Raw genomic sequence first — 134,844 nt, 5'->3', positions numbered from 1 at the left:
TAGAATACCTAATTGTTGGTACTACCATTCTAGTCCTATAATCCCAAGCACAAGGCAGTGACCCTGGATTTGCCTCTAGCTAAAACACCAGACACATCTTCCCTAAAGAAATCAAACTGGAACAAGCAAGGGCTTCTAGAGCGACTAGATCTCTTTCTGGCATCTGAACGGCCTTCAGCCTGCCAACCAGATCCCTATCTGCTCAACCCAAGGCAAACCCTGTCAGTCACAGATTCCCCTCCCCAAGCCCTACCCACAAGAAAAAAGATCTCCCAGTCTGAATTCTCACTTGAGAAAGCCATCTAACAGGAAAACAGTCCATCTTACATTTAAAAAAATATGAGCCAGTACTAGTTAACTAGTTTGTCTTTTGAAACATGGATAACTTCAGGCTTAGCAAGCATGGTGAGGACAGAAGACCCAAGAGAAGCAAATGGAATTTAATTATTAACTCCAGAGGAAACAGATAATTTAGAAGACAACTTTTAGAAAGCTCTAATATAGAGAGACTGAAGAAGATAATAAATCTTTACAAAAAGGACAACATCTGTGAAACAACGTATGAACTAAAGAAACAAGTATAAAAATGTTCTTGAAGATTAAACATATGTTTACTGAAAAAAATTTCAAGAGAATGACTGGAATATATAATTGAAAAAAAAATTCACAACAAAAGTTGAAAGATTAAATTACCTATAGGTCAAAAATCACCAAAAAAAAAGAAAAGAAAAAGAAAAAAAGGAGAGATTAAAAATGTAAGAAAAGTAGAAAAGGAATTTTCCAAAGATTTAAAAAAAAAAAAATTCACAGAATTTCAGAACATGAGTCTTCAGAGTAAGTGCCTTAACACAAGGTGGCAGCCACGGTACACCAAATCATGTTTCTCCTCTGCAAAAAGCCTGCTATGACGAGCACAGTTCTTTGGCCTTCAGCACTCACACAAAAACCAGGTTCCTCCTGGGAGATTCTCCAAGCCAAGGACAGAACACAGCAGGGGAACCAGAAGAGAGCCATTCCTACCTAATGAGGGACTATTCTAATTTTTACCCTGGGAATTGCCACTGCCCTGCCTGAGACTTTCTCAGAGATGCACTAAGACTGTTTACACCCAATCTTTCTTCCTTCTCTCTCTCCATTCACTGATGACAGACCTGAATCACTGTCCAAAGGTCCTGTCCAATCTAATTCTGCACTCTCGCCCCTTAATCCTTCACAGGTGTTCTTCCTCAATAAGTCTCTTCATTGTCTAATTCCATCTTGGAATCTGTTTCTCAGAGAACCTTAACAAAACAATAATTGAAAAGAGTCTTACATGTAAATGCATTATATTGTGATTGTCAGAACACCAAAGATAAAGGGGGAAAAAAAAGCAAGTTTCCATAGGAAAAAAATCAGATTACCAACAAAGGGAACAAAATGAAATTTCCTTCAGACTTCTCACCAACAACATTAAAAGATAATACACTGATATTAATTGATACTTAGAAAGCAATATGTGGTAGTTCCTCATTCTGTGAGTTCTGAATCCACAGAATCAATCAACCACAGATCACAATATTTGGAAAAAAAAAACAGACAACAATAAAAACTAATACAAATAGAGAAGAGAAGGGGCTTCAAGACAGCAGACTAGAGGCATCTGACATTTGCCTCCTCCACAAAGAACCAAAATAGCACGTAGATAATCACACTTTGAATAGACCACCTAAGAGAAAACACTGGAATTGAATAGAGAAGTGACAGGAAATACCTGAGGCATGGAAGGAGAAGGAAGTCCGGCAGCCAGCTCAGCTGGGTGCCCAAAGAGGCTCTCCAGTGTAGGAAAAGGGTGAGGGATCCCCAGGCATCCACATTCCCACTGCAAACTCCTGCAACATTAGCCACAGGACAGAACCCTCAGACTAGCTAGCATAAAGAGCTGCCTAGACATAGCACGTTAGCATTGCTCTAGAGAGGGAGCTCATGCGGAGTACCACACAGCCTCTGAAATCCAAGCTGTGCAGCACAGCACCATTTCAAAATCCAGCCCCACCAGACTAGGCCTTCTGCTCTAGGGCTCAACAGCCCCTGCATCTCCACACCCCTGAAGCTGCACTGATATTCCCCTGCATTCACCAGGATGACTGCAGTGGCACAGCATCAACTGGACTCAGTGGAATGACAGGGTCGCCAGCACTCTAGCACATATAGTATCCTGCACCCCAAGGATAGGGCACTGTAGCACACAAGGGAGGCTGCCCCCAGGACAAATGGAGCCAAAGTGCTGCAAGTTCCCCAGAGCCCGAAAGCTGCCTGCCTAAAGCTACTGCCATTGATAAAAACCCTGCCTCCATCAGCAGCAGGGCCACAGCACAACTGCGTGGCTTTCCAGTGTGCCACACTGCTGCTGCCACCAGGGACCCAAGCGTGAGCCACTGGCAGCAACTCTCTGCCCCTCAGCAGCACAGCTGCCATGCACTTGCACACACTCTGAGAACTATTTCTGCTGTTGCCACCAATGCCAGAGGTTGAAGTTTGTCCTCCCTAGAGCCTAAGAGTTGCCTACCTGCAAGTGTGGGTACTGACAGCAACCCCATCCCTACCAGCAAAAGGACAATAGTGCACTAGTGTGTGCCCTGAGGATGGGCTCTCTCCGCTCACCACAATGCAGCTGCCACCATCCAAGTGCTCTGCCAGGAAACCTAAGGGTCACCCCGATCTGTCCACCACAAACTGCACCCATGCATACCACAGGACAGACTGAGGACAGGCTATTTCCAAACACACCATCCAAGGGCGTGGGGATCAGCCCATCCCATCCACCACTGCTGGCATCTGTGCACTCCTCCTAGGGGCCTGAAGATGGGCTCACTTAGCCTGCCACTAACATCACAGCTGGTACCCACTGGCACATGCCCTGAGGGCCTGGGAAATGGCCCACCCAGCCCAACACAGCCATTTCCAAAACAAGTATGTGCCACCTGGAAACTCAAAAGTTGTCTTACCACCACTACAGACATTGCTCATGATACACACACTGCCCAGGGGCACAACGACCCACCTGCCTGGCCCACCAATGCAACTACCAGCACTCAAGAAAGTTACCCAGAAGCCCAAGAATAGGCTACTTGGACCTGTTAATACCTGTACCCGTGTACGGACACCCAGAGGCCCAAAGACAGGCACACTCAGCTCACTGTTCCCACTAATGGGCCCTGAGGACGGCCTGGCCCACCTGGCATCCCTATATGCAGCAAAACCTCACCACAGTCTCCACTAACAACTACAGCCTAAGCGACTGATGAAATCACAAACACCACTGAAGCTGCTTAAAGTCTAAGAAACTGCATAGAGACTACACTACTGCATGCACCCAGAATCAAAGCCAAAGCGCCCTACCCAACTAACAACACAGGCACACTTTTAGGAAAAAGTCTGGCCCTACAAAAGCCAATACAAAAAATCAGAAGAAGTGATTGTTACACCAGACATACAAATATCAATGTAAAGGAGACAAAAAACATAAAAAAGAAAGAAAATGTGACACAGCCAGAGAAACAAAATAATTCTCCAGCATTATATTCCAATAAAAATGAAATTTATTAAGATGCTGGAGAAATAATTCAAAATAATGTTATTAAAGCTCAGTGAGATGCAAGAGAACACAGATGAACAATACAAAGAAATCAGAAAAGCAATTCAGGATATAAATGAGAAATTACCAGATAGATAGGTATGTTTAAAAACCCAGATATCCTAGAATAAAAGAATTCAATATATGAAATTACAAATACATTTGAAAGCTTCAACAATAGACTAGATCAACCAGAGGAAAGAATTTCAGAACCTAAACACAGGCATTTTGAAATAACTCAGTAACACACACATGCAAAAAAAAGAAAAAATAAGAAGAATGAACAAAGCCTATGTGACGTACACAGCACCATAGTGTAACCAAATATTTGAATTCTGGGTATTCCAGAAAAAAGAAGAGAAGGCTAAAGGCACCGAAAACCTATTTAATGGCCAGGTGCAGTGGCTCACGCCTGTACCACTTTGAGAGGCTGAGGCAGGCAGATCACTTGAGGTCAGAAGTTCGAGACCAGCCTGGACAACATGGTGAAACCCCGTCTCTACTAAAGATACAAAAATTAGCCAGGCTTGGTGGCGCATGCCTGTAATCCCAGCTACTTGGGGGGCTGAGGTAGGAGGATTGCTTGAACTTGGGAGATGGAAGTTGCAGTGAACTAAGATCATGCCACTGCACTCCAGCCTGTGCAACACAGTGAGATTCCATCACAAAAAACAAACGAACAAAAATCCCAATTATTTTAAAAAAAGAAAAAGAAAACCTATTTAATAAAATAATGGCTGAAAAGTTCTCAGATATAACAAGAGACTTAAACATCCAGATACAGGAAATTCAGAGTTCTCAAATGCATAAAACCCAAAAAGGTATTCTCCACAGCGCATTATAGTCAAGCTGTTTAAAGTCAAAAACAAAGAGAGGATTCCAAGAACAACAAGAAAAAAAAAAATCTAGTTATATAAAAGGGAATCCCCATCAAAATAACCACAGATTTCTCAGCAGAAACTTTATAGCCCAGGAGACAATGAGATAGTATATTGCAGTGCAAAAACAAAACAAAAAAACCAAACTATCAGCCAAGAATACTATATCCAGCAAAGTATTCCTTTGTAACTAAAGGGAAAATAAAGTCTTTTCTAGATAAGCAAAAACTGAGAAAATTCATCACCACTAGAAGAGACCTACAAGAAATGCTTAAGGGAGTCCTATACATGGAAGGGAAAGGACAATATCTATCACCATGAAAATACAAAAGTATAAAACTGACTGGTAAAGCAAATACAAATAAGGAACAAAAAGGATTCAAATATTACCACTACAAAAAAAAAAAAAAAAAACCAACAAACCACAATAAACTAGAAAGAAACATGAGATACACAAAATAACCAGAAAACAATTTTTTTTTGAGAGAGTCTTGCTCTGTCGCTAGGCTGGAGTGCAGTCGCACGATGATGTTGATGATGTCGGCTCACTGCAACTTCTGCCTCTTGGGTTCAAGCAATTCTCCTGCCTCAGCCTCCTGAGTAGCTGGGACTACAGGCACGCGCCACCACACCCAGCTAATTTTTGTATTTTTAGTAGAGACGGGGTTTCACCATGTTGGCCAGGATGGTATCGATCTCTTGACCTCATGATCCACCCCCCTCAGACTCCCAAAATGCTGGGATGACAGGCATGAGCCACCGCACCCGGCCCCAGAAAACAATTTTTTAAATGCCAAAAATAAGTTCACCACATATGAACAATGACCTAGAACACAGAGATTAAACTTTCCACTTAAAAGGTGTAGACTGGCTGAATGAATTAGAAACCAGAACCCAACTATATACTGCCTACAAGAAAATCACATCACCTGTAAAGACACATAGACTGAAAGCTTTACTCTTCAGCTTTTTAAGCTGGAAAAAGATACTCCATTTGAAGAGAAACCAAAAGCGAGCAAGAGTACTTACATGAGATAAAACACACTTTAAGTCAAACACAGTATACAGAGGCAAAGAAGAACATTACAAAACAAAGGAATCAATTCAGCAAGAGATTATAACAATTCTAAATACATATGTACCCAACAATGAAGCACCTAGAAGAAATATCTGAAGCAAATATTATTAGATCCAAAGGGAGAGACAGACTCCAATGCAGTAATAGTTACGGACTTAAACAAAACATTGCTCTCCCAGCATCAGACAGATCATCCAGACAGAAAATTAACAAAGAAACATCAGATTTTTTTTTTTTTATTTGAGACAGGGTCTCGCTGTGTCACCTAGGCTGGAGAACAAAGGCACAATCTCAGCTCACCGCAACCTCCACATCCCAGACTCAAGCGATTCTCATGCCTCAGCCTCCGAGTAGCTGGGACTACAGGCACATTCCACCACACCCAGCTAATTTTTGTATTTTTTCTGGAGACAGGATTTTGCCATGTTGGCCAGGCTGGTCTCGAACTCCTGGTCTCAAGAAAACCTCCCACCTTGGCCTCCCGAAGTGCTGGGATTACAGGTTTGAGCCGCAGCACCTGGCCAGAAACATTAGACTTAAACTGTACTTTAGACCAAATAGACCTAACAGATATTTACAGAAAATCTTATCCAACAGCTGTAGAATATACATTCTTCTCACTGGCATAGAATATTCTCCAGGTTACACCATATATTAGGCCACAAATTTAAAATACTTGAAACTATACCAAATATCTTATCAGAACACAATGGAATAAAACTAGAAATCAATAATACTTTGGAAACTATACAAATACATGGAAACTTTAAAAAGGAACTCTGAAAACTATACAAATACATGGAAATTAAATGACATGTTCCTAAATGACAGACCACTGGGTCAGCATAGAAATTAAGAAGGAAATAAAGAAGTTTCTTGAAACAAGTGAAAACACAAACACAACACAACAAACCCCATGTAATACAACAAAAGCAGTGCTGAGAGGGAATTTTATAGCAACAGACATCTATATAAAAGTAGTAGAAAAATTTCAAATAATCTAACAATGAACCTCAAGAAAATAGAAAAGGAAGAACAAACCAAACCCAAAATTAGAAGGAAATAAATAACAAAGATCAGAGCAGAACTAAACAAAATAGAGACTGGAAAAACAATACAAAGATTAGTGAAACAAAAAGTTGGGTATTTGAAAAGATAAACAAAACTGATAAACTACTAGCTAGACTAACCGAGAAAAAAAAGACCCAAATAAAGAAAATCAGGAATGAAAAAGGAGAAATTACAACCGATAGCACAGAAATATAAAAGATCGTCAGAGGCTATTATGAACAATATGCTAACAAACTGAAAAAACCTAGAGGAAATGGATAAATTCCTAGGCAAATACAATCTACCAAGGTTGAATGAGAAAGCAAAAATCTGAACGGACCAATAACAAGTACCAAAATTAAATCAGTAATAAAAAGTCTCCAAACAGAGAAAAGCCCAGAATGAGACAGCTTTACTGCCAAATTCTAGCAAACTTATAAAGAATTAACACCAATTCTCCTTAAACTATTCCCAAAAAAATGAAGAAGAGGAAATTCTCCCTAACTCATTCTATTAGGTCAGCATTATTCTGATACCAAAACCAGACAAAAACACAACAAAAAAAGAAAACTATAGGCCAATATCTCTGATAAACACGGACGTAAAACTCAACAAATATTAATACTAGGAAACTGAATCAAAAAGCACATCAAAAAGTAATAAACTATATTCAAGTGGGTTTTATCCCACAGGTAAAAGGATGGTTCAACATATGCAAATCAATAAATGTGATACATCATATGAACAGAATGAAGGACAAAAAACAGATCATCTCAATAGATGAAGATAAAATTAAACATCCCTTCACAATAAAAACACTCAAAACACTAAATATAGAAGGAACATTCTTCAACATCATAAAGGCTATTTCTGACAGACCCACAGCTAACATCATACCAAAATGAAATTGTAAACCTTTTCTCTAAGAACTGTAACAAGACAATTTTATGACTCCTATCAAATAGAGTACTAAAAGGCCAGATGTGGTGGCTCAAGCCTGTTATCCCAGCAGTTTAGGAGGCCAAGGCGGGTGGATCACCAGAGGTCAGGAGCTCGAGATCAGCCTGACTAACATGGTGAAACCCCATTTCTACTAAAAATACACAAAATTAGCCGGGCGTGGTGGTGCACATCTGTAATCCCAGATACTCGCATGGCTGAGGCAGGAGAATCGCTTGAATCCGGGAGGCAGAGGTTGCAGTGAGCCGAGATGGTGTTATTGCACTCCAGCTTGGGCAACAAGAGTGAAACTCTGCCTCAGAAAAAAAAAAAAAAAAAACACACATAGTCCTAAAAGTCCTAGTCAGAGCAACAGCCACGAAGAAAAAAGTAAAACACCAAAGAATAAATTTAAACAAGGAGGTGAAAGGCCTTCCCAGGGAAAACTACAAAACACCAATAAAAGAAGTTAAAGAGGCTATAAACAGAAAGATCCCATACCACCATCACGGGATTGGAATAATATTGTTAAAATGTCCATATTACCTAAAGCAATCTATAAATTCAAAGAAATTGCTATAAAATACCAACATAATTTTTCACAGAAATAGAAAAGCAATCCTAAAATTCATACGAAACCAAAGAAGAGCCAGAACTAGCCAAAGCAATCCTGAGCAAGAAGAATCAAGGTGGGGGCATCCCATTATCTGACTTCAAAATATATTACAAGGCTACAGTAACCAAAACAGCATAGTATTGGTATAAAAATAGACACACAGACCAATAAAACAGAGTGGAGAACCCAGAAATAAATCCATGTATTTACAGCCAACTGATTTTCAAGGTTTCCAAGAACATACATTGGAAGAAAGAACACTCTCAATAAATTGAGTTGGGAAAACTGGATATCCATATGCAGAAGAATGAAACCAGACCCTTATCTCTCACCATATGGATTAAACTCAAGATGGATTAAATACCTAAACATAAGGCCCAAAACTATAAAACTACTAGAAGAAAATATAAGGGGAACACTATAGGGCATTGATCTAGGCAAAGATTTTCTGGTTAAGACTTCAAAAGCACAGGTAACAAAAACAAAAATGGACAGATGGGACTATATTAAACTAACAGGCTTCTGCACAGCAGAAGGGCAGAAGGAAACAATCAACAATTAAGAGACAACTGGTTGAATGGGAGAAAATACATGCAAACTATTCATTCAACAAAGGGCTTATATAAAGAATACACAAGAATACACATGGCACTCAATGGATAAAAAAAAAAAAAAAAGACAACAACAAAAACAAAAACAAACCACAAAAGAAAAAACATTAAAACATGGGCAAAGGACATGAATTCATATTCTCAAAGACATACAAATGGCCAACAGGTATATGAAACAATGTCCAACCTCACTAATCATCAAAGAAATGGAAATCAAAGCCACAGTGAGATATCATCTTACCACAGTTAGAATGGCTTTCTTTTGGAGAAGGCTCTATTGCCCAGGCTGGAGTTCAGCGGCACAATCTTGGCTCATGGCAACCTCTGCCTCCCAGGTTCAAGTGATTCTCATCCCTCAGTCTCCCGAGTAGCTAGGACTACAGGCAGGCGCCACCATGCCCAGATAATTTTTGTATTTTTAGTAGAGACAGGGTTTCATCATGTTGGCCATGCGGTCTCCAACTCCTGAGCTCATCCTCAGTCTCCCAAAGTGCTGGGATTACAGGCATGAGCCACTGTGCCTGGCCAGAATGGCTATTAATAAGACAAAAAAAAAAAAAAAACAAAACCATGCTGCAGAGGATCCAGAGAAAAAGGAACTTTTATACACTGTTGGTAGGAATGTAAATTAGTATAACCACTATGGCAAAGAGTATGGAGATTTCCCAGAAAACTAAAAATGGAACTACTGTATGATCCAGCAATGCCACCAACTGGGTCTTTATAAAAAGGAAAAGAAATAAGCATATCAAAAGAAGGCCTGCATTTGTGTGTTTATCACAGCACTATTGACAATAGCAAAGATACGTCATCAACCTAAGCGTCTATCAGTGGACATAAGAATTAAGAAAATGTGGTATAGGGGGCTGGGGCAAGATAGCCGAATAGAAACGGCTCCAGTCTAGAGCTCCCAGTGTGAGCAACGCAGAACAAGGGTGATTTCTGCATTTCCAAATGAGGTACCAGGTTCATCTCACTGGGGATTGTCAGACAGTGGGTGCAGGACAGTGGGTGCAGCACACTGATTGTGAGCCAAAGAAGGGCGAGGCATCGCCTCACCTGGGAAGCGCAAAGGGGTCAGGGAATTCCCTTTCCTAGCCAAGGAAAGGGGTGACAGATGGCACCCGGAAAATCGGGTCACTCCCATGCTAATACCGCACTTTTCCAACGGTCTTAGCAAACGGCACACCAGAAGATTATATCCCACATCTGGCTCCGAGGGTCCTACGCCCACGGAGCCTCGCTCATTGCTAGCACAGGAGTCTAAGATCAAACTGCAAGGTGGCAGTGAGGCTGGGGGAGGGGCGCCAGCCATTGCTGAGGATTGAGCAGGTAAACAAACCTGCCTGGAAGCTCGAACTGGGTGGAGCCCACCACAGCTCAAGGAGGCCTGCCTGCCAGCCTCTGTAGACTCCACCTCTGCGGGCAGGGCACAGCCAAACAAAAGGCAACAGAAACCTCTACAGACTTAAACGTCCCTGTCTGACAGCTTTGCAGAGAGTAGTGGCTCTCCCAGCATGCAGCTGGAGATCTGAGAATGGACAGACTGCCTCCTCAAGTGGGTTCCTGACCCCCAAGTAGCCTAACTGGGAGGCATCCCCCAGTAGGGGCAGACTGACACCTCACACGGCCAGGTACTCCTCTGAGACAAAAATTCCACAGGAACAATCAGGCAGCAACATTTGCTGTTCACCAATATCTGCTGTTCTGCAGCCTCTGCTGCTGATACCCAGGCAAACAGGGTCCGGGGTGGACCTCCAGCAAATTCCAGCAGACCTGCAGCTGAGGGTCCTGACTGTTAGAAGGAAAACTAACAAACAGAAAGGACATACACAACAAAACCCCATCTGTGCGTCACCATCATCAAAGACCAAAGGTAGATAAAACCACAAAGATGGGGAAAAAACAGACCAGAAAAACTGAAAATTCTAAAAATCAGAGAGGCTCTACTCATCCAAAGGAACACAGCTCCTCAACAGCAACAGAACAAAGCTGGACGGAGAATGACTTTAACAAGTTGAGAGACGGCTTCAGACGATCAAACTTCTCCGAGCTAAAAGAGGAAGTTCGAACCCATGGCAAAGAAGTTAAAAACCTTGAAAAAAAGATTAGACGAATGGCGAACTAGAATAACCAATGCAGAGAAGTCCTTAAAAAACCTGACGGAGCTGAAAACCATGGCACAAGAACTACGTGACGAATGCACAAGCTTCAGTAGCCGATTCAATCAATGGGAAGAAAGGGTTTCAGTGATGGAAGATCAAATGAATGAAATGAAGCGAGAAAAGAAGCTTAGGGAAAAAAGAATAAAAAGAAATGAACAAAGCCTCCAAGAAATATGGTACTATGTGAAATGACCAAATCTACGTCTGATTGGTGTACCTGAAAGTGACGGGGAGAATGGAACCAAGTTGGAAAACACTCTGCAGGATATTATACAGGAGAACTTCCCCAATCTCGCAAGGCAAGCCAACATTCAAATTCAGGAAATACAGAGACCACAAAGATACTCCTCGAGAAGAGCAACTCCAAGACACATAATCATCAGATTCACCAAAGTTGAAATGAGGGAAAAATGTTAAGGGCAGCCAGAGAGAAAGGTCGGTTACCCACAAAGGGAAGCCCATCAGACTAACAGCTGATCTCTCTGCAGAAACTCTACAAGCCAGAAGAGTGGAGGCCAACGTTCAACATTCTTAAAGAAAAGAATTTTCAACCCAGAATTTCATATCCAGCCAAACTAAGCTTCATAAATGAAGGAGAAATAAAATACTTTACAGAGAAGCAAATGCTGAGTGATTCCGTCACCACCAGGCCTGCCCTACAGGAGCTCCTGAAGGAAGCACTAAACATGGAAAGGAACAACTGGTACCAGCCCCTGCAAAAACATGCCAACTTGTAAAGATCATCAAGGCTAGGAAGAAACTGCATCAACTAACGAGCAAAATAACCAGCTAACATAATAATGACAGGATCAAATTCAAACATAACAATATTAACCTTAAAAGTAAATGGGCTAAATGCTCCAGTTAAAAGACACAGACCAGCAAACTGAATGAAGAGTCAAGATCCGTCAGTGTGCTGTATTCAGGAAACCCATCTCATGTGCAGAGACATATATAGGCTCAAAATAAAGGGATGGAGGAAGATCTACCAAGCAAATGGAAAACAAAAAAACGCAGGGGTTGCAATCCTAGTCTCTGATAAAAGAGACTTTAAACCAACAAAGATCAAAAGAGACAAAGAAGGCCATTACATAATGGTAAAGGGATCAATTCAACAAGAAGAGCTAACTATCCTAAATAAATATGTACCCAATACAGGAGCACCCAGATTGATAAAGCAAGTCCTTAGAGACCTACAAAGGGACTTAGACTCCCACACAATAATAATGGGAGACTTTAACACCCCACTGTCAACATTCGACAGATCAATGAGACAGAGAGTTAACAAGGATATCCAGGAACTGAACTCAGCTCTGCACCAAGTGGACCTAATAGACATCTACAGAACTCTCCACCCCAAATCAACAGCATATATATTGTTCTCAGCACCATACCACACCTATTCCAAAATTGACCACATAGTTGGAAGTAAAGCACTCCTCAGCAAATGTAAAAGAACAGAAATTATAACAATCTGTCTCTCAGACCACAGTGCAATCAAACTAGAACTCAGGATTAAGAAACTCACTCAAAACCACTCAACTACATGGAAACTGAACAACCTGCTCCTGAATGACTACTGGGTACATAACGAAGTAAAGGCAGAAATAAAGATGTTCTTAGAAAGCAATGAGAACAAAGACACAATACACCAGAATCTCTGGGACACATTCAAAGCAGTGTGTAGAGGGAAATTTATAGCACTAAATGCCCACAAGAGAAAGCAGTAAAACATCTAAAATTGACACCCTAACATCACAATTAAAAGAACTAGGGAAGCAAGAGCAAACACATTCAAAAGCTAGCAGAAGGCAAGAAATAACTAAGATCAGAGCAGAACTCAAGGAGATAGAGACACAAAAAACCCTATAAAAAATCAATGAATCCAGGAGCTCGTTTTTTTACAAGATCAACAAAATTGATAGACCGCTAGCAAGACTAATAAAGAAGAAAAGAGAGAAGAATGAAACAGACACAATAAAAATATGACAAAGGGGAGATCACCACTGATCCCACAGAAATACAAACTACCATCAGAGAATACTATAAACACCTCTATGCAAATAAACTAGAAAATCTAGAAGAAATGGATAAATTCCTGGACACATACACCCTCCCAAGACTAAACCAGGAAGAATTTGAATCTCTGAATAGACCAATAACAGGCTCTGAAATTAAGGCAATAATTAATAGCTTACCAACCAAAAAAAGTCCAGGACCAGATGGATTCACAGCTGAACTCTACCAGAGGTACAAGGAGGAGCTGGTACCATTCCTTCTGAAACTATTCCAATCAACAGAAAAAGAAGGAATCCTCCCTAACTCATCTTATGAGGCCAGCATCATCCTGATACCAAAGCCTGGCAGAGATACAACCAAAAAAGAGAATTTTAGACCAATATCCCTGATGAACATCGATGCAAAAATCCTCAATAAAAAATACTGGCAAACCGAATCCAGCAACACATCAAAAAGCTTATCCACCACGATCAAGTGGGCTTCATCCCTGGGATGCAAGGCTGGTTCAACACACGCAGATCAATAAACGTAATCCAGCATATAAACAGAACCAAAGACAAAAACCACATGATTATCTCAATAGATGCAGAAAAGGCCTTTGAAAAAATTCAACAGCCCTTCATGCTAAAAACTCTCAATAAATTAGGTATTGATGGGACATATCTCAAAATAATAAGAGCTATTTATGACAAACCCACAGCCAATATCATACTGAATGGGCAAAAACTGAAAGCATTCCCTTTGAAAACTGGCACAAAACAGAGATGCCCTCTCTCACCACTCCGATTCAACACAGTGTTCGAAGTTCCGGCCAGGCAATCAGGCAGGAGAAAGAAATAAGGGATATTCAATTAGGAAAAGAGGAAGTCAAATTGTCCCAGTTTGCAGATGACATGATTGCATATCTAGAAAACCCCATCGTCTCAGCCCCAAATCTCCTTAAGCTGATAAGCAACTTCAGCAAAGTCTCAGGATACAAAATCAATGTGCAAAAATCACAAGCATTCTTATACACCAATAATAGGAAAACAGAGAGCCAAATCACGAGTGAACTCCATTCACAATTGCTTCAAAGAGAATAAAATACCTAGGAATCCAACTTACAAGGGATGTGAAGGACCTCTTCAAGGAGAACTACAACCACTACTAAACGAAATAAAAGAGGATACAAACAAATGGAAGAAAATTCCATGCTCACGGGTAGGAAGAATCACTATCGTTAAAATGGTCATACTGCCCAAGGTAATTTATAGATTCAATGCCATCCCCATCAAGCTACCAATGATTTTCTTCATAGAATTGCAAAAAACTACTTTAAAGTTCATATGGAACCAAAAAAGAGCCCACATTGCCAAGTCAATCCTAAGCCAAAAGAACAAAGCTGGAGGCATCATGCTACCTGACTTCAAACTATACTACAAGGCTACGGTAAACAAAACAGCATTGTACTGCTACCAAAACAGAGATATAGATCAATGGAACAGAACAGAGCCCTCAGAAATAATGCCACACATCTACAACTATCTGATCTTTGACAAACCTGATAAAAACAAGAAATGGGGAAACGATTTCCTATTTAATAAACGGTGCTGGGAAAACTGGCTAGCCATATGTACAAAGCTGAAACTGGACCCCTTCCTTACACCTTATACAAAAATTAATTCAAGATAGATTAAAGACTTACATGTTAGACCTAAAACCATAAAAACCCTAGAAGAAAACCTAGGCAATACCATTCAGGACATAGGCATGGGCTAGGACTTCATGTCTAAAACACCAAAAGCAACGGCAATAAAAGCCAAAATTGACAAATGGGATCTAATTAAACTAAAGAGCTTCTGCACAGCAAAAGAAACTACCATCAGAGTGAACAGGCAACCTACAGAATGGGAGAAAATTTTTGCAATCTACTCATCTGACAAGGGCTAATATCCAGAGTCTACAATGAACTCAAACAAATATACAAGAAAAAAACAACCCCATCACCAAGTGGGCGAAGGATATGAACAGACACTTCTCAAAAGAAGACATTTATGCAGCCAACAGACACATGAAAAAATGCTCATCATCACTGGCCATCAGAGAAAAGCAAATCCAAACCATAATGAGATACCATCTCACACCAGTTAGAACAGCAACCATTAAAAAGTCAGGAAACAACAGGTGCTGGAGAGGTTGTGGAGAAACAGGAACACTTTTACACTGTTGGTCGGACTGTAAACTAGTTCAACCATTGTGGAAGTCAGTGTGGCGATTCCTCAGGGATCTAGAACTAGAAATACCATTTGATCCAGCCATCCCATTACTGGGTTACTGGGTATATACCCAAAGGATTATAAATCATGCTGCTGTAAAGGCACATGCACATGTATGTTTACTGCGGCACTATTCACAACAGCAAAGACTTGGAACAAAGCCAGCTGTCCAACAATGATCGACTGGATTAAGAAAATGTGGCACATATACACCATGGAATACTATGCAGCCATAAAAAATGATGAGTTCATGTCCTTTGTAGGGACATGGATGAAGTTGGAAACCAACATTCTCAGCAAACTATCGCAAGGACAGAAAACCAGACACCGCATGTTCTGACTCATAGGTGGGAACTGAACAATGAGAACACTTGGACACAAGAAGGGGAACATCACAAACCAGGGCCCACTGTAGGGTGAAGCGGGGAGGGTATAGGAGATATATCTAATGTAAATGACAAGTTAATGGGTGCAGCACACCAACATGGCACATGTATACATATGTAACAAACCTGCACATTGTGCACATGTACCCTAAAACTTGAAGTATAATTTTAAAAAAAGAAAATGTGGTATATATACACAAAGGAATACTATTCAGTCATAAAAAATGAAATCACATCATTTGCAGCAACATGGATGGAAATGTTCATTAAGTGAAATAAGGCAGGCACAGAATGATAAATACCACATGTTCTCACTCATATGGGGGAGTTAAAAAACTTAACCTCATGTACACAGAGAATACAATGATAGATATCAGAGATTGGAAAGGTTTGTTGGGTGTGAGGGGAACATGAAGAGAGGTTGGTTATGGGTACAAACACACAGTTAGATGAAATAAATTCTAATCTTTGATAATTTTGATAGTGATGTCAGTTAGTAACAATATTTTATATATTTCAAAGTAATCACAAAAGAGGACTTGAAATGATACCATATGTACAGAAATGACAAATACTCAAGATGGTGGATACCCCCAAATACCCTGACTTGATCATTACACAGTCTATGCAAGTAACACTCACATGTACCTCACTAATACGTAAAATATTATGTGTCGATAAAAGAAAAAGAATCAGTGGAAGAGGATGGGGTGGGGTGAAGGGGGACTGGGGAGATATTGGTCAAAGGATACAAAATTTCAGTCATGCAGGAGGAATAAGTTCAAGAGATCTACTGTACAACTTGAAGACCCTAATAGCAATATCTTAATACTTGAAAAATCACTAAAAAGATTAAATTTGAAATATTCTCAATATAAAAAATGAGTATCCAAGGTAAAATATATGTTAACTAGCTCAACTTAGCCATTCTACAAGCATACATACTTCAAAATATCTTTCTGTGTACAACATATACACTTCTATTCAATTTAAATAACCTTAAAAATGTAATTTAAAAACACAGTATAACAACTATTTATATAGCATTAATAAGTAAAATAGACGTGATTTAAAATATATGGGAAGAAGTACAGTTATAGGCAAATACTAAGCCATTTTACATAAGAGACTTGAGCATCCATGGATTTTGGTATCTGTGGAGGTCCTGGAACCAATCCCCCACAGATACCAAAGAGATGACTATACTCCAAATTCTGACCTACAATTTCATACCCTGATAAACTAACACCAATAAAAGGAAGAAGGGGTATTGAGATTTTCAGACATCAAAGGATTCACATTTTATATTCCATATACCCTTTTTTAGGATTTTACTTGAGAGTGAACTCCAACAAAACCAAAGACAAAATAAATAAAATAGAATAAAGAAATAAAAACACCAAGATAGATGATTCACATGGAACAGAGAAGCAATCCCAAGAAATTAGTAAAAAGGCAGGCTCTGTTCACAGGTCAAGAGAGCAACCAGTATGGTTTGCAGCAGGCCTCCATGATGAAAGTATTCAACCAAAAAAAAAAAAAAAGCCAAAAACAATATTGAAGAGAACTTTTTTTAAATCAGGATATAATAAAGGTTAATTTGAGGAGACAAAAAAGAAGAAGAAAATTCATCAGAACAGTAAGAAGGGGAAATTGTACACCTGGCCTAAGTATAAAGCAAACTAAATGTATCATTAGCCTATTACTGCCAAATGAGGGAAAAATAAAATAAAAGGTAAGAAAAAATCGGTCATTTGACTTTGATGTTTAAGAACATTCCCCTCTGAGTGACTCAGGAATTACGACACTGGATTTACTGAGAAAGAAATATAAACTGGCCGGGCGCGATGGCTCACGCCTGTAATCCCAGCACTTTGGGAGAACGAGGCAGGCAGATCCTGAGGTCAGGAGATTGAGACCATCCTGGCTAACATGGTGAAACCCTGTCTCTACTAAAAATACAAAAAAAATTCACCAGATGTGGTGGCGGGCGCCTGTAGTCCCAGCTACTTGGGAGGCTGCGGTGAGGTTTCTAGCTCCCTGCCTCAGAGATGGAACCTTCTTGCTGCATACTCCTGCCAGGTGGAAGGGGTGAACAAGCTCCCTTGAGCCTCTTTTATAAGGGCACAAATCCCATTCATGAAGTTTCCACCCCCATAACTTAACCACCTCCCAAAAGGCTACTTCCTAATACATCACCTTGGGGGTTAGTATTTCAACATAAGAACTTTGGGGAACACATTCAGACCACGGCAAGCACTAAATGTAATTACATTTTCACAGTCTTCATTTTACTTAATATTTTAACCAAGCATTCATTTCATTTCAAGTATTTCTTTTTAGCCTTTTTTTTTTTTTTTGAGGTGAGGGTTAGAATACAAAGGGAGCAAAAATACTTCACAAGATCAGTGTTCCAAACAACACCTGGGGAAATGCTGGCGTGAAGTGTTCCAGTCACAAATGTATCACTGCTTTATTCAAGAATATTTAATCTTCTATCTTTTGGCATTGAAAAAAAAGTCTAATACTAAAACAACCAACTGGGCAACATAAGTATTGTGATGTTTATTAGTTATGCTTCACTGCCTTTCCTTCCATAATCATATTAATGTGCAAGAAGCTTAACATGACCTACAAATCTGATTTAGGGAAACACTAAAGATATTGAGTCCAAAGCTCAAAATGATGACACATCATTCACTACAGTTATCCTGTAGTAAATCTCAATATTCTCCACAGAAGATAGTAAACACCTTACAAAAGAAGAGGCGGGAAAAAAAAGCAATAAGGAAACCATGCAAGAAACTCAGTGAATAAGAAGATCAAAATTCTACAATTCACCATTAGATAATATCCTGGTGTTCTTCAAAATATAATCAATTTTGACTTTTAAAAGTGTATTAATTTGTTGCTTTGGGCCACTCATGTCCATTTACAAGAAAGAAAACCCATTTGTCATAACATGATTGAACACAAAAGACCCACATAAGTTTGAGTCTTGCACCTCAAAGTTATTGGTAAAAGGAAAAAAGTTAATTAATTGAGCCATAGTTATAGAAAAACTAGCTTGTTTTATTATTATCAATGCCAAACAAATCTTTAAATCAACTGAAATTTATTTAAGCATAAAGTTACTTTCACATTTGTCTACAACCACAGTAAATACAGTTCTTGGCATAAAGACACAGATTTCAGAATTTAAAGCCTCCCCATCTGCAAGATTACATATATAAAACTCCCACTATTGTTTATATAATAGTGAATTAATCAAATTGAAACAGTTATACCATCTAAAATAAAATTGAAATAATTTAGTCGTAAGATTCATATTTAAATCATCTTTATTTACAAAATACTATCCTGAGAATTATAATTCCATTAAGCTTCAATTTGAGCAAAAGTGTAATCACTTAAGTAACAGCAGTTACTTAAACTGAAAATGAGATCAGTCAAAATTACTTTTGAAGAGGGCAAAAATATTGTCAGGTTTCTTGCTGTCGTTCTGGATGTTCAGTAGCAGGCTCATTTGAAGGTGGAATCAAACCTGAAGGGAACTCACTCCTACCTTCAGAATGTGGGGGTGGGGGGAAAAATCCAGGTCTTGGGGGAAGGTAAGGAGGAAAACCCCTTGGTGGATAGACATTTCTCACTGTTCAAAGAGATTGGTAAAAGACATTTTTTAACTTTAAGAACCTATACTGTGCCCTAATAAATCATTAAGTTTATAACTTCCATTACCTATTCTGTTATTTGAGAATTGACACTAGATAATTACTTGATCTAACAAATTAATTTTTACATTGAGAAAAATAAACCTCTTCAAATTCAGATGACTAAAGGAAATATCATTAATTTTTAATGTAATTTTTGTCCTATCTTAACAACTGTTTTTTAAAAAAGAGGAATTATTTCAAAATATGTAAAACTTACTGTAAAAATAACATTTTTTTATTTCATTATCAAAGTCCTTCTCAAAAAACATTTTCATGTAATACAATTTTCAACAAACTTAAAACTCATTATCAGTGATTCCCAATTCTAATTTGATATTATAGTAAAACATTTCCAGTAATATCAAAGGCCACCTTAAAATTCCCCCAAACAAAATTCATTTTAATTCACCTTTAACTTTAAAAAGAGAAGAGAAGCAAGGGAAGGAAAGACTATATGAGACATTCATAGGCATAGCCTAGTATTTGGTAACCACAAATTTATTCTGCAGAACCCTATAGTTCAAAACAGTGAAGTATGAATATAAAAGCAACATATTATTCCCTTTTTCTTATGTGAAGCTTTAAAAGAATTCAATAAATCCAAAAATTAGGTCAAACATAATATACTTTAAGTTTTAAATAAGTAGGACTACATCAGAACTACTTATGAAAAAGACTTTAAAAAATATCTTAGCCAGTAATTTTAATGCTAGAATATAAGTTTTAACTATTTTCACTAACTGCCAGAATAACCAGTTGCTACCAAATAAGGTACAGATAATTTCAGTTTTATCGTAAGACCTGCAAAAATCAATTATTTTCTTGACTACCAAAATACAGAAATAATTCTATATTATTAGGATGAATCAAGCTGAAACCTCATTACAGTCCACTTACGGCTGGCTGCCTTCCCAATTCGGAAAAGTAATGGTACACTCACAGAATGCTAGAAAAATTTTTCCTCCACTGTGTTACTACATTAACAGATAGTAAAATTAAATCTCTCATTAATAAAACACATATTGAGCTTTAAAAAAAAAGTTTAAAAAAGCATACTTGCAAATGGAGCATGTGGTGGACCTGGGAAATCCCTTGGTGGAAAATAATCTCGAGAAGCTCCAAACATGGCTCCTGGAGGAGGTGGGGGGAAAGGAGGTCCTCTTCTCAAGAATGGGCCTCTTGTATCCACTGGAAACAATGGACCTCTGATTGGAGCAAGAGGTGGAGGAACAAAGCCAGGGCCAGTGGCTTCATTTTCAGCAGGGAGAGATGAATCAGGCACATTTAAATTCTACAACAAATTGACATATGGCAGTCACTAAAACAGCAAATTTGCAATTGTTTTCCTGAAAATCTCAGCTTAGAAGAAATCATCTAGACAGAAAGCATTCCATGATAGTCTTAGAAAGCTCTAGAGAAAGATTCAAACAGCTTTCCACATTAATGTATCAGCTGTCACATTTTAGTTATCATAAATATTTTATTAAGTCAACAGAAAACAGCTTTAACCAACAAAATAATAGTTTGGCTAAAGATAAAACAGAAATATAACCCAAGAGCACTAAAATATATACTATTTTATCAAATATACACTGGAAAAAAAGAAAAAGCAAGATGTCTATGTTTATATTTTCCAAAAATCAGTATCTTAATAAACAAAAATATACTTTAAAATATTCAAATAAAAATCCAAGGGGGGGGGAACTAAAATCTTGTTTAACTACTAAACTAATTCAAACTCCTAGTCTGCAAATTGTATTTTATCACCATAGGTTACCATCTACAAAAGAAACAGCTTTCATGCTAAGTAGAAAGTATATTAATCAAAACGAGAAAATCAGCTTTATATCAAAACCTAGATTATTAGCTCTATTTCTATTCTAGTACCATGAGATTAGAAGACTCAGGCCAGGCACGGTGGCTCAGCATCAGGCGCAGTAGCTCACACCTGTAATCCCAGCACTTTGGGAGGCCAAGGCGAGCGGATCATCTGAGGTCAGGAGTTCAAGACCAGCCTGGCCAACATGGTGAAACTCCATCTCTACTAAATATACAAAAATTAGTTGGGTGTGGTGGCACATGCCTGTAGTCCCAGCTACTCAGGAGGCTGAGGCAGGAGAATTGCTTGAACTCGGGCTGCAGTGAACCGAGATAGCGCCACTGCACTCCAGCCTGGGCAACAATAGTGAAACTCCATTTCAAAAAAAAAAAGAAGGCTTCTGAATACATGGATACAATTCCGCTCTTTCAATACTTACACCAAGATCATCTTTGCTATCATTTCTACTGGGTTCCATTTCTGAAGGCATTGACCCATCTAGACATAAAAGTTAAACCATGAAAAGTACATGATTTATCAGTTTATTCCTAGAGTATTTCCAGATCACAAAATTGGTATTTTCCCACTCCCCTTATTGGCACATAAACCAGTTGGAAAACAATATCCTATACTGCGGCCACAAGAACAGCTTGAGGTCCCTAGAAATTCTGGCAGACTCAGAGTTCTATGATGGCACGTGGCAGTGATTTCTCTGGCTAGTTCCTAAGCAATCCTGCTGGAGCAGCATGCTAAGAAGACATGTGGGAGGAAGCATCTCCCTCCTTCCTTCTTTTCCTCCTCCCTCCTTTTATGTTTCCCTCCTATCGTCTTCTCCTTCCTCCCCTTCTTCCTTCCATCCTTATTGCTCCATTAAGTAAGAGAGACTAGCTACTGGAATTTAGCTACTGTTCCTAAATAAATGTTCCCGAACTTTGTTATCATCAAGAAATGCAATCCTCTCTGACCACAACTACCTACCTCTCCTCTTGTAGCTTTCTCATTTATTCTCACTACATCTGTCCTTGGAAGTCACTGATGCTTCTGACCACTGAGTTTCCTCCCTCACTTCCTTCCCCAATTAACTAGACTCCAAAGTCCACGACTTCAGCCAGTTATAAATGTCCTTGTCTTACTGGTCATTTTTCACTTGTGCTTGACAACATTCAACTACAAACAGTAGCACTTAAAAATTATTATGCCATATTAGGTATTGGTCAACCAGTATTAAAAAATGGAAACACAAAAATTTTTAAATAGCATAGAAATGGATGTTTAATCACACATTACTTTCATTCCATTAAACCTGATTTAATGGGGGGAAAACAATTTCTAAAGCCAAACAGAAAGAATTAATTATAATTGTGTAAGACCTTGGGACTGCTTTCTTTGCTTGTTATTTTTACAGTCTGATTTTTGGCCAGACGCAGTGGCTCATGCCTCTAATCCCAGCACCCTGGAAGGCCAAAGAGGGTGGATTACTTGAGGTCAGGAGTTTGAGACCAGCCTGGCCAACATGGTGAAACCCCATCTCTACTAAAAATACAAAAATTAGCTGGGCATGGTGGTGGGTGCCTGTAGTCCCAGCTACTCAGGAGGCTGACGCAAGAGAATCTCTTGAACCCAGGAGGCGAAGGTTGCAGTGGAGCCGAGATGGAGCCACTGCACTCTAGCCTGGGCGACAGAGACTCTGTCTCAAAAATAATAATTAAAAAAAAAATAAAATAAAATACTGATTTTCCAGGCCGAGCAAGGTGTCTCACGCCTGTAATCCCAGCACTTTGGGAGACCAAGGCAGGTGGATTGCTTGAGCCCAGGAGTTCAAGACCAGCCTCAACAACATGTCGAAAACCTCATCTTTACAAAAAATTAGCCATGCATGGTGGTGCACACCTGTAGTCCCAGCTATACTATAAAGTTTACTATGTCAGAAAATCAATATTATTTTTAAAATTATATATTTAACATTATATATTTATATATATACACACATATATATTTAATAATATATAAATATATGTCCTTTCCTGAGGAAACCTTTTACCAACACATTTAAATCTTGACTTTAAAAAAGTTTTTATTTTCTTAATGTTGTGTACTTCTGGTTGATATACTGCATACATCTATTTCTCAACTTTAATGGGTTGCTATGAGGTAGTTTAAGTAAAAGAGAGCCTGACAAATAGTAGATTGCTCAGTACATGTTAGCTATATCTAAGCATGAAATGTTTAAATAATATAACTGATTACCATATCAACAGAGCATGCATCTAAATTGTTTTCTGGTGGGTTTTTATGTACCCATTCACATTTGCCTGGCTTATTTCCCTGATTACTAAACAGGACACATGCAAGTGGACTAGAAAAATTAGAAAATTAGTCACAGAACAGAGTAAAATTTATCATCATAGGTATATGGAGTAAACCTATTTCCATGGTGCTCAAACCAACCCACCAACGTATATTTGGATGCCATGTCTGTGTACAATATAACAAGAAACATAAAACCAGGACATTTTCAGGAAAGAGATTTTGGCCTTAGGAACTACTAGAGATAGCAATTATATTCGTCTTTATTCTAACTTCCAGTTCTTTAGTGTGCCACCAAAATTTTTAAAGAAGAAAAGCACAAAGTACTTCTTACCCATTTTATCCAAAGAAGGCATATTAAAACTTCTGAGTTCTGCTGGTCCAGACAGTCTACCAGAATTAGAACAAAATCTGTCTTGCCTTTGTGGAGGAAGGGCTGAATCAGGATATGATTGTCCTAGAAAATAAGTTTTTAAAAAGTCTTCATTAATGTAAATATAAATCAAGTTTACTTAAGTTTAACGTATTGAACTTAAGACTGTTGACCTGTATTCTAACACTTAAACTCATCATCTTCTTGGTTGACAACAGTAGACAATTTCAGAAGAATTGCATATTTTACTATAGGCAATAACTTTTATAGTAAACACAGGCATAATCTGCTACTTTGGATTTTGAAAGTTTCAATTACTATGTGTAAATTAGAATATGTGAAAACAGATTTTAGCTTTATATATATGTAAATTAACTTTCCATTTTAATAATGCATGTAAGTAAATACATCAATATATCAAAAAAGACCCAGGAAACAGCTACCAAAATAAGGAAAAAGTAAAGAGAAAAAACGTAAGCACAGCAAGAAATTTACCAGAACAGGTGATAATTTGTCATCAAAGCAGAAAGAGTATCATTCAGAGGTCATCACTGTCAAACTTTTAGTAATACTGACATTTTGGAATTTAGTATCTAATCCAAACCAAATGGAAAGAGATGGGTATGGTGGCTCACACCTGTAATCCCAGCACTTTGAGAGGCCGAAGCGGGTGGATCACCTAAGGTCGGGAGTTCAAGACCAGCCTGGCCAACATGGTGAAACCCTGTCTCTATTAAAAATATAAAAATTAGCCAGGCATGGTGGTGCACATCTGTAATCCCAGCTACTCGGGAGGCTGAGGCAGGAGAATCACCTGAACCCGGTGGGGCAGAGGTTGCAGTGAGCCAAGATCATGCCACTGCACTCCAACCGGTGTGACAGAGCAAGACTCCATCTCAAAATAAATAAATGAATAAATGAAAATAACTAAAAAACAAACTAAATGGAAAGCTCTGACTCAACAGATGAGTACCACTGCTGAAATGAAGAACATCTGGAGAGACACAAATTTGGACACCAACTATCTCAAGTGCTTCTACAGCCGCCCTCCTTTGTCCCCAGGGGTGATTTATGATGACAATATGGTATGAGGTTGATGCAAAAGTAATTGTGGTTTAATAATTCCTGGGTCCTTGTGGAACTCATCACTCTTGAAAAAGTATAGGTAGTTTCTCATTCTTGAAAGGTGATGGCAGACTGCTAGATTAGGTATGCGTGTGTCCAACGCCAAAAATAAGGAGAACATCAAAGAAGGTGAATTGTGTAACTTTCCCCTATCCTATTACAGATATACATGAACAACCCCAAATTGCCTCTAACTGACTTTATACAATCAGTGTTGGATATATCACTCCTCAACTGACTCTGCCACAGGGGACCTTATTGACACATCATCTCTCCTACACAAAACCAAAGAAACCACCTGGCATCAACCAGAGTCAATAAAAAGAATGATATTTAATGAGCTCCCAATGCTCGGGAGATGTGACTGAGGAGAGAAAGATCCAGATAGTTTGAAGGCTCATTTACACACCCTTTCAAAATCCTAGGGAGGAGCTGTTTCAAAGGGTTTGAGTTCCCCTAATGAAAGAAAAGGTCAATACCAATCACCGAGATCTAAACTCAGTTTCCCTTTCTACTTCAAACACAAGACTAATTAAATGGTGCAGCTGGACGAGGGGATGAAAGGAAACCTGAACACCAAGTCTTTTTTAATCGGGTCTCAAGATACTACATCACTATTTTGCTTCTAAATTATATCCCCACTCTTCAAGGAGAACTACAAACCACCGCTCGAGGAAATAAGAGAGGACACAAATAAAAGAAGAAACATTCCATGCTCATGGATATGAAGAATCAATATCGTGAAAATGGCCATACTACCCAAAGTAATTTATAGATTCAATGCTATTCCCATCAAGCTACCATTGACTTTCTTCAAAGAATTAGAAAAAACTACTTTAAATTTCATATAGAAGCAAAAAAGAGCCCATATATCCAAGACAATCCTAAGCAAAAAATACAAAGCTGGAGACATCACGCCACCTGACTTCAAGCTATACTACAAGGCTACAGTAGCCAAAACAGCATGGTACTGGTACAAAACAGACATATAGAACAATGGAACAAAACAGAGGCCTCAGAAATAACACCACACATCTACAACCATCTGATCTTTGACAAATCTGACAAAATCAACCAATGGGGAAAGGATTCCCTATTTAATAAATTGCATTGGGAAAAATAGCTAGCCTTACGCAGAGAACTGAAACTGGACCCCCTCCCTACACCTTATACAAAAATAAACTCAAGATGGATTAAGGATTTAAACGTAAGAACTACAACCATAAAAACCCTACAAGAAAACCTAGGCAATACCATTCAGGACACAGGCATAGGCAAAGACTTCACAACTAAAACAAAAAAAACAATGGCAACAAAAGCAAAAATTGACAAATGAGATATAATTAAACTGAAGAGCTTCTGCACAGCAAAAGAAACTACCATCAAAGTGAACAGGCAACCTACAGAATGGGAGAAAATTTTTGCAATCTATCCATCTGACAAAGGGCTAATATCCACAATCTATAAGCAACTTAAATTTACAAGAAAAAAACAAACAACTCCATCAAAAAGTGGGCAAAGGATATGAACAGACACTTCTCAAAAGAAGACATTTATGCAGCCAACGAACATATGAAAAAAAGCTCATCATCACTGGTCATTAGAGAAATACAAATCAAAACCACAATGAGATACCATCTCACGCCAGTCAGAATGGTGATCACTAAAAAGTCAGGAAACAACAGATGCCGGAGAGGATATGGAGAAATAGGAACGCTTTACACCATTGGTGGGAGCGTAAGTTAGTTCAACCATTGTGGAAGACTGTGCGGCGATTCCTCAAGCATCTAGAACTAGAAATACCATTTGACCCAGCCATCTCATTACTGGGTATATACCCAAAGGATTATAAATCGTTCTACTATAAAGACACATGCACACGTATATTTATTGCGGCACTGTTCATGATAGTAAAGACTTGGAACCAACCCAAATGCCCATCAATGTCAGACTGGATAAAGAAAATGTGGCACATACACACCATGGAATACTAGGCAGCCATAAAAAAGAATGAGTTCACGTCCTTTGCAGGGAAATGGATGAAGCTGGAAACCATCATTCTCAGCAAACTAACACAAGAACAGAAAACCAAACACCGCATGTTCTCACTCATAAGTGGGAGTTGAATAATGAGAACATATGGGCACAGGGAGGGGAACATCATACACCAGGGCCTGTCTGGGGGTGGGGGGCCAGGGGAGGGATAGCATTAGGAGAAACACCTAATGTAGATGATGCAGCTGTTGAACGGCAGTTATTATCTTATTTCCAGATATTCTGCTGTGACTCTTCTGGTAAATATATTTATTTTGGTGAGATAAAATGGTCAGTGAAAAAAGACAATTACAAAAGAGGGTGAATGGTACAACTGCAATGAGTGATTAAAAGAATTTGAACAGCTATGTGTATAAGTGTATGCCCAAAAAAATCTCTAAAAGATATATACCTACAACTAAATTCTGGGAAGGACACGCTAAGGTGACAAAAGGGATTTTTCACTTCTTTACACATTTCTGTGTTGTTTGGATTTTCTAAAGTAAACATGCATTATTACCTCTATAAGCAACAAAAACAATAAAAACATTCCATTTAGGGAGAAAACAGCTTTCTATAATATGAACAATTATCTCAAATCATTCTGTTTAGATTATTTATCATTGTTGTTTTCAAAAATGTACGATGATTTTTCTTAAGAGAGAACAAACATATACTCCTCTCTTCTCCCATTCCTGGGTATCCCACATCCCAACTGCCTTTCAAAGAGAAATAATAACTATTGTCTTCACATACCTGGTGGAGGAAACATCATCCTACGGTCCTGTTCCCATGGAGGTGACAGAGACCCAGTGTCAGAGGGAGCCCTATGAGGATCGGTTAACCTGTCACAGCTTGATTCTCCTCTTTCACTGGTAATCTGATGGTCCAGAGGATTCCCTGGGCCTCGTGAGCCTAATTAAAGAAAAAAACATACAAATCTGTTTCATCTTAAAAAGTCTTATATACTTGTTTTACATATAAAATCAGTGGTTAAATCATAAATTATAAATACAAAGTCTGAAAAATAACAGTGTAGAAAGTAAATTGCTTTGATTCCTATGCTTGATGTAACAGGATAATTATAAAGTAATTATAAGAACTGATTAAATAAAAAATATAATATAAAATAAATATAAAATATGTAAAATAAATATAAAATATAATAAATGATTAAATAAAAATATAAATGATTTTGTTGCTTAAACTAATACATCAGTAGTCCAAATGAGCATGATTCCTTTAAAACAGTCATCTTAGCAGTTCTATATCTATTCTAGTAATTTTGCTACTGAAGTATTTTTCAGAAAAACTCTTTTGGAAATGCACTCAGATTAACTTAAGAGCCACATAAAAAAACTGCATCTCAACGTTAAAACATGACTCTCTACTTCTGCCCAAATTCACTGAATAGTGTTAGGAGTCAATGAGAAGATAAAAAAGATAAATACTTCGGCCCCAAAATGATTTTAAATAGCCTGATTTAAAACATTATGTACAACAGATAAACTGGCACTAAATGGCTTTTAGTAATTTCTAAATATCAAATTCACATTCAAAAGAAGAATTTGTAAGTTCTGAAGACAAGTCTAAAACGATAGTTTCGAAAACAACAGCACTGTTGAAATAATCACTTTAAATGAGCTAACATTCATTTGGATAAGAAAATCTGGTATGTTTACATTTACAAAGGGGAGTAATTTTAAGGTTTCCTTCTTACGACCACAGAAAAGATAGTACCTTAATTAAAAACCCATATACAGGGCTGGGCGCAGTGGCCCACGCCTGTAATCCCAGCACTTTGGGAGGCTGAGGAGGGTGGATCACCTGAGATCCGGAATTTGAGACAAGCCTGGCCAACATGGTGAAACCCTGTCTCTACTAAAAGTGTAAAAGTTAGCCAGGCATGGTGGCAGGTGCCTGTAATCCCAGCAACTAGGGAGGCTGAGGCAGAAGAATGGCTTGAACTCAAGAGGAGGAGGTTGCAGTGAGCCAAGATCGTGACACTGCACTGCAGCCTGGGTGACAGAGTGAGACCCCATCTCAACAAAAAACAAAACCCATATTCAATTAAAATGGAAAAGACAAATATAAAAAAATTTTGGCCAGGCGCGGTGGCTCACGCCTGTAATCCCAGCACTTTGGGAGGTCAAGGCAGGCGGATCACAAGGTCAGGAGATCGAGACCATCCTGGCTAACAGGGTGAAACCCCATCTCTACTAAAAATACAAAAAATTAGCCAGGCATGGTGGCAGGTGCCTGTAGTCCCAGCTACTCAGGAGGCTGAGGCAGGAGAATGGCTTGAACTCAGGAGGAGGAGGTTGCAGTGAGCCAAGATCACGCCACTGCACACCAGTCTGGGGGAAAGAGTGAGACTCCATCTCAAAAAAAAAATTAACATTCAATAAAATATATTAATACCTCATGTATCTGTCATTGGGAGGGAAAAGGGGGTCTTCTCAAAATTACATTGTTCAGAAAACAAAAGCTTATTATTCTCAAGGAATAGCTTAAAAATAATTTTTTTTTGAGACAAGGTCTCACTCACTCTGTTACCCAGACTGGAGTGCAGTGGTGCGATTCTCAGCTCACTGCAACCTCCGCCTCCTAGGCTCAAGCAATTCTCCCACCTCAGCCTTACAAGTAGCTGGGACAACAGGCATGTGCCACCACACTTCGTTAATTGTTGTATTTTTTGTAGATACAGGGTTTTGCCATGTTGCCCGGGCTGGTCTTGAACTCCTGGACTCAAACAATCCCACCACCTTGACCTCCCAAAGTACTAGGATTATAGGTGTAAGCCACTGCACCCAGTGAACAATTTTTTTTCCATAGAAGCCTAACTAAAATAGCCAGGCGTGATGGCTCATGCCTGTAATCCCAGCACTCTGGGAGGCCGAGGTGGGCGGATCCTGAGGTAAGGAGTTCGAAACCAGCCTGGCCAACACGGTGAAACCCCATCTCTACTGAAAATACAAAAATTAGCTGGGTATAGTGGCACATGCCTGTAATCCCAGCTACTCGGGAAGCTAAGGAAGAAGAATCGTTTGAACCTGAGAGGAAGGGGTTGCAGTGAACCAAGATCGTGCCACTGCACTCCAGCCTGGGCAACACAGTGAGACTGTATCTCAAAAAAAAAATATAAAAAAAAAGAAGTCTAACAAAAATGCTTACTCTATTTCAGTACCTCCTTTAAGAGAACAAACCAAAATTAATTTTAACTTTTCTTGGTAATTTGTACAAATCAGCATAAGCATTCACATTTAATATATAGTAATCTTTAAAACAAATTTTCCATTTACTCCCTTTAGTAGAATCAGATCAACTGGCTTTTACATCAGGAGGTAACTATCATTTTTCCTTATGAGTATACATTCTATTAAATTCTATTAAATTCCCCAAATCTTTCCTTCTTGCTTCTTCATCCTAATAATTAGCTCATTAGAAGAAGAAGGCTGGGAAAGCAGAAAATGTGCAAGTCGTCACTTAGGCTGAGTTCATCTGGAATGAAGCACAGAGATTTAAAGGAGACATTCAAAGGCTTTCCTTCCTGATTGCCTACTTCCAGAAGACCAAAGCTACAGGCCAACTGACTACCCAGTGAATATTACAAACCTAAAAATTCTAATGGTTAAAGTTTTCTATTCGAATCCAGTTACATACAATTTAAGAAGAAATTGTTTTACTTGTACTCAATATCATTCAGATAAACCAGTCATCCAAACTTCAAATTAAAAAGATAATAAAAGTAAGGAAAAACAACGGGTACTCTCCAACCTCCTCTGGTGTATCATGGAAACTTTTAGTTGGGATCAACTCTGTAAGACCCGATGACAACTTACCTAGAACTTCTGTAGCTTTTTAAACAAATAGTAAAACACCCTTGCAGATATTCTAAACACACTGTATCTTTAAATTAAATAGGAGAGGAAATAGAAGAGGAGAAATCAAATGTAAATTTTAATCATTCCAAATATTCAATTGACTATAAGCAATCCTTGACTTATGTAATTCAATTTCCAGTGACTCATATTTGCAGTTTAGCCAATTATACCCTTATTTCTAGGGCACTGTTTTTTCAGACTGCTAGCTCCTACTCATTTGTGATGTGTGAAGTTTAAAAAATAATGCTAATTAAGATTAAATTAATGAAATGGGATAAAACTGAATAGAAAGCATCAAAACTGTAATGGTAACTACTATTTCATGTAGCTGGTTTCAATTATATTTCAATCATATTTATGTTAGTGTACAATATGACATGATATAAAATACATTTCTTAGTGTAAGCCAAGGTAAAAAATAGAGGGGTGGGGTGGACTTAGAGAACTAAGTCATAAGCTTGCAGCAGACATGTCAATGTCAAAATCAGTCTCTTTCCTGAAGTGCTCAATGCAAAGCCTCCCTAAGGCTCTAAGTATCAGTCTATAGGGCAGTCCCTTTCCCTAGGAGCTTCCAGTTCAAAATCAACACAAGCAGAGGCTCTGTAGCGACCCCAGGCTGTGGCCCAATCTACTTGGGGGGACTGGGAGGTGGACAGGAACAGTTCTAAGTGAAGCAAAATGAGGGTGGAGAAAGAGGATACAAACAGGATATGGGCAAAGGGAGAATATCTCATGACCATACAGTAGTAAGTTGATTTTCTCATATTCTTTGAAGGCAATTCCAAAGGAAGAGTTCCAAAAATATTTGGAGTAATGGCAGCTTCAACTAACAAGTACATAGACTTCCTGAGATACTATTTAGATGAGTAATATCCATCTGAGTATATGAACTTTGATTTGTTGGATTTAATTTGGTGTTTTTATTTAGATTCATTACTTTATGTTCCTATCTCAAATTCAATCTGTTAAAATCACTGATACAAAGGGTGGGAATGTTTCACTGGTGAAGAATGCCATCAGCTCTTATAAAACGCATACTTGGAACTGAAAATGTAAGACTTTTGATTTTGAAATAAACAGGGCCCTATATCTTTGAATTTTGCCACAAATTAAGGGAAAACTTTAAAGGAACTTGTAAAAGAAAGTACGGTGAGAGATCAAAAAAGGAGAACTCCAGGTACGCAGGAGTTTTCAAAAGTACTAGGGCCTTTTGTAACACCAGGGTGATGCTGATGAGATAAATGTAGAATAGCTAATGATTAGGCCTGAGGTACCTACAGAAATTCTCAACAACATATAAGGGGGTGACAGCAGACAACTGTGGCTTGGTTTCCCAATGTATTTTTTTTTTTTTTTGAGACGGAGTCTCGCTCTGTTGCCAGGCTGGAGTGCAGTGGCACTATCTCGGCTCACTGCAATCTCCGCCCCCCGGGCGTTCAAGCAACTCTCCTGCTTCAGCCTCCCAAGTAGCTGGGACTACAGGCGCCCACCACCACACCCAGCTTATCTCTGTATTTTTAGTAGAGACAGGGTTTCACCATGTTGGCCAGGATGGTCTTGATCTCTTGACCTCATGATCTGCACCCCTCGGCCTCCCAAGATACTGGGATTATAGGCATGAGCCACCACGCCCGGCCCCCAGTGTATTAACAAATGATGTACACCACAGTAAAGGTTCCCATCAAAAATCTGCCTACAAGAGCACTACTGATTTCCTTGAGTCTATAAAAAGATTATTTCACTTTCTAATTTTCTACAATAAAAAGATCATGATACTAATGTAAATTTTTTTAATTCCAAATTCTAATGCTTCATCGAAATATAATTTTATGGTGTTTCACACTTGTAATCCCAGCACTTTGGGAGGCTGAGGCAGGTGGATCACCTAAGGTGAGGAGTTCGAGACCGGCCTGGCCAGCCAATGTGGCAAAACCGGTTTCTACTAAAAATACAAAAAAAATTAGGCAGGTGTGGTGGTGTGTGCCTGTAATCCCAGCTACTCAGGAGGCTAAGGCAGGAGAATCGTTTGAACCTGGGAGGCGGAGGTTGCAGTGAACCGAGATCACACCACTGTATCCCAGCCTGAGCAACAAGAGTGAAAATAGTCTCAAAAAAAAAAAAAAAAAAAATTACATATATATATACATACACATATATAATTTTATGCTATTGTTATAGCGGAAATTCTATATATAGAATAATATATTCTATTCTATTCTGGTGTGGTGGTGGGCGCCTGTAGTCCCAGCTACTTGGGAGGCTGAAGCAGGAGAGTTGCTTGAACGCCCGGGGGGCGGAGATTGCAGTGAGCCGAGATAGTGCCACTGCACTCCAGCCTGGCAACAGAGCGAGACTCCGTCTCAAAAAAAAAAAAAAAATACATTGGGAAACCAAGCCACAGTTGTCTGCTGTCACCCCCTTATATGTTGTTGAGAATTTCTGTATATAAATAACGGTTATACTGTTATTGTATTTCATGCAGTCTTATAAAATTTTATATTACATCATGTAATATTTAGCTTTTAAGAAGTCAAAAATATGGTTTAAAAAGATACGTATCAGGCCGGGCGTGGCGGCTCACGCCTGTAATCCCAGCACTTTGGGAGGCCAAGGAGGGTGGATCACGAGGTCAGGAGATCGAGACCATCCTGGCTAACACGGTGAAACCCCGTCTCTACTAAAAAGACGAAAAAAAATCAGCCGGGCGTGGTGGTGGGTGCCTGTAGTCCCAGCTACTCGGGAGGCTGAGGCAGGAGAATGGCATGAACCCGGGAGGCAGAGCCTGCAGTGAGCCGAGATAGCACCACTCTACTCCAGCCTGGCTGAAAGAGCGAGACTCCGTCTCAAAAAATAAAAATTAAAATTAAAAAGAAAAATAAATAAAAAATAAATTAAAAGATACACATCAAGTCCTTGATCAAAATGTTATCTAATATAGCATTGTTTCTAAGAGAAAAATACATCAAAATTAGATGTCATAGAGCTCCTTTTCCAAATAAAAGTTATTTACAGTAAGTGCAAGGAATGCCTGTATTTTCCAGATGTTTATTTTACAGATCATTTTTAAGGTAAGTTGAGATGAAAATATAAAGTAAGGAAGAAATCTAGAGTAATAAAGATGTTTAAACAATATACCTCTTCCTCCTCCCCCTGGAAGCAAAGGTGAGAGTCTGAGTGGACCCTCCAACAAAGTTGGAGGAGAGAGAAAAGCTCTTGTTTCAGATGCAGGCCAACCCAATGGTGAGGGACCATATGGGGAATGCTCTGGAATAATTAAAACAGCATATTTAAATTCATAGTTTCACTTAGCTACACTATACAGTCAGAATCCCATTTCAACAATTACCATCAGGTCATCCTATTGCCAATTTAAGTTTAATCTATGTCCTGAATGTATCCTTTGATTTTGCTAATACAGAACAGAATTAAATACAGACCCTGGTGTTTTCAATATTTGTCTATCAAATAGACACTTTAAGCAATAAAAACATTAACCAACTGGGAATAAAAAGATCATGATAAATAATCATTTATATTAAGCAAAGGATATTGGAGATGTATCTTGGAGTTATAGGAGCATAAAGTTAGATTTTTTTTTTGGTTTGTTTTTACTGGCAGTACGCACCCAGACATTTCAGCTGGTGAGGGTTGCAACATAGAAGTACTCAGTTTAAATCAGGGCCAAATAGGCTCTATTGGGCCACGAATTATTTAAATAATGCTCAGATTATGAAGAGGAGAAAAATGCATAAAATACTCTGAAGCAAGATCACAATTTACTTCTGATTCATTACCAGTAAAAAGTCAGTTTACAAATACTAATTTATCAAATAAATCACTTTATCTATAATCTATACAGCCAAGCCACCTACCACTTTACAAACTTCACCACTCTCAAATAATGGTTTTGTTTCCAAAGTCAAAAATCAAAAACAAAATACAAACAAAAACCACCAAAATAACATTTTTAAAACATGTTAAATTTAAAACATGAGTGTAGCTGGTATAATATTCAAACCAGCTACAAGAAAAGATCAAAGCATTATTTACTCTCCTTGAAACTTTTGTGTTGGATTCAGACAAAAAAAAAAAAATCCTTCTATATACTTCACCCCAATCCAAACTTTGTTACTACCTGAAATTCGTAATAATCTAATATTTTTTAAATGTAGAAAGACTTTCATTTTAATGAAATTTTACTCTCAAAAGTGATTTTTATAACTTTCCAAGGTTATTAAAATGGAATTCTACCTATATAGAGATTTATTTTTCACTACCTTAGAAGCTTAATTCCAATTCAGCCAAAATTATTACGAAAAAATTTAAACCGTTTGCAATAGTTTGAGATCACTGCAGACCCTAACTCAACAATGGACAGAAATATTAAATATATCTTACAAAAAAAATTGGTCTGCCCTTGAAGGTAATTAAAGCAATCAAACCTCAGACTTTTTCCCACATTTTAAATTGGTACTTTTAAATAATTAGAAACTATTTTTTAATTATTAAGCAAATTCCAAAGTATAGTTAATATATAAACAGTCACAATGCTATTCCATGTAAGCACTCCTTATTCATTCAATCTCAGAGAAAATTGTTAATGAGTACCTTACTATGTGCCAAGCACTTGGCTTTTCAAGGAGCTCAAGGTAGTAAATATATATCATCTTACAAAATCCGACTGAGAAATAAAAGCAACAATAATTTTCATTATTGCACAGGAAACAAAACCTAGAAACTTGTGACTCTATGAGAAAGCTTAGACTAGAACCTTGGTTCTAAAATCTAAAATATTTATATAAATAACAGTGTTAACTTATACTAATAGAAACTATATGTGCGATATATATATATATGTAAAATATGTATTTTAAATGAGGGGTAAAAAAAAAACACTACCTCTGCCAAATGCTGTATTTGGAACATCAAGTGCATAAGGATCTTTTTCTAAAAGTTCAAATTTAAGCTCTGTTTCAGTTAATCTGCAAATAAAGAACAAACATCTCTAAGTTACCCATCCAAGAGAAGCACAAGAAAAAATGCCTCTACCAACTACAAGCTACTCTTCGCTATCTTAACATCTACACAGAACAAACAGATCCTCTAAAATTATTCTGACCAAAACACCTTTATCTCCCACTGCTTATTAACTAGGGTAATCAGTTTCTTGCTGCCCTAGAGATACTGATGTGTTGTGGAGACTTACAATTGTTTTATTTCTTCTTCAAAACTAGACTACCATGAGTACTGTATCACAGAATCCAAATTTTTGAAATACGAGTCCTCCAAGGTCAACCAGTCTACCCTTTTACAACTAAGGAAACTGAGACTAGGAGTTTAAATGATTTATTCACAATGAAAGTGACTGGATTAAGACACAGGGTTCCTGGCTTTGAGTCATGTATGCTTTCTATTGTAACGTGACACTCATGATTCCAGTTATAACACTGGAAATCCCATTAATTTGTCCTACTATCTTACTCGTAAACTTTTTATCCTACAAATGTGACATTTTAAAAGAATCTTATTTCTAGTTCTTAATCAGGAGATATAAAATAAAACATTTAATAATTTGATGTTAATTTCTGAGACTAGAAGACAAGCAAGAGGACTAAAAACTAATATTGGATAATGTTAACAGTACATTGTGACAAGAAATTATAACACTCTAGGAAGACTGTGATCATCTTCACAGAAAAGCATACTCTTCCCTGCTATTGTATATTGTATACTTTTATTCTACCTTTCATTTTATTAGTGTAAAACAACGTCACCCAATACTACAAAAACAGGAAATGAGAGATATTAATGAATATTATTCTATCTACTTATCCATTAAAAGAGGCTGATATTCTGGGCATTACTATGTCAGAGAGATTCATCCTTTCTCTTTCCATCCATTTTTACCTCCATCCATCTACACTGGTTTAAAAAAAAATTTTAGTTACACTTTTTGCAGAATAATCTGTTAACAGTTTCCTCCAAGTGCCACCTCAGTGACCTAAGACAGTACTTCAACAAACAAAAACAACTAGACATTCCTAGTAAAACTATCTCACAAGATATGCTGGATGCACTGCAAGTTTTCTTACTTAACCTTATAAAAGTATTACCTAATTAATGAAATAACAGAATAACTAATTTTAAATGTTCCCACTAAGATACTTACTTTTGTCTGTTGTGAGCATTTTCTTTCCTTAAATCATTGAGGTTTCTTTCAGCATTCCGAGCTGCCAACTTGAAGAAAATAACACATTTTAAAAATACATTTATATAAACTTAAAAAATAAGCACAAATATGTCAATATAAACATTCATTAAATTTTTAAAAAATATATATATATCACAGCAATGGTATACAAATCATAATCACTGAAGTAAGAAAAAGTGTAAGACTTAGACTCTGAAAGATCAGCATTTCTATATCCACTCTTTACGTAACCTCTAGTCATACGACCTTAGGCTGTTACCTCATCTATAAATCCGGGATTACAATACCTACTTTACGGAGTTACTGAGTAGATTGAACAAGTAATGTATGTAAAAGGCCTTTAAGTAGAGTGCCTAGAACACAAGAGATTTTAATAAACATCATTTTTGTGTAGTTGAGACTTTATTATCCCCCTACCCTCAAATCTCTAAAGTTGACAGTTTGAGCCATGTCCTTGTCCCCATCCATCCTGGGGTCAAACGTTCAGAGCCTCATGGACTCTGAACTCAGCCAGCCTGGATTCTATCTGATTGGGTGATTAGTTCGTTGAAATGAACACTTTTTCCCTAAAAAACAAGTTAAACTCTGTTACCACGTGACTTTTCAGAAACTAATATGAGACTCTCCTATTACCTGTCTTCTGCCCAGACCCCAGTCTGCTCCTGTGGGTAGCTCAGCTCTGGAGCGTGTGACAAGCTACTGCTCAGTGTCACTTTCATTCCCTCTACCAATCCCAATTCAGCTAAAAACACATCTTGTCTGTGGAGCTTCTCCCAAGTGACCTTCCTGATATATAATTCTTTAGCCTGTGGTTCCTTGGGTTTTCCTGCCTGCCCTGTGCTCTAGAACACGTGAGGACAGATATATCCTAGGTGTCATCTGGCTGTCCCGATCTTTATATCCAACTGCTTAACTGTCTCTTTGCAGCCTATACCCATGTCGTCTGAGATAACCTTTATCTACCTTAGAAGACTTCACTAAATACGCAGGGGTGAGGAAGGCATGTGGAATTGTTACCTCTGGGCCTCAGCATATTCCCTTCTTGGCCATTGTTGTTTGTGGTTTTCATCCTAATCTTTGCAAGTCAGTGTCTCTCTAAGATCTGTAAGATGTTCCTGCTGCCCTTCTAGAAACAGCCTGGTTACCATCTTACCCTGGGACTGTGTGCGGACCTCTGCATCTTCAAAGAGTAATCTACATCTAAGTATTTTACAAGCGGTGAGGAGTGGTTAACTAAATTCATCTCCAAGCCCAGCTTAATTTAGTAACAAATTTTCATTTGAACCCTCAATACCAAAGCATACAGAATCTTACAACTGAGGAGGACCTAGACATTCAACATACCTAACCTCTCACCCTAGGCTGGAATCTCCACTCCAACATGTCTAAGAAATATCCACCACGCTTCACTACAACAGTAACAACAGTTAACATTTGCTGAGTGTATACTGTGTGTCAGGCATTTGGCAACAACCTTACATGAATGTAATCATCACAATAACCCTATGAAATAGGTACTACTGCTATCTCTATCTTACACATAAGAAAACTGATGATAGGTGATGGAGCCAGGACACGAGCCAAGACAACCTAACTCCAGACTCCATGTATTCACCCACTGTGCAAACTGCCTACTGTTGAAGACTCCTAGTGACAAGTACTCCAAAGACCAGCTATTACAACAGTCCTATATGTTAGAGTGTCTTTCTTATAATTAGTCAAAATCTGCATCCTCATCACTTCCTCACACAGTTAGTTCCTCTGGAGCACAAATACACTATTTCTCAAGATGACCCTTTTCTTAATGTGTACCCAGTAATTCAACACTGACAATCAAGTAACAGAATTTTACAACTTTTAGAACTCGAAAGGGCTTTGAAGATCACTTAATCTAATCCCACTGTTACACAAATGAGGAAATAGTCCCAAAGAATTTTAAGTAGTTTGTCCACAACTAATTAGTGGCAATCCAGTGCCCTGAAACAATCAATCCATGAACATTATATCACCTTCCCCATGGAGTACAAACTCCTTTCAAAGAAGCAATGTGATAAAAGCAAAGAAGGAAAAATCAGATTTTTCTAATAACTGTGTTGGAACAAACTGTTTAGTTCACAAGGAACATAATTTCACTACTTGTAAAATTAAAAGAAACTGATTTTTCAGAATACTATATTTATTTTCATCTAATTTAAATAAGCAACGTATCTTCTGAAAACAAAATACAATTTGACAAAAGAGACTTAAAGAAATTTAAAACTTACCCAATTCTCATGTGCTTTTTTCTCATGGGAAATAATCTGAAAAAGAAAGTAATTAAAATGCTACTGACAATTATTTTTCTTAAGTAAAAAACATTCACATCTACCACTGTGATGTAGCGTGCAACTCAAAACTATCCCAAGCATCTCTGAAGAGTAGGCAACATTTTTACAGCAAATTTTCATGTCTACATAATCTATTATATTTTAAAACAAAAACTGAATGTAAAGACAATTAAATTTTTTGTCTAGTAAACTTTTACTTTAGGAATTGCCAGTTAACATATAACTAGCCTGACTGAGTATGAGACTCCACTGTTGATACACGTTTATGTGATGCAATCTACCTTCCCAAAGCAGCAGGAGATATGGCAATTTTATTTATTTATTTATTTGTTGAGACAGAGTCTCACTCTGTCACCCAGGCCGCAGTGCAAGTGACGTGATCTCAGCTCACTGCAACCGCCGCCTCCAGGGTTCAAGTGATTCTCCTGCCTTAGCCTCCCAAGCGGCTGAGATTACAGGCATGTGCCACCATACCTGGCTAATTTTTGTATTTTTTTTTTTTTAGTAGAGACAGGGTTTTACCATGTTAGCCAGGCTGGTCTCGAACTCCTGACCTCAAGTGATCCACCCACTTCGGCTTCCCAAAGTGCTGGGATTACAGGCATGAGCTACTGCACCCAGCCAATATGGCAATTTTAAAAAAGATTTCTTATCTCAGAATCTTTGGCTCCTGGGAAATGTCCCACAGCCACATGCAACACCTCAAAAGAGGTGTACAACGGGTCCAGTAATTATATTCCTGCACCAGTTCAAAGAAATCAGAATTGTTTTAAATTATATATATACACACACACACACACACACACACACACACACACACACACATATATATATATACCTGCCCTTGATAAGAATGAATAGTTCTCTCCAATTCTTCTTCAAGATCTTTGGCTCGCTTTCTAAATGGAATGAATAATTATTCTACTATTAACATGTAATATGAAATGACAGAACATACTCTCTACTAAAAAAGTATTTATTAGAAAACCCAGAATGCTCTATTTCATGAAGGAAAAAAAAAACTCCAGAACTCCACATTAATAAATAATCACCTCTAACAGGTTCTACAGTATATTTTTTCCTAAACTAATTTTAACATTGATTACAACTTAATACTACTACTTGAGTTTACCTAAACCAAAAGTCACACAAATATTTACGTGGTATATTGTGTTTTTTTTATTTTTATTTTTAAGAAGAATGATCCTAGAAGATTTATTCAGATGTTGGTGGTCATTTTTTTTTTCTTTAAACAGAGTGTCACTCTTGTTGCCCAGAATGGAGTGGCACAATCTCGGCTCACTGCAACTTCTATCTCCAGGGTTCAAATGATTCTCCTGCCCCAGTCTCCTGAGTAGCTGGGATTACAGGTGCCCGCCACCATGACCGGCTAATTTTTTGTATTTTTAGTAGATATGGGGTTTCATCATGTTGACCAGGCTGGTCTCGAACTCCTGACCTCAGGTGATCCATCCACCTTGGCCTCCCAAAATACAGGGATTATAGGCATCAGCCACCATGCCTGGCCAGATGTGGGTAGTCTTAATAGAATTCTAGAAAATTAGCAATCGTTGTGAAGTAAAATGTTACTTGTTACTTTTATGAGACTAACAAGATAACTTATTTTGGATAAAACTCAAGCTTGCTCAATTTACCATTTACTACATGGTAAAATGAAGTATCACAACTATTTGGGATACTGCTGAATCTTGCCCCTTTTTTTTCTCTATATTTTCTATTTCCTGGGATCTAGTAAGGATCAAACCAAGGTAAAATCTAGATTTATAGTCTTTTAAATACTTCAGAAAGCTCTATGGCTCACTCTTCTTTTTGTGGCACACCTATTGAGTCACTAATATTACATACATTCTTGTCAACTGGAACCAATGAGGAAAAACCTTAAAATCAATATCCATTTATATTGACACTAACATAAAATAGAATTGTCCATATTCAACTTTGAGAAATTTTAAAAATCACACAACCTGAAAGGAAAACATTTTTCCTCTTTATATTTTCTGTATAATTGCTCAAGACCAAGAAATCTGAATGAAAAGTGATGAGACAAAAATACATTTTTTTCTGTTTGTACCACCTGTTAGACTTTAAAATATTTTCTATTTTCATTTGATTTATTATTTTTTCTGGCATTAAGTTTTTTAGATACTCTTCCCATCCCAAAAAAGAAACCAGGAAAATGTATTTAATACCTATAGGTCTCCAGCTCTTCAGTGGCATGGCTGATCTTTTCATCTACTTTAGAAAGTTTCTCTTCTTTCTCTAACCGATAATTTTCCTCTACTGTTAATTTCCTTAAAAACAAAAAAGTTATAATTCTCTTAATACATGTCATAAGATAATCAATTCTATCTTTTTAATGTATCAAAACTGATGATTCCTGTAAAATGATTTCTAAAATACCACTGAAAACATCACCTACAAGGAAAAAAAAAGTACCTGTATAAATAAACCTGGTGTGGAATTTAATATTATAAACTGAAATTGTAAAGCACTGTGTCTAATACAGAACTACTAATAGTTTCAAGAGTTTTCTATATAAATTTGTCTTAAAAATAGGATCAAAGATATATTCAATAAAAACTATTATGACTATCACTTATCAAGTCTTTCTGTATAAACAAGCATCACATTTGCTAGTAAGAAGTCACCAATAAAATGTGTTTCGTTCATTTTTATATTGGTTAGTGATTAGGCTTCCAGGTGAGTAAACACACACACACACACACACACACACACACACATAATTATAATTACAATGAACCCAAAGTAAACAGTAGTAGTAGCAGTCCTATTTACATCTAGTTCTATTAATAATAATAATAGATAACTTATTGAGCCATTAGTATGTGCCAAAAATTGTTCTTAGACTTTTACATGTATTATTTAATTACCACAACAGCTCTACAAGAAGGGTGGTACTGTTATTCCCATCTTACAAAAACGAAAATGAAGCACAGAGAAATAATTAAACCAAAGCCTGGAGCTCATAAGCAGTGACTCTTTTATGCTATAATACCCATGTGGTTTCACTTCACATACTATTATTAACAACCTTGGTCACCTAAGAAATATTTGTTGAACACCATAGGAAAACACATTTGGAGTCCTAAATGGATATCTACCCTCCTTCATGAACTTTGAGAAGGAACAAGACAAACTACTGAAGAAGTCTTGCCGTGTGGCAGTAAATGTTTTGTATTCTACACACTACATTACCTATTGCTTAGAAAGCATTCCCTAAGGTCAATCACTTTCATGGATGTTGTAACAAAATAAGTCATCTCCTTAGGAAAAGCACAAAAGTGCAACAGGCATGGATATGGAAGAGAGATGTGTTTTTACAGACTGTGTAGACTGAAGATAGCCAGAAATTCTTTGCCACCTCTCCTGATAAAAGGTGAGGTCTATGTACCTTCCCATTGAATTTGGGTGGGCCTACTAATAATATAAATTACATTGTGAAAGGAGACCTGATGATATGACTTAAAAATATCACATCTTGGCCGGGCGCAGAGTCTCATGCTTATAATCTCAGCACTTTGGGAGGCCAAGGTGGGCAAATCATGAGGTCAGGCGTTCGAGACCAGTCTGGCTAACATGGTGAAACCCCATCTCCATTAAAAATACAAAAATTAGCTGGGCATGGTGGCGCACGCCTGTAATCCCAGCTACTCGGGAGTCTGAGGCAGGAGAATTGCTTGAACCCAGGAGGCAGAGCTTGCAGTGAGCCGAGATCATGCCACTGCACCCCAGCCTGGGCAACAGAGCGAGACTCTATCTAAAAAAAAAAAAAAAAAAAAAAAAAAACCGTGTATATATTTAAAATAACACATCAAGGGCCAGGCATGGTGGCTCATGCCTGTAATCCCCACACTTTGAGAGGCCAAGGTGGGCAGGATCACGAGAGGTCAGGAGTTTGAGGCCAGCCTGGCCAACATGGTGAAACCCCATCTCTACTAAAAATACAAAAAAAAAAAAAAAATTAACCAGGAGTGGTGGCGCACACCTGTAGTCCCAGCTACTCAGGAGGCTAAGGCAAGAGAACTGCTTGAACCCGGGAGGCGGAGGTTGCAGTGAGCCGAGATCACACCACTGCACTCCAGCCTGGGCATCGCAGCAAGACTTCAACTCAAAAAAAAAAAAAAAAAAAGGGACACATCAAGCTTCTAGGTCCTAACCATTTCATTTGTTTCCATTATTAAATTTGGGAAAATGGTATATCAGTCACGAAAAACATCAAGCCAACATCTAGACTCAACTTAAATTATACTATATGCAGCAAGAATACAAATTTAACACTTCACTGGTACTATCAACTCAATATTCTACTCTCAAGAAGTGCCAATGGCATAATTCATTGAATTTCAGTAACAAGTAGTTAAACTACTTGCTAGTTAATATAAACTACTTGCTAGTTAAATATAACAAGGAAATGTAAAATATTTTAGGAATTTAAAATAATTTTAAACTAACGAATGAAATCATGGGAACAACACACACAACTAGGGTACTACTCAGTTTCCTATCCTTCCTTTAAAAAGCTAAAGAAAATACCTTTTCTTTGAAATGTTAAACATTACTCATCAAAATTCTATAAACAACCATATACTTTTTTTATTCAAAAGATACACTCAAAAATATTTTTCACCTCAATCACTTTTATATCCAAGTTTTACTTTAATACCTTTCATTCTAACCTAAAAAGAAGGGCCCAACTCCTAGGTATACTGGCTGAAAAACCCTGAGGTTATACTGTAATTCTTCCATTTTGTCAGGTTTAATCTCTTGCATACCCTGAGCAGTCCCAAAGGGCCAAAGGTCCACAACAGATAACAACTTTTTAATTGTGAACTGAATCCAAATCATGACTGAAGTATAGCACTTGGCAGTGAATGAGCCAAGCACTACCCAGCATCCTGGTCTCAAAGAAGCATTAGTACTCTCTACCAGTTTCCAAATATATAGATTCTCATTATTTGTGCTACTTATGTTCCATAAAGTCACTGTAAATCGTAAATTAGCAAACACTAGATCACTGCTCCTAAGGGTAATAAAGGGTTAGCTTCCTGCTACAGCCTCTGGTCACAACAATTTTACCAACCAATCAATATATAACCCTGTTTTTCGTGTGCTTCTGTTTAAAGATACCTTATTTAATACATATTGTTAATTTATTCACATTGAACTCACAGCCAAAAGCACTGTAATTCATGCCTAAACAAAGTTTATCTAACACATGTATTTTCTCCGTAACACATATCACAGCCTTCTTGTGCTTCAAAACACTACATAGCAGTTCAGCACTATGCTTAGGGGGCATTTTAAACAGCTAAATCACCAGCAAAAAGCATAAAAATGTAAAAAATGAGGTACTAAATATACTGTAAAAAGGACACTTGTTTACAGAATGAGAGCTGAAATAAGAAAGCAGAGTGTCACCTTGTTTGACCTCAGCTGGGAACATGCACATTGGGCAACTCAAATTTTTCATCATTCTGAGTATGTCCATGAATGGCTACAGAAGCTCTGCATGTACTGATCTGATTTACAAATACATTTTAGCTAGTAAGTGAATTCACAAATACAGACTCTATAAATAATGAGGAACAACTGTAATAACTATCATTAAGAGCCTAAAGGAACCTGAAAGTCTGTTACATTTTATTACCCTTTATGATGAAAACAATATGTGCTATGGTACTATTTGAAAATCTAGAGTCTTCAGATATCTCAAGGGTCTTCAGTGTACTTAGGCATTTAGGCAACAGCATGCATACACACACACACTCCTTCACTCCAATATATAAAGGCACTGAACATATTTGTACATATATATTCAACAAACATGTACTGAACAGTTATCACGTGTCTCATGTAGCTTTAGGCACTGGGAATACAGAAGTGAAGAAAATAATTTTCTCTCAGAGCTTATATCTAACATAAGGAAGATAAAAGAAATAAAAGCAATCAATCATCAGAGGACAATAAGAGCTATGAGGCAAAAGAAGCAGATAAAGAGTGGCAGGTATTATTTTAGTTAGAGCAGCCAGGGAAGGATTCTTTGAGGTAACATTTGAACCCAGGCCTAATAAAATGAAGAACTGAGCCATTCAAATATATAAGGAAACATTATTCCAGGCAGAAGGAACAAGCACAAAAGACCCTGAGGTAAATGTGCTAAAGAGCATCAAAAAGGCCCGTGCTGGACGGAGGGTACTGAGAGGAAAAAGAACATGAATAAGCTAAAATTAAAGAGGTGGCCAAGGGTCCAATCCTGTACTGTCTTGTAAGCCAAGATATAAAAGCTGTGGGTTGAGTGTGATATAAAGGCATTCAGGGATTTTGAGCACGAGAGTGACCATACTCCCAATTCATATTTTAAGGGTCACCCTGCATGTTGCAGAGAAAACACAGTGCAGGAGAAAGGGTGGAAAGAAGGAGACTACTCATAAGGCTACTATAATAAGCCAAGTATTAACTGTTGATGACTGGGACTAGGCTAATATGGAAGATGGTAAAAAGTGGTCAGATTCAGGCTATAAAAAAGCTGATAGGATTTAATGACAGAACAAATAGGAGATATAAAAGCAAGAGAGAAGTCAAAAATGGCTTGAGGAGCCACCCTAAGTAACTAAGTAAACGACACTGCCATTTACTAAGACAAGGAACACTTGGGCAGAAGCAACTTGCACAGAACAGAAAAATCAGTTTTACATATATCAGAGATGGAATTAATGGGCAGTTTAATCAAGAGTGTCTACTCAGATTCCCTGCCAGTATTAAGAAGTTTAAGGCAATAATTTTCTGACTACTTACTAGAAGCTAAAGAGGATTCTGTTAACTAGCTTGGAAATTCCAACATCACTTACAATATTTTCTTTGTTGAAAAAAAGTGTTTCCAGATCAAATACCTTTCTTAAAAATAAGTTGATGAAATACAATCTAATCATAAATTGAGAACTTTCAATAATCACTACAGCTAACTATGTAACATATATCTCTAAAGCTATTTTACTTGCTGTTCAGTGGAGTTAACATAATTTTTATTACCTGTGGAGTTTCATTTCATTTTCTTGATATAATTCAGTCATTACTTTAAGTTTCTGTTGAAGCTTCTGATTCTCATTTTCAAAATGTGTGTTTTCTGACTGCAAAGATGCTTGTTCAGTCTGAAGATTTTTAATATGCTCTATATAAAAATTTTAAGTCATAATTAAAGGAGTAAACATTTTGAGTTGCATATTAACATTTCAGAAAGATAAAAATTACTAAAAATAATAGATTATTAATAATCTAAACCCTTTCCAATAACAGAAAATCTATAAGGTATTTTGTTTACCTAAATGCTTTTATTGTTATTAGTTGATTGACACATAAAAACTGTACATATTTATGTGGTACAGTGTGATATTTCAATACAGGTATTTGATGTGTAATAATCCTATCAGGGTAATTAGCATATCCATCACCTCTAACATTTGTCATTTCTTTATGTTATGAACATTCAAAATCCTCTCTTCTAGCTATTCAAAAATAACAATATGACAAATAAAGTAGATCTAAGAAAAAGAAATATACAGTAAGTTAACTAGCCACCCTACAGTGCTATAGAACATTAGAAATCATTCCACCTATCTAGGTATAATTCTGTATCTGCTAACTAACCTCTCCCTAACCCCCTACCCTCTATACTTCCCACCCTCATATTACTATTACTATTCCACTCTGTACTTGTATGGGATCAACTTTTTTTAGCTCCCATATATGAATGAGAACATGCACCATTTCTCTTTCTGGTGTGGCTTATTTCACTTAAAATGGGCTCACTCATGTTGCCACAAAACAGGATCCCATTATTTTTTGATGGCTGAATAGTGTTCCATTGAGTGTATTAATATCTTAATTAAGGAGCCATATAAATTGTTTTAATTTTGGCCGGGCACGGTGGCTCAGGCCTGTACGTCTCAGCACTTTGGAAGGCCGAAGTGGGTGGATCACTTGAGGCCAGGTGTTCAAGACCAGCCTGGCCAACATGGCAAAACCCTGTCTCTATTTAAAATACAAAAAATTAGGCACGGTGGGGCTTGCCTGTAATCCCAGCTACTTGGGAGGCCAAGGAAGGAGAATTGCTTGAACCTGGGAGGCAGAGCTTGCAGTGAGCCAAGATCACGCCACTGCACTCCAGCCTGGGTGACAAAGGGAAACCCCGTCTTGGAAAAAAAAAAAAATTCTTTTAACTTTTGTTATTATTTATAGGATTTCCAACACCTTCAACATTCTAATTCTAGCATCTAATTTTCAATTTTAGAGCTAAATGCCACTGAAGTTCTCAGGAAGGTTTTGGAGATAAGCGTTTTAAAGGGAGATACTGTAGTTCAACATTCCCTGTAAAACAATTTCCAGGTGATGAATAATGCCTGTTTTTATCTAGTAAAAACTTTATCTCTCAATAATACTTAAATTCTACCTAGCCCTCCCTTTTAAGCTAAAATTTTGACATAAGTCAAGCCAGAAATCTAGATCTTCTCATAACAAATGCCCAAACATACTCCTAGTTTAAAACAGATCAAGACCAGAGAGAAAAATACCAAATTTAAGCTTTGTTTCAACTGCTAAACCATCTTTAAAAAAATCTATAAAAATGAATCATTCTAAATAATTATGAATGCTTTATAATTTATGCACCAATTTTTTTAAAAACCTCATTTCTCTTCTAAGTAATTACCTCAACTCTGAGCTCCTCTAAAATTGAAGTACCAACTCTGAACATCTCTAACATTAAGGTACCAAGATAATAACCTCAACTCCTCTAAGATGAAGGAAGGCATCATCTCTCATAACATGTATATGAATCACCACCACAAATCTTAAAAGACAAAACTCACTCTGCCTAAAGAGGGGAGTTTTGGAAATAGTATTAACAAGCATGAAAATTTTAGTAATTACATGTAATGGTATTTAATTATTCTAAAACCCTCATGATATGGTTTGGTTTTGTGTCCCCATCCAAATTTCATGTTGAATTGTAATTCCCAATGTTAGAGGTGGGGCCAGATGGGAGGTGATTGGACCAAGGGGGTGGTTTCTAATGGTTTATCACCATCCTCCTAGTGCTGTCTCCCCCAGGTGATAAGCGTTCTCATGAGATCTGGTTGTTTTAAAGTGTGTAACACCTCCCCCCTTCACTCTCTTCCTCCTGCTCCCACCATGTAGGATGTGCTAGCTTCCCCTTCGCCTTCCACCATGACTGTAAATTTCCGGATGCCTCCCCAGAAGCAGAAGCCTGTACAGCCTGCAAAACCATGAGCCAATTAAACCTCTTTTCTTTACAAACTACTCAGTTTCAGGTAGTTCTTTACAGCAATGTGAGAATGGACTAATATAACCCACTAAACATACAAACCAAAGAACAGTTTACATAAATACCTAAACATTAAATGATTAAATGTATAGGAAATTGTACATAACTATCTTTCCACAGAAATTTTTTAATCTACATGAGAAAAAAAAATTCATTGACCTAGGCTTTGAGCCATTGCCAAGAACAATCACGTAAAGAAATTAACATTGGGTATTATCTCTATTAAAATTTAATCATCCCTATTGTAAAACAAACAAGCAAACTACAACCCAACACTTAATTCTTTAATACACTTATGTACTCTTTTTCTTTTCTTTTTTTTTTTTTTTTTTTTTTGAGACAAAGTCTCGCTGGGTTGCCTAGGCTGGAGTGCAGTGGTGCAACCTTGGCTCACTGCAACCTCCACCTCCCAGGTTCAAGTGATTCTCGTGCCTCAGCCTCCCAAGCAACTGGGACTACAGGCATGTGCCACCACGCCCGACTAATTTTTGTATTTTTAGTAGAGACAGGGTTTCACTATGTTGACCAAGCTGGTCTTGAACTCCCCAGCTCAAGTGATCCACCCACGTTGGCCTCCCAAGGTGCTGGGATTATAGGCGTGAGCCACCACGCCTGGCCATATTTTTGTACTTCTACTCTAGCTATTTTGTTTCAAATTGTAACTTAAAGACCACTGTAAATGATTACCAGAAAAGGAAGAAACAGTTTAGAGGAAAATCTTCATGCTATGAATAAAAGATCAATTACAGAAATTTATCTTTCAAGATCCATTAAAAAAACAAAGTTAGATCTGGAAGAAGAGTACGGGCCGACAAAGAGTCTCCAAATATTAGTCTAAGAAAAAAACAAAGATTTGCCAGGAAACTGTATTAAGGAGTGGGATAACTGGTGAACAAATTTCCTTGCTACTCTGGCACTTTCTACACACATTTTTTGAAATACAGCTTCCTTGAAAGTAAGCTATCTTTTCCTTCTGTGAATCTCCCATGGTTTTTAGTACAATGCTTTACATATAGCAACATTCTCTTAAACTAATACTAATGTTTCTTGAAATCGAAAAATAATCCAATTACTAAAATCATGTGAGTAGGGATATAATTTTTAATAACCTCTATCTTTGGTGGTTCGATCTTTTAAAACAGTATTATAAATGCAGTTCACTTACTGTAGAAGTTTTTGAAAATACAGATAAGTAAAAAGAATACAAACATCTGCCTATAATCCCATATTCAGAGGTAATCATTGTTGACATTTGAGTATGTCCTTCCAGTCTTTTCTGATGCAAATGTATATGGTAAATCTTTATACTTTTTATTTTTACAAAATGAGATGCTATTTATCCCAACTTTAAAAATTTTCAAACATATTGACATAACTTGTTTACTTTTTGAAAATACAAACACTATCAGCAAAATAAACATAAATGTTTTCAATTAAAACAAAACCTTCGTTTCTGCAGGTCTAACATCACTCTTGTATGTACTAATATACTACGTATGTACATTAAAGGAACAAATCATACTGCAAACAGTACCACTACTGAAGATCAATTTTTCAATTAACAAAGACTTTAAACATTAAGTTTCAATTTGCTACTTTTTAACATCTAAAACCATTCAAACACATAACACTGTAATTCAAAGATGAATACGGTTTTACATGTTTTTTTAAAAATTTCCTTAACTTCACATAAATATAGAGGAAATCGATATGCCTTTTGCAACAATGACAACAAAAACCAGGACTAATGTTTCACAAACACCCAACAAGAACAAAAGTTAAAAAACATAAAACTGGATCTTCCCAAAGTTAATTCAATTAATTTCTGCCATTCTCTGCAAGGAGATGTACTTACTTAGAAAAACATTAAAAGTGTGTATGTCAATGACCTACCTGTAAGCTCTTCCTTTGTTGTATCAACTTCAGATAACTGAATATAAATTTGGTTTCTTTCTCCTTCTAAGGTTTTTAAAGAAGCATTTAACTTTAAAGAAGGGAAGAAGGAAAAAAGTAACATTAATCAGTTATAAAAAAAAAAAAAACCCATAAAACCTCACTATAACACCCCTTACACTTTTTAAGCGATTTTATTGTTTTGATGAAATTATCACCTGGAATACAGAAACCAATAATGCAGCTTCTATCTTAAAAAAAACAGCAAAGTCATCAATACTTGTAAGTCTCAGAACAAAGGGTAGGAAAAAGTAGTGAATGCTTTTCACTGGATGCTTAAGAAAGTGACTATTTTCATTCTATTTACTTTCAACAAAAGTTTTTATTAAAACAGCCTTCAAACTACATTACCAAGACTTCACATACATCAGCAAAAATGAGGATACCACTACTAGGGTGGAAAAGAGAAGGAATAAGCCAGAAAAAAAGGAATCTAGTATTTACTTAAAATAGGATATAGGGCAGAAGGGGTAAGAAAATACTGAGACTAGAAGAAAAAGAATGCACTGAGGGAAGTACAAGATAAAATACAGGAAACATTTTAAATATATTCTTATCTGAAAAAATGAGTACAGAACTTAGAATTTTTTATTTTGATAAATTCCAAAAATTATATGAATTTCTAAAGTTAATAATTGAAAGTAAAAAGCAATTGATGATGAAAATTCTGATAATTTTTAAATATATTTGTATGTGAACAATAAAATGGACTTTTTAAACAATTACTAAGGAGACATGAGTAATCCACGTTCTCTTTCTTCCTCCTTATTCTTTATATGTATCTAATAGCACAAACCTTAGCAGCATGAATCAGTTTCTTCAAAGCTCCTTTTGGAGGATTATCTACAGTGAAAATCAAAAGCACAACAACGATTTGAGAAAATAGTGCAATACGACAACAGACATCAAAATGATTTTATCAGTTCACTAAACCAGAAACTTATAATCCCTCTTCTTGCTACAATAAAGAATTTGGTATAAAGCAGAATGGCCTTGGACCTGCTCCCAGGAAGCTAAACAATAAAAGCACTGAAGTGTCATACCATTTAACAAGGTTCTTCAGCTCTAACTCCAAGAACAGAGTTATAACAAGGCTTAGATATTCATCTAAATATAGACCACAATCATTAACTATTCTTGGATTCTTACAGCATGCAAAATATGAGTAAAATTATAACCCAAGTTAAAATAACATTAAATAAGCATGAGTTTTCTCAAATAGAGAAAGGATTATTTTATATATAATAAAGTAGAAATGGAAAAGTACAAACAGAACTTTATATACTTATTTTAGGGATGTAATTTTTTCCAACATATTAATGTTATCACAAAAAAAATTTTTAATCACACTTTTTCCTCCTTAATAAATCTGTTAATTATGCAGGGGGCTAGGGAACAGGACATAAAAGTCTGAAGAACTACCACTGGGGTAAAATGAGAGAGGGGTACATGGGACCTCTGTACTAGTTTTAGAACTTCCTATGATGCCATATTTCAAAAAAAAAAAAGGTTTTTTTTAGGTCAAAGGAATTGGTGTGAGAATACAGTAAGGGGCCATAGTGAAACTAAATTTTGCCACTTTTGCCAACTTCAGAGCACAACCAGCAATGGCCAATAACAATTTGAATGGCTAAGATTAAAAGTACTGTAACCATCTGAACCTCTGACAAAAGCAAAAGAAGTATCCTTAAGTATTCATTTATAGAACACTTGTTTTTCAAACTAGTCATTCATCTGATTAGCTTACAGTACAGGGAAAAACAGGCATTGAAATGATTATGATGTAATTTTGAAAACGGCTATAATAAAGATATGTACAATACACAAAGAAAACAAAGGGAGGAGGCTGTAAGTGTGTCTGAGTAGCTGGAAAAGACTTACTGAAAAGGCAGTGCTCCAGCTGAAGCTAAACTATAGGGGATGGTGAGAAAGGACAGTGTGTCAGACAGACAGAATGTGCCAAAGTAAAAGCATATAAAGAACATGGTGCACACAGGGAACAAAAAGGAAATAGAAGAGCTAGTCACCATTTTAGCAAAAGGAGATGAGTCATGACTTAATACCTAAGTAAGCACCATTTTCCGATTCACTGTTCATTTCTAACTCCAAGTTATCATCATCCGTTATGTCTTCTCCAAGCATAGCAGCCCAATCTTTCATCTTTAGCAAGCGTTCAGTCAGAGTCTTCACATTTAACAAAGGGGAAAAACAGAGAGGGGAATGCCTTATGCTAACAGCTTTACAACTTCTGAATGTACAGTTATAGTTTAAAAATCAATCCACATAAATAACAACACAAGAGCTCTTATTTTCCACCTCTTATTAAGACATTGTAAAGTCTTGAGAAATGGTAACATTTATTGACTACTAAACTCTGCAAGATGAAAACCAAAACTAGTTATTCCCAAATCAAGTATAGTACATATTAATATTACGCAACTAAAAAGTAGTAAAATATTTTTGTATATGACATTTCTCACATGCCACAAATAACAGTGGCCTAATTAACATGAGAGTAAATTCTGTGTGACACCAAACACATCTGCAGTGACATACATAATGTATAAAAAGATCGTAGATTTTTACTTGATTTATTCAAGGAAACAATTAGCTGAGGAGTTCAACTGAAATAAAGACATTTATAAAAGAGAATTTGAATGGAACATTAGAGGTTTTCCAAAAGTACTTTTTGAATTTTGTTGAATAAAGAAATATTTTCTAACACTACAGATAATCAAATGACGTGTCACGTATTCCTCTGGAGGGAACCACCTAAAAATAATGTGCTGCTCTACAATTTTCACCCTTCGACCTCCTCCCTCTCTTCAGAGCTCCAGGCACAAATAACATGGTCTGTACCTTTCAGCAGAGCTTGAGGTTACCATCTCATTCTTGTTATCTTTAAGAGAATCCCAAAGCCTTTAGTAGAGGAAGTTTAGAAAAAATAAATAAAATATGCCACAGCCAGGCACGGTGGCTCAGGCCTGTAAGCCCAACACTTTGGGAGGCTGAGGTGGGCGGATCACCTGAGGTCAGGAGTTCAAGACTATCCTGGCCAAAATGGTGAAACCCCGTCTTTACTAAAAATACAAAAAAAATTGGCCAGGCATAGTGGTACATGCCTGTAGTCCCAGCTACTCAGGAGGCTGAGGCAGGAGAATCACTTGAATCCAGGAGGCAGAGGTTGCAATGAGCCGAGATGGTGCCATTGCACTCCAGCCTAGGTGACAAGATTGAAACTCCATCTCGTGTGTGTGTGTGTGTGTGTGTGTGTGTGTGTGTGTGTGTGTGTGTGTATGCCAAATTCTGAATAAAACTGAGAAAGCTGGAATTTTGAAAATATTCTTAGCAGCAACTTAACTAGCACAGATGCATCACTTTCTTTTTATATATACAGATATTTTTATTATATTTTAAGTTCTAGGGTATATTGCACAATGTGCAGGTTTGTTACATATGTATACATGTGCCATGTTGGTGTGCTGCACCCATTAACTCATCATTTACATTAGGTGTATCTCCTAATGCTATCCCTCCCCCTTTCCCCCACCCCACAGCAGGCCCCGGTGTGTGATGTTCCCCTTCCTGTGTCCATGTGTTCTCATTGTTCAATTCTCACCTATGACTGAGAGCATCACTTTCAATATGACAACATCCACATCACTGTGTAAATTATAGAACGTTAGTTTTACGTATCATTATTTGATATACTTGAGTATCTGTATTTACCAGCATTAAGATTTTTTTAGATGAGTAGGAAAAGAAAAAAATCAAAAAATCCTTTTGTTCTTACGACTGGAGTCAAGTTTCAATTAAATTTATTTTTTAAAAGTATTCCTCTCCATGAAAGTACATACACCAGTTAAAGATATTCAATTAATATATATAACTATATGTCCAATTTCTCAGTCTTCCAACCTCCTAACAAGAGCAGATAGCATCCTGAAGAGAAACAGTAAAAACCATTATTTTTATTTCTTTACTAAATACCTAGGCTAAAATATAGAGAAGAAAAAAGGACACACAGAATATTCATATAAGTATGTGTGTGTGCATGTGTATCTACATATGACAAATCAGTAAGTCTTCAAGAAACATTTGACAATCTGGCCAAATATGTTATGAAAATATGTTGTGAAAATAAAAGCTGCTAAAAAGTGGTTTTCAAATCTCAGAGCTAGTGTAAAATTCTAGCCAACTTGGTCACTAAAACCAGCAGAGCCATCTACCTTGATGTGATTTTCTTTATCATTCAGAACTTGTTCTGCGTGTACTGTGGAGTCTTCAAATGTTACTTTCTGTTTATTAAGTTCACTCACTTGTTCTTTCCACACTTCAGCATCTTGCAAAAGCTGAAAATGAAAATTTTTAAAATGCAGCTCATCACATAAGTGAATCATTAAAAGATACTAAGAAGGCATTATGTAGCTACTTAAAAAAGAAAAACATGGCTCCTGTTTTCAAAGAACTTTCAAAATGGGGTAGTGTAAAATAACACACACATTCTTCAACTAGTTTATATCCTGTATTTATCTCAAATAAAGGTTTTCTGAGATAAACATATCTTAGATTTGGTCATTTCTTACCATTCCTTATATCCCATATAAAATACACCTTACTTGCATTAAAATTTATTTTTTAAATCATTGTGCCATTTTGTACTTAAAATAACTAACCTTTAGAAATACCACCATCCTGGCCAACATGGTGAAACCTCATCTCTACTAAAACACAAAAATTAGCTGGGCATGGTGGCACGCGCCTGTAGTCCCAGCTACTCAGGAAGCTGAGGCAGGAGAATCGCTTGAACCTGGGAGGCAGAGGCTGCAGTGAGCCGAGATTGCGCCACTGCACTCCAGCGTGGCAACAGAGCGAGGCTCCGTCTCAAAAAAAAAAAAAAAAAAAAGAAAAGAAATACCATTAATCTAGAACAGATCAGACTCTGCACGAACAGTATTCTACTATATATACTTTTACAGGAAAGGAAAACCTTTCAGAACATGACAAAAAGTAAAGATCATGATAAAAGGTAAACTTGACTACAGAAAGCTTAAAAGCTTCACAAATCAAATATAACACAAATGACATTTAAAGACAAATAACTAGAAAGGAATTCTTTCCCTTTTTTTTTTTTCTTTTTTTTTTTTTTTAGAGGCAGGGTCTCATTCTGTCATCCAAGCTGGACCACAATCTCAAACTACTGGGTTCAAGATATTCTCTCACCTCAGCCTCCCAAACAACTGGACTACACATGTCACATACCCTGCTAATTTTTTTATTTTTATTTTTTGTAGAGTCAAGGTCTTGCTATGTTGCCCAGACTGATCTTGAACTCCTGGCCTCAAGTGATCCTCCCACTTGGACCTTCCAAATCACTGAGATTACAGGTGTGACCCACTGCACCCCACCAAGAAAGGAATTTTCGTAACATTTGTAGCAAAAGGTTAATAACCTTAGCATGCAAAGAGCTCTTAGATGTCAATAAGAAAAAATAGGCAAAGAAAAAAAAGACTGAGCAGGCAATTCACAAAAGAAATGGCTCATATATATGAAAAAATCTAAATTTATTTAGTCTTTAAAACTCCGTTCTACCGAACAGTAATTATTGGATTTCTCTGCAAAACTAAGGCTTCATTGGCATATTTCCGAACACATGAAAAACGAATCCTTTTCTATGTATATATAACAGAATCAGAAGATACAGGTAAAAACAAATGAGAATTCAAGAAAAAATTCACATTTGGTGATTAGGTCATCTCTCATGAGTTAGCAAAGAGACTTAAGTACACAGCATACAGTATTAAAACATTAGAGAAGGAGTGCATTAGAACAGGGCATCAGTGAATATCGTTTGTTTCAAGAATTTGGATTATTACAAGGGAGTTAGACGAAAACCGCTGTAAAGAGTAAGACTGATCTAGGTGAAATATTTTCCAAGGTGGAAAAAGCCACTTTTGATCATAACATGGCAAATTTAACACAGGGTTTACCACCACTTTCTACTCAAATCTATTAAAATGCCCGAAAACAGATTTTTTTTCAAAGGCATAAACCCACAAGGAAAAAACAGAATAGGAGACAAAAAATAATTGTAGAAGTAGAAAATGGAAAGTGTGATAAAAAGACTCGACCAACTAGAGAGAACTAAAATCTAAGCCAGAAGATAGAACACCCAAAAGTAGGCTGATTTGATATACCCTAGAAAGGCTCATGATTTGAAGGCACAAATACCAGGGGTATAAGCAGGATTGGAAAAAAGGAGGACTGGCCAAAAGTCTGTATAAAAAGCAGTTGGAAAGCCTCCCATGACATAAATATATACTCATTCTCTCTCATTCATTCTCTATCTCTGTCTCTTTCACACACACACACACACAAAGACACACACACACACACACACACACACACACACGCAAAACCCTACAGGGTTATTCTTTGAAGAGGTGGAACCTGAGACTCTAGGACATCTATCCAGGTGAAGGTGGAAGTAACATACTAAAAACATGAAAGTATTAAGAGGAAACTGACTTACTGAACAGTCAGACACCAGCACTCTTTACCTGAGTTGCAAGACTGTTGGCCAACAGGCTTACACCTCCCAAATGGGAAATGTAGAGGACGCATCCCTGTGGAAATGCTCTTCAGATACCAACAACTGAGAATCCTCCAATTAGAAATACTCTAACCTGGCCAGGTGCGGTGGCTCATGCGTGTAATCCCAGCACTTTGGGAGGCCGAGGCAGGCAGATCACTTGAGGTCAAGAGTTCAAGACCAACCTGGCCAACATGGTGAAAACCCATCTCTACTAAAAACATAAAAATTAGCCAGATGTGGTGGTACAGGCCTGCAATCACAGCTACTCGGGAGGCTGAGGCAGGAGAATCACTTGAATCCGGGCAGCAGAGGTTATAGTGAGCTGAAATAGCACCCTGAACTCCAGACAGGGTGACAAAGTGAGACTGTCTCAAAAAAATATATATCCTATAGAAAAGCCCGCCAATAGCTGGGCACAGTGGCTCGTGCTTGTAATCCCAGCACCTCAGGAGGCCAAGGCGAGTGGATCACCTGAGGTCAGGAGTTCAAGACCAGCCTGGCCAACATGGTGAAACTCTGTCTCTACTAAAAATACAAAAAATTAGCCAGGCATGGTGGCAGATGCCTATAATCCCAGCTACTCGGGAGGCTGAGGCAGGAGAATCATTTGAACCCAGGAGGTGGAGGTTGCAGTGAGCCAAGATCAGGCCACTGCACTCCAGCCTGATCAACAAGGCAAGACCCCATCTCAAAAAAAAAAACAACAACAAAAAAGAAAAGAAAAGAAAAGAAAACCCCGCCAGCAGCCAGGCGCGGTGGCTCACACCCGTAATCCCAGCACTTTGGGAGCCCGACGCATGTGGATCATGAGGTCAAGAGATGTGTAATGGTCTGTAATTTCAGAGAAGAGGAAACAATAAAAAGATATTGAAAGCTTCCAGGGAGGAAAAAAGCAGATTTCCAAAAATGTCCAATTATCTGAATAGCTTCTGACTTCTTAAAAGCAATACTAGAAAGTCAAGACACTGGAGTGAACAGTGTTAAAATTCTGAGGGAAAAAAAAAAAAAAATGCCAGGCCGGGCGCGGTGGCTCACGCCTGTAATCCCAGCACTTTGGGAGGCCGAGGTGGGCGGATCACGAGGTCAGGAGATCGAGACCATCCTGGCTAACACAGTGAAACCCCGTCTCTACTAAAAATACAAAAAATTAGCTGGGTGAGATGGCGGGCGCCTGTAGTCCCAGCTACTCGGGAGGCTGAGGCAGGAGAATGGCGTGAACCGTGGGGGACAGAGCCTGCAGTGAGCCGAGATCACGCCACTGCACTCCAGCCTGGGCGACAGCGAGACTCTGCCTCAAAAAAAAAAAAAAAAAAAAAAATGCCAACTCGGAATATATTCAACCAAAATATCAACAAGTATGAGAAACAAGACATTTCCAGGCATGTAAGCTCTAAAAAAATTACCTCCTGTACCTCTTCCTCAGAAAGTTAACCAAAAGAATTAACCGCAAAAGAGCTTAGATATGGGAAACAGAAGATCTAACACAGGAGGGGATGAAGTGAAATCTTAGGATACAGAACAGAACACACACCTACAGAATAAGTTCTTATTAAACCAAGAGAGGCCCGAGAAAAAACTGCTTCAAGAAAAAAAAATGAAATTAACAGATTAAACAAAGCATTTGAAGGCATGAGTAAGATATCTGTATCTCTAGAAGACAGCATACAGATGAACCAGGTAAGTATACAAGAAACAAAACAATTATTAACCATAAGGCAAATACTGAATAAGACAGAATATGTAATAAGAACAAACCATGAGGCCAGGTGCAGTGGCTCACGCCTGTAATCCCAACACTTGAGGAGGCCAAGGAAGGCGGATCACGAGGTCGAGAGATCGAGACCATCCTGGCCAACAGGGTGAAACCCTGTCTCTACTAAAAATACAAAAATTAGCTGGGCATGGAGGTGCATGCCTGTAGTCCCAGCTACTCAGGAGGCTGAGGCAGGAGAATTGCTTGAACCTGGGAGGCAGAGGTTGCAGTAAGCCAAGATCGCGCCACTGCACTCCAGCCTGGCAACAGAGTGAGACTCCGTCTAAAAAATAAAAAAATAAAAAAAAAAGAACAAACCATGTTGCTCTGGTGTGAGTAATAGTTGGATAATTATAATAATTTAATCACTGAAAAATTTTCCCACTGAAAAGTTACAATTACATTGGCAAAGCAGAAGAAGAAATATACGTGGGAGTATCTATGTAGGGAAAGAGGGCAAATGTCACATCCTTATGTGATCTGCCACCAGAACTGCTTCTATCTTTAGACCCCAGATATATAACTTCAAAAATCCTCACTCATATTCTCCATACCCTTTCAGTCTGGCTTTAAGAACTTGGTTATGATTACCAAAATGCTAAATGCCCTGGCTTACTTTCCCTGCCCTGGGGGTAGAAGGTGCCAAAAGTATACACTTTTGTATACTACACAAAAGAGACAGACACTGAAATATGTATGGGAGGCTGTTCGGCTCTCATGCTCTCAAGGAAAAGCCTATACTTGTCCCTAGCATGGGTCAGTCATGAGGATGCCAAGAACATTTATAATTACATATTCACAAGTTGAAGAGTCGCTACAGAGCACAAACCTGTTTCTGGCTTTCCTGAAGTTCAGAATTTTCAGTCAAAGCATCTTTTATTGCTATCTTCAGTCGTTCTTCATTCATTTGAAATATCTTGAAGGTCATTTTGGCCTAAGTAAAACAAAAAATGTCAAGTTTGTAACAATTAATTTAATACATAGCTCATCCTTACACATACTCCCTAGAACACAGAATTAAACAAAGGCAAAACCATGCCAATATTAACAGCAGAGACAGCATGGTGGAGCAGAAAAAACGCTTGTCTAGAATCGGGGTCTAGTCCTGCCTCTCCCACTAATGTGCTACGACGTGACCTTGGACAAACCTCTTGTAACTTTCTATGTACTGTGCAGCAAATTTTGATAACTATTTATTCTGCCTCCCCTACTAAAATTTAAACTTCCTGGGGACTTTTTTGTCTATTAATGTTAAGTGTCAAGCAACCAGTCCTCAATATATAGTAACAGCTCAATAAACACTTGTCCATTGAAAAGATGAACTTATCTGAAGTACTTCGTGTAAAAAAAAAAAAACACAAGCTGGGTGCGGTGGCTCATGCCTATAATCCCAGCACTTTGGGAGGCTGAGGTGGGCCGATCACTTGAGCTCAGGAGTTCAAGACCAGCCTGGCCAACATGGTGAAACCCTGCCTCTACTAAAAATACAAAACTTAGCCAGGCATGGTGGCACATGCCTGTAATCCCAGCTATTCAGGAGGCTAAGGCAGGAGAATTGCTTGAACCCAGGAGGTGGAGGTTGCAGTGAGCCAAGATCGTGCCACTATACTCCAGCCTGGGCAACACAGCCATGCTAATTCATTCAGGTATTGTTTAAAAAAAAACAAAAAACAAAATACCTGGGATCCCCTATATCTCAAATCCTATTATTATATCTTATTTCTTAATTTAAAAAAATTAAACTAAAATTATTTTCAAAAGCAACAGACCTACTAGACTAATTGAACTTACTTCAGCTACTTGTGATTTGAGGGATTTTGACTCATCTTCTAGAGACTGTATCCTTTTTGAAATATCCGCCATCTAGAAAGACAGTATCAGGCAATAAATAGTTACTAAACTCTAGTTTCAAAATGCCATATATATTATATATACTGTTAACCTAACACTTTTGCTCCATAAGTGACAGCTCAAATTAAGACACCTTCTCAGTTTATTTAGCCATATGCTTAAAGGCATTTTATATGAACATTACATAACAATAGTATCTCATAACTTTAATATTCCATAACATTTAAGTTATATAGGCTCAAGATAAGTCCACTAACATGTTTTACTAAATAATCTCACATACATGAAGATTTTCATGAAGACAGGTTTTTTTAAAAGAAAAAGTTATAATGTTAATATACACGTTAATTACAAATATACACTATGTACATGATTATTCAGTTTTTAGTTACATGAGCTACTTCCATACGCATACAGAAAATTTCTATAAAAATATGCAAGAAATTTAACACAGTAACATCCAGGGGGAAGTGAAAAGAATGGATCTAGACAATTTTCCTCTCTACAACCTTCTGTATTCTTTACATTTTTTACAATAATGTAATACTTTAACCAGTATCATATATATTTTTTAAACCTCGGTAAATTTTTCTTATATTCTCCTCAAATAAAAGAGCCTTACCAATTCATCTTGTTCAGAATGTTTGCATTTCTCTTCTTTTAACTCTTTTTCCAGACAGAGTATTTCATCCTCAAGTTCAGAATTGGACCTGTTCAGCTTTTCACAGGTGGCCTAAGAGAGAAAGCCAACTTTATTAAACAGATACAAGAATTTTTCATTAGGGAAATCAGATGAGCATAATAAAAAATATGTACTGTAAGTTAAATAACTTTCATTTATATATTTGCTCATTTTTATAATATCAAAATAACAGCAATTGTAGCAGTGGTCAACAAAGTTCTATAAAGAACAAGAGAATAAATATTTTAGGCTCATAGGCCATGCAGTCTTTGTCGCAATTACTCAACTATGCCACTGTAGTGAGAAACAAAAGCAATACTTAAATGAATGAGCATCGCTATGTTCCAAAACAATTTTTTACAAAAAAAAGTGGAGAGCCCACTAGGCACAGTTTGCCAACCTCTGCTTAAAAGCACTATAAAGAAAAAAATGAGAAATAAAGCTAATTTAATATAATTAAACGCATGACATAAAAAATCAACTAAAAAAACAATCAAGGCTGCTTCACGATAATATTCCACATTGAATTAAGACCTATTTTCTATGACCTTTTTAATTTAAAATGATTAGTTATTGGATTATTCCAACTGGACTTTAAATACTATAATAAACATACCTCTGATATTTGTGATCCTTCAACAAACTTGTTAGAGAAAAATAAACCAAAAGATTCAAAGATTTTAATGCAGGCCAAAATAAGAGCAAAAAAAATACATACTACATTACAGTGATTTAAAAACTTGTTTATACATATTACCTCAAATTTGAATATTTCATTCTAGGAATTCCCTGACCTGAATCAAAATTACTCTATTGGTTTGATTTTATCTACAGATTCAGCTATCATATTTTTTTAAATTGCATCACATTATAGTTTGAATTCAATTATGATTACTATTACTGAAAATACTATGCTAAAAAATTACTAAAATTGAAGAAAATTTTCCAAAATGTTGAATGCAGCTAAAAATTCAGCTAATTTTACTCCTATAATAATTCCTTACCTTGAAAATAAATTGGTTTGTAATATTTTATCCTCAGTATTACCAAGCTTGAGTAAATGTCTTTGCTACCTACTTTTTGCTCTTCTGTTAGCATGCCAAATGCCTTCTAAAATTCTTTTATCAAACTAATAAATTATGGCCGGGGGTGGTGGCTCACGTTTGTTAATTCCAGCATCTTGGGAGGCCGAGGTGGGCGGATCACGAGGGGGTCAGGAGATGGAGACCAGAGTGAAACCCCGTCTCTACCAAAAATACAAAAAACTAGCCGGGCATGGTGGCGGGCACCTGTAGTCCCAGCAACTCAGAGAGGCTGACGCAGGAGAATGGCGTGAACCTGGGAGGCGGAGCTTGCAGTGAGCCGAGATTGCGCCACTGCACTCCAGCCTGGGAGACAGAGCAAGACTCCATCTCAAAAAATAAATAAATAAATAAATAAATTACTACAGGGAGGGTAGTTAAGACAGAGGGTCAGCAAATAAAATATAATTTCAACAAGTGCTTGAAGATAGTAATAGGCAACAAATGAAGAAAATATTAAGAAACTTATTTGGAATCCAATTTATAACTTCCTTTGGACTCTACTAGAAAATTCTGAATCATAACACATAGAGTTTCTGATGATTACAGATAGCAGTGATCGAGAACTGCCACACTGTACTGGACACTTATCAAAGGTACAAGGTCTACTGTTTTCTATTTTAATACCTGCAGACAAAGGTGTCCTCTGCTATCCTTTGTCACTACTGTGCTTTTTACAATACGTCCATATCTAAACAGTAGTAAGCCATTCCCATCACTTACCCTAATCTGTCTTAGTTTAGCTACATTACAAATTACCATATTTTCCTTCCTTAAAAATCAACCAAATCACACTTGGCTCAGGAAAGCCTACTTTAGGCAGTATCTTCCCAGACTCCTCATTCAGTGACATCATGTTGGTAGCTTGAAACTGGCCACGGTGGAAGTATTCATACTACAGAACGCAGCAAATGCTACAAATAAGGCTGCTTTTTAAAAAAAAGGTGTTAAACATTTACCAACATACCATTACTTATAATGTAAACCTCTGGCCTAATTCTAGTTAGCTCTTAATATCCTCAAGATGAAAACAAAGCAAATATTGTCATAATTTACATAAGTTATTGTTGCCAACTATACCTAAGTTTGTAAAAATGAATCTTATTTCTCCTTTCTAGAGCAAACTGAGTCAAAAAAGGAATGATCACCTTAATACGTTTCCCAGGAATGACCGAATGAAGTTTCTATATACTTCTTGATTCCTTAACATAAACATGCCTGACTCAAAACAAGTTAGCAATAAAAGCTCAAATTTTTATAATATTTTATGCTACCTACTATTGTCCCATTTCCTATATTAATCTTCTTCTTTAAGTTTTAACATCCAGAGAGGCTCTTTCACATTTCTTTCAAAATAGTTTTCAGAAGATACATTTTTTAAGTTTTTGTTACTTAGTACTTTTTCCCCAGCTTTTAAAATTATACCATTTGATTTTTTACCTCCAAACTTTGTGCTTCTGTTGCCTCCTTCTCAAAGCTGGCATCCTTTAAAGATGACTCTACTTCATAGCCTTCATACTGAAACAGAGCAACATCACAAGTAAAAACTCTACCAATTTTATTCTAAATCTTATCTGGATAGATGCCTAAGAAGCAGACAGAATCCATTTCCACATGTACATTAAATTTACTTGGATTTACTTAGCTTTAAGTTTTTTAAATCTGACCACTATAACAAACAATGCCAGAGCAGCTAACACATCACAAACCACTAGCTCAGGCAACAAATGCCAGAACTTCCCCTCTAAGAGTAAAGTCTGCTTCTCAGAGAACATAGGACTATAACTCATATTAGCATCTTTTACTAAAAATGAGGTAAAAATTCTAACGGTAAGATTGCACTAAAGATTATCCAAAGATTTACTCAAAGAGTGTATTTTTATGTAAGCTGTCTAATTATGCCCCAAACAAGTAAGCCTCTTCTTTAAGCCTATTCATTAAAGAGAAATTTATAGTAACTGACCATCAAAACTTTTCACTTTTAATTCATACCATACAACAAATAAACCAAGTGGGGAATATAAAAATCTTTAAAAGGTAGGGAACAACCATCAAAAAATGAAAAGAACAATAAAATATATAACGCTATAAGATTTGGCAAAATGCACTTCAATTATTCAAAAATAAGTGATTAAATTGAAGACTAGGTTGTTCGGGATCCACCTTTCTGGCGAGAACAAGAAAAGCTTGATGAAAAATACCAAAAAAAAAAAAATTGTCTGTCTGAAAGCCTCAGAGAGCTATCAAAACAGTGAGAATTTGTGAGAGAAGTGGGAATCCCCAGAAAGGCAAGTCTAGTATTTGACATTTCTACTCCCCCTAGAAGAAGAGGCTGATGGGCTAAGAAACTAAGCAGAGATTTCAGGAGAATCAGAAGCTGAGACCTGCCAAGTCAGGTGAACCCTGTGCTTGGCTAAACAATGATCTGTCCAAAGATGTCTATGTTCTGCTCCCCAGAATGTCCAGGTGTGATAAAGGATCTTAAGACGGAAAGAGCATCCAGAATTATTTTGGTGGGCCCAATATAATGCCAAGGGTCCTTAAAAGGAGGAGGCAAGAGGACCAAACTTAGAAAAGAATGATATAAGATAGAAGCAGAAATTGGGGTGATGTAGTTAGGAGCCAAGGAATGTTGGTAGATTCCATATAAGACACAAGACACACATTCTCTCCTAGAACATGCATAAAGAAACAGACTTGCTGCTATCTTAAATTTTGCCCCCAAGATTGGTTTTAAGGCTGGGCATAGTAGCTCACGTCTGTAATCCCAGCACTTCGGGAGGCCAACGTGGGATCACTTGAGGCCAAGAGTTCAAGGCCAGCCTGGGCAACATAGTGAGATCCCATCTCTACAACAAAATATTTTTAAAAAGATCAGTTCTAGACTTCTGACCTTCAAAATTGTTAAGAGAATAAATGTGTGTTGTTTTACACCAATAAGTTTGCACTAATTTGTTACAGCAGCAAAGGAAATTGATGTCCTTACCAACCAAAATTGGTACCTTGGAAGGGCGCAGTGGCTCACACCTGTAATCCTAGCACTTTAGGAGGCTGGATCACAAGGACCATGAGGTCAGGAGTTCAAGACCAGCCGAGCCAACATGGTGAAACTCTGTCTCTACTAAAAATACAAAAATTAGCTGCGCGTGGTGACATGTGCTTGTAATCTCAGCTATTTGGGAGGCTGAGGCACAAGAATCACTTGAGCCCAGGAGGTGGAAACTGCACTGAGCCGAGATCATGCCACTGCACTCCAGCCTGAGTGACGTAGCAAGACTGTAAAAAAAAAAAAAAAGAAAGAAAGAAAACCTGCCTACCTAATAACAAAGTCGAAACCAAAAACAGACTAATCCTCTGAACTGAGGCCTAGCTTCCAAATATCTCAATCTGTTATTAAAGTAATCTGACCTCCCAACAAAGAAAAGCCCAGGAAGAGATGGCTTCACGGCTGAATTTTACCAAATTTTTAAAGTAGAATTATTACCAATACTTCTTAAACTCTTCCAAGAAAAACGACAGGAGGGAATATTTCTAACACATTTTATGAGTCCGGCATCACCTTGATACCTAAGCCAGACCAAGAAACCACAAAAAATAAATAAATAAATAAACAAACAAACCTACAGGTCAGTATCTCTGATGAACACTGATGCAAAAATCATAAAGTATCAGCAAATTGAAATTAACAATACATCAAAAAGATTATGCATTGTGATCAAGTGGGATTTATCCCTGGCATGCAAAGCCGGTTTAATATACGCAAATTGGCCGGGCACAGTGGCTCACGCCTGTAATCCCAGCACTTTGGGAGGCCGAGGCGGGCAGATCACAAGGTCAGGAGTTCCAGACCATCCTGGCCAACATGGTAAAACCCTGACTCTACTAAGAATACAAAAATTAGCCGGGCACCTGTAGTCCTAGCTACTCAGGTGGCTGAGGCAGGAGAATCGCTTGAACCCAGGAGGCGGAGGTTGCAGTGAGCTGAGATCACGCCATTCCACTCCAGCCCAGGCAACAGAGCAAGACTCCGTAACAACAACAAAAAAAAATATATATATATATACACGCAAATCAATTAATGTGATACATCACATTCACAGACTGAAAGACAAAAACCACATGATCATACCAATTGACAAAGAAAAACCATTCAATAAAGTTCAACATCCATTTTTTTTTTCTTTTGAGAGATAGGTTCTCCCTATGTTGCCCCGGTTGGACTTGAATTCCTGGGCTCAGGCCATCCTCCCACCTCAGGCTCCCAAGTAGGTGGGACTATAGGCACACACCCTCACGTCCAGCCCAACATCATTTCTTGATAAAAACCCTTAACAGTTTAAGTATAGAAGTAAAGTTCTGGCCAGGTGTGGTGGCTCACGCCTGTAATCCCAACACTTTGGGAAGTCCGAGGAGTTCGAAACCAGCCTGGGCAACATGGCAAAACCACGTCTCTACCAAAAATACACAAATTAGCCAGGCTTGGTGGCACACACACTCCCTACTCTAGGGAGGCTAAGGTGGGAGAATCACTTGACCCCAGGAGGTTGAGGCTGCAGTGAGCCATGAGCATGCCACTGCACTCCATCCTGGGCAACAAAGTGAGACCCTGTCTCAAAAAACTAAATAATAGTGGCTCATGCATGTAATCCCAGCATTTTGGGAGGCTGAGGTGGGCAGATCATGAGGTCAGGAGATCGAGACCATCCTGGCCAACATGGTGAAACCCCATCTCTACCAAAATACAAAAAATTAGCCAGCCGTGGTGGCGCATGACTGTAGTCCCAGCTACTCAGGAGGCTGACGCAGAAGAATTGCTTGAACCCAGGAGGCAGCCTTGCAGTGAGCCACTGCATTCCAGCCTGGTGAAAGAGCAAGACTTCATCTCAAAAAAAAATAAATAAATAAATAAATAAATAATAAAATTTTAAAAATAATGAAAAAAATAAAAAGAAAGTTCCTCAACATAACAAAAGCCATTTATGAAAAACTTACAGCAAATATCATCACCAGTGGGGAGAAACTGAAACCTTTTCCATTAAGATCTGGTACAAAGCAAGGATGTCCACAGCCACCACTTCTATTCAAAACAGTACTGGAAGGGCTGGGTGTGGCGGCTCACACCTGTAATCCCAGCACTTTGGGAGGCTGAGACAAGCGGATCACTTGAGCCCCAGAGTTTGACACCAGCCTGGGCCACTTGACCAAACACCATCTCTACAAAAAAAATACAAGAAATGAACTGGGTGTGGTGGTGCATGTCTGTAGTCCCAGCTACTTCGGAGGCTAAGGTGGGAGAAACACCTGAACCTGGGGCCACTGCACTCCAGCCTGGGCAACAGAGTGAGACCTTGTCTCAAAAAAACAAAAACAAAATAGTACTGGAAGTACTGTCGAGCAATTAGACAAGAAAAAGAAATAAAAGGCCTGGCATGGTGGCTCACGCCTGTAATCCCAGCACTTTGGGAGGCCAAGGTGGGCAGATAACTTGAGGTCAGAAGTTCGAGACCAGCCTGTCCAACATGGTGAAACCCTGTCTCTACCAAAAAATACACACACACACACACACACACACAAACAGCCAGGCACGGTGGTGCACACCTGTAATCCCAGCAATATGGGAGGCTGAGGTGGGAGAATCACTTGAACCTGGGAGGCAGAGGTTGCAGTGAGCTGAGATTGCACTGCTGCAATCCAGCCTGGGCAACAGAGTGAGACCCTGTCTCAAAAAAAAAAAAAAACAAAAAAAGTAAGAAGGAAGGAAGAGAAGGATAAGGAAAGAAAAGGAAAGATATCCAGATCAGAGAAGTAAAATTATCTGTTTGGAGATGACATGATCCTGTATGTAGAAAACCCAAAAGATGTCATCAAAAATACAGATCTAATAACTGAATTCGGTAAAGATGCAGGATATAACATCAAAACAAAACTATGTCATTTCTATACACAAATAACGATCTAGCCAAAAACGAAATCTAGAAAACAATCCTATTTACATAGCATCGAAAAAAATAAAATACTTAGGAATAAATTCAACCAAGGAGGTGAAAGATCCGTACACTGAAAAGTATAAAACATTGATGAAAGAAATTGAGGCGCACACAAGGAAATGGAAAGGCAGCCAAAATCTCAATGGCATTCTTCACAGAAATTTTTTTAATCTAAATTTAATATGGAATAGCAAAAGATCCCAAATAGTCAAAGCAATTCTGAGAAAAATAGAGTTGGCAGCATCAGACTAACTCATTTTAAATTATATTCCAAAGCTATAATAATAAAAACAGTGTGGTACCAGTATAAAAACAAATACACAGACCAGTGGAACAGAATACAGAGCCTAGAAATAAATCCAAATAGATATGGTCAAATTTTCAATAGAGCACCAAGAATACACAATGCAGGAAGAATAGTCTCATCAATAAATGGTACTGAGAAAACTGGATTTCACATGCAAAAGAATGAAATTGAACTCTTATTTTATATAATACATAGAAATCAACTCAAAGTGGATAAAAGACCTAAACATAAAACCTGAAACTACAAAACTCCTAGAAGAAAACACAGGGAAAAAGCTCCCTGATACTGGTCTTGGCAATAATTTATTGAATATCACATCAAAAACTTAGGCTACGAAAGCAAAAAATAAGTGAACAGGACTATATCAAACTAAAAAGCTTTTACACAGCAAAAGAAAAAATAAAATGAAAGTTCCTTTGAGGTGAAGCTGCAAGGTAAAAAAATAAAAATATACACAAGTAAACACAATAAAAAGGCAACCTACAGATTTAGAAAAAATATATCAGATAAGGGGTTAATATTCAATATTTTAAAAGACCTCATACAACTCAACAGCAAGCAAACATACAACCTGATGTAAAAACAGGCAAAGGACTTAAATAGATATTTCTCTGAAGATGACATAAAAATAGCCAACAGGTATATGAAATGGTGTTCAATATCACCAATCATCCAGGATATGCAAATCAAAAACACAACGAGATACTACCTCGTATCTGTTAGAATAGCTATTATCAAAAAGACAAGAGAGATGACGAGCATTTGTGAAGGTGTGGAGAAAAGGGAACCCTGGTACAACAAACCCCCAGGACCCAAGTTTACCTATGTAACAAATCTGCACTTGTACCCCTGAACTTAAAAGTTACAAAAAAAAAAAAGGGAACCCTTTTTCTAGACAAGAAAAGAGAAAGGCATAAAGCAGGTCCTTTGTCCTTTGAATAACATTGTTTTCTTCAACATTGTTTCATCATAACATAGATGAGAAAAAAAAACTGAATTCAGTATACACTGTTTCACTTAAAGTCAATTTTCAACAATCTATCAAGGACATTGAGGGCTTGCTGTACACTATTGGCAGGGATGTAGATGGGTACACTCATTACAGAAAATAGTACGGAGACTCCTAAAGAAATTTAGAGCTACTATATCCAGCAAACCTTCTTCCAGATATTTATCCGAAAAAAATGAAACTGGCACAGACAGCTGCATGCCCATGTTCACTGCAGCATAGTAGCCAATATGGAGACAACCTAGGTATCCATCAATGAACAAATGAATAAAGAAACTGTGGTATATATTTACAATGGAATATTACTCAGCATAAAAAGGTGGAGATCCTGCCATTTGCTACAACATGGATGGACCTAGAAGGCATTTTGCTAAGTAAAATAAGCCAGATATAGAAAGAAAAATATTGCATGATCTCACTTATATGCGGAATTTTTGTAAAGGTCAAATACATAGAGATAGAGAACAAAACAGTGGTTAGCAGTGTTGGGTAGGAGGGAAGAAACACGTAGGTCAGAAAATACAAAGCAGAAAATACGGCCGGGCATGGTGGCTCACGCCTGTAATCCCAACACTTTGGGAGGCTGAGGCGAGAGGATCACCTGAGCCCAGAAGCTTGAGACCGTCCTGGGGAACATAGGGAGACCCCATTTCTACAAAAAATTTAAAAATCAGGCAAGCATGTATCATGTGCCTGTAGCCACAGCTACCCAGGAGTCTGAGTGGGAGGATTACTTGAGCCCAGGAGATAGAGGCTGCAATGAGCCAAGGTCACGCCACTGCACCCCAGCCTGGGTGACAGAATGAGACCCCGTCTCAATAAAAGAAAAGAAAATATATGGGATGAACAAGTTAAAAGATCTCATGTACAACATGAGATCCATAGTTAATAATAGTGTATTGCATTCAGGATTTTTATTATATGAGTACATTATAGCTGCCCTTGAGGGGTCGGCAGGGAAGGGGTAACTATGAGAGATTAAGAATACATTAATCTGTTTCACTATAGTAACCATTTTACTATACACGTATCTCATCATGTTTATACCTTAAATATATACAATAAAACTTATTTTACAAAAAAGAAACAAAGTTATCTGAAATTTCTATACCTTAAATATACACAATAAAACTTGTTTTACAAAAAAGAAACTCAAATAAATAAAGCTATCTGAAATTTCCAATGTCCCTAGCCTAGCTGCCTATGAAAAGCAATAGTAAATCCTCACTGAAGAGAGACGACAGCACCCACAGCTTCAAAATTATCTCTACAATTTTTATTATATTATCACTGACACCTGATATAAAATAACCTGGCATTCAAAAGGACAAGACTTGACTGAGAAACAAGAGAAAAAATGAGCACCAGAAATAGACTACTGGATAATACAGTAGTCATTAAAATAAGAAAGCATATTTGTCGGCAGCATATATTCTGAAAATCAGAAAATATAAATAACACATAAATAAATAAAATAAGAGAGCATAGGCCACGCATGGTGGCTCACGCCTGTAATCTCAGCACTTTGGGAGGCCAAGGTGAGTGGATTGCCTGAGCTCAGGAGTTTGAGACCAGCCTGAGCAACACAGTGAAACCCATCCCTACTAAAATACAAAAAATTAGCCAGGCGTGGCGGCGTGTGCCTGTAGTCCTAGCTACTCGGGGGGCTGAGGCAGGAGAATCACTTGAACCTGGGAGGCGGAGGTTGTAGTGAGCCGAGATCGCACTATCGCACTCCACTCCAGCCTGGGCAACAGAGGGAGACCCCGTCTCCAAAAAAAAAAAAACCAAAACAAAACAAAACAAAAATAAGAGAGCATAATGTCTAAGTGGAATTAAAAAATAAAACTGTACCAGAGAAAAAGAACTACAAAAAGAGCCACAATAAAACTGCAGAACTGAAAAAGGAAAGAGATGAAATTAAGATCTCAACGGATGGCTTAAAAGATGATTAGACATAAATGAAAACAATTGGTAACATGGAAGTTAAAGAAGAATATCTCTAGACTGAAGTGTGGGCAAACAAAAAGATGGAAACCCCAGAAAAGAACATAAGAGACAGATGAGATATAATAAAAAGTTAAACTACCCATTTTTACAGTCCCAGAAAGAAAGAACAAAAAAGGGCAAAAACAATATGTGGAAAAGTAACAATCAAGAGTGTTTCAAAACTAATAAAAGGTAGAGCACAGTGGCTCACAGCTGTAATCCCAGCACTCTGGGAAGCCAAGGCAGGAGGATCACTTGAACCCAGGAATTCGAGACCAGCCTGGACAACATGGCAAAACCCCATCTCTACAAGAAATTTTTAAAAATTAGCTGGACTTGGTGGCGCATGCCTGTAGTCCCAGCTACTCAGGAGGCTGAGGTGGGAGGATCACCAGAGTCCAGGAAGTGGAGGTTGAAGTGAGCCAAGATCACACCACTGTACTGCAGCCTGGACAACAGAGAGAGACACTGTCTCAAAAAAAAAAAAAAAAAAAAAACTAAACTAATAAAAGACATTAAGCCAGATTCTAAAAGCATCATAAACCCCAATAAGGACAAATAGAAAAAAACCACACCTAGACAAATCATAGTAACACTGCTGAAAGCCAAAACCAAGAAAAAACGATAAAAATAGCCAGTAGATTTCTTTTTTTTTTTTTTTTTTTTTTTTTTTTTTTTTTTTGAGAAGGAGTCTCGCTCTGTTGCCCAGGCTGGAGTGCAGTGGCGCCATCTCGGCTCACTGCAAGCTCCACCTCCTGGGTTCACGCCATTCTCCTGCCTCAGCCTCCCGAGGAGCTGGGACTACAGCTACCCACCACCATGCCTGGCTAATTTTCTTGTATTTTTAGTAGAGATGGGGTTTCACCATGTTAGCCAGGATAGTCTCAATCTCCTGACCTCGTGATCTGCCCGCCTCAGCCTCCCAAACTGCTGGGATTACAAGCATGAGCCACCATGCCCAGCCAGTTTCTTATCTTATACAGTTAAACTATACCTGCCTTAATGCCCTAATGACTTACCAATTCCAATACTACTTACTGAAGAGAAATGAAAATACATGCCCACAAAAAAAACTTGTAGAAGAATGTTCACAGTAACTTTATTCATAATAGCCAAGAACTGTAAATTAACATACCAGATACTAAGACTTGTTATAAAACTACAGGATATAAAAAAGCATGTTATTGGCAAAAAACAAACAAGAAAAAGCCCAACAAAATAGAAGATTTAACACAAACAGACTCACATACATTCAGTGACTTAAGAAGATGACAGTACAGAACAACAGAGAAAAGATGGTCCTTCCAATAAATGGCATTAACTCAACACGCCCAGGAGAAAAAATGAATCTTCACACACACAAACACCCTCGACTGCCCCCTCACAGATCTGATTTCAAATGTATTAAGGACTATTATGGACTGAATTGGGTCCCCACAAATTCATATGTTGAAGCTCCAACCCCAGTACCTCAGAATGTGATTGTATTTGGAGACAAGGCCTTTGGAGGTGGTCAAAATAAAATAAGGTTGTTAGGGTGGGCCCTAATCCAATCTGACTGGCGTCTTTATGAAAAGAGAACATTTGGATACACAGATACCAGAAATGCGCACATGCAGAGGATGTGTTTGTGTGCTTGACCTCATCAGTGAGGAAAACTCAAAAGGAAAGCACAAGGAGACACCATTGCACACCTACTACGATGGTTAAAATTAGTAAGACTGGTTAAGTGTTGAATATGAAGAGCAAGAGAACTCTCATACTCTGCAAACAAAGCATTCATAATCTTAAATTTACACAGAAGTACCTACAGTGAGAAGTATAAAGTTCTCTGACTCTAACATGAATATTATTTTCAAAAATATCTTACCTCTTTTTGAACAAGGCTAAATTTTTCAAGTAGTTTACTTTTTTCTTCAATTAGTCCAGAAAGCATTACAGCAAGCTTTTTCTCTCTTCCTAAAAAAGTCAAGTCAATATTACCACGAGTAAATTAGTATAAGTTTTTACATCACAACGAGAGTTAAAGCAGAAAAAAGAACTTACCCACATAAAGCCGACTCCTAACCTGAAATAAATTTTTAACAAAAATTACATTAAAACAAATATGCTCTCAAATACATCAATTTATTTAACTTCTACTGCCAACTTAGAAATATGGGTTTCTTATTGCCTTTGTATAAATGCAAGCCAAAAGTATTCTGTTTCCAATAAGAAAATAAATGCTGCTTTTTTTTTTTTTTTTTTTGAAGACAGAGCCTTGCTCTGTCTCCCAGGCTGGAGTGCAATGATGCGATCTCAGCTCATTGCAACCTCCACCTCCTGGGTTCAAGCAATTCCTCTGCCTCAGCCTCCTGAGTAGCTGGGATTACAGGTTGGTGGCACCATGCCTAGCCAATTTTCATATTTTTAGTAGAGACCGGGTTTCACCATGTTGGCCAGGCTGGTCTGGAACTCCTGACCTCAGGTGATCCACCTGCCTGGGTCCCCCAAAGTGCTGGGATTACAGGCGTGAACCACCACGCCCAGCCTAAATACTACTTATTAAAGACTCCCTATTAAAGATTCACATTGTGAATTAGCATATTAAAGGCTCTGAAATAACTTCACTCTAAAGATATTTGTTTAATTTCATTTAACCCATTGCTCCCCAAACATATCTGACCCTAAAAAAATAATTTCAAGAAGCCCCTATTATCATATCCCCTGATGCTAATATCCAAAATAAAACAGCCTGAGAAACGTTACCATAGGGCCATAGATCTGAACTGACTAAAGAAATGGTGAACCAAACCTTTTTCTTCCTTAACCTCTCTCTCAAATAATGAAGCAGGTGGGAATTCATTTGTAAAAGGATCAGCCTTAGGGCTGAGGTAACACAAACAAGTAGAAAAGAAATGAGGACTTCAATCATCTACAGAATATGGACAGAGATAAAAGGGAAAACCTTTAAAAGACAAGATACTCTACAATGAGTGTAGGTGAAGAATAGATTTCAGTTCCTCAGATTAAGGAACTCTCAAAAGGTAGAGAAAACCATAAAGAAATTGAAAAACAGAAGTTAAGAGGTAGGGAGGTCAGAATTAAAAGGGGCAACATCTGAAAAATAGCAGTCCCAAAAATGCATTAAAAATTTCCCAAAATTAGGCCAGGCGTGGTGATTAATGCCTATAATCCCAGAACTTTGGGAGACCAAGGCAGGCAGATCACTTGAGGCCAGGAGTTCTGAGCAACACAGTGAAACCCGTCTCTACAAAAAAATACAAAAATTAGCCAAGCATGGTAGTGCACGCCTTAGTCCCAGCTGCTCAGGAGGCTGAGGCAGGAGAATTGCTTGAGCAGAGGAAGCAGAGATTGCAGTGAGCCGAGGTCGTGCCACTGCACTCCAGCCCGGGGGACAGGAGTGAAACCCTGTCTCAGATAAAATTTCCCAGAATTAAAAAAAAGATGAAGCTGGGCAGAGTGACATGGACCTGTGCAGTCCCAACTACTCAGAAGGGTGAGGAAGGATTGCTTAAGCCCAGGAGTCTGAGGCTGTAGTGCACTATAATCGCATCTGCGGATAGCAACTGCACTACTGCCTAGGCAACACAGGGAGACCCCATCTCTTTAAATAAATAAATAAATAAATATATATATAAAAGATCTTACATTAAAAGATTCCAGTTGAGCATGGTGGCTCACACCTGCAATTTCAAGACTTTGGGAGGCTGAGGCAGGAGGACCACTTGAGCCCAGGAGTTTGAGACCAGCCTGAGCAACACAAGACCCTCATCTCTTTATTTTTGAGACAGGGTCTCTCTCTGTCACCCAGGCTGGAGTACAGTGTCGCAATCATGGCTCCCTGCAGCCTGGACTTCCCAGGATCAGGCAATCCTCCCACCTCAGCCTCCTGAGTAGCCAGGACCACAGATGGGTGTCCTCATCTCCAGCTAATTTTTGTATTTTTTGTAGTGATGGGGTCTCACTGTGTTGCCCAGGCTGGTCACAAACCCCTAAGCTCAAGTGATCTTTCTGCCTTGGCCTCCCAAAGTGCTGGGATTAGAGGTGGGAGCCACAGCACTGGGCCTGACTCTGATTCCCGACCCTCATCTCTTTTAAAAAAAACAAACAAACAAAAAAAAACCTCTGAATCCCTATGTAGCTTCTAACTTGTTTACTTAAAATAACAAATATGTTTCTCATATTATTCATTCAGCCCAGTGACAAAATGAACATTCTTAGTATAGCACTGGTTACTTACCGATCTAAAACTTCTCCACAAAAAAAAGAGAACAGCAAAAAATCCAACAACAGCTGCACATATCACCAATTCCCACGGAAAACCATAAGGATTAGAATTTGGTCTCATACCTTCAGGCAGTGCTGCCACAACCTTCAAGATAAAGAAAAGTCAGTTCTTAAAAATGCACTTTTGTTAAAAATACTGATTACAAACATAGGTACAAGTTTATGCGGTCAACACAAAATGGGCTGCCAGACTAACACCAAACAGAAGGCATCAGAGTACATTTTTTTGTCAACTTTCAATCACTTTCGCCAAGTAAAGAACAGCAGTATGGTGAAATGCAATTATCTTCAAACTGGAGTTCTGCAGAGGTGACTTAAAGCTTCCAAGGATGAGAATAAGAGAAGGCCAAAGAAAAAAACTGAGTGAACTGGGGTTCCGGTACTCTGCCCTGATTTCAACCAGTTCAGGTTTTATCTGTAAAGTATAATCAGTTTCCCAATATACAATTTCCCTGCAGGAAGAAAAAATCAATTTGCAGCTTTAAAAATAAAAAGTTTGATTCAAAGCCAGCCTGGGCAACAAAGTAAGACCTGTCTCAAAAAATAAAAAAAAGTTTTGAACACCACTGGATAGGGCTTTGGGTTTGGAGTTTGAATGTCTCCACCCTACCTCTGTGAGTCCCTTCTCTTATGCGTAATGAGAATAATGCTGTCTAAACATGCCAGATAGGTGCTCAATAAATGGTAATTACTTCTATTATCTCCTCCAAAGACCCTGATCTTCTGACCATGGCCTTTCCACATTACTTCTCCCCACAGCAGACCTTCAGCACAACACAGCCTAAGGCTGTTGCTGTTGCTTCTATATTTCACCTTTCCCTGGGTCAGCTCATTACTCATCCTTACCTAATGGGGTTATTCTGCTCTTTGTTACCAGGCCTAAGATATTACTTGATCAAAAAGAAAAGGGGAAAGGTAACGGGAAAAAAGAAAAATGCCATTTTAAGAACAATCTGAAGTATGATCGGGTTTGATTCTTTTCAGGCTTTAACCCAAAACCTCTACAGCAAATCTTCCTTGAAGGCCCTTTCTGCCTATAAGAACAGTGTTTAACAGTTATTTTCCTCTCCAAAATCTTTTATAACTCTAATCCAAATATGTACTCCTTCCAAGGTACTAACTATACTTCATTAACCTGTACCAAACAAACCTGATCATACTTCTAAAAAATATCCCTTTACCCTGATCTCTGCTTCTGCCTCTCCCTACATTACCCTAGTTACCAGTTCACAGAAATCTAATATCATTACAGGCAATTAATGATAAAAAAAAAATACTTATTTTTGCCATTGGGGAAAAAAGGCATTCAATACACAATACCAGGGAGAAAAGTTTTCTGCACAGTTTACACATTTTCTAAGCATCTTACTTTTAGCTAACGTATTCAACACATAAGATGCACACTATCTCAAAAATCGTGTAATCAATATGACCTATGATACTCTACTCTAAAAGGCAATTCCAAAAGCATCTCTCAGATCAAATACGTAAGTATCTTTAGTACAATAATATTTCTTAGATTCAATCACATTTTATCAGCTCTTCTCTTCTAAAAGGATATGGTAAATTCTAGTTTAAAGCACTGAGCTAGGGCCGGGCGCAGTGGCTCATGCCAGCACTTTGGGAGGCCAATGTAGGCGGATCACATGAGGCCAGGAGTTTGAGACCAGCCTGGCCAACATGGCAAAACCCTGTCTCTACTAAAAATACAAAAATTAGCCAGGCATGGTGGCAGGCACCTGTAACCTGTAGTTCCAGCTACTAGAAAGGCTGAGGTGGGACAATCACCTGAACCTGGGAGGCAAAGGCTACAGATCGCACCACTGCACTCAAGCCTGGGTGACAAAGCAAGACTCTGGACTCTGTCACAAAGGAAAAAAAAAAAAAAAAAGGATTAAGGAAACACAGAAATTAAGGAATAATTTTTTAAAAAAAACTTTTTTTTTTTTTTTGAAGACGGAGTCTCACTCTGTTGCCCAGGCTGGAGTACAGTGGCACTGTGTAGGCTCACTGCAACCTCCGTCTCCTGGGTTCAAGCAATTCTCCTGCCTCAGCCTCCTGAGTAGCTGGGATTATAGCTGCCCACCACCATGCCCGGCTAGTTTTTATATTTTTAGTAGAGACAGGGTTTCACCATGTTGGCCAGGCTGGTCTCGAACTCCTGACCTCAGGTGATCCACCTGCCTTGGCCTCCCAAAGTGCAGGGATTACAAAAAAAAAAAAAAAAAAAAAAACTTTAAAAAAATAAAATAAAATAAAGCCTTGGGCTGGTTAGATCTGGTAGACTGTAAACTAGTTCAACCATTGTGGAAGTCGGTGTGGCGATTCCTCAGGGATCTAGAACTAGAAATACCATTTGACCCAGCCATCCCATTACTGGGTATATACCCAAAGGACTATAAATCATGCTGCTATAAAGACACATGCACACGTATGTTTACTGCGGCACTATTCACAATAGCAAAGAGTTGGAACCAACCCAAATGTCCAACAACGATAGACTGGATTAAGAAAATGTGGCACATATACACCATGGAATACTATGCAGCCATAAAAAATGATGAGTTCATGTCCTTTGTAGAGACATGGATGAAACTGGAAAACATCATTCTCAGCAAACTATCGCAAGGACAAAAAACCAAACACCGCATGTTCTCACTCATAGGTGGGAACTGAACAATGAGAACTCATGGACACAGGAAGGGGAACATCACACTCAGGGGACTGTTGTGGGGTGGGGGGAAGGGGGAGGGAGAGCATTAGGAGATATACCTAATGCTAAATGACGAGTTAATGGGTGCAGGAAATCAACATGGCACATGGATACATATGTAACAAACCTGCACATTGTGCACATGTACCCTAAAACCTAAAGTGTAATAATAAAAAATAAAAAATAAAAAAATAAAAAAAAAGACTGCTAATCAGTACAGAGTTTATTTTCTGGGGTAATAAAAATGTTGAACTGGGCTGACAGTTGCATAACATAGTGAATATACCAAACAAGCACTGAAATGGACATTATAAAAGGATGAATTTTATGTTGTGTGAATATATCTCAATACAAAATAATTTTTAAAAATAAAAAAAAATTTAAAGCAGAACAATGTTGCGCCATCCTAGCCCCCGGGCCAGGGTACTCGCATTTAGCAAAAAAAAAAAAAAATAACTGTGCAGGTGAAGGTACAACGCACCAGACTAGAGAAAACTGCAAAATCTGGCTGCATTTCTCCATGTCCCTGTAAATTGGCAGTCCTATAAAAACTAAATGTTAATTATTATTGTTTTTACTGAAGAAAGGGAAATATGCTTCTCTTTCTATAAACCCTACCTCCATGAATAAGTTACCACAGCCAGAAACCTGGGAGTCCTAGATTCCTTCTCTCTCACCCCTCACATGCAATCAATAAAGTCAAACATATTTTAGCTCTTAGAGGCTATTTCTCCACAAAGTACCCTCTTTCCTATCCCTACTACTGTCACCTCTCCCTTAATCCCTATTTCAAGTTTTGTTTCCCTGACATCTAATCTACATGCTACTATCAAGAAGAGCTTAAATTTTAAACCAAAAGTCTAACTACGGAAACGCCTTCAACAGCTCTCCAACACCTACAGCACTTGGAACCTACTTACATCTCCGGCAAGCATCACTGCACATCACTCCCTAAGCCCACTTTACACTCTAAGTAATACAGCTCCTAGTTCCCTGCACACACTGTGCTGTTTCCTGCCTCCTCTGCTTAAGTTATTTGCTCAACCTGGAAAGACTTTCCTAACGCTCAAGAAAATGTAGTGTCTCCCACTCCTCAATTTCCCAAGCACTTTGAGTGTATGCTTAGGTAAGCACTTCATCAGTTCTACTTCGTACTATTTTTTTTTGTCTTCTCTCTCTTAACAGACAACATGATGCTAGTGGCCAAAACTAAGTCTTACTCCATTTAGAATCTCCATAAAGGTACTCTTTTCTTATTAAATACAAACATATGCATAAGCACTAGACAAACTATGAACTCATAAACACCATGGCAACACTACCTTTAATTCACATAACAAGAAAACATAATTGTTACGTGAATTAAATTCATAATTGTTATGTGAATTAAAAATAATTTCCTCAATAATTAAGTGGTCTTTTTAAAGATTTAATCCAGTTTTTAAAAACACGGCGACATAAATGCTCCTACACATATCAACAAAGATACCTAGAAACACTTAAGGAGAAAAATCTCTACAACCTAATTATAAACTAGACCTGAAAAAAAAAAAAAAACAAAATTTGAACGCTAGGAGTTTACTATCTCTAGACTGTACATTAACAAGACAGAAGCGAAGAACAATTTCACTCACGATAGAGCATCTCAAAAGGACATTCTTTACCAAAAAAAAAAAAAAAAATGCAGAATCAAAATTTCAACTCCCCGCCCAACCTCAGGTGTCTTTTCAAGGTTCAACGAGAAGTTACATCACTAAATGTGACTAATTTAAAGGAACAGTCCTCAAGTTTCTCACAGTCGAAGGAACCACGTGTCTCTGCTCAAAATAAACAACATAGCGGAGAGGCTAATTAGTTTTAGGAATCGGGAAACATTTACATCTTTGCAAAGTCCAGCTATGCAAGTGCTTTCTTCACCTTCCCAGAGCCCCAGGTCCTCCTCCATCACACAAAAACCACTCAAGCGCCCTACGAGCCTGACTACTGCCTCGAACACAGGCCGGAGCCGGGCAGCAGACGAGGACTGGCCTCTGGACCTCCGACCACTGCGGCTTAGACCCCAAAGCCGTTCTACTGCTTCCTTCCCCCGGCGGCTCCCGCGACCCCTGCGCCACGTAACACTCATCGGCGCCTGGACTCACCCTGCGTAGCTCCTCCAGGACCAGCCCCAAATACGGTTGAGGGGTAGCCCCGGGCTCCTCCATAGCGCCAAGGCTGCTCTCGTGGTCGCCACAGTAACCCCGGCCTGTCGGGGCCACAATAAACGGCAGAGAACACACAGCCTTCGGTCCGGAACCCGAATCCGCACCCGGCAACCGGAGCGGACCACTGCGGAGCCGGCTCCGGGGGGAGCTGGGGGACGGGGGCACCCACAGGCCTCACAGGCCTACGCTGCCCATCCCGACCCTCTTGTTCTACTTTACATCCTGAGGCAGCGCAGGTCCGAGCCCGACCCGCACAAGCCTGAGACGTACCCTGTCCTCGCCACCCCACCCCTCGGTTTGGTTTCGGCCGGGCAGCCGCGAGCAGGCGGGGAGGCGCGGACAGCCGCAAACTTCCCCTTCTTCGCGCAAGCTTCGCAGACGTGTCCCGGTCGTTCGCTCTTAAAGGGGCCGCCGCTCTACCTAGCGAAGCCACCCATCCCTGGTAGTGGAGAGGCTTGGGACTAGAGGATGGGATTCAGCCTCATACTCTGCGCTGTCGTGTGAGCCGCACAACCCCAAAGACTAGGGCTATGTCCTAAGGTCCCCCGCCTCGGGTGGCCGCGGTGGCGGCGACGGCGGCGAGGCTTCTCCTAGAGGCGTCTCGGCGCAACCCCGCCCCCTCGACCCAGGGGCCGGCGCCAGGCCCAGCCCCGACACCCAAGGCTTTCCTTCCGCAGCCTCGCTGGAGCCTGCCGTCTGCGCCCTGCAGAAGTCCTGACGGCGGCGTACCCCGGGAGACCCCGGCAGCCCTCGGCAGCCCTGAGAAGCCAGCCGCCGCCGTCATTCCAGTCAGAAAAATGGCCTGCGGGGCACGCGCCGGTGCGCCCTGCCAACCATGTCCGGACTTTGGACTTTGGACAGGAAGGCGTCCTGGCTGAGCTGTGGTCTGGTCAGAGTTTAACCCGTCCCACGCAAGAGAACCTCGATCGGGTTTCCTCGCTTACCTGAGTCACCTGGGGCACTTGTTAGGCCCAGCTGTCTTCAGTTCCATTAGCGCCCAGTTACCCAAATGCTAAATCAAATCCCCGTAGACCTTGGCCTGGCGCGGCGCGTGCTGTTTTCCTCCGAGAAGAGGAGCTAAAAGTAGCACCTCGCCTTATAAATTTAGGACCCTATTTTTAGGACCGTCGAATAAAGTGCCAAGTGCTGGATTTGTTCGTAGGAGACAGTTTTAGCTGACGTAGGTGTAAAGGATAACCCATCTCATATATATGTCTTCCTTGCCAGCATAATCATTCTCATTATATTCTGCCTTCTCACTCAAGTCTTTGGTGAAGCAACTCAAAAAGGAGCAGATATTTCCTCCTAAACAAATCACCCAAAAGAATTCAATAGATGAACAAAATCTTAAATCCTTAGGAAATTTTCCTGATGTAACCTCTTGTAGCAACGAATTGTTATGCCATTTAAAAAATCAAAAACTGGCCCAAGTTCACAGCAAGTGATTTTTCAGGACCAAAATGCGGCCTAGCTTTTCAGAACTCGGATTGCTATTTCTCTTTTGCCACATCAGCCTGAGGAGTTTCAGGAAATGCTAATATCAGAGTAGCCGAAATTGCTTAGTAATTCTCCATTGTTAAGGTATAAGGTATTACACAACTTTCATACGTGTTAGACAGTGTGTATTAAAATTACACTATGTGAATAGTTTATTAAAGTCAAAACAGAAGCATAATCAAACTTTTATCTTTAGAATTTCACAGACTCCTAGAATAATATGTATGCCTCAATTGGAACATTGTATTACTCAGTAAAAATTCTTCAATGTGTCTGAACATTTTCAGGAGACTCCAGAATTATTTTCAGGTTTTAGAACTTGCAGAAAACAAAAACAAACAAAAAAAACCTCCCTATGCCCTCCCTAAGTCACTCTATGTCCCTCTCCAATTTTCAGTAATTACCATTCCAAATATTAAAAATACTAAGGACAGGATAAAATGAAAAAAAAAGAAAAATCCAAGTTTCCCCCATAGCAAAAACACAGTAAAGCTTAAGAAACTTAGTGCAAAACTCCAAACCTCATTTTTTTTCAGTATGCTTAATAGTTACAAACTCACCTCTTCCTCTGGACTCTTCAATTCCATTTCTTGAAAAGCTCATACTAAAATTTCCTAACATGTAAATAAAGTTCTACCAGGCACCTCATATCCTTGAGAAAGATTTCAGATTCTAATATATCCTGCACTCTTCTGTTTCCACACTGTGATCCTGTTTTGACAATTTGTGTGGTAAAGGGGTGCTACAGGTGGAGTTGTGACTGCCAACCCATAACCCAATTTCATGGACCTCACTCGTTAAGTATACATATATACTCACACACATATATACGCACCTATATATGTTTTTTAAATGTCGTACATATTACTACCCTCTTACAATCTATAATTGAAAAGAAAAATCCTGAATTTGATAACTGATAAAAACTAAAATGTTTTATTCTATAGCCTATTCATATAGAGTACATGATCTCTATCATTTAAAAGATATTCAAAGACTGTCCTCCATAAGTAGACATGGGATTTTTTTGGTCTTATATAGTACCTGTTTTAAAGCAGATGTTAGAACAAATGCTGTTAGTGTTTGTGATAGATACTAGAAAACAACCGAGGACATCGGAAACATGCTAACCAGTAAACTTTGTTCACAACCTAGACAATGATTTCCCCATGAAGGGCCCCATTGCACAGCTGTAAGTACTAGTTACTCCCTTTTAATTAAACAGGCAGTGTCACAGACTTTAAGATTTACTCCTTTGGAAGAAAATCAAAATTGTGGAGCCACATCTTTAATCTCTGTACTAATGATGTAAGAGTTGTTCTCAGAACAGGTAGTTCAATCAGGAACTACCTGTTGAACAATAGCTGGGTAATTTCCATTGTATGTTCTGTGAATAAATGAAGCATTCTACTTAAGAATATATAAACGTTAGAACTCAAAGAGGCTCCTCAATTGTAAAATAGAAAAAAAAGTAGTGTTAAAAATAGAACTACAATTCGACCCAGCAATGTCATTACTGTGTATATACCCAAAGAAAGTAAATTGTTTAACAAAAGACACATGCACTCTTATGTTCATCGCAGCGCTATTCACAATAGCAAAGACATGGACTTACCCTAGGTGCCCATCAATGGTGGGTTGGATAAAGAAAAGGTGGTACATATACACTATGGAATACTATGCAGCCATAAAGAATGAAATCATGTTCTTTGCAGCAACATGGATGCAGATGGAGGCCATTATCCTAAGTGAATTAACGCAGAAACTGAAAACCAAATATCACGTATTCTCACTTATAAGTGGCAGCTAAATCTTGGGTACATACAGACATAAAGATGAGAAAAATAAACACTAGGGACTCAAAAATGAGGGAGGGAGCAGGTCAAGGACTGAAAAACTACCCACTGAATACTATGTTCACTATCTGGATGACAGAATCAATAGAAGCCCAAATCTCAGCATCACGAAATAACCCTTGTAACAAACCTGTACATGTACCCCCTTGAATCCAAAATAAACATGGAAATAAGAAAGGAAGGGCCGGGCGTGGTTGGCTCACACCTATAATCCCAGCACTTTGGGAGGCCAAGGTGGGCAGATCACTTGAGGTCAGGAGTTCCAGACCAGCCTGGCCAACATGGTGAAACCCCGTCTCTACTAAAAAATACAAAAAATTAGCCAGGCATGGTGGTGTGCACCTGTAATCCCAGCTACTTGAGAAGTTAAGGCAGGAAAATCGTTTGAACCCAGGAGGCGGAGATTGCAGTGAGCTGAGATCACAACACTGCACTCCAGCCTCAGTGACTGGGTGAAACTCTCAGAAAAAAAAAGAAAGAAAGAAAAGAGAGAGAGGAAAAAAGGAAGGAAAATAAAGGAAAAGAGAAAATAAGAGAGAAGGAAAGGAAAGGAAAAGAAGAAAGAAAAGAAAAGAAAGATGCTGGGCATGATGGCTCAAGCCTGTAATCCGAGCACTCTGGGAGACTAAGGCAGAAGGATTCCCTTGAGCTCAGGAGCTCCAGACCGGCCTGGGCAACATAGTGAGCTCTCGTCTCTACAAAAAATTTAGGAAAAAAAAACAAAAAAAATCCACCAAGATCAAGTTGGCTTTATCCCTGGGATGCAAAGCTGGTTCAGCATATGCAAATCAATAAACATAATCCATCACATAAACAGAACCAAAGACAAAAACCACATGATTATCTCAATAGATGCAAAAAAGGCCTTTGACAAAATTCAACAGTCCTTCATGCTAAAAACTCTCAATAAACTAGGTACTGATGGAACGTATCTCAAAATAATAAGAACTATTTATGACAAACCCACAGCCAATATCATACTGAATGTGCAAAAAGTGGAAGCATTCCCTTTGAAAAGTGGCACAACACAGGGATGCCCTCTCTCACCACTCCTATTCAACATAGTGTTGGAAATTCTGGCCAGGGCAATCAGGCAGGAGAAGGAAATAAAGGGTATTCATTTAGGAAAAGAGGGAGTCAAATTGTCCCTGTTTTCAGATGACATGATTGTATATTTAGAAAACCCCATCGGCTCAGCCCAAAATCTCCTTAAGCTGATAAGCAACTTCAGCAAAGTCTCAGGATACAAAATCAATGTACAAAAATCACAAGCATTCTTGTACACCAATAACAGACACACAGAGAGCCAAATCATGAGTGAACTCCCACTCACAATTGCTACAAAGAGAATAAAATACCTAGGAATCCACCTTACAAGGGATATGAAGGACCTCTTCAAGGAGAACTACAAACCACTGCTCATCGAAATAAAAGAGGATACAAACAAATGGAAGAACATTCCATGCTCATGGATAGGAAGAATCAATATCATGAAAATGGCCATACTGCTCAAGGTAATTTATAGATTCAATGCCATCCCCATCCAGCTACGAATGACTTCCTTCACAGAATTGGAAAAAACTACTTCAAAGTCCATATGCAACCAAAAAAGAGCCCACATCGCCAAGACAGTCCTAAGCCAAAAGAACAAAGCTGGAGGCATCATGCTACCTGACTTCAAACTATACTACAAAGCTACAGTAACCAAAACAGCATCGTACTGGTACCAAAACAGAGATATAGACCAATGGAACAGAACGGACGCCTCAGAAATAACACCATACATCTACAACCATCTGATCTTTGACAAACCTGACAAAAACAAGAAATGGGGAAAGGATCCCCTATTTAATAAATGGTGCTGGGAAAACTGCTACCCATATGTAGAAGGCTAACTGGCTAGCCATATGTAGAAAGCTGAAACTGGATCCCTTCCTTACACCTTGTACAAAAATTAATTCAAGATGGATTAATGACTTAAATATTAGACCTAAAACCATAAAAACCCTAGAAGAAAACCTAGGCAATACCATTCAGGACATAGGCATGGGCAAGGACTTTGTGAATAAAACACCAAAAGCAATGGCAACAAAAGCCAACATTGACAAATGGGATCTAATTAAACTAAAGAGCTTCTGCACAGCAAAAGAAACTACCATCAGAGTGAACAGGCAACCTACAGAATGGGAGAAAATTTTTGCAATCTACTCATCTGACAAAGGGCTAATATCCAGAATCTACAAAGAACTCCAACAAATTTACAAGAAAAAAAAACCCCATCAACAAGTGGGCGAAGGATATGAACAGACACTTCTCAAAAGAAGACATTTATGCAGCCAACAGACACATGAAAAAATGCTCATCATCGCTGGCCATTAGAGAAATGCAAATCAAAACCACAATGAGATACCATCTCACACCAGTTAGAATGGCGATCATTAAAAGTCAGGAATCAACAGGTGCTGGAGAGGATGTGGAGAAATAGGAATGCTTTTACACTGTTGGTGGGACTGTAAACTAGTTCAACCATTGTGGAAGAAAGTCTGGCAATTCCTCAAGGATCTAAAATTAGTAATACCATTTGACCCAGCAATCCCATTACTGGGTATATACCCAAAGGATTATAAATCATGCTACTATAATGACACATGCTCATGTATGTTTATTGCGGCACTATTCACAAGAGAAAAGACTTGGAACCAACCCAAATATCCATCAATGACAGACTGGATTAAGAAAATGTGGCACATATACTCTATGGAATACTATGCAACCATCAAAAAGGATGAGTTCATGTCCTTTGCAGGGACATGGATGAAGCTGGAAACCATCATTCTGAGCAAACTATCGCAAGGACAGAAAACCAAACACTGCATGTTCTCATAGGTGGGAACTGAACAATGAGAACACTTGGACACAGGGTGGGGAACATCACACACTGGGGCCTGTCATGTCAGGGGGGGATAAGAGAGGGATAGCATTAGGAGAAATACCTAATGTAAATGATGAGCTAATGGTGCAGCAAACCAACACGGCACATGTATACATATGTAACAAACCTGCATGTTGTGCACATGTACCCTAGAACTTAAAGTATAAAAAAAAAAAAAAAACCTAGCCAGGCATGGTGGCACATGCCTGTAATCCCAGCTACTCAGGTGCCTGAGGTGGAAGGATTGCTTCAGCCCAGCAGGCTGAGGCTGAAGGGAGCTCTGATAGGGCCACTGCACTCCACCCTGGTTGACAGAGCAAGACCCTATCTCAAAAAATAGAAAAAAGAGGGAGAGAGAGAGAAAAGAAAAGTGCTAAGGGGAATAAATTTTCAAAAGACATCCATTAAATTTTCAGATTACTCTTGCCAAGGCTCCTTGTGGAGATTTGAAAGAGATACTCTCCTTCTCTTTCCATTGTTGAATCAGGAGAGTCAGTGTACTAGTAGCTGTCCAAAATCTGCCTCCTTGGCTGGGCAGTCTGGACTGCGCAGAACTGCTTTTGTAGATTCCTCCTCACTGGTCAGGGCATCTCTGAAGGAAAGGTAAGAGCCCCATTCAGGGGCTTACAAACAAAACCCCCATCTCCCTGGAACAGAGCACCTGGGGGAAGGGGTGGCTGTGGGCAGAGCTTCTGTGGATTTAATCGTTCCTACCTGCCAGCTGTGAAGAGAGCTGCTGATCCTAACAAGAGGGATTCTATCAGCACAGTGCACCAGCTCTGCTAAGGGGCAGACTGCCTCCTCAAGTAAGTTCCTGACCCCCTGCGCCTCCTGACTGGGAGAGACCTCCCAGCAGGGGTCGGCAGACACCTCATACAGGGGAGCTGCGGCAGGCATCAGGCCAGTGCCCCTTGATGAAGTTTCCAAAGGAAGGAGCAGACAGCAATCTTTGCTGTTGTGCAGCCTCCACTGGTGATACCCAGGCGAACGGGGTCTAGAGTGGACCTCTGTAAACTGCAGCAGACCCGCAGAAGAGGGGCCTGACTGTTAGAAGGAAAACTAACAGACAAAGCAACATCAACATCAACATAAAGGACCCCCACACAAAAACCCCATCCAACGTGTCACCAGCCTCAAAGATCAGAAGTAGATAAATCTATGAAGATAAGGAAGAACCAGCACAAAAACGCTGAAAATTCCAAAAACCAGAATGCCTCTTCTCCTCCAAATGACTGCAAGTCCTCTCCAGCAAGGGCACAAAACTGAACAGAGAATGAGATTGATGAATTGACAGAAGTAAGCTTCGGAAGGTGGGTAATAACAAACTCCTCTGAGCTAAAGGAGCATGTTCTAACCCAATGCAAGGAAGCCAAGAACCTTGATAAAAGGTTACAGGAACTGCTAACTAGAATAACTATTTTAGAGAGGAACAAATGACCTGATGGAGCTGAAAAACACAGCATAAGAACTTCGTGAAGCACACACAAATATCAATAGCTAAATCAATCAAGAGGAAGAAAGGATATCAGAGACTGAAGATTAACTTACTAAAATAGGGCGTGAAGACAAGATTAGAGAAAAAGGTATGAAAAGGAACAAACAACACCTCCAAGAAATATGGGACTATTTGAAAAGACCAAATCTGTGATTGATTGGTGTACCTGAAAGTGACGGGGAGAATGGAACCAAGTTGGAAAACACACTTCCAGATATTATCCAGGAGGACTTCCCCAACCTAGCAAGGCAGGCCAACATTCAAATTCAAGAAATACAGAGAACACCACTAGGATATTCCTCAAGAAGAGCAACCCCAAGACACATAATCATCAGATTCACCAGGGTTGAAATGAAGGAAAAAATGTTAAGGACAGCCAGAGGGAAAGGTCAGGTTACCTACAAAGGGAAGCCCATCAGACTAACAGCAGATCTCTCTGCAGAAATCCTACAAGCCAGAAGAGAGTGGGGGCCAATATTCAACATTATTAAAGAAAAGAATTTTCAACCCAGAATTTCATATCCAGCCAAACTAAGCTTCAAAAGTGAAGGAGAAATAAAGTCCCTTACAGACAAGCAAATGCTGAGGGATTTTGTCACCAACAGGCCTGCCTTACAAGGTCTCCTGAAAGAAGCACTAAATATGGAAAGGAACAACTGGTACCAGCCACTGCAAAACCACACCAAAATATAAAGACTAATGACACTATGAAGAAACTGCACCAACTAATATGCAAAATAACCAGCTAGCATCATGACGACAGGATCAAATTCACACATAACAATATTAACCTTAAATGTAAATAGGCTAAATGCCCCAATTAAAAGACAGAGACTGGCAAATTGAATAAAGAGTCAAGACCCATCAGTGTGCTGTATTCAGGAGACCCATCTCACGTGCAAAGACACACATAGGCTCAAAACAAAGGGATGGAGGAAGATTTCCCAAGCAAATGGAAAGCGAAAAAAAAGCAGGAGTTGCAATCCTAGCCTCTGATAAAACAGACTTGAAACCAACAAAGATAAAAAAAAAAAGGGCATTACATAATGGTAAAGGGATAAATGCAACAAGAAGAGCTAACTATCCTAAATATATATGCACCCAATACAGGAGCACTCACATTCATAAAGCAAGTTCTTACAGACCTACAACGAGACTTAGACTCCCACACAATAATACTGGGAGACTTTGACGCCCCACTGTCAATATTATGACAGATCGAGACAGAAAATTAACAAGGATATTCAGGACTTGAACTCAGCTCTGGACCAAGCCGACCTAATAGACATCTACAGAACTCTCCAACCCAAATCAACAGAATATTTTCCTCAGTTCCACATAGCACTTATTCTAAAATCGACCACATAATTAGAAGTGAAACACACCTCAGCAAATGCAAAAGAATGGAAATCATAACAGTCTCTCAGACCACAGTGCAATCAAACTAGAACTCAGGATTAAGAATCTCACTCAAAACCAACTTGATTACTGTTAAAGCTCAGATAAGTTTTCTTTCTAAAATTTCTTGAATTGTTGCTTCCTTCTCTTCATTTACCTTCTCTCCTTCTGGAAATTCTATTCTTGGCATAAGTCTCTTGGCTTGTTCTATATTTTCTTTTTTACTCATAATTTCTATTTATGTTTATTTTCTCTTTTAGATAGTTTCTGTATTTGAACTTTCAAAACACTTATTCAGTTTTCAGTAGTGCTGATTCCAATTTCTTCACACTTTTGGAATCTTAAAAATTAAAAATCATTTTTTTCCAAAACCTTTTGCTTTCTCATAATTTCTTTGTTATACTTAAAAAAAGCTGCCTCCTTTAATTTTCCATTGCTTTTGATGTGATGGAATCATTTAAGAAATATCATTTTAATTTTCAAAAGAAAAATGTAGTGTTGATCCCTAGTACTTGAACATTACAAAGAAAGTATGTTCTGCACAAAATCTACCTGAAACTGCAGTGAATTGCAAGAATTACCTAAAATATTCAGACAAGAAGAAAAGGAAACCTTTCACCTAAATGTAACTGGAAAATTGCTTAAATTTTCCATTTACTACAGCTATTCGAATCTATATTACGGGTGCTTAATAGATACATTCGGATTGTTAGAATCCTAGATCTGGCAGGAACTCTCAGATTATTTAGTCTGAAGATTATGAACTTAAAGCCCTGTAGAGACCAAGCAGTTGACATAAATGTAGGAAAATGGGGAGTCCATGTCTATGTAAGCAAGCACTAACCAACTTGAGTTTCTTTTTGCTCAAGAAAAATTGGCAACTATGTATCACAGTCTTCTACTTTTTCAAGAGAACCCAGAAATTCAGATTTTAATATGAGCTCACCTTTTAAATGTTGACAATTGATTCATAAGTTTCTTAGACAATACAAAGCCAGTTTTGACCAGCAGCTTGTGATCTCATCTCGGCTTCTGATATTGGAGTTTTCAAACTGGAACTCCTTCCCAGACAATAAGTGACTTTCCAAGATCACAAGATAATTAACATAAATTTAAATTCAATATTTTCATGTCTAAATAATTTCAACCAAAATGGTCCAAGTAAAATGTATTTGACTATGTTTACTGAGTCCACAAAAATAAGCATATTTAGTATAGACTTTATTAAATAAGCACTTTATATAAAAGTATCATGTGTTGATCAGCAAATTATCTGTTCAATTATTTAACTTCATTCATATAATTTGTGGAGGAGGGGGTTAAGAGGTCAGCAAGACATACCAAAAAGTAGAATTGATTCCATGGGGAGCTGAAAGTTTTATTATGGACTATTTTGTAATTATCATTATTGTTAGGTTTTCTTTTCTCCTAACCTGGGACAGATTTCTAACTTTTTCTGTTTTTGTTTTATTTGTTTGTTTGAGACAGAGTCTTACTCTATGGCCCAGGCTGGAGTGCAGTGGCATGATCTTGGCTCACTGCAACCTCTGCTTCCCAGGTTCAAGCAATTCTTGTGTCTCAGCCTCCCAAGTAGCTGGGATTACAGATGCGCGCCACCACACCCAGCTAATTTTTGTATTTTTTGTAGAGACGAGGTTTCACCATGTTGGACAGGTTGGCCTTGAACTCTTGACCTCAAATGATCGACCTACTTTGGCCTCCCAAAGTGCTGGGATTACACTCAGGCCTGTAGGCCTGAGTCACCATGCCCGGCCTAACTAACGTTTAATAATCAACATCTTCAACATCAAATCATACAGAATAAATTAATGATTTCTCTGAGCTTATTTATCATGTACTGTCAACTTTCTTGAACCAAGCAAAAAAAAAATTAAGTGAGGAAGCGGCGTCTGAAAGCAAAATGATGTATGTTATTAAGCCAAGTTTTCACAAAGACTCAGTGGCACCACCATCTAACAGGTCCCCCAAGCTAGAAACCTCTTAAGTTATCAGGTCCCTAAGCTGGAAATATGGTATCCTCACTTTTCCTTGTAATTCTCCATGCTGCATTCAGTCAGTCAGTAAATCCAATGATTCTATCTACAAAATATCTATCCAATTTGTCCTTCCAATCATTTTGACTACCACCATTGGATGTTAGGCCAGAGGCTAAAAAATGTGGCTAGTGGGCCAAATCCCACTCACAGAATGTTTTTTTCTGAACTGCATGGTGTTTTATTTTACTCTGAATACTTGCCAGTATTAAAAACTGCGAGATTTCACACACAAAAATCCAGATTTCCAGCTTTTCTTGAAAATCAGAATATCTGAGAAACTAGGCTGAAGGTAAGTAGTACCTTTATCCTTTAGACAGCACATACAATCTCCAGTTGGCTACAGTTCTCACTTTTACCCACACTTCACTGATTTCATTTGAGTTAGTAAACCCTGATTTAGACTTTCGCCATTTCCTCATTTTCAGAACTAACGCAACAGCTTCTTGACTGGACCCCCTGCCTCTGGTCTTTCCCCCTTTAATCTTCATTTGACAGCATTGATAGACTTTATAAATCAAACCTTTTCATTTTACTCCCTGCTTAAAATTCAATAGTGCCCCATCATCTACAAGAGAGAGTTGAACTCTCTGTTATTTGACCCATCTGTACTTCTTCAACTTCAGCCTGTGTTCAATCAAACTCAATAGCTTATTGTGCTCCAAAGTGCCATATTCTCTCCCACTTCACTACTTTAAAAGAGCTCTTCTCAACCTAGAATGCCTATCCTTTCTTTGTCTGGCTAACTCCTACTCTTCCTTCAAAATCAGCTCAAATATGATCTTCTCTGGGACACTCTCCCAGCCTCCTTCTCCCCACCCTCTCTACCTAACACTCCCAATCAATCTACTAGGCAGCTACTCCTGCATATCAGTAGCACCCTGCGACTATTATAGCACTATATTAAAATTATTACTTTTTTATCTGTGTCCTCCAACTAGAGTGAGCTCCTTGAAGACAACCACTATTAAATTTCAGCTTAAAATATAAATAAGAAGATAAAAGTGCTTCCTCAATTATTTCTATCATAGCAGTAGATGAGGAAAGGAACATTTGTAAAAGGCCTCTTATATGCCAAGTACTACAGCTAGTCCTTTTGCAACATCTCATTTAATAGTAAAATTTACAAGTGAAAATAGAATTTGGAATTTCAGTTACAGCTTGGTTAAATTTTAATATATATTAGTTGCTTTTGTACTCCAACATTATACCATTTTGAGGTTACAACTCTCAATTGAATACAAACAAGTTGCTTTTCATTTTCAGTTTTTTTGTTTGTTTGTTTGTTGTTTAGAGATAAGGTCTAGCTATGTTGCCCAGACTGGTCTCAAACCCTTGGGCTCACTCTTCCCTTTTATTCTCCTTGTTACATTCAGTAAAAGGATCCTCCTGCCTCAGCCTCCTAAGTAGTGGGAACTCCAGGCACATGCCACCACACCCAGCTCTAGTTCCTATTATTCCTGAGTTAACTTATTTAGTACATAACTTTCCCTAATTTGAAAAATGGGGAGGGTGGAGTAAAAAGCAAACACCGCTCAAGATCAACATCAACATTAGGGAAATGTTTTTAAAAATCAATATCCTTTTAACAAAACATTCATATAAAGAGAAATCTTACAGGTAAGACGTCATGGAAAGAGAAACATTATATAAACATTGAACAGGGAGGATTCATTCAAACATATTTTGTAGCCACTCTTATATTTAGCAAAATAGGTAAAATTATTGCAAAAGGTTTAAAAGGCAAACTTACCCTTTCTGTAAGAATTACAATTGGTGAAAATGTAGAATTCATGAAATCATAAACATCAATTTGGAATAAGTATTTCAGAATCTGAAACTCAGAAGCATCTTCTGTTGATTTATAAATAAAAATATGTTAGCATGATATTATATAACTTCTGATTCTAATTTCTTCCTTAATTGATGCGTTAGAGAATAAATAACCTGTTTCTTACCTTTTTGAGAAATATAATTTTGAGAAGACAAAGAGTTATCAGTTGAAACCATCTGACTATTTAGCAGGGTATTTTCCACAGATCTGTCTGTCTCCACCAGAGCAGACCCTTCAGTGTCTACTGATGGTTTTGAATTTTCATCACTATCTTTAGAAGATGAGGGTTCAAAATATACTTCTTCGTGAATTCTCGTAGGTAACTCTATGTTAGAGACCATATCTACAAATAAATAAAAAGAAATGTGTTTTTCCAAAATACTTGCTTTGTTGAGGGCTCCCCTTTTGCTTTCTAGGCAAGTCATTTTTCTGAACTTTTGTAGGTCATTATGATACTTCGTTAAAGAAAGGATACACTAAAACATAAATTGTATCCTGTATTAGTTCCTATTGCTAGTAAGATAAATTACCAAAACTTGGTGGTTTAAACAATGCGAATGTATCCTCTTAGAGTTCTGGAAGTCAGAAATTCTAAAACCAAGGTGTTGAAGTTGTCAAGGCTGCATTCCTTCAGGAGGCTCTAGGGCAGAATCCATTTCCTTGCTTTTTCTACTTTCTGGAGGCTTCCTGCATTCCTTGACTAATGGCCGCATCCTGCATTTTCAAAGCCAGCAGTGTAGCATCTTCTAATCTCTGTCTCTCTTACTCTGAGACCCCTGCCTTCCTCTTATAAGGAGCCTTGTAATTATATTAGACACACAAGGATACTCTCTCCATTTCAAGATCCCTAATCACATCTGCAAGGTCCTTTCCACCATGTAAAGTAACATATTCTCAGGGTCTGGGGGTTAAGATATAGACACCTTTTAGGGGGCTTTTAGTCAGCCTACTACATAGCCTTTTCTTTATTCCTCAGCCAAGGAAGAATTACAAAAGCTATATATAATTCTATTCTCTACATGCCTTTGTGTCCTAAAAATTACTTTTAAAAAACCCTAAAACCAACATAACTGTCAACAATTCTGATGTACTATATATGTATATATATAGTACATATAACTAAGAATAAGGCAACACATAGATTCCCTTCAGATTTCATTCCTGCTATGTATGCATTTGTTAAACAGAAGGTGTAATATCTAAAAAAAACTATCAGTGTGGTCCTGAAAAACAATAATAAAGAGTAGTAAGTGAATTGTTCAATGTCTAATTTTGCTCTTTGAACTTATGAGTCTTAACATAGCACTTTGACACTTTCATTTATTTATCATTGTTTAAAAGATGAAAGTCCCAATTGAGCAAACGCATATCAGTAATTTAGTAATAGCACCTGTGGATGATAATACTTAACAAGAGCATACAAATCAGGAGTCTGAATTCAAAGGGATTATCGTACATACAGGACTCAAGTAGTGATCTACAATAATGTTTAATACTATAAGACAAAAAGGATTATTCAATAATTATACTCAAATTTATATGTAGCTATATTGATTATTTTAAAATACTGTTTTAAACTGCATTTGAAATAAATATATAAGAAAAATGAATATTCCCTATACCATTTTCATATTTAATTATATTTTTAGATATTATTTACACAATTAAACCTAATCTTTAAGATTTATATTAAATACAGATATGCTTTTCTTTATCATTGCTTATTAGCAGAATTTTAAGTCAAATAAAATAATTTTTAATATTTAACTGTACTGGGGAAACTCATTATTTAAGTATGCACAATTGGAATCCTTTTGTAAAATAGTTATTCACATTGTAATATAAATAACTGTTCCCTAATTTACCCATTTTGTAAATTCCTAAATCAGTATGTTAGTTTTCTGTAAATGTGGTTATCTCAAGTCTGAGCCTTTCACAAACATAGATTCAAGATCAGCGATTCATCTTGCTTATGCACTATAATTACAGCAAGTTTTCATTTGTTACTCCCTGAAAGAGTTGTTGGAATCTGAAAAGATTGGCTGTTTAACTCTTTCTCTAATATCCAGAAAATAGGGCCTGTGGCTTTATAGAAATCTCTCTTTTAGGATGCTTTTTTAAAAACAAATTTTTGCATGATCTCATGTTGCTTTTCATTCAATTTTTATTTAATATTGTAGTGTTTTGGAATAACCCACTTTGTTAATAAATGACGTCTTTTTTTCTGAAATTTAAAAGAATTTCTGAATATTTTCATAAAAGTTCCTCAAAACTAGTTAAAATTGCAGGAACATCCTATTCTCATTTAACTATTTACCAATTTTAGAAATTCTTCCAGTATCTCTATATGAAATGATAAGTTTTAAATATATATATATATACACATTTTTTTTTTTTGAGACTGAGTCTCACACTATTGCCCAGGCTGGAGTGCAGTGGTGCAATTTCAGCTCGCTGCAACCTCTGCCACCAGGGTTCAAGTGATTCTCATGCCTCAGCCTCCGGAGTAGCTGGGATTACAGGGGCAAACCACCACACCTGGCTAATTTTTGTATTTTTAGTAGAGACAGGGTTTCATCATGTTGGCTAGGCTGGTCTCGAACTCCTGACCTCAAGTAATCTGCCTGCCTCGGCCTCTCAACGTGCTGGGATTACAGGCATGAGCCACCACACCCCGCCAATATTTTTTTCAGAGAAAAAGATTACTGTGTTGCCCAGGCCAGCCTCAAAACTCCTAGGCTCAAGTGATCTCCCACCTCAGCCTCCCAAGTAGCTGGGACTATAGGATCACACCAACACTCCCAGCTAAATAAAATGTAAGAAAGTGATTTTTTTGTGAAATCCTTTTGTATTCCTTGAGTTTCTATGATTGTGCTCTAAAATATTTTTATATATCAATCTTTGGAATCATCTGGATTTCTGGATCTAATATTGTTTGGTTGTAGTCTGTCTTCCTTCTAATTACTGTGATCTGCCTTTTCATAAATATTCCTTTAGGATCTAACAAGTTCAGAACAAGATAATTTGCCTTTTAATTCGCCTTTAACAACCTAAAAAGGTCTCTAAGCTTTTTAGTCATAAAAAGCATCACACCTACACCTTTCTCATTTGGAAAAGGGTTAGAATCTAAATATCTATATGTTGGTTGAGGATGTTGAATAGAGAGCTCATATTTTAGGGAATGTTAAGGTATTACGTATAGTTCTGGAAATTCAAAAAAATCACCTGGTTCTAATGGAAATGTGTTTCCTTCTGAGTTTGTTGCCCTCTTCCTGTGAAAGCTTTTCTGTCATTCTAGGGTTTGTTTTCGTATTATTGGTCAATATTTGCTGCGTTTATATTCTGTCCATCATAGAGTCATAAGGATGGAGATGTCAGAAAGTCATAAAGTTTTCTACTTAAAATACCATCCACATGTTTTTAATCATAGGAGTTGCTAGATACCTGGACATCTAGATCTGAAAGTATTATCTTATATTCTGTTGCCCACTGTTGAACTCTCAGAACTGAGGGACTTGAAGGAGAAAGTTGAAAACTTTTTCCCTTTTTTTTTGCTTGAGTTTTCTTATTACCTTGAAACTTAAAGAAAACCCTTGTTATCAGCTGGGCACAGTAGCTCATGCCTGTATTCCCAGCACTTTGAGAGGCTGAAGTGGGAGGATCCCTTGAGCCTAGGAGTTGGGACCAGCCTGGACAACATAAAGGAGACCCCATCTCCACAACATATAAAAATAAATTAGCTGGGTGTAGTGGTGCACACTTGTAGTCCCAGCTACTCAGGAGGCCAAGGTCGAGCGATAGATTGACCCTGGAGATAGAGGCTGCAGTGAACTGTGATTGCACCACTGCACTCCAGGGTAGGCGACAGAGTGAAACCTTCTCTCAAAACAAAAACAAAAGAAAACTCTTGTTATCATAGTTCTTCTTAGGAAAAACAAAACTGCAGACCTAGAATAAGATCTAATTTAATAATCAAAACTATTTAATTGAAGTTTCCCTTAGCTGGCCAGGCACAATGGCTCACACCTGTAATCCTAGCAGTTTGGGCAGCTGAGTGGGGCAGATCGCTTGAGCTCAGGAGTTCGAGACCACCATGGGCAACATAGTGAAACCCCGTCTCTACAAAAAATACAAAAATTAGCGGCTGTGTTGGCACGTGCCCATAGTCCTAGCTGCTTGGGAGGCTAAGGTGAGAGAATTGCATGAGCCCAGGAGGTCGAGGCTGCGGTGACCTGAGATCATGCCCCTGCGCTCCAGCTTAGACGATGAAGTGAGACACTGTCTGGAAAAAAAAAAAAAGTTTCCCTTAGCTTAGGTTTCTAAGAAAATCATTCACATATAGTTGTATTGGGAAGGTGTTATTGGGCTAAAAAGCGAATGTGAATGAGAAAATCCACACCTACCAGAATAGGAAATCAATAGACATTATCTAAAATAGGATAATCAAAGCAGGACAGTATAAAGATTCTATTTAGAAAACTCTTAAATACTAAAAAGATACTGCTTTAAAAACAAAAAAGAAAATTACTGTCTCTGGGAAAGCAGTAGGAGTGGAGGTAGATGGAGAGAACAGAAATTGCTTTTGTCAAAAAAAAATATGCCTTAGCACTATTTCAAATTTTAAACTATTTACATACAATATTTTGATAAAAATTAAAATTTATTGTAAAATACTTTAAGATTTTCTTGGAACATCTTTAGATCTCCAATCATTGTTTTTCTGTTGAGATTTTATTTTATAATATTAAGATCTAAATTCCAGAGTAAACCGGAAATTGATGAAAAAGCTAAGTATTTTGAAAAACGTGGATTCCTGGACTTTTTCATCTGATTTGCACTTATAAAAATAAATTATGTTTAAAAATAAAATAAATGCTAATATAAATATTTTCATACCAACCTGACAGACTGTATGAACTTTTGAACATCACAACTTTTGTATTATCAGTGGGGTAATTATCAACGGAAAATTCTTCAGTTTCTTCATTTTCAATTACATTATTTTGATCCAGTATCTGTTTGGGAAATGGCAATTCTGTTTTCTTTGGAATGTTCTGGAAGTTCCAAGGGTTGTCAAAATTATACAAGAACTTTTTCAAATATGGTATAGTATCAGATTCGTCTGTTTTTTCTAAGACTGGTTTCTTGTCTATTTGATCTTCTGTTTCTATAATTTTTATCATTTCTATTTCTTGTTCTTTTTCAGGGTCTAGTTCACCTGTTAGAGGATGTTCATGCTCATCTGCCCCACCATCGTCTTCATTTTTCCTGTCATCTGACATAATTCTCTCTTCCTTGGCATATGCAAAGCCTAGTATAGCAAAACCGAAATCAAACCAACTTGGCTTGAGACTCAAGCTATCATTAGTGAGTGTGTCTTTTTTTTCTGTTAATATTTCTGTACATGGAACTGTGGCTTCTTTATCAGATGATATGGAATTGGGAAAATCTTGCAGTGGTGGATTGCTTTCTTCAGCTATTAATTCAAGCCCTGTATCCTCATCTCCAAAACCTAAATAACTTGTAAATCCACCACCAAACCAACCAGCGGGTTTAGGTTTGGGAATGTGCTCTGACTCAGATGCTAGTTCAGACTGTGTCTTTGGCACTGAATCAATTTCTGATTCAGATTCTTGCTGATGTTCTGTTTGAGGCTCACCATTATTTAAATCCTCTAGGTCATTCTCATCTTCCACTGCTATTTTTCTACTCCGAAATGAGCTTTCTTGTACAGGTTCAATAACTGATTCAAAAGCTTTCTCTTCAGCTTGTTCTCCTCCCAATCCAAACCATTCTTTGACTCCAGACACAGCTGAAGATGGTGGGACATGCACTTCTGGAACATGATCCTGTTCCATACTTTCCACAACTACCTCTTCCCAGTCTTTTGATTCACTGGTACTTCCGATATCTTCAGGAGCCTCTAATGCTGGAACTTGGTCTTCAAACAAAGTACTTTCATAAGTTGCATAAAATCCAGGTTCTATCTGAAAATCACTTTCATATATACTAGATTTTTCATCTTTATCTTCTTCATAAGGATACATATTTTCACCATAATCACCGTTTAATTCACTCTCTTCATTGTCAAATGTGTAACTTACTCCAAGAAGACAAAGAAAGTCAGATTCCTAAAAGGAAAAAATAAGTATATGATTAACATGAATGTACTAGAGCTCCTTGTTTCTCCCTGTGTCATTTAAAATGGATGATTATGATATTCCCAAGACACATGACTAGCTCAACAGCAGAGCAAAAATTCAAACACTTGTATCACAACTGACTTCAAGGCTAATTATGTAAACATAAATGAAAAACCTTTTACATTATGGTTTTTTGTTTCTTTGTTTGTTTTTAGAGACAGGGTCTTGCTCTGCTGCCCAGGCTGGAGCATAGCCCACAGCTTGCTTGAACTCTAGGATTCAAACAATCCTCCCTCCTCAGCCTCCCAAGTAGCTGTTACTATACCCAGCTAATTTTTAAAAATTGTGAAGATAGAGTCTATGTTGCCCAGGCTGAGCTTGAACTTCTGGCTTCAAGCATTCATCCCGCCTCAGCCTCCCAAAGCGCTGGGTTTACAGATGTGAGCCACCACACCAGGCCCATTATGATTTCTTTGTTATTAAATAGTTGAAATTTTGGGGCCGGGTATGGTGGCTCACGACTGTAATCCCAGCACTTAGGGAGGCTCAGGTGGGTGGATTGCCTGAGCTCAGGAGTTCGAGATCAGCCTGGCCAACCTGGCGAAACCCCATCTCTACTAAAAAATACAAAAATTAGCCAGGCCTGGTGGTGGGCGCCTGTAGTCCCAGCTACTTGGGAGGCTGAGGCAGGAGAATTGCTTGAACCCAGGAGGCAGAGGTTGCAGTGAGCCAAGATCGCACCAATGCATTTCAGCTTGGGTGACAGAGTGAGACTCTGTCTCAAAAAAAATAAATAAATAAATAAAAATTTTAAAAAATAATTGAAATTTCTGAGAAGCAGAGGCAATCAATGCTTTCAGTGTATTCTGCAAACAAAATCTGATGAAAAGGCACGCATATCCACAAAATCTTCTACCTCCTAAGAACACACTGACTGAACACACGTGTGTTTGCAGTGATTTGAGATAGGGTTCCATGGTTTGACTGTGGCCCCAAAAACCGTATATTGGAAACTTAATCCCAAATGCAATATTGTTGACAGGTGAGGCCTGGTGAGAGATGATCAGTCCATAAGGGCAGAATGGGTGGGATTAATGCCATTACTGCGTGAGTGGGCTTGTTATCACAGGAGTGGGTTCCCTTATAAAAGGACCACCAGTTCGGCGCTTGTCTTGCACTCTCTCTCTCCCTTTCTCCCCATCTTGCCTTCCAGTATGAGATGTTGCATCAAGAAGATTTCTCAGCCTTCAGAACTGTGAGAAATAAATTTATTTTCTTTATAAGTTATCCAGTCTCTGGTATTCTGTTATAGCAGCACAACATTGACTAACAGGGGAATTTCACAGCATACGGTTATAGCTCAGACAGACCAGAGACTCTAAAGCAAGCTTGTCCAACCTGCAGCCCACAGGCTGCGTGCAGCCCAGGATGGCTTTGAATGCGGCCCAACAAAAATTCATAAACTTTTAAAAAATACTGTGGGATTTTTTTTTTGCAATATTTCTTTTTCGCTCATCAGCTTTATTAGTGTTAGTGTATTTTATGTGTGGCACAAGATAATTCTTCTTCTTCTAGGGTGGCCCAGGGAAACCGAAAGATTGGACACCTCTGCTCTAAAGCATGAAAACCTTGTAAAAATTTGCACCAAAAGGCTGGACACAGTGGCTTATGCCTGTAATCCCAGCACTTTGGGAGGCCAAGGCAGGAGGAGCACTTGAGCCCAGGAGGTCAAGGCTGCAGTGAGCCATGATTGTACCACTTCATTCCAGCCTGAGCAACAGGGCAAGATCCTGTCTTTAAAAAAAAAAAAAAAAAAAAAATTTAGCTAGGTGCGGTGGCCCATGCCTATAATCCCAGTGCTTCGGGAGGCTGAAGTGGGCAGACTGCTTGAGCCCAGGAGTTTATACCCAGCCTGGGCAACATGGAGAACCCCTGTCTCTACAAAAAAATACAAAAATTAGCCAGGCATAGTGGCATGCGCTGTAGTCCCAGCTACTCTGGAGGCTGAGGTGGGAAGATCACTTGAGCCTGGGAGGTTGAGGCTCCAGTGGGCTATAATTGTGCCACTGCACTCCAGCCTGGGTGACAGAGTGAGACCCTGTTTTTTAAATAAAAAAAAAAAAAAAAAAAATTTGCACTAAAACAATTTGACGTCATTTATTGAGATATTGCATACAGCCAATGGAAGTGAGGATCTACTTGCACATCTCACAGAACCACCAAACCATTAAGAAAAAACATGACGAAGACTTTTTTTTTAATCCGAATGTTAGAAATAGTGATGTGTGCTGCCTTTGGATATTACCATTATGAAATGAGAATAAAGTTTAGGTTTTTTAAAGAATAAGCTTTAGAATTGCAATTTTACAATATATACTTGGCACTGCAGTCTAGTACATGGTTAAGAACAGACTCTGGAGTCAAACTCTTTGGGTTCAATGCCCAACCCTGCCATCTACTACTTCTGTGACCTTGGGTGAATTTTATGATCTTTCTATGCCTCAGTCTCCTTCATCTGTAAGATGAGGATGTTGGGGCTCAGAAATACTCCTGAAATGAAGGCATCAGAAGCAAAATTCTTTTCTGACCTTCTCCTATTCTCCACCTCTCAGTCTCATTTTCCCCTGAGGCTAGTCATAGAAAGTAGAATCCCTCTTTCCCAAGGCAGGTCATAGAAACCAGAACCTCTTTTCTCCAAAGCCAGCCATACAATCTAAAATTATTACTCTAATTTTTCCTCCTCTTTTCTATGCAAAGCTATTCATAAATTATCTGACCTAACTTTTTTGATTGTAGGGCATAAGACCCCCATTCCAGGGAAGGCCCTGCCCTATAGCCAGAAAGATGCAATGCATGCTCAGCAAAGCCAAGGAGAATCTAGACAGACAGGCTTTTCCTCCACTCAGTCTACTGCATTAGATCATACCCTTTTTGTTCAGTCATATCTCTACAGGGCTATCCATACTTTATTGAAGCTAAGCATAAAAATGGACAGTTTCCTCTGTATCTTTGGGTCTTCATTCTTTTTCTTGTTTGTTTTTTGAGATGGAGACTTGCTCTGTCGTCCAGTCTGGAGTGCAGTGGCACGATCTCCACTCACTGCAACCTCTGCCTCCCAGGTTCAAGCAATTCTCCTGTCTCAGCCTCCCAAGTAGCTGGGAAAACAGGCGCACACCACCACACCTGGCTAATTTTTGTATTCTTAGTAAAGACGTGGTTTCACCATATTGGTCAGGTTGGTCTCAAACTCCTGACCTCAGGTGATCCACCTGCCTTGGCCTCCCAAACTGCAGGGATTACAGGCATGAGCCACCACCCCCAGCCTGATTCTTCATTCTGAAGTTTCCTATGCCACGTAAAATTGTGATCAAATAAATTTGTATGCCTTTTCACTTATTAATCTTCCTTTTGCAAGTTGACTTTTCATCTGACTTTCAGAGGGAAATTTCCTCCTTGAAACCTCCAAGGAAATTGACAGTACCTATTTTACCGAGGTGTTGTGAGGATTAAATGAGTCAAGTGTTTAGAATAGTAACTGTCTCTAGTAAATACTCCCATATCCCAGCCCAAAGTTACAGTACCCAAGATACAATGAGAAATGTGGGGATAAAAGGCCCAAATCATCTTGCCTCTCCCTCTATTAAAGACAACTCCAAAGGGCCATTCCAGCTCCAGGGCTCCTTAGGAAATCAACTGAGACCTTCACTGCAACTACATCACAATTTGACTTATCTGTCTGCCTGGTCATGATGCTTCTTTTTTCTTTTTCCTCTTCTTTTTTTTTTTTTTTTTGAGACAAAGTTTCACTCTGTTGCCCAGGCTGGAATGCAGTGGGGCAAGCAATCCTGGCCCACTGTAACCTCTGCCTTCCGGGTTCAAGCAATTCTCCTGCCTCAGCCTCCCAAGTAGCTGGGATTACAGGCATGCACCACCACACCCAGCTAATTTTTGTATTTTTAGTAGACACGGGGTTTCACCATGTTGGCCAGGCTGGTCTTGAACCCCTGACCTCAAGTGATCCACTCGCCTCAGCCTCCCAAAGTGCTGGGATTACAGGTGTGAGCCACGGTGCCCAGCCAAGTCCCGCTTTTTCTTTTGTTCTTCACAGATGCTATTCCCAAGAGTACTACCCAGCAAACTTCGTGGATGCAAAGATTTGTCTCAATATCTGTTTCCCAGGGAGCTTGACATAAGAATTTGAGGCATCTGTGTGCTACTTTATGCCTGGCACTGTGCTAGGTGCTGGGATTCTGCAGCAAACAACAGAGAAAACTAATTGTAAATTGCAATAAATGAGGACAGGTGCGGTGGCTCACACCTGTAATTCCAGCACTTTGGGAGGCCGAGGCGAGTGGATCACTTGAGGTCAGGAGTTTGAGACCAGCCTGACCAACATGGTGAAATCCCGTCTCTACTAAAAATACAAAAATTAGCCAGGCTTGGTGGCGGGTGCCTGTAATCCCAGCTACTTGGAAGGCTGAGGAAGGAGAATCACTTGAACCTGGGAGGCGGAGGTTGCAGTGAGCACAGATTGTGCCATTACACTCCTGCCTGGGCAATAAGAGGCGAAACGCCATCTCAAAAAAAAAAAAAAAATGCAATAAGTGCTATGAAGGAAATAAACAGAAAGCTGTGATTAAGAAGCAATAATTCCTTTAGAATCATCATGAAAGTCCTCTCCAAGTCACTGGTTTTTATTTTTAATTTTCAAACTCAGCATACTTTCATTTCAGTTTTATCGAGGTATAATTGGTATACATAAACTGCATATAATGAATGTATGCGTTTGAACAAATGTATACACTTGTGTTACCATCACCACAATCCAGATGTTAAAACATATCCTTTGCTTCCAAAAGTTTCCTAGAAGGCACTGATGTTTAATCTCATGCCTAATGGATAAGAAGGAACTAGCCAAGTGAAGTATTTGGGGAAAGCATTCCAACCAGAAGAAATAGCCTGTTTGGGTCCCCAGGCTGGGAAAGAGTTTGGCATGTTCTAAGAATAGTCAAAAATCCAGATTAGCCAGGATCATGGTGAGTGAGGGGAGAGTGGCACCAGAGACAGGGTCAGCAAAGGAGGCAGGAGCAGATCATGTGGGACTGTGAAGCCAGGGTAAGAAGTCTGGGATTTATTCCAGGTCCAGTGAAAAGCCACTAAAGGGCTTTAACCAAAAGAATGACATAATCTGATTTTTTGTTTTTACAAGATTCATTACTGTTTGGAGAATGGATTGAAAGAGGGCAAAAGTATAGGGAAGAAGTATAGTTAGAAGGCTATTTAGTATTCTAATCAATAGATGAAGCTGCTTGTGTTGGCACACCTGTAGTCCCAGCCATTGGTGAGGCTGAGGCGGGAGGATTGCTTGAGCCTCAGAAATTCTGGGCTGTAGTACAGTTTGATTGTACCACTTCTTTCCAGCCAAGAGATGATGGTGCCTTGAATTAGGGTGAAAATGGAATTGAAGAGAAGACAATATACTCCAGATATATTTTAGAGATAGAACTGACGGGACCAATTATTATATAGTAAATAGACAGCTAATCCCAGAGTTTGCAATGGGAAAGAGCCAGAAAATAGGCAGTTTGTTTAACTAGACAGACTCACTTCTCACTGACCTTATTTAAGGTAAATTGGCTTAACCCAGAATCTGAATTAAATGAGCTAACCAAGTTTATTAATTGAAAAGTCACCTCCTGATTCCCTTGAAGCCCAACATTATGATGCTCATGAAAAACTCCAACAGCAAAAGAGGAGGTACAGATATGAGACTAAGGAGTGTGGTGGAAAATAAACTTTTATCTTAGTAAGACAATAGCATTAGTAATAATATAAAACACTTACTGAGCACTTAGTGCTGTTCTACGTACTTTACGTATACTCATTTATTCTTCAGTATATGTAAGGTAGCACTATATTATACTCAGCACCCCCATTTTACAGATAAGGAAATTGAGGCATACCAGGCCACATAGCTTCTAAGTGGTTGAGTCAGACTTGGAACTCAGTCCATCTCCAGAATCCATGCTCTTAACTACTACACTCTACTGCCTGTCTGTTAATTGTTCAGAAAGCAAAATCTTTTACTGTCACCAAATTTGTCTTACTTAATTTTATTCAAATATTCAAGCTATTCCTGGAGTAAGTTCTCAGGCCAACTATTTTAAGCATTCACTATAAAAGGTACATAACCAATAGGCACTGATACCTGGGAAAACTGTTTTAACCAAGAAATTTTAAATTCAATTAACAACTGAGAATGAGTTTACTCACTTTAGTTGACATTTGAATTTCCTCAGATATGAACACCTCTTCAATCTGGACTGCATCTCTGGGAAAATATCCAAACTCCTTTCCTTTCTGTCAAAATGAAGAACAAAGATTATCGAGGAAGAATGATCAAAGCAATAATAATTATTGAACCTAATTTTGTCCCACGTCCTTGGCTTTCATCTACTCTGAATCGCAACCATTGCTTGACTATCAACTTCCATATAAAAGAGAGTGAAATAATATTCTTTTGTTATTCAAAAGAAGAGCATTTATTTAAGGAACAAAGAGCTAAATCATGAAATGTCACTGTTTCAAACTTCAGAAGGAAACCTGTTCCACTTACTCATTTTATTCGTTTTTCTGTTTTTTAACGACCTTTCTTGTCCAGGTCAACTGCAGATTTACACTAGTACACCTGGGATATCAAAAGGCAAGGCAATGGTTGCAGTAGCCAAGCTAGATGGAGTAGTGACATATTCAATGTTTTCAGGATGTTAAAATCAGACAGGCGGTTTAAATTCTGAAGGGCCACAAATGGATTCATCATGATAGTAAAGGTCTACAAGTCCTCCAGGGAGGATTTGGTTCCATTCTACTTTTCTGGGGCTACCTTGATAACAGAGATCCTTTTAACCCGGTTCAAGCACAGGCAGATTGTGCCCCAAGGGTGAAGGCTTACACATCCACCCTCAGCCCATTTCCTAACCCTGTTAAAGTTTTAAAGAACATATTTCTTTTGGTCCTCTAATCCAGCACCGTTATACCTCAACTGTGATTTGTCCAGCTCTCCAGTTGCTATAACTGTTTGGAAACTGACAGCCTGTGGGTCCACAGTGTGGTTCCTTAAACAGCTAACTGCATGAACTAAACATCAAATGCACAAAACTAAATGTGCCTAAAACTTTACCCTGGCTCCACACATTAAACACTGCTTTTGTGTGGAACCATTATTTTCACATATAGTAAATAAAAAAGAATGCTTTCTTTGCCTATTATGACACCTAAGATGTCACTTTTTGTACGGCTGCATTGGATGCCTCCAATGAATTCAAGATATAGATTGTTTTTTAGTTTTTGTTTTTTAATAGAGACAGAGTCTTGCTCTGTTGCCTAGGCTGGAGTGCAGCAGTGCAGTCATAGCTCACTGTAACCTCTAAATCCCAGGTTCAAGCAGTCCTTCCGCCTCAGCCTCCCTCAGCCTCCGAAGTAGCTAGGACTACAGACAGGTACCACAACACCCCACTAATTTGTGTGTGTATGTGTGTGTGTGTGTGTGTGTGTGTGTGTGTGTATTCTTGCTATGCTGCCCAGGCTGGTCTCGAACTCTTGATCCCAAGTGTTCCTCCTGCCTCAGCTTCCCAAAGCACTGGGATTATAGGCATGAGCCACCACACCTGGCCTTAGACTGGCGTTTTAAAGGCACCAGAAGAGTAAGGAAAGTTGGGAACTGCAGAGGCCAGACAAGCAATTCTGGCCAGTGACAATTAGAAGTCCAGTCCTATAGCCCCTGATGGGAAAAGCAGAATTTTTAAATAAAATCTGCTCCTTCAAACAGTGACCACAGAGGCTATACAAAAAAACAGGTCTGGTGCATATGTAATATGGAAGTGATACATGTATCAAGTTGACCATGCTTGTTCAGCTTGGCAGTAAAAGTGCTTATCCTAGCACCTTTTCATTGTAAACCATAATGATACAATCAAATATAAGCCTTTTTTCAATGGAAAGTATTAATCATTAATTTTCCCATGTTATACATTCAGAGATGATTTAACCTTCTAGGGATTTCAGCACACTAAAGCTTTGGGCCAAATAAAAGGCTCTATCAGCTGGGTTTTTTTGTTGTTTGGGGGGTTTTTTTTTGTTTTTGTTTTTGTTTTTGAGACAGGATCTCACTTTGTGACGCAGGCTGGAGTGCAGTGGTGCAATCACGGTTCACTGCAGCCTCTACCTCCGGACTCTAGCGATCCTCCCACTTTAGCCTCTCAAGTAGCTGGGTTTACAGGCATGCACTACTACACCCGGCTAATTTTTATATTTTTAGCAGAGATGAGGTTTTGCCATGTTGTCCAGGCTGGTCTCAAACTCCTGGCCTCAAGTGATCTGCCCACTTTAGCTTCCCAAAGTGCTGATATTACAGGCGTGGGCCACTGCGCCTGGCCTGAGCTGTTATTTTTCTCTATAAAAAACTTACACACCGGCCGGGCGCGGTGGCTCACGCTTGTAATCCCAGCACTTTGGGAGGCCGAGGCGGGTGGATCACGAGGTCAGGAGATCGAGACCACGGTGAAACCCCGTCTCTACTAAAAATACAAAAAATTAGCCGGGCGTGGTGGCTGGCGCCTGTAGTCCCAGCTACTCGGAGAGGCTGAGGCAGGAGAATGGCGTGAACCCGGCAGGCGGAGCTTGCAGTGAGCCGAGATCGCGCCACTGCACTCCAGCCTGGGCGACAGAGCGAGACTCCGTCTCAAAAAAAAAAAAAACTTACACACCTAGGGCCGGGCATGGTGGCTCACACCTGTAATCCCAGCCCGCTGGGAGGCCAAGGCAGGTGGATCACCTGAGGTCAAGAGTTCCAGACCAGCCTGGCCAACATGGTGAAACCCCGTCACTACTAAAAATACAAAAATTAGCCAGGCGTGGTGGCAGGCACCTGTAATCCCAGCTACTTGGGAGGCTGAAGCATGAGCATCGCTTGAACCCGGGAAGCAGAGGTTGCAGTGAGCTGAAATCGCACTACTGCACTCCAGCCTGGGTGACAGAGCGAGACTCTGTCTCAAAAAAAAAAAAAAAAAACTTACATACCTAGCTTCCCTAGCTACCAACCTTTCTGGGGATCTCTTCAGTAACAACTCAGTCCTTCAATTGCTGAGAAAGACATGTCTTTTAATCTGATTAACTAAAACTTTGCAGTCGCTTTAAAACTTGACCATTGGCAGGGCGCAGTGGCTCATGCCTGTAATCCCAGCTCTTTGGAAGGCCAAGGCAGGTGGATCACCTGAGGTCAGGAGTTTGAGACCAGCCTGACCAACATGGTAAAACCCCATCTCTACTAAAAATACAAAAAGTAGCCGGGCGTGGTGGCACGCGCCTGTAATCCCAGCTACTCGGGAGGCTGAGGCAGGAGAGTTGCTTGAACCCGGGAGGCGGAGGTTGCAGTTAGCAGAGATCGCGCCACTGCACTCCAGCCTGGGCAACAAGAGTGAGACTTTGTCTCAAAAAACAAACAAACAAAAACCTTGACCATTGGCAGCACTAAGAAATGACTGGGGTTGCCTAGCCATCCCATAATATGAAGTCCCTCCAAATAAATATAAAAATCTAATTTTAAAAACACTGCATGCTATGTAAAAATAAATTCAAGGCATTCTCTCAGCCATCCATCCCAACCATACTGCCTTCCCAAAAAGCCTCTTTTATAGAAATATTGGAACCACCACTGAACATGATCATTTTTGTTTGTTTAAATACGTTAAGAGTTCTTAATATATATAAAGTGTTTTGAAATTCTTAACGTTTCTTTAAAGATGAAAAGCAGGTATCCTTGGCCGGGCGCAGTGGCTCACACCTGTAATCCTGGCACTTTGGGAGGCCGAAGCAGGCAGATTACTTTAGCTCAGGAGTTTGTGACCAGCATGGGCAACAGAGTGAAACGCTGAATACCAAGAATACAAAAATACAAGAATACAAAAATTAGCCAGGTGTGGTGACACACACCTGTAGCCCCAGCTACTCAGGAGGCTGAGGTGGGAGGATGGCTTGAGCTCAGGAGTTGGAATTTGGAAGTTGTAGTGAGCTGTGATTGCACCACTGCATTCCAGCCTGGGTGACACAGCCAGGCCCTGTTTCCAAAAAAAAAGAAAAGAAAAGGAAGGAATCCTTGTGCAAGTTGGTCATTTATTCCGCATTCAATTTTTAAAAGTTGTTACTTACACTTCCTGCCCACAAATCTTCCCTTTCTCCTGCAAGTTTAACATAAACAGATATCTCTTCTCCCTTAGTGAAGTTCAGGTATCGGCAGTCAGGTCCTCTGTAATCTCTCATGGCTGAGACTCTGCTTATTAAAGCTATGTAAAACATGTAAAGAAAAATACACACTTTAAATTAAAATGATATTTCTCCCCCTTTCATCTTGCTCTCCCTCAATGCATCCTATATGTTTCCAAATGCTAATTTCTTTATATCATTTATGGCCTCAAAAACCTACATAGCCTTCCCATTACACACAGAATCGAGTCTAAGCCTCTGGGCCTGGTATCCAAGGCTGTCCATAACCTGGTTCCCTTTCTCTACTTGAAAGGACCTCTTCCTACCCCTTCACACAGACTTGGCTACACTCAAGCTTGTTTATCCATTGTCCCTAGAACATATCATTATCATTCTCTAGTCTGTAGGAAAGGACAAAAGATAATCAGTTTTCTTCCTGGCACTTACCATATTCTAGGCATTATGATAAGTGCTCTCATATTTTTATTTTATTAAATCCTCAAAACAGATATATGAGGTAAATAATTTCATCTCAGTCTAATAAATGAGCCTTTAGTGAAGGCTCAGAGAATTGGTCACACAGCCCTAGTGGAGCCCGATTTGCCCTGAGGTTCTTCCCACTGCAAAATCCCCTTCCTTATTCTGAGCTTTTCTTTCTGCCCTTTCCCCAACCTAGACACGATTTTGCCCCCTTCATGCTTAAGTCATGTCCTGCTTCCCCTATGAGGCAGCCTGATTATTCCAGCCTACTGTGATTGCCCTTTCTCTGAACTTGAATATTACCTATTATCCTTACAAGGCTGCATCACTATTTACTGTTTCATTTTAACCTGTCTTGTCATCTTTCACTAAAATTAAATTTTCTGAAGGGGAAGAAACTTATCTTACATCTCATTTTATTCCCCTTAGATGCATAGCCCCTGCCCCCTGCCCAACCCAACATGTAGTAGGCCCGCAATAACTATGAACGAATCACAGCCACATATGCCAGATTCAACAGTTCAACACATGAAGTAATATACACACCATATTATCTATTATAACTATACTAACATATGTAAAATAAGATATTTTTATTGTTGTGCAATTAAAGTTAAAATAACATTATAAATTTCTATAAATTTGAATGTTCCCTTTTCATGTTCCATGTCTGGCCCTAAGGAAAGGAAAACGAGGTTGTAATATAAAGAGGGAAAGAAAGATTTTTTTTTCTTTTTTTTTTTTTTTTTTGAGACGGAGTCTCACTCTGTCGCCCAGGCTGGAGTGCAGTGGCGCAGTCTCGGCTCACTGCAAGCTCTGCCTCCCAGGTTCACGCCATTCTCCTGCCTCAGCCTCTCCGAGTAGCTGGGACTACAGGCGCCCGCCACCACGCCTGGCTAATTTTTTGTAGTTTTAGTAGAGACGGGGTTTCACCGTGGTCTCGATCTCCTGACCTCGTGATACACCCGCCTCGGCCTCCCAAAGTGCTGGGATTACAAGCGTGAGCCACCGCGCCCGTCCTGATTTTTTTTTTCTTTATATATATTTTTTTGAGTCAGGGTCTTGTTCTGTTGCCCAGGCTAGAGTGCAGTGGCATAATGATAGCTGACTGCAGCCTCCACCTCCCAGGTTTAAGCCATCCTCTCACCTCAGCCTCCCTAGTAGCTGGGACTATAGCTTGTGCCACCATGCCCAGCTAACTTTTTTGATTTTTTGTAGAGATGAGGTCTCACTGTGTTGTCCAGGCTGGTCTCAAACTTCTGGACTCAAGTGACCCTCCCACCTCAGTCTCTCAAAGTGCTGGGATTACAGGTGCAAGCCACCACACCCAGCAAAAGATTATTATGATAATAAAACATCATCTAGTAAACTTCTCCGTATATTACAGTATATGTCCAAAAAGTTAAGGAAGAATGTTTACTCAAAATTATTACTTAAAAGTTATTTATGTTTATACTAATAACATTTTTCATTTTTAATTTTCATGTTGCAAATTAGAAGTAATTCTCACGGCTGGGCGTGGTGGCTTATGCCTGTAATCTTAGCACTTTGGGAGGCTGAGGCGGGTGGATTCCGTGAGCTCAGGCTGGGCAACACAGTGAAATCCCATCTCTACTAAACTACAAAAAATTAGCCGGGTGTGGTGGCGTGCCCCTATAATCCCAGCAACTAGGGAGGCTGAGACAGGAGAATCACTTGAACCTGGGAGGCAGAAGTTGCAGTGAACTGAGATGGTGCCATCGCACTCCAGCCTGGGTGACAGAGCAAGACTCCATCTCAGAGGAAAAAAAAAACAAAAAGGGAGAATTTACTTAAAGCAACTTTTGATTCTGCTGAGAGAGAAAATATATCTATTTATTATAAAATAAAAACAAAAGGAAAAATAACTTATTTAAAGCAACTCTAATATATTGGGATGTAATTTATTTTGCACCATAAAACTAATAACAGAAAATAAGTTCTTTAGCAATGGAATGGAAATTAATTTCCATTTATAGTAAAGAAAGCTTTATATTCAATGATATAAATAAAAAATTTATATTCTAGCCCTGATTTCAGTATTTTTACATAATAAATAATACAGAAATGATTAACATTTGGTAAAGTTTAGAAGAATAAATCATGATGGTTTGAAATAAAAACACTTTTTAGGAACGTCATGAGAATCACAAAGTTCTGAGTGTGAAACAGAAACTAAAAAGTAAAAGGCCTTCATAAATAAAGGCCTATCAAATTAGCCTGATGTCTTTTTTTATATGAATCAATTAGATTTATCTTTTTTTTTTAAATGGGCAGCCTTCTGAGCCAGAATAGGCTCAGAGACTCCTAGATTTATCTTTAAAAATAGTAAAAGAGCTGATTAGTTTTTTAACTTCTGGTATATTTCTATAGCAGACTGATTTTTGCTATTTGTATATTTGCATTAAATACTACCACAAAATGCTTTGCTTCCAACATTTCTTTTTTATACCAAGCTATACTTCATAATCCAAATATTTCTCAATGATATCAATACTCATTTTTATCATGCATGACCACAATAAGATTCTATGTCATTTCAGAGCCTCAATTTAGGAGGAGAAGAAGCGGGGGAAGCAAACTTACTTTCACATTCCAAGTCACCACATTTTTTAAGGTCTGCCAGCAGTTTTGTACTCTCCAGACACTTTGTCAGAGAAATAGCCAGAAGAAGGATTCTGTGAACGCCAAATTTCGCCATGCTGAAAGAAGCAACCGGGAATCCCAAGTGAGGTTTAAGCCAATTGTTCAGGTTGCAGAGATGTCAGCCAAAACAGGAGATATTCTACTCTCTTCACTAACTATAAGAGAAAAAGGATTGAAGTTTTAAAAATCTCTTGATAACTACATTTTTCTATCAGCTTGTTGGTTTAACTTGAGAGACAAACACTGTTTTCAATCTGCAGTGTCAGGTATTCCTGTAATACCTAAGGGTTTAATAATTAACAAGGATTTTTAGTTGGACTAATGTCTTATAAAGGAAGCCCATGTAAAACCGTCTCATTTAAAGGTACCTTGTGTTCAACAGGATAGTTTTTAAGTAGGCCTCCGCAAAAGGGTAGTTACCTGCAAATACTAATTTCAGTGGATAATGTATATAGTTGTGTGCAAAAAGAGTAATAATTTATGTTAAAAGAATGGCTTCGAAATATGGTGAAAAGTATTTTTAAAAAGATTCCACTTTTATATTTAAAAACCCCTTATTGTTACTATGAAGTTAAAAGTTATTTTGTTAAGAACAACAGTTAAAATGTAGTAAGTACTTACTATGTTCCAGGTACTGTCTTAAGTAAGTACTTAAATATGTGATCTGATATAACCTTCACACCAACTCTCTGAGGTAGGTAATATTATCGTCCCCACTTTTGTATATAAGGAAACTGAGGCACAGAGAGATGGGTTAAATCCCTTACTCAATGGCACATAGTGAGTGGAAAAGAAATGTTAACCTAGGCACGATGAGACCCCATACTTATAACCAACCACTTGTTTTACCACCAAGAATCAAGTCGCCTGCCATTGAAAGATGTCACTCTGTCAACAACAATACTACTCCAGAAACAGCAGGTAGAGTATTACTCCATGCTTTAAAAACTGTGTGCATATTTCCGTAAGTGGACAGAGAATGAAAGAGAGATATCTGAATAAGTGCCCCCCCACATGGTAGCAGTATATAGCATGATTTCCGGTGGTATTTATTTTCTTCTTTGTAGTTTCCTATTTTGTTTGACTTTTTCTATATTGTTTGGCTTTCTTTTTTAAAAAAGAAAGCATATATCTTTTTTGGTTTTGTTTTGTTTTTGAGACAGAGTGTTACTCTAGCCCAGGCGGGCTTCCCGGGCTTAAGCAATCCTCCCACCTCCCCTTCCTGATTAGCTGGACCACAGGCATGCAGGACACAGCTGGCTAATATTTTATTTTTAGTAGAGACGAGGTCTCACTGTGTTGGCCAGGCTGATCTTGAACCCCTGGACTCAAGTGATCCTCCTGCTTCAGCCTCCCAAAGTGCTGGGATTACAAGCATGAGTCACCACACCTGGCCCGTATATTATTTTAAAATAAAATAAATCAGCTGGGCGCGGTAGCTCATGTCTGTAATCCCAGCACTTTGGGAGGCCGAGGTGGGTGGATCATGAGGTCAGGTGATCCAGACCATCCTGGCTAACACAGTGAAACCCCGTCTCTACTAAAAAATAGAAAAAATTAGCCAGGGGTGGTGGCAGGCGCCTGTAGTCCCAGCTACTCGGAAGGCTGAGGCAGGAGAATGGCCTGAACCTGGGAGGCGGAGCTTGCAGTGAGCCGAGATGGCACCACTGCACTCTAGCCTGGGCGACAGAGCGAGACACCATCTCAAAAAAATAAATAAATAAAATTTAAAAATAAAAATAAAAAATAAAATAAAATAAATCAGCCGGGCCCGGTAGCTCATACCTGTAATTCCAGCACTTTGGAAAGCCAAGGCAGGAGGATCACCTGAGGTCAAGAGTTCAAGACCAGCCTGGCCAACATGGTAAAACCCCATCTCTACTAAAAATACAAAAATCAGCCAGGTGTTGTGGCAGGCACTTGTAATCCCAGCTACTTGGGAGGCTGAGGTAGGAAAATTGCTTGAGCCCAGGAGGCAAAGGTCACAGTGAGCTGAGATTGCGCCACTGCACTCCAGCCTGGGCAACAGAGAGAGAGTCCATCTCAAAAAAATAATAATAATGAAAAAATAAATAAATAATAAAATAAAGCTATGAAAATCCAGTCATTTGAAGGTTGCTGTCGCTCAAAAAGGATCAAAATCCCACATTGGAAATTTTTGGGTAAAACTGTAGGTCTCAGTCGATTTTCAGAAGCCATGGTTGTCCAATTTCATTCTTGGGAAAAGATTTGTCTCAGCCCTCCTTTGCTGTCCTTTTTCACTGTATTTGGGCATACCAGTGGGCACACAGTTGGTCTTCTGATTCTTAGGTCAGAACCCAGCACTTGTATGATGTCACACTCCCCTCTAGTGCCTGACACAAATAGGACAAATACCCAGCCCCCGAGCAAGCTAAAGTGAAGGAAGGACTTTTGCTTTCAAGATCCTAAGTAAAAGAAGTTTGTTTGTTGGTTTGTTTTCAACAAACAGTGATCAGTAGGAAGCCCGCTCTCTCAGAGCTAAGATTTTGATATCCTTCAAAAGAATCTGATAGAGCATGCCTTTCAGGATCGTTTCGCTTGCAACAGAGCACTGCACAGTTGTATGCATACATACACAAAAAGGTGTAGGTTAGGCCAGGTGCCTCACACCTGTAATCCCAACACTTCGAGACACTGAGGCGGGAGGATTGCTTGACCCCAGGAGTTTGAGGCTGAGTGAGCTATTGTCACACCACTGCATGCCACCCTGGGTGACAGAGTGAGACCCTGTCTCTATTTTTTTAGAAAAGATGTAGGTTAGTTTCTTGAGTACCTTTGCAAATCTACTAGCTGTGTTGTTAAAGACATTTAAAGAAGGATCAGCTCTTCAGCGTCAAAATTTAGCTCAGGGTTATTTGCATATTTTATATTACCAAATCCAGTATTAAATCAAGAACATTTAGTAATTAATGTAGTTTAACTCTCCTTGTTTTTGTTTTAAATATTAAAGACAATGTAAAGAATTTATGGATAAATTCAGAAGTAATTGACTTAATCATGTTCTAAGTTAAGAACAGCAAGAGCCCAGCAAAATCTAAATTTGGTATTCATTGGCCTGAGGAAGATTTCAGTCAAGAAAAATTTTTGCCTAAGATGCCGGTCTGGAGAGATTTGCTCCTACTAGAAATGCTTCCACACTCGTGCTACTTAATGCACTCAGATGATCTCATTTTATGTTCAGATCATTATTTAAATTATAATTTAACAAGATATCTGAAAATGTGGTAGCACAATGTTGATGAACTGTCTCTAACAAAGCTGGATGAGGAGATGGCACGTGAAAGGGACAAGAGCATTTGGTTAGAAGAAACCAAAGTGTGACTTTCACTGTGAAAAATAGTCATATTAACTTAGCCAGATAGTATCTAATTGCTGATGCATTTTGCAGAATATATCAAATTCATCCAATGTAATGCTAAATGTTAATACTGAGGAGGGCGTCATGGTAACACAACTCAGGAATACTGATTTGGAAGGCCTATACTATTCTTCACAAACCATATGGGAAGTAAGAGTACTTACTGCATAATGCCAAAGAATGAATCATCAGCCAGCCATGGCGGCTCATGCCTGTTACCCCAGCACTTTGAGAGGCCAAAGCAGGAGAATCACTTGAGCCCAGGAGTTTGAGATCAGCCTGGGCAGCCTGAGCAACATAGGGAGATCACATCTCTACAAAAAAAGAAAGATTAAATGAGCCAGACGTAGTGGCACATGCTGTAGTCCTAGCTCCCTGGGAGGCTAAGGCAGGAGGATCTCTTGAATCCAGCGGTTCAAAACTGCAGTGAGTTATGACTGTGTCACTGCACTCCAGCCTCGGTGACAGAGCGAGAGTCTGTCTCAAAAATAATAAAAATAATAATAATAATGAACCCTCAAAGCCACATATATTCAGTACCTAGAGATAGAATCACAGAGCAACCCTTTCCACGAGAATACAAAGACAGAATCATGAATGCTGCCCTTCTACTGCTTGGTGATGTTATTTCTGATACTATATATATAGTACAGTCTTCTCTCTTAGTATCTCAGATTTCCTAAAGTGGGAACATATTTCCTCCAACATCTGCCTGTTACTCTGGCAATTTATAAGACACAGAAATTTAATTAGAAGGTACTAGGATAAGGAGAACCGATTAATCTAGAGGTATTTTACTATGGATGAGGATAGAGCCTTTGGAAATAGTTCCATGGTATGATGTGTGTGCAGTGAGAGATAAGACCCAGGAGAGATTAAGATTTTAGACTTGTGGGGAAGACGTGGAGATGGCCCTCCACATCCGCTCTCCAAGATAGGACTTGCTGCCCACCTACAGGGAGTACAGTCAGCAAACAGCCTCCACTGGCAGCTATGTCAGGGCCTGCCTCAGCTGCAGAGACCTATGCCAGCACCTGCAGAGACAAATACCCAGCTCCTGAGCAAGCTAAAGTGAAGGAAGGACTTTTGCATTCAAGGTCCTAAGTAAAGGAAGTTTGTTTGTTTTCCAAAAACAATGATCAGTAGGAAGCCTGCTCTCTCAGAGCTAAGATTTTTATATTCTTCAAAAAATCTAATAGAGCCTGCATTTCAGGATCATTTGGCATATGACCTTACCCAAGATCTCCCCGTCCGGGGTGATGCAGTGAATCTAGTGAATAAACAAGAGAGTACAAATGCAGAGTCATTTCAGCCTCATGTGGGATAACCTGACGGGCATTTCTCACCTAGAGCTTGCTGTTGGGTTGAGTGAGTCTTTGCAGGGCCTGCATTGCAGTTTGACTTCCCGCTCTGCCCAACCCTGCTATCTGCCACTTCCTTTCACAGGTTTGATTCTCTGAACCCCAAACTCTAACAGGAGTTGAAGCAAGAGGCACAGACAGGAGGAACCCAATCACGCAGGGACTTTTTGCTGTGGAAGTGTGGAGTGTGAGTTTTATTCTAAGTACAACGGGAAGCCATAGGAAGTTTTAAGGAAGAGAGTAATATGATTTGTGTTTTTATCATGTAACTTTTTTTTTTTTTTTGCTTTGGTAACTCCTACTTATTCTTTAGGTGTCTTAGGTTCTTAGGTTAAATTATTTAATAAATAGGGCAGGGCATGGTGGCTCACGCCTGTAATCCCAGCACTTTGGGAGGCCAAGCCAGGTGGATCACGAGGTCAGCAGTTCGAGACCAGCCTGACCAACATGGTGAAACCCTGTCTCCACTAAAAATACAAAAAAATTAGCTGGGCATGGTGGCGGGCGCCTGTAATTCCAGCAACTTGGGAGGCTGAGGCAGGAGAATTGCTTGAAACTGGAAGGTGGAGGTTGCAGTGAGCTGAGATTGCGCCACTGCACTCTAGACTGGCCAATAAGAGCAAAACTCTGTCTCCAAAAAAAAAAAAATTACTTAATACATATATCACACAATAATTTTTTACTGAATGAATGAATACATGCATGAACGAATAAATGAAGTGATTCCTTTTCCAGAAGTCATACCTCATGACTAAAGGAAATTCTGTACTGAGTTGTGTAGCTCAACTGCTCTCTCTCTCATTTCAAAAAAAATTCGCCTGCTCTGCCGCCTGCCACCGCTGCCCGAGCCGGACGCTATGTCCAGCAAAGACTCCGTGGTTCTGGCCTACAGTAGCGGCCTGGACACCTCGTGCATCCTCGTGTGGCTGAAGGAACAAGGCTATGACGTCATTGCCTATCTGGCCAACATTGGCCAGAAGGAAGACTTCGAGGAAGCCAGGAAGAAGGCACTGAAGCTTGGGGCCAAAAAGGTATTCATTGAGGATGTCAGCAGGGAGTTTGTGGAGGAGTTCATCTGGCCGGCCATCCAGTCCAGCGCACTGTATGAGGACCGCTACCTCCTGGGCACCTCTCTCGCCAGGCCTTGCATCGCCCGCAAACAAGTGGAAATCGCCCAGCGGGAGGGGGCCAAGTATGTGTCCCACGGCGCCACGGGAAAGGGGAACGATCAGGTCCGGTTTGAGCTTACCTGCTACTCGCTGGCCGCCCAGATAAAGGTCATTGCTCCTTGGAGGATGCCCGAATTCTACAACCGGGTCAAGGGCCGCAATGACCTGATGGAATAAGCAAAGCAACACGGGATTACCATCCCGGTCACTCCCAAGAACCCGTGGAGCATGGATGAAAACCTCATGCACATCACCTACGAGGCTGGAATCCTGGAGAACCCCAAGAACCAAGCGCCTCCAGGTCTCTACTCGAAGACCCAGGACCCAGCCAAAGCCCCCAACACCCCTGACATTCTCGAGATCGAGTTCAAAAAAGGGGTCCCTGTGAAGGTGACCAACGTCAAGGATGGCACCACCCACCAGACCTCCTTGGAGCTCTTCATGTACCTGAACGAAGCCGCGGGCAAGCACGGCGTGGGCCGTGTTGACATCGTGGAGAACCGCTTCATTGGAATGAAGTCCCGAGGTATCTACGAGACCCTAGCAGGCACCATCCTTTACCATGCTCATTTAGACACCGAGGACTTCACCATGGACCGGGAAGTGCGCAAAATCAAACAAGGCCTGGGCTTGAAATTTGCTGAGCTGGTGTATACTGGTTTCTGACACAGCCCTGAGTGTGAATTTGTCCGCCACTGCATTGCCAAGTCCCAGGAGCGAGTGGAAGGGAAAGTGCAGGTGTCCGTCCTCAAGGGTCAGGTGTACATCCTCGGCCGGGAGTCCCCACTGTCTCTCTACAACGAGGAGCTGGTAAGCATGAACGTGCAGGGTGATTATGAACAAACTGATGCCACCGGGTTCATCAACATCAATTCCCTCAGGTTGAAGGAATATCATCGTCTCCAGAGCAAGGTCACTGCCAAATAGACCCCTGTACAATGAGGAGCTGGGGCCTCCTCAATTTGCAGATCCCCCAAGTACAGGCGCTAATTGTTGTGATAATTTGTAATTGTGACTTGTTCTCCCCGGCTAGCAGCATAGTGGGGCTGCCAGGCCCCAGCTTTGTTCCCTGGTCCCCCTGAAGCCTGCAAACATTGTCATCGAAGGGAAGGGTGGGGGGCAGCTGCGGTGGGGAGCTATAAAATGACAATTAAAAGATAAAAAAAAATTCAATTATATCTTTCGATTAATCTCAGCTCACTGCAACCTTCTCCTCTGGGGTTCAAGCAATTCTCCTGCCTCAGCCTCCTGAGTAGCTGAGACTACAGGCAGATGCCACCATGTCCAGATTATTTTTATTTTAGTGGAGATGGAGTTTCACCATGTTGGCCAGGCTGGTCTTGAACTCCTGACCTCAAGTGATCCACCTGCCTCGGCCTCCCAAAGTGCTGGGATTACAGGCGTGAGTCACCGTGGCTGGCCCAAAGTCATTTTAAAGTTAACATTTAAGTTGAAAACATATCTGAATTATGCGGAGAATTCTTACTTTGCTGATTCTCTTCATGAGGCTTATCAACCCTTTAGCAGAATAGAAATAATATATAAGATCATTGAAAGCAAAATAAACATATATTTGTTTCTTCATCTCTGCAAGATAATGCTCCAATAAAGGTTACCTTTGAGCCTTTCCATCAGTTCAAAAGCGAGAAAGCTTAAATAGATGTATCTTGGTGGCTTTTTGTCATTAGTGAAGAATCAGATCAATCACGTGAATCTAATATTGAGGGTACAAAAAAATGCAAAATAAAAACAAATTATTAGAAGCCTCAAATGTGATAAAATACATTTAAAAACAAAGTAACTGCTTTTTAAAATGTTATTTCTCATGAAAATAATTTCCATGACTCATTCTGGTCCTAATACATTGCCAGGTAACTGTCTGTCTGCTTTTATGTAACTGTCCTCCAACTAGGCTTCTCCTAATGAAGTGATGGCAGAGAGGGACAGTGGGCAGGGAAGAGAAGAGCATGAGGAAGAGAAGAGAAGAGAGAAGAGGAAGGTGAGGAAGGGAGGAACAACAGAAGCCTCAGTCTCTGCAGCCTCCGGCGAGGGCGGAATGAGGTGGGAGGGTACAGGGGGCTCTGGACTGTGGCTACTGGCTTCACCTCCCCAGGTGGCTTCATGGAGCAGACGAGAAGGGAGACGGAGTGGATTCAGCAGGTGGTGCTCTTATTCAAGCACTCATGGTTATTAATATCTTCCATTAAACCTATGTCCAGAGGATAACACTCAATGACCCACTAGACACAAGCCTACCTAGTTTTAAAAGCAACAACAAAATGTACCCTCTGACTAACCTCAAATATAAGCGTGACATCATTTTTAAATGAGGTAATAGGCTTTATCATCTCCTTTCTTATGTTGCAACAGCACACAATATTTCTCAGTTTTAATTCTTTTTTGTCTCAAGCGTATGATATTTTAATTCATTAAACTCTTACTGATTAACAAGATACTACTGATGGGCCGGGGCACGGTGGCTCATGCCTGTAATCCCAGCACTTTGGGAGGCCGAGGCGGGCGGATCACGAGGTCAGGAGATCGAGACCACAGTGAAACCCTGTCTCTACTAAAAATACAAAAAATTAGCTGGGCGTGGTGGCGGGCGCCTGTAGTCCCAGCTAGTCGGGAGGCTGAGGCAGGAGAATGGCGTGAACCTGGGAGGCGGAGCTTGCAGTGAGCCGAGACTGCGCCACTGCACTCCAGCCTGGGCGACAGAGCAAGACTCCGTCTCAAAAAAAAAAAAAAAAAAAAAAAAAAATTTCTGTGACTTAAAACAACAATGGCTTACCTCTCACTCACAAAGTCAGTCATGCACCTGTCCTTGTTGACTTTCTTTCCTTTGGTAACTCAGGGATCTGGAGTCCTTCCATTTTGTGACTTTGCCATCTTCAGCATGTGGCCTCTGAGGTCATCACAGAAGCAAAACAGGATGTGTAGACAATCATGCATGGAATTTTATGGTCAGGTCTGAAAGTACATTCCCTCTGCCAACTCCCACTAGACAGAACGCAATCACGTGGCTATAATCTAACTGTAAGAAAGGCTAAAAGATATGTGTGCCCAGGAGGAAATGCTTCTACCACAAAATCTCTATAGTATGGCTTTATGCAAATATCTACCATTATTTCTGAACTAGGCCTGCCAAAGGCATGAAATGTTTATCTTTGCCTCTGTAATTTCAGCAGTTATCATAACTTTGTTTTTGTTTTTTTTGTTTGTTTGTTTTTGAGACGGAGTTTCATGGTGTACCCAGGCTGGAGTGCAGTGGCGGAATCTCAGCTCACTGCAACCTCTGCCTCCCAGGTTCAAGCAATTCTTCTGCCTCAGCCTGCCGAGTAGCTGGGATTTATTTATTTATTTTTTATTTTTATTTTTATTTTTATTTGCATTTTTTGTATTTCACCATGTTGGCCAGGCTGGTCTTGAGCTCCTGACCTCAACTGATCCACCCACCTAGGCCTCCCAAAGTGCTGGGATTACAGGCATGAGCCACCATACCTGGCCATGACTTCTTTAAATGAACATGAAACTGTCATTTTGTTCACATTGATAAGTACTGAACAAACAACTGTGAGTCTAAGGTCATGTTCACTGACAATATGTAGACTGTAACTTTCTATATGGCCTGTTAAGTGCTGAATCATATACTTTTAACTCTCAGCCGAGTAGAGGTAAGACTGATATCTTATGAAAGGTAGGGAGTTCAAGAGGTCGAGTGACTAAATAGAAAGTCACTTACCAACTCCACCTTGAAAGTAAGCCAAAGGAGCACTTGGAGCCAGCCCAAGAATCTTCTCAAAAAGTAATTTGGCTTTTGCTGCAACACAAAAAGATAGAGCCAAAAACCTCTAAATCAGCATTGTCCGATGGAAATAGAGAGTGATGAGAGGCTGAGGTGGGAGGATTGCCTGAGCTTAGGAGATGGAGGCTCAGTGAGCTACGATTGCGCCACTGCACTCCATCCTGGGTGACACAGCAAGACCCCGTCTCTAAAGAAAAAACAAAAACAACAAAAAAAGAGAGAGACAGAGTGAGCCACATGTGTAATTTTCTAGTAGCCACATTTTACTTTGTGTGTGTTCATTCCTTTTTATTGTTGAACTGTAGTCCATTTGTATGGATATACAACAGGATGTTCATCCATTCTCTAGTTGACGGACTTTTGAGTTATTTTCAGTTTTCGGTGATTATGGATAAAGTCCCTAAAAATATTTGCATACAGGTTTTTTTCATGTAATTTTTTTAATAATAAATTTTGGCTGTACAACATAGGAACATACCACTGGGGAATTTTTCTCTGCTATTTTAAAAAATAACTTCAACTTTTATTTTAGATTTGGGGGTTCATGTGCAGGTTTCTCACATGAGTATATTGCGTGATGCTGAGGTTTGAGGTAGGAATGATCTCATCAACCAGGTAGTGAGCATAGTACCCAATAGGTAGTTTTTCAGCCCTTGCTCCCCTGATACGGTTGGGCTGTGTCCCACCCAAATTTCATCTTGAACTGTAGTTCCCATAATTCCCACGTGTCATGGGAGGTATCCAGTAGGAGGTAATTTAATCATGGGGGCGGTTACCCTCATGCAGTCCTCAAGACAGTGAGTGAGTTCTCATGATATCTGATGGTTTTACAAAGGGCTTAAACTCTTTTGCTTGGCACTTCCCCTTGCTAGTGCCATGTGAAAAGAATGTGTTTGCTTCCCCTTCTGCCATGATTGTAAGTTTCCTGAGGCCTTCTCAGCTGTGCTGAACTGTGAGTTAATTAAACCTTTTTCATTTATAAATTACTCATTCTCGGGTGTGTCTTTATCAGCAGCGTGAGAACGGGCTAATACACCCACTTCCTTCTTTCCTCCCTCTAGTAGTCCCCACTGTCTATTGTTGCCACCTTTATGTTCATGTGTACCCAAAGTAGTGGCTCCTACTTATATATGAGAATATGCGGTATTTGATTTTTTGTTCCTGTTTTAATTCATTTAGGATAATGGCCTCCAGCTGCATCTATGTTGCTACAAAGGACATGATTTCACTCTTTTTTTTTTTTTTTTTTTTTGATGCTCAACAGGATCTCACGTTTATTCAGAAGTGATTAATGGTAAAAAGAAAGGCAATGCCCTTTCCTCATTGGCTGAACAAGAAACTGAAGAAACATTCACTACACGTTTTACAGTATTTTTCTCTTCCAAAATGCATTTCTGTAAACGAGTTTTTACCACTGTTCTTAGCTTTGAAATCAAATTAATCCTGACTTAATCAGTATAATGTACAAGAACAGAACACTTCTTAGGACTCCTAGTACTTTACTTTGGGTAACAAAAGGTCAGAGAAAATGAACCACCCTTAAAGACACAACCTTGGGTAACACTGTTATATTCTCCTAGACAAAAATTCTTCATAAAAATGTTCTTCCAGTTCAGAAGAATAAAATCAAATTCCCACTTTCTGGGGTGGATGCCCAAAACCTTCACAACTCAAGTGTTCTCCAAGTGCAAATGTCAAAATGGGAGGAGGAAAGGGCTTAAAAATTAGAGAAAACTGTATGCACTTACGGACTTAAAAATCCGAAAAACATAGTAAAAAGACAAAAAAAAAAAGCATTATGCTCTGAAATCACAACCAAAGCCAAAATAAAAGGGACGTTTTTCACCTAAACTACCTAGAGGGATTTTTTGTTTAGTTTTTTCTTTTTCTTTTTTTTTTTTATTTTCCAGTTAAGTCCTATGTCTTTTGTGAAATTCCAATACTTAAACTGCAAGTCTGCAATCGTCTCTGAAGTCAGTGAAATTAAGAAAAAAGTCCTAATTCTCTTGAAGGTCATTTTTTCCTCTTAGGACATGCAGATGCAACCGTTGCTGCAGTCTGTGTAGAACTGCCTTTTATTTCCCACGACCTTGACGTTCCTTTTTAACACTTTCTTCTTCCTCTTGGCGTTTCCCATAGTGTGAGAAATCATCAAAAATGGAAGTGGTGTGCTTGTAGCTGGCTATAATTTTCAACACCTGCTTAGCCTTTTCCAGAGGCACTTCCTGAGTGTCCCTAGAGTTGGTCACTGGTTTATTCTCGTTGTTCTCTAGGCAAATGTGTCGCAGTTAGCTATTGGGAACGTCCTTCACAAAAATCCACCTGACATCAAAACGACCCTTCCATTTGTCCTGGGACCACATACCTGCACATGTGTTGTAGTCCACAGCAGATTTCATTCCTGCAATGCCACAGAAGTGTCCACTGCCGTTGACACTGAAAAGTAAGTAAACGGGGCCTTTCCCATTCATGGAACGATAAGCAGCATCCAGTCTTTTGTTAGCATGCTCTGTGCTGCACCAAATATGATACTTAATGGAATAGTGAATATCGTCCTCAGAGTAGCTCTTAATGATGAAAACGCAGCCATGTTTCAAATTCCAGTCAAAATCTTTGGGGTTATAGTTATTAACGGACCAAAGCTTCTCCAACACTGAGTGGGGTTCTGAAGGAGTAGATCCAGAACCAGCCTGAGACTGCCCTACTCCATTACCATCCACCCCATTGTGACCGAACCCACTGCCATGGTTCCGAGATGCTACCCAGTGGGTTGGCTGAGCTGCCTGTTGCTGGACTGAAAGCTGGGCAGGCTGTGGTGGAGGTGGAGGCAATGGCTGTGTCTGTTGCCCTACTGATGCCGGAGCCACTGGTGGGCTATTGTTAGCCTGCTAACCTACAGGCTGAGGAGACCCCTGGGTTGGCTGACCTATATTCTGAACCAAAGCCTGTAAGGGGGCTTTTGCAATGGGACCCTTGTTATCCCAAGTTCCAATATCCATAGTATGCTTTATCGGGGGTGGCAGAAGACTTGACCCTGCAATGCCATTCTTGGTCTTCAGTTTAGGTTGCTGTTTTGCAGGCTTGCTAGCAATATCAGCCCAAGATGCTGGTTTTGGAGGAGCAATGGTGGCTGGAGACAAACTGTTGGAAGGCACGATATTACTAGTAATGGACCCACTACCAACAGCAGAACCTACAACTTTTGGAACATTGCTTGCAACTTCTGTGCTACCCAACTTCAGTGCTGCCATCCCTTCGTCTATAGTATTCATGCCATGAGCCTTACTGAGGGTCTCACTGGCAAAAGCTGACTGTCCATCAATCATGGCTCCACCTAAGGAGCTAGGTGCGATTTCACTCTTTTTTTATGGCTGTGTAGTGTTCCATGGTGTATATGTACCACATTTTCTTTATCCACTTCACCTTTGATGGATACCTAGGTTGATTCCATGTCTTTGCTATTGTGAATAGTGCTGTGATGAATATATGAGTTAGTACCCATATTTTTTAAAGTAAAAAGAAACAGGTGAAATCAACTTCAACATTATATTTTACTTAAGTCACTATATACGAGATATTATTTAATATTATTGTATTCATTGTCTATTTGCTGCTGTAACAAATTACTACTAACAGTAGCTTAAAACAAACTTACTTCTTTATTCATTTGGACTTTTTTGTTTTAGTTTGTTATTTTGGAGACAGGGTCTCACACTGTTGCCCAGGCTGGAGGGCAATGGCATGATCATGGCTCACTGCAGCCTCAATCTCCCAGGCTCAAGCGATCTTCCCATCTCAAGCCTCCCAAGTATAGGCATGCGCCACCATGCCTGGCTAATGTTTTCTTTTTTTTTTTTTTTTTTTGGTAGAGACAAGATCTCACCATGTTGCCCAGGCTAGTCTTAAACTCTTTGGTCTGAAGTAATCCAAGTGATCCACCTGCCTGGGCCTCCCAAAGTGCTGGGATTACAGGCATGAGCCACCACGCATGGCCCATTCATTTGTTCATTCCTATTTATATAGGTCAGAAGTCCAACATAGGTCTCACTGGGCAAAAACCAAAGTGTCAGCAGGACTGCATTCTATTCTAAAGTTCTAGGGGAGAATAAATTACCTTGTATTTTTCAGCTTCTTAGAGGCCCCCTTCTTCTATTTTCAAAGCCAGTAATGTTGCATCTCTGTGTCTTTTTTCTTTTTTTGAGTCAGGGTCCATCTCTGTCACCCAGGCTGGAGTGCAGTGACACAATCATGGCTCACTGCAGCCTCAACCTTCTGGGCTCAAGTGATACTCTCACTTCAGTCTGCTGAGAAGCTGGGACTACAGGTGGGCACCACCATACTCAGCTAATTTTTTTTTTTTTTTTGAGATGGAGTCTCGCTGTGTCTCCCAGGCTGCAGTGCAGTGGCACTATCTTGGCTTACTGCAAGCTCTGCCTCCCGGGTTCACACCATTCTGCTGCCTCAACCTCCCGAGGAGCTGGGACTACAGACACCGCCATCACGCCAGGCTAATTTTTTGTATTTTTAGTAGAGATGGGGTTTCACCGTGTTAGCCAGGATGGTCTCGATCTCCTGAACTTGCGATCCACCCGCCTCGGCCTCCCAAAATGCTGGGGTTACAGGCATGAGCCACCGCGCCCAGCCCCACGCCCAGCTAATTAAAAAAATTTTTTTTGGAGAGACAGGGTCTCAAACATCTGGGCTAAAGTGATCCTTCCACCTTAGCTTCCCAAAGTGCTAGGATTACAGGTGTGAGCCATGGTGCCCAGCCTCTATGTCTTTTTTCTGTAGTCACATCTTCTTTTCTACTGTTAAGGACTCTTGTAGTTGTATTGGGCCTACCCAGATAATCCAGCATATTCTCACTGTTATAAGGTCAGCTGATTAGCCACCTTAATTCCATCTACAGCCTTGATTCCCCCTCGCCATGTAATATATGAAACATATTCACAGGTTTTCAAGATGTGTACATGGAGATCTTCAGTGGGCCATTATTCTACCTACTATGATTATCAATATAAAAATTATTAAGACATTTTACATATTTTCATTTTTTCATGCTATGCCTTTGAAATCTAATGTATTTTAACTGACAGCATTTCTCAATTCAGAATAACCGCATTTCAGGTGTTCAATGGCTATATATAACCAACGGCTACATATCAGACAGCATAGTTCTAAATAATAACAAATATTTATGGGCACTTTTGTAGAATAGTGCTATCCAATACTACTTTTTATATTACAGAAGCATTCTACATTTGTGTTATCTACATGGTTATTTAAACTTAAGTTATTTTAAATCAAATAAAATTTAAAATTCAATTCTTCAGTCAAACTAGCCACAATTCAGAGGCTCAATAGTCACATGTGGCTAGTGGCTACCATATTGAATAACACAGGTACAGAACATGGCAGCAACATTTCAAGTCTTAAAAAGTGTTAACCAAATGCTCATATCAGTCATTAATTTTTTTTCATATGAGCATTAAAGCAACCACAGAGCATCTAACTTGAGCAATATATCTTTCTAGTATACTCTTCAGGATAAGAAGAGTTGCAAAATGTACACTTAAGCAACTGAATGAAATGACTTTCTATATAGGTTTAACTGTCAATTCATTGAAAGTGGAAGAGCTGGCCGGGCGCGGTGGCTCAAGCCTGTAATCCTAGCACTTTGGGAGGCCGAGGTGGGCGGATCACGAGGTCAGGAGTTCGAGACCATCCTGGCTAACATAGTGAAACCCTGTCTCTACTAAAAATACAAAAAAAATTAGCCGGGCGTGGTGGCGGGCACCTGTAGTCCCAGCTACTCGGGAGGCTGAGGCAGGAGAATGGCGTGAACCCAGGAGGCAGAGCTTGCAGTGAGCCAAGATGGTGCCACTGCACTCCAGCCTGGGGGACAGAGCCAGATTCTGTCTCAAAACAAAAAAAAAAAAAAAAAAAAAGAAAGTGGAAGAGCTAGTGTTTTTAGTGGCTTTATAGTTTATAAAAAATTTCACACAGATCAGAGATTTTTTTTTCAGTGAGGATGTGTGTTTATCATGTGTTGGGGGTGGGTACAATGAGTTCTCTATTCAGGTAGGATTGGAAGCTGGCTCAGAGTTCATCCAGTCCAGTCTCCCACAGGTATAGAAGTGCCCTGATAAAATCTCAGAGCTGGCTGTCCAGTCAAGATTTACATACCTCCAGAAATGGGGCTCTTACTACCCCTCACAGTAGCCCATTCTGCGGTCAGGCACCTCCAATGGTCGGCATTTTCCTTCCAGCAGCCTCTTTCTTGGGTTGCGGGGTGGGCAGATACTGTCACTCCAGCCTAACCCTCAGGACAAGAGAGGCAGCTGGGTTGGTAACAGAAGCAGAAAAAGCGATAAGTTAAATCCAAGAATGAACAGAGACATGGAAGGATGGGCAGGGACATTCCTGGGGTGCCGGTAGTCTCTAGCTTGATCCAGGAGGCACTGGGGAGGAGGTTGCTGATGGCAAGATTCTAGGCAGGAGGTGACTCAGAAGGCCGGGTTGTCAATGGCCCTCTGATCCCCGGTATATTTTTCAGGCCTAAAGCTGTAGGGAGGGGGTGGCTCTGTAGGAGTCAGGCGCCGGGTAGGCTTCAGAATCACCTCACGGTTGGTGGGTGGGGAAGCAGAGAGGGATGCTCTGACGCTCTCTAGGGGGATGATGGAGGGTGGTTCCCGGGACCCCGGCAATCCGTCAGGGCATCTGGGTCCAGGTCTCTGCAGTTGGGACAGAAGCGCTTAGCCAGGTCACAGATGCACAAGAGGGGCAGGATGACCAGGAAGATGATGACGAAGATCCTCAAGGGGCCAGGGAAGAACGCTTTCTCCTGGCAGCAGCTGTCGCCACAGCATTTGAATCCTCTGGGGCAGGCGAAGGAGAGATCACATTTAGCTGCAACATTTTGGGGGCCAGCCAGCAGGTTGAGCAGCAAGGTGGGCGTGAGGCCGGGGACCCTAGATATTTTTTCTTTTTTTTTTTGAGATGGAGTCTCGCCCAGGCCGGAGTCCAGTGGCATGATCATGGCTCACTGCAACCTCCACACCTCCCCAGTTCAAGTCATTCTCCTGCCTCAGCCTCCTGAGTGGTGGGATTACCAGTGCACGCCACCATGCCTGGTTAATTTTTGTATTTTTAGTAAAGACAGGGTTTCACGATGTTGGCCAGGCTGGTCTCGAACTCCTGACCTCAAGTGAGCTGCTCGCCTTGGCCTCCCAAAGTGCTGGGAATATGGGCGTGAGCCACCGCACCTGGCCAGAGATTTTTCTTTTTTTTTTTTTTTTTTGTAAAGTCTCAGCCTGGGCGACATAGGGAGACCCTATGTCCACAAAAAAAAAAAAAAAGCTGGGCATGGTGTCATGTGTCTGTGGTCTCAGCTACTCAGGAGGCTGAGACAGGAGGTTCACCTGAGCCCGAGAGGTCAAGGCTGCAGTGAGCCGAGATTGTGCCACTGCACTCCAGCCTAGATGACAGAGCAAGCCTTTGTCGCAAAAACAAAACAAAACAAAACAAAAGTCCGGTCAATTTCCTCAGTTTTTCTGAAAGAAGACATATAGGAAACAGCACGAGGAGATAGAAATTGACACAAGCACAGGTTTATTTTGTCCACTTCCAGGGCGCCTACCCATGCTGGGTTTGCCTTACTCGGATAAGAATAGCCATTCAAGAACAGCCAAGGTAAAACCAGCCACATTCTTTCATATTCCAAATTGCCAGTGCCTCCTCTAAAACTTAGTTCTGCTTCTAAAATAGTGTATGCCAACATAGGGGATGGAGTGGGAATGGGAGCAGATTTGAAGTCTCAAAATAACCTGTAGTATGATTTGGGGATTTTAGAAAATCACACTATTCACAAGCAAAACAAGCATGGTCTTAATATTCCTTGCTGTATACTCTTAAATATCAAAAAGCAGAAAAATTATATATCTACAGTGATGGCTGGAAACAGTTGATACTTGTATAGTATCAGACCGCAGTGGTCTTAGTGCTCCCCTCACATGGAAGTGAGGAGAATGTAGTGCAGCGGAGGGTGAAGATTACACTTATGTCACATTGCTAATGCTGATTTGCTGCAGTGGAAGCACTGGAAGACTCCACAGTTGTTCACACAGTGAGGTTTCTGAAAAGGGAGTTTGCCACTTTATGAACCAGAGTTTCTTTACTTTTGAATACAAGAGAAACCATTGTTTCCTACACATCTGATAAACTACCAAAAGTAATCATGCTGCATGATACATTTTGTTTACCAAATGGCCAACACTGAGGGATGGTGTCATGATCTATAACATATAATCTAACATATGTTATGATCTATAACATGTGATCTAACATATGTTATGATCTATAACATATGATACAGTTATGATCCATAACTGATGGTGGAAATCCACCAACAGTTACAGAATACAAAACTTCTTTAATGGCAAATATGGATACTTAAGGAGGTTACACAAAGCAGGAGTTAATACAGCATTATCCCCACAATGTGTATTTATCAAGGTAATTCATTAGCTAAGGTTGCAAATAACCCAGAAATCTCAATGGCTTAACACAACAAAAGTTTGTCTCTTCTTCACAGTGCAGTCTGATGTGAACTGTCCTTTAAGCAGCTAACCGGTAGCTAAACCATCTGGAAGTTGAGTTATCCAAGGTCACCATGGCAGGCAAAAAGAACTAAAGAACTCAAAACCTAGGCCTGGCCGGGCCCAGTGCTCATGCCTGTAATCCCAGCACTTTGGGAGGCCGAGGTGGGCAGATCACTTGACGTCAGGAGTTTGAGACCAGCCTGGCTAAGGTGTCGAAACCCTGTCTCTACTAAAAATACAGAAATTAGCAGGGCGTGGTGGCGTGTGCCTGTAATCTCAGTTAGCTGGGAGGCTGAGGCATGAGAATCGCTTGAATCTGGGAGAAGGAGGCTGTAGTGAGCTGAGATTGCGCCACTACTCTCCAGTCTGGGCGACATAGAGTGAGACCTTGTCTCCAAAAAAAAAAAAAAAAAAAGACCAGGCCTGGAACCCGGAAGTGGTGTATATTATTACTCCTGTTTACTTTTTTTTTTTTTTAATAAGGAGTCTCGCTCTGTACCCAGGCTGCAGTGCAGTTGCGCCATCTCACTGCAACCTTCTCCTCCCGGCTTCAAACAATTCTCCTGCCTCAGCTTCCTGAATAGCTGGGATTACAGGTGCATGCCACCGCACCCGGCTAATTATCTTTGTATTTTTGACAGAGACAAGGTTTCGCCACCTTGGCCAGGCTGGTGTCGAACTCCTGGGGCTCAAGTGATCCCCCCCACCTCAGCCTCCCAAAGTGCTGGTATCGCAAGGGTGAGCCACCGCACCTGGCCTCTTCTGTTTACTTCTATTGGCCAGAAATAATTTCGCGCTTCCACTTAATTGCAAATTGGGAGACGCTGGGTGCGGTAGCAGAGGTTGCAGTGAGCCGAGATCTTGCTATTGCACTCCAGCCTGGGAGACAAGAGCAAAACTCTGTCTCCGTCCCTGCAAAAAAAAATTGCCGGAGAATAAATGTGAAGCTCACATATTATTGGAGAAAATTTGGTTAAGCTCTGAGAGTAATTAATTAATTTAGGCAAGATGAGAAAAGTGCTCTTATTGAAAGACATTATAAAGTGATGGATTTAATATACTCAAAGACGTAAGAAAACATAATTGACTCTGGGTGGTTGGGGGAAGGGAAATGAGGAACACATTAAATAAAATTAGAGGATACCTTAATTTTTTATCACATTTTATTTATTTCACTGGATAAGTTCGTAAGTGTTTGCTATAATTTTGGCTATTTTTTCTTGTCTGAAATATTACATAGTAAAATGTTTTAACTGGATGACAAGTAGAGATAAAGTGAATTCTGTTTGAAAAAATTACATACTAATGAATTATGACTTTGCTATGGTCTGAATATCTGCGTCTCTCCCAAATTCATATGTTGAAATTCTAACCCCCAACATGATGGTATTAGAAGGTGAATTACAAATTGTATTGACTTATTTTGCTTATTCTTTGTCATATTTAAATTTATGATAACTGAGAAGACATTAATTTGCAAAGAAAATACATTTTTAACAAGATACATGAAATTTTCAGTGAACTTGGAGTTAACTAGGAAAAATGCATAGTTCTAGCCAAACCTACTACAAGCAAAACTTCAGGAGTAGTAGCTGGCACTGAGGCTACTGTGCACTTGAAATGTACACCCAGCTTATGTAACATTTTCCAAGAGTACCTCTCATCAAAACTTTTGCTTCTAAAGAGTTTTCTATATTTTTATTTGGAGGTTTTTTGTTTTGTTTTGTTTTGTTTTTGAGATGTGGTCTCTGTCGCTCAGACTGGAGTGCAGTGGCATGATCTTGGCTCACTGCAACCTCCACCTCCTGGGTTCAAGTGATTCTCCCACCTCAGCCTCCCAAGTAGCTGGGACTACAGGCATGCACCACCACACCTGGCTAATTTTTCTATTTTTAGTAGAGATAGAGTTTCGCCATGTGGGCCAGGCTGGTCTCAAACTCCTGACCTTAGGTGATCTGCCCACCTCGTCCTCCCAAAGTGCTGGGATTAAATGGCAGATTCCATATGTGAGGAGGTGTGTACACATACATATGTAAACAAAATAAAATAACAGTGGTTTGAATATTCATTAAGGGGAAACACGTGCAATTCTATGACATAAATTAACTAGAAAATTTATATAAAGAAATTATACAGAATTCAGAATAGAGAGACATAGAAATGTGAAAGATTCAAAAATACTTAGAACAGATTGAGGTATAACATGTCTAAGCTGAATTCAAGGAGAAAAGACAGAATGGGACACAAGCAGTATTTGAAGAGATGTTGGTTAAGAATGTAAGCCCCATGAGGGCAGAATTTTTTTTCCCCAATACTGTATCCCTAAACCTAGACTAAAGCCTGATATATAAGTACTTAATATTTGTTGAATTATGTTGGATTCTATTTCCAGTAATATGAGAAACTATACACTTACATAAACCATCCCGCTGAAAACATTCAAAACTGGGTAAAATGTAAAAATAAAATCTTCTTAAAATTATTTCTGAGATCCCAAGGAAACTTTTCTCAAACTAGAGGCAGAAGATGAGATAAAGGAGTCTTTGCAGAAACAAATTTGTGTGTATTTTTAAATAAAACCTGAACTTTCAAAAAACGAAGTTTTGTGGTTGAGCTCATCCTTTTACTCCATTTGGGGGCATTTTTTTCCCTACATGTAAGAGGTATTTTGGAGAACAAGTTGAAACAGCACTAGTCATGGCAAGTACATTAAAATC

The 134,844-nt window shown here is 39.2% G+C and overlaps 1 protein-coding gene and 4 pseudogenes across 9 annotated transcripts; 2 read left to right on the top strand and 3 right to left on the bottom strand.

Annotated features, from left to right (window-relative positions):
• Window positions 1-17,958: 17,958 nt before the first annotated feature.
• MIA2 (MIA SH3 domain ER export factor 2) lies at window positions 17,959-114,064 on the bottom strand. Of its 6 annotated transcripts, XM_030813792.1 has the most exons (29): window positions 113,754-114,064; window positions 110,616-110,749; window positions 106,683-106,769; window positions 99,167-100,397; window positions 94,391-94,609; window positions 94,186-94,286; window positions 76,237-76,368; window positions 74,040-74,061; window positions 73,864-73,952; window positions 64,142-64,219; window positions 61,560-61,670; window positions 60,878-60,949; window positions 59,916-60,020; window positions 54,968-55,090; window positions 52,802-52,922; window positions 51,535-51,581; window positions 50,679-50,769; window positions 46,475-46,613; window positions 41,614-41,715; window positions 40,242-40,302; window positions 39,341-39,376; window positions 37,035-37,102; window positions 35,765-35,847; window positions 34,001-34,129; window positions 27,738-27,896; window positions 23,784-23,906; window positions 21,582-21,640; window positions 20,380-20,614; window positions 17,959-19,259 (listed from the first exon to the last, which is right to left on the bottom strand). In XM_030813792.1, the coding sequence occupies exons 1-29, from the start codon at window positions 113,866-113,868 to the stop codon at window positions 19,093-19,095; spliced, it is 4,239 nt and encodes a 1,412-aa protein (XP_030669652.1). In that variant the 5' UTR covers window positions 113,869-114,064; the 3' UTR covers window positions 17,959-19,092. The 6 variants fall into 6 exon arrangements, with proteins under 6 accessions (XP_030669652.1, XP_030669655.1, XP_003263781.2 ...); XM_030813795.1 differs by lacking the exon at window positions 94,391-94,609 and having other exon boundaries at window positions 113,754-114,060; XM_030813807.1 differs by lacking the exons at window positions 94,186-94,286; window positions 94,391-94,609; window positions 99,167-100,397; ... (1 more) ...; window positions 110,616-110,749; window positions 113,754-114,064 and adding exons at window positions 62,236-62,262; window positions 81,138-81,749 and having other exon boundaries at window positions 18,662-19,259.
• A 5,326-nt stretch (window positions 114,065-119,390) lies between these two features.
• Window positions 119,391-120,511, top strand: LOC115835383 (annotated as a pseudogene). The gene has a single exon (XR_004030350.1). The product of XR_004030350.1 is annotated as an argininosuccinate synthase pseudogene (transcript).
• On the top strand, window positions 119,411-120,717 carry LOC100606894 (annotated as a pseudogene). The gene has a single exon (XR_121612.4). The product of XR_121612.4 is annotated as an argininosuccinate synthase pseudogene (transcript).
• Window positions 120,718-124,795: 4,078 nt separating this feature from the next.
• On the bottom strand, window positions 124,796-126,874 carry LOC100581700 (annotated as a pseudogene). Its single transcript, XR_001115158.2, has one exon. The product of XR_001115158.2 is annotated as a YTH domain-containing family protein 2 pseudogene (transcript).
• A 3,159-nt stretch (window positions 126,875-130,033) lies between these two features.
• On the bottom strand, window positions 130,034-132,200 carry LOC105739244 (annotated as a pseudogene).
• Window positions 132,201-134,844: the final 2,644 nt, after the last annotated feature.

The sequence above is a fragment of the Nomascus leucogenys genome, chromosome 1a (assembly GCF_006542625.1).
Source record: "Nomascus leucogenys isolate Asia chromosome 1a, Asia_NLE_v1, whole genome shotgun sequence".
Taxonomy (NCBI): Eukaryota; Metazoa; Chordata; class Mammalia; order Primates; family Hylobatidae; genus Nomascus; species Nomascus leucogenys.
The sequence above is the reverse complement of the archived record's forward strand: the minus strand, read 5'-3'. Positions and strand labels throughout refer to the sequence as shown.

Coding starts and splice junctions, on each gene's coding strand:
- MIA2 (XM_030813792.1), bottom strand. CDS start 113,868: ATGGCGAAATTTGGCGTTCACAGAATCCTTCTTCTGGCTATTTCTCTG. Junction 94,610..99,166: donor AAGTTCATACAGTCTGTCAG/GTTGGTATGAAA, acceptor ATTTATTTGTAG/ATATGGTCTCTAACATAGAG. Junction 76,369..94,185: donor TTGTAATTCTTACAGAAAGG/GTAAGTTTGCCT, acceptor TTTATCTTGAAG/GTTGTGGCAGCACTGCCTGA.